Source organism: Emys orbicularis, chromosome 4 (genome assembly GCF_028017835.1).
Source record: "Emys orbicularis isolate rEmyOrb1 chromosome 4, rEmyOrb1.hap1, whole genome shotgun sequence".
Classification (NCBI taxonomy): Eukaryota; Metazoa; Chordata; order Testudines; family Emydidae; genus Emys; species Emys orbicularis.
Genome location: NC_088686.1, coordinates 35,188,182 through 35,332,360, shown reverse-complemented (window position 1 = coordinate 35,332,360; position 144,179 = coordinate 35,188,182). Strand labels below are relative to the sequence as shown.

Below are 144,179 nucleotides of genomic sequence, written 5' to 3'. Positions count from 1 at the left end.
CGTAGTCAATGAGTCTAGTGGTGAAGCAGGACACTGGAAGTTGGGATTCTTGGGTTTTACTCTCCTATTTGTTAGACAAACCTCGCGCTCTTATCTTGGCCAGATCATTTAACCTTCCCATGCACCTAATAAATAATTGTGTAAAATGGGGCTAAAGACAATTAACCCACAGGGGTTCTGTGAAGGTTCATTCACTAGTGTTTATAAAGCCATTTGTGGTACTCAGATAAAAGGCTGTATATAAATGTTTATTTTAATAACCATTTAGGAGCATTAGCTTCAAGCTGCCTTTTCTATTGTATCAGAACATCAGTTGCTTTACTAATGACCTTCAATGTACCTCCTGCCTCCCGCGTGTGCTAAGAGAGACATTAACTACTGTACAGTGGGGTTTTTTCCTGTGGCCATATATGGCCTCTGTGGCCTTATTGCTGATTCATGAATTACTGTCATAGATCTAGACTTATTAAGGTTAACTGCCTGCCATCAGATGAAAATGTACTATATGACTTTCTATTTTAAGAAAATATGGCTACAAGTGTCAGTAACTTTTAGTGGGTCTGATTCATAGTTCTTCTGTTCCTGCAGTTGGAGAGGAATGGAGGAGCAGGGTCAAAGTGACTTTGTCATCTTTGCTCTCTCTATATTCTGGGCCAATGCAGAGGCCTGTCCAACTTCTGGCACAAGAGCACTCTGAGGGCTGCTCTAATTTACACTCATCTTCCTTCTGGAAAACAAATAGCAGCTGTAGTGCAGTGCACACTCCAGGCACATGGCTGAAATGTCCCCAATCCAACCCCTATGCCAGAGGCTAGGACTGGGGCCAGCATACTGTCCTTATGCCATCTCTATACCAGCTGCGGGAGTTCCCTGCACCAGGGTCATTCTTATGAGCCTTTTACACCTACTTTAAGGCTCTTTATTCTGCCAGAGTAACATAAAAAGTCTTTAGAGCAACTGTGCATCAGGAGTTGAGTTCAGTATAGTACATTTATCCCCAACACGAGAGCAGAGTCTTATAACTAGCCAGAGCACATACGACCCAGCCAACTATAGCAAGATAAACACCTCCATTTAGCCACAGAAAAACACACAGCATTGGAATCAGTCATAAATTTCCCCACACTGCCTCTCCCCAATGTACCTCAGCCTGGATCTGGAGAGACCACTTATAGCAGTCTCAGTCTCCTTGGCCCATATAGAGTTCAGTCTCCATGGCCCATTCAGTTCCTGACCTGCCAACACAGCTGATAAAGGGCCAAGTTCTGCCTTCAATCAGACCACCTCCTGGTTTCAGTGGAGTTATTCTGGATTGACACTGACAGAGTACAGACTGCTCCTTTTCAGTGCTCTGCTGGTGTTTTAAATGTGGATACAATGTAGGAATTAGACTACAAGCTGCACAGGGCAGGAACCTTGCCTTATTTTTGTCTGATTAGTCCAGTGTACTTCTCTGGCTCTATACAGATAATAGAGAAGAGACCTGCACTCTGGAAAATGTCCCTACATTTAAATAAAGAAAATATACTGACAAGATGCATACATATATAATCCAGCAGAAAACTGTCTAACCTTTGTCCATACTCCCTCCCCTAGCTTGGTTTATCTTCCCTTGCAGTGTGATATTTAATTTAGACTGCAAGGTCCTTGGCTGCCTTCTTTTCATTTGTCCATAAAGCACCATGTACACCTGTAGTGATATATAAATAGCAACAATCAAATTAAGCTGACCCAGCTCATTTCATCTGGGATGTAGAGAATTTGCGGGGCATGACTTCTGTCCCTCCTGGCTCATGCTGGATTTGAATCAAGTGACCTAGACTGAAAGACTTTGTTTCTAGGCATTACTAATCCTTTGAGCCGTCCACCTCCCTATTTTTATTGGCAATAATTATTCATTATCATTAGAATTGTTTTGATCCATTATCAAGGAAAAGTGATACTGACAGATGGTCTGGGACTATCTCGGTACAGATATAAACACGGTACACGATAATGAAATTCCCCAAGCTACAACCTCCAGGATTATTGAAGGATAATTCAGAACCGTATAATATTCCAATAAAACAGAAAATGGGGTTCAGTCAAGCATTAATTGATACCAACAGAATAAATTGTAGACAGTGGGATCAGACTAATTGTGTAGATCTGATAAAAAGCTTAAGGAGCAGGATCCTTCAGAATCAAAGACCTAGAGGCCAACTTTGACAACAAAAGGAAGAGACATTAAGGTCAGAAATGCTATACTTAGTTGAAGCAGAAATTTTATTAGGGTTACGGCAAATACATTTTGTCTATTATTATGGTTATGGTGATTCCTAATAATAAATAATAATAATAATGGGCCAAGGAGACATTGTTTGGGTCCAAATCCAGTTTAAGATGAGGGTAGCAGTTCAGGTTTGAGGCAAAAATCAAGGCCAGGGCTCAGATTTGATGGTACTGAAAATCTTGCAAGTTGTTGAGATTCAGCCTCATTTTGGATCAGACTCCTTCTCCACGAGCTTCCAGGGGAATTTGTAGTCAGTCTTCTTGTTTTGGCCCATCTCTAATTTTTAGGCTTCTGAATCCAGCTGGAAGCTGTCAGTGCTCAGCAACTGTGAAAACAAAGCCTTTAATATTTAATTCCCGACATCACATTTGTAATTTCTCCATTCTGGATGAGCCCTGCCTTGATGGTTAGGAGCCGAAGGTTGTGGCCATATATCATCAGAAAGGTAATATCCCCTAGATTAGGAAAAAAAGGTCTCCAATTTCACCTCTGACCCCCATGTCATAACATATTAGTGTTGGCTCTGTACAGATAAGTAATTATGCTGGGTTGGAATCTGAGCACGCCACCTGCAGCTGCAGCACACTGCAAAGCCTATTCCATGTTTGCCATCAGTGACGTGCCTGATTTTATGTGGACTAAGTCTCAACTTGTTTAACATTTTAGCCTTCTCTGTGCCATCATGCTAAAATCTGCACTCTTAATTTACTGTGTATGAACTGAATAATTATAGAGCAGCAGTGGAACAGACAGGAAATCAGATACCCTGTTAACACATTGCAATGGAAATTCACAGGCTAGTGTTTCAGATCTCAACGATATAATGTCATTGGATGGTAACCATATAGTAGCAGGCTTAACACCAGAAAAGAACACAGAAATTTATCTTTAAATGATATTTTTTCAATATATATCATCTGGGAACTGGATGGCTCAAGGGGTTGGTATTACACTCAGATATTACAGTGATAAGTGGTATAAGAAACTGTATTGTACAATAGAATGGAAAAGTATCAGAGGGGTAGCCGTATTAGTCTGGATCTGTAAAAAGCAACAAAGAGTCCTGTGGCACCTTAAAGACTAACAGATGTATTGGAGCATAAGCTTTCGTGGGTGAATGCCCACTTCATCAGACGCATGTAATGGAAATTTCCAGAGGCAGGTATAAATATGCAGGCAAGAATCAGTCTGGAGATAACGAGGTTAGTTCAATCAGGGAGGGTGAGGTCCTCTTCTAGCAGTTGAGGTGTGAACACCAAGGAAGGAGAAACTGCTTTTGTAGTTGGCTAGCCATTCAGAGTCTTTGTTTAATCCTGATCTGATGGTGTCAAATTTGCAAATGATTGATAATAGAACTGAAGCTCAGCAGTTTCTCTTTGAAGTCTGGTCCTGAAGTTTTTTTGCTATAAGATGGCTATTGTGTGGCCAGGGAGGTTGAAGTGTTCTCCTACAGGTTTTTGTATATTGCCATTCCTAATATCTGACTTGTGTCCATTTATCCTTTTACGTAGGGACTGTCCAGTTTGGCCGATGTACATAGCAGAGGGGCATTGCTGGCACATGATGGCGTATATAACATTGGTGGACGTGCAGGTGAATGAACCAGTGATGTTGTAGCTGATCTGGTTAGGTCCTGTGATGGTGTAGATATGTGGGCAGAGTTGGCATCAAGGTTTGTTGCATGGATTGGTTCCTGAGTAAGAGTTGTTATGGTGCGGTGTGTGGTTGCTGGTGAGAATATGCTTAAGGTTGGCGGGTTGTCTGTGGGCGAGGACTGGCCTGTCTCCCAAGGTCTGTGAAAGTGAGGAATCATTGTCCAGGATGGGTTCCACTATGGCCTTTCCCTTCCAGATTGTTGGTTCAGTTCCAGCTCAGATTAGCAGTGACAGAAGAGTGTTACTAGCTGTTTGGTGGCCTGTGAGAAATGAGTCTGGTGGGGTAGGGGATCTCAGTCTAGATCCTGGAAGACAGGTATCCACACCACAGAAGCATTGACAGTAATGGATACTCTTAGCATAAAGGCCAAAAGTGAATTGGGCACCAATACTTTTAATCTTTCCTGGTATTTCCTTTGCATCTAGAGTGGGGCAATAGAAAGACAGCAGTAAATACTGCTGCCTGTTCTATTCCTCTATCCAGCAAGTCAGCAGCAGAACCAGAAATAGGACCCAGGTCTCTTGGCTGCCAGTCCCACACCCAATCTACAGTGCCCCCTGGGCATGTCTCTTTAGCCACAATTTTCAAACTGTAGGCACCCAAATCCATAATTAGGCATCCATCCTAATTTCCAGAGGTGCTGAGCACCTACAGCTCCCAAAGAAATCACTTTAGACAACCAAGTGTTACAGTTTTGACCTTAACCCATTAGTCTCCAGTTCTGTTAGATAAAGATAAGGCTACATACCTATCCAAGATTGTATATTTTCAGATATCACTGTGGTAAACATGGCTTCCATTTTATAAATAAAGAAAGTAGGGCTCAGAAAGTTGACATAACCTCTTTCATGGCACGGTGGTCCAGTAGTTTAGGTATATGACTTACAGTCAGGAGCCATCGTGTCTGATCCTTTAACGACACAAAACACGGGCTTACTCTGTCTATGGGCATGTCCACTTTCCCAAACCTCACTCCCACCCCCCCACCCCCTGTGAAAGGAGGGCAATTCTCATTTTTCTAGATCCCCTGGCTTCTGGGGGCTTTCAAAAGGGTTTTGAAAAGGGACCGATCCTCAGTCGCTATAAATCAGCATAGTTCCATTAAAAGCAATGGAGCTACATGATTTACACCAGCTGCTGAATTTTTCAAACAAAAGTGGCTGTGAGTTTTTGCTCACAGCCAGGGAGTGAGCATTCCTCATGAAAATTCATTAAAAAAAAAATTAGCAACCTTGTGAAATTGCTACCATTCTCCAGAAGTGCTGTGAGCTAGGAAAATGGAAATTTCATCTAAAAACTACTTTCATGGTAAAGATTTCCCCCAGCTCTTGTTTCACAAACACAGTGCATTGTTAAACTGCATCATAAGTGGAGGTAGAATAGGAAAGTGATTTTTTATTTGTGACATGAAATAAAATCAATGATAAAAGTAGAAAATTATGCATTCAAACATTCATAGCAAAAATCACTCTCCTCCTGTCCATCTACCAAATTAGTTTTTTAGTTATCTCATATATCTATTTTATTCTCATGTATATTGCAAATAATGCTATAGACATTAATTACACATTCAAATTGTATTTACTAATCCGATAATGTAGTTAATATCTACATAAGACTACAAATTTGAATACATAATCAAATAAATTAAGCCATATACTGAAAGAGGAAACATCATTTTATCTCTTTTCTCCTTCTCCCATAGTAGCATTTAAGGTATTTTCCCCTTTGCTTTTCTAAAGCGGTCATTTATTGTAGGTAACTGTATTGTATACAATTCCTGAAGGACCTGATTCAAAGCCTATTGAAATCAATGGACACCTTGCCACTGACTTCAGTGTACTTTGGATCAGACCCTACATGTATTATCATTGCTATTACTTAAGTAATAATGTTTAGCTAATTTAAATCCATACAGCATTTTGTGATAGATTGGTAAGAATGGTGTCACTGTATATAAAATAAAATAGATGGCTTTTTGGAAAAAACATCTTGTGAACTTGCAAATCACCTCTTGTAAACCTGAAAAATCATTTTCACACACACACACACACACACACACACACACACACACACACACTACATTCTGAATACTCAAACTACATCTGTAATCCATCACTTCTTATTCAGGCAAATACAACACATTCACACTAGTCATATGTGTACAGAATGATTTGCAGGTTTACAAGAGGCTTTACACACACACACACACACACACACACACACACCTATCTCCATTGGATTTTATCCTGTACTCCATAGGCTCAAGCAAGTCTCCTATGAAAGTCAATGGGATTTTTTTAACCATGCAGGTGGGCATGATACAGTAGGTTAGGATGCTACTGTGCTTTACTCTTCAGTGGCAATTGATGTCTAAACTAAGGCCCCCCACTCCTGCAAGATGCTCCATGCTTATGGATCTCTTTGGGCGCAACCCTGGCCCCACTACAGTCAGTGAGAATTTTGCCATTGATTTCTGTGGGGCCAGGATTTCACCATTACTGTAAACATAGAGTAGCTTGCAGGATTGGGACCTATTAACATATAGCAAGAGTAGTTCACATGGAACTGATTTTTGTTCACATTTGACCAAATTCTGTTACAGTCTGTGGGGCACAGTACTGTCTACTCTATTTGACTAGGCACAAGTTGAATATTTAATTAAAGTATTTTTATTATTTAATAATAAAATTGCTATTTTTAGGCCAAGAAAATGAATTCTATAGCATGGAGCCCAGACAATTGAGTTGGATGATAATTTCCACCAGAGACATGCTGCTGACCTAATGCAATGTGACAGGTTATTACAGAAGCAGAGTCTCAGATACTGAGCTAAGTAACATCCATAAAGGTTCCAACATTACATGAGCTGTAGCTCAGCATTCAGTTTTAAAGATTAAACCTTTATTGTGAAGATGTTGCCAAAATAAAAACCTTTTTTCAGTCTGTTACCAGGACACTGATGAGCAGCACCCACATCATCATCCTTTAAACCTTCCTTGCATTTGCCCCATGAATGTTTGTACTGACACCAGTCAACTCTTTCATTGTAGAGGTTTTAAAAACAATAAGATCTCAGCTTTGCCTAATAGATTTTATAATAAATAAACACTGTCACCATGGCAACAATGTTTACTTATTTTAATGCCGTTAGTTTTCAGCAATGGACCAAGAAAGCTGGTATTTGCCTTCTACCAGTCACTTGTTCCTTGCGATATTCAGCTTTACAGCTACAGAATCAAGTCTTTGGAGCTAAATTCATGCCTTTGGCAATGCCACTGTAGGCAATTAGTCCAGGAATAAATGCAACCCTGTGTTTCAATTTTATCAGTTAAAAAGGGTACGAGGTGCATAGAGGTTTCATAAAGCAAGATGCATCAACCTACCAGAAAGGCTCTTTAATTTAATAATAAAAAAAAACCTGCAGTAATAGCCAAATACTACAATTTACAACAGTGTTTTGGATCAGTACTGTAGAATGCTGTCATTTGTTTGTCTGGCCCACAGCCATATCACCATGGGCTGTGATTCTGTCAGAACTCACATGCGGAGAAGGGTCAGGATGTGTCAGCATTTGCTAGATCTCCAGAGAACACCTACACACTGCAGGAAATAGTGATTCACAAGTCAGCAGTTTTTCATCTGAATCGGTATTCAAGTAATGTCCTTAGGATAGGGTCTTTTGGATTAGACAAAACCAAGGTTCTAGGTCATTTGTCATTAAAGATTGCATAGTGCATACACAAAGAGAGAGAGAGAGAGAGATGTTAAACCCAGTACCTTGAGCAAATTCCACCTCCGTTACTTGCATTGTTCCTACCTAAAATTCCCCTTACAGTTTCAATTAGCTGAAGTATTCTTCTGCACTTCCTGTCCACTATTGTAGAGTATTACTGTGCACTGTTAAACTGCTGCAACCACTTCTGGGTGGAATGCTGCATTTCAGTGCTGAGTGAAGGGATTTTTATGTAGTTCCTCCCTCCCTCATATACAAGTGCGTTTTGTGAGACCCAACCCACAAAAGCACCCTGCATACAATCTGGCAGGACCTTGCCACATTCTCTATAGCAGAACCATCCAGTTCCTCTTCCATCACGGCCCTCCATTTCCACAAAGTGTGAGGCTATGCCCAAGTTTTGCAATCTGTTTGCGGATAATTCATAAACAGAAAAAGCTGAGATTTGTCAAATTATTCAATGCAAATTATTCGCTCAGCTCTACCTGTCACACTGGGGTATTTAAAGTTAAAGTAGAAGAGATGCATAGGAAGAATAAAAAAGGGAGCCAAATGTGTGTAAATATAATTTATGCAAAGTAATGTTTTTTCCCCACCACTCACCCACCCACACCAAGCAAAGATTTAATAAAGAAAGAGTCCTAATAAAAAGCCAGTTCCAAGAAGAATCATCTAACTGCTGTTTGTGCTTCCATCTCGGTCACTGGGATATTCATAAGCAAATGAATGTGTCTTTCACAGGCTATTTGTGTTTAAGGTCCATTTGAAATATCCTGCACAATTCATTCATAAAATCAATTGCTTCACATTGACTTTCCTGTGGGTCTTTTGTTAATTAGCTCCGGATGCATCTTGTGTAAACACAGATGTTCTGTGATGCTTTAAGACTTTTGTTTGTAACTGGAGCAGATACATAGTTTCATTATTTGTTCTGTTATCTGGGCCTCTATGTTTCCAGCTTTAAGTGAACACTGTTTCTTTTAGATTCAGACAAGTTTCCTGTATTTGTGATCTCAGGGGAAATTCTCACTGGATTTTTGGTTTTGTTTTGCCTCTGACCTGCAATATACAATGTATTAAACTTTGGCAGCATGAATTCTTGCAAACACCCACTCCTCTGTGGTTGCTCATTGCTGCCTGGAAATGTCATTTAACTCCCATTCAGATTTCCAAGAGGAAAACTGAAAGGTTTGTATGGAGTATGCCATGAAGTGTTGCTACCATTGTCTCCATCCATTCTGCCCAGGGCCCTGCCCCTCAGTCCACACTGAGCACTGAACCACTGAAGGAACCTTTACAGAAGTGGAGACAGAGGAGAGCATTTCACACATGCCAGCAACTGTAGCTGAGAAGACAGAATCCTGAAGACCTGAATTCAGGTCTGCCCCTGTAAGTGGAGGAACTGGTTTTGAAATGTATTGTATTTGTAGGCTTAGGAAAGGCCTTAAATATGCCATCTAACTAGCCAGTGTCTAACAAGCTCTCATATTGTATTCACCATCTTAACATTGCCAGGCTGATTCTTCCCACAAAGACTGTATTTTTAAAAAGGAAACACCAATTAAAAATAAGTCTGATTGTGAGGAGGTTTATCCCTGAACATTGTTGTTGTTGCAAACCCCAAACAGATTTCTGAGAGCAATGATTGGGTAGGGTGGGGACAGAACAGCTAGAATGAAGTGGAATGAACTTTGTAAATCAGACATATTTGGCAACAGTGCGTTTGAGCTTTTAATATGTAGGCAGACAGTTTAACCTCTCACTAAATTGGCTGTTTAGTGCATGGAGTTTCATAACAGCTTTAATCATGACCCAACAGTTTTACTCATGCAACATGTTTACACTTAGGACTTACTCCTTTTTCTTATTTTGACAATCACATGAAGAGTGTGTAGGACCCTGAACAAGATCCTTTGCATCCTCTTGTCTACACAAGTTTCACTGAAAAAAGTTACACCAAAATCAAAAGTGTTATGGACAGGGACCCAAATCTTTTTGAAATTCAGTGCATGTTGGACACCCCACTCCTTTAGGCTCCTTCAAAAAACCCCAGCCTTAAATCCCCAAAAGTGGGTTTTTCTAAAAATGTTTTCAGCTAGACTTCCTGGTTCTAGTCTCAGCACCCTGCAGGAGTCCCCTAATCTGCTCCAGTATACATATCCAAATCAACCTGGACACTAAGAGAAACCTTGGAGAAGGTGTGCCTCGGGATTTGTAGCATTTAGTGTTATTTAACTAATAGACAGATGAGTGTAGATATACCGGGAAATAAGAAAGCAAGCAATCTTCACATATTTTTAAAAGCTCCAGAATTGGAGAGAATATTTAGTTGCCTAGAAAAGTTGATACATCTACTTTTGGTCGGGGACTGGATGGCCCATATAATGGGATACAGAACCTTTCACCTCTAGCATGTTAGTTCTAATCCACTGAGGTCAGTAATGACCAAACGTCACTACCACCTAATAGCTATTCGCAGTATACAAAATAAGATGCTGGTCTCCATCCATTAACTAGCATATAAGCCTTCACATCAGAAAACCATCACCATTACTTGAATTCTTGCGGTCGGTCTAATCAGAGATTATGTCTACACTGCAATTAAACACCCGCAGCAGGCCCATGTCAGCTGACTCAGGCTCGCAGGGTTTGGGCTGTAAAATTGCAGTGTAGATATTTGGGCCCAGGCTTTGCAACCCCATGAGGGGGTGGGTCCCAGGGCCCAGACTCCAGCCTGAACATCTGCCCCACAGCCTGAGCCACCTGACACAGGCCAGCCGCAGGTGTTTAATTGCAGTGTAGACATACCCAGAGAGGCCAAAAACTGAATGGGCTATGGAGACTGAACGATCCTTTCACCTACCAAAGATACTTCTCCTGAAGAGTGTTCAAAAAACATTGGTAGGGTCAATATGGCTTGCACTGTCATTGCTATACTTTTTCCTCAGTGCAAGTACTGATTTCAGGCTGCAGGACACTTCTGAACCAAATCATGAGGCAAACACGCACCCAGACCAGGGCTACTCACTCAGCTACAATGACTCACCCCTCCCTCAGAGCCTGCAGTGACTCATCCCTCAGGCATGCTGCAGCTGCCTATCCATGGGCAGGGCCTGGATCAGATGACCCCCAGGCACAGCTATTTCACTCTCACCCCCATAGCCACAATTTAGTCTACAACAGCAACACTCAGCTAAGAATCATCTGACTGCCTCACAGTGTTACAGACTCCCTAGGCTTCTATCCTGCCCTCACTCCTGTTCCAGCCCCAGCCTTGTTCCAGACCTACTTCAGCCTTGTCTGTATTCTGATCTCACTCCACCTCTATTCCTGACCCACTCCAGCCCTGCACCTGCCTCCTGACCCCCAGACTGACTTCAACCCAGCTTCGACCTTCTTCCGGACTCTGACTATGATCCTGATTTGGCTTGTCTATGGACTCTGACCCTAGTTCTGACCCACAGCCTGTTCCCAGTCCATGGTTTCAGCACTGCCCTTGGACAGGTCAGCTTTGACCTTTGATATCTATTATCAACCACCACCCCAACCACTGGGGCTGACTGCCTAGAACCAAGAGCCGGATACGAATTTCCTGCTAGAGATAAGATAACAGAAAAAAGAATTAGGCGTTTATAGTCAGAATTAGTTTTAGCTTTAGAACAGGTAAATGGATGTGTTTTCACACAGTGAGTAAGACTTAACTGGTCTTGAAAATTTATCAGTCATATTAAGAAAATAAAATGAGCTTTTTATGGAGATGTTAGCTTAATCAGCTATTAATTACTACAGAGCCACTAATGATACATCTTAAATCAGAATAAACCAAAGAAGGTAGTAAAACATTGACATTATTAGTTTACAACTAATCTACCTTCAAATGAAGAATCAAATCAGCACAATCCAAAACATAACAAAGCACACTTGGATAACGCAAGTCCACATGCAAACTTATCCACGATGTCTCAGGATGCAAAGTATATTTTCAATAACTTGTAAGTGCAGATTGTCATTCACAACTAGAGCTAGTCAGCAAAATCTAAATTTCGACCAAAAAAGGACATAAAATATATTTAAAATGTTGCAGTCTCCTCAATTCCCCTGTTTTCTGACCACATCCTGCAATATAAAGGGTACTGACCAGTCTAAAGCACTATAAGGGATCCATCCACAATGCAAAAGCCTCGGTTGAGGCTTTAACCATCTCATGCCATCACAGCTGCAGTCTCCTCCTCTCTGGCCTTCCAGACACTCACCTCATTCTATTCCAATCTACCCCCAACTCTGCTGTTGAATCATCTACTGCTCCCAACCCTAATGGCCATGTTCAGCCTATCCTAAAATCCTTTCATTAGCTCCCTATTCTCTCCCAAAACAAATTTAGCCTCCAGGATCCATCCCCCAAATTGTCCACTATACTGGCTTTTCTCAGCCCAAGCTGATCATCTGTACACTTCTATCTTCTTCTCATGCCAGTTTCCAGCCTTTGTCATGCTATGCCCTATGCCTAAAACCACCTTCACCCTAACTCCTCTCTCTCCCTATTTAAATTCCCTCTCAACTCCACTCATTTCTTGCTTATAAACTATAGTCTAAAGTAATTTAGAAATATGATCTGTTACTACAAAGATACATTAATCTCCAGTATGACCACATTCTTACACTGATCTCCCACTTGTCCTGTCTTTTCCTTCCCCATCCCTTCTGTTTGTTCTTGTCAATTACTACCAGGCATAATGCCTATTACTCCCACTGGTGTCAACAGAAGTACTTGTAGTAGAAAGCACTTAGCTCACTTATAGTTGCTTTCAGGATTGAGACTTTATATTTTAAACTCTTTGAGGCAGGGAAACCATCTTCATCTGTATTACTAAGCACCATATATATTTATGGTGCTATCAGTAATTAATAATCATGCAGTCTGCACTGTATGCATCTTGATGGCTCAGGTTTTGTTTGCAACACAAAAATATAAATAGAATTCATTATGCCAAAAATAAATCTGGTCCAAACTGGTTATACCAGGGATAATTTTGGTTCATTCTGTTTGTTCTCCCCCTATAGAAACGGATATAGTATTGAATCAAGTTTTGAGTTTTCACTACCATGGACAGCTCCATTCTGAAGCAAATGTAATCCCACAAAGCACAGAAAGCCAAACATGAATTATTTCTACATAGCATCTGCCATCTGTACTATGATTTTTCTGACATGCAATTTTTATGACACAATGAGATTTAGTGTTATTTTAACAACTCCCATATTAGCACAGTTTGTTTACACTCAGACAACAGTAAGCAATTGTGAAAAGGAAGTTACTAGCATGGTATGAGATTTTTGTTACATTAATGCCAATTCAAACAGATGTATCAGTCCTATGATACCCATTAACATTTTCAGTGACAGAGGATGTCATATTTAGTGACATGTGGAGAATATATAATTAAACAGCTGGCTGGAAAAGTGTCAATGAAGAACTGTACATATGTTGAAAGTAAACTGCTAATAAATACATCTGCAAACATAGAGCAGTGTCTTAACTCATTCACAGGATCCAGAGGGAGCTATGATTTACTGTAATAAGACACCTTTTTCTGTTTTAATTTACCTGGGGCATTATTGCAACCCAATGGCATTGACAAAGGAGCTCAGAATATGAATTCTGACCAATTAAATGCCATTTAATCATGAGTTTAATCACAGAGTTTTTCCAGCTCACAATTTGTAGGGCTCCATTACTATAAGCTGTTAAGAGAGAAGCATATTAGATTTCTCCTGGATGCTGATGGAAGACTTTGCATATGAGTTAGGGAGGGTTGCAATGTTATAATTAAATCCTCTGATTTATTATCACAGGAATCAAAATAGTTTCTTAAGGTGTCTACTTTGAAAAATAATCTCATGGAAACAGCTGTTCCACTTGCAGAAACACTCATGCCGTGGTTTTCATTCAAAAGGCACCATCCACTCACAGATACTCTAGTGTGCTTATCCAAGGCTGTTAGTGGAAACATATGCAAGAGAGGGCCAGCCCTCTGACTCCGCATAGTTGGCAAGAGTCACATAATAACTGAAGGGCTCTAGTCAGCAAAATATTTAAGGCTAACAAATTTATTAGAGCATAAGCTTTCGTGGGCTACAGCCCACTTCTTCGGATGCATATAGAGTGGAACATATATATCTCCTCAATATATGTTCCACTCTATATGCATCCGAAGAAGTGGACTATAGCCCACGAAAGCTTATGCTCTAATAAATGTGTTAGTCTCTAAGGTGCCACAAGTACTCCTGTTCTTTTTGCGGATACAGACTAACACGGCTGCTACTCTGAAACCTGTCAAAATATTTAAGCACATGCTAAATTGTAAGTCTGTCCCTATTCAGCAAAGTGCTTAAGCACATGCTTAAGTACCATTAATTTCAGATAACTTTCATGTACATCTGGCAAGCTATCCTCCCCCCAGCTTGAGTGTGTGGGGTTACTGAATGAGCTAGTACACCCAGTCAGCATCAAGAAATCAGATGCAACCTTTGTTCGGATAGTCAAAAAGGGTCATCCTAGAATGACAGAAATCAGACACCTCCTTCCTCCTATGCACACAGGTTTAAAGAAATATATGGTAGAGTGCTGATGAGATGAGGGACACCAATTCACAGCCAGTGAGGGCAGAACTGAGCCCTTTGCATGATATTGTGTATTCACGTCTACCACAGTAAATTCACTTCTCATGTACCCTTTGACCCACAGAATATCAGTTGTTAGAGTCCAGCGAGTTTGTTTTCTCTGTCTCATTTTTGGGTATCTAGAAAATAGCTGTATTTTAATACAAATTTCACCTGGGTATTTCTTTTGTCACCAAGAGATTTTTTTTGGCAACGTTTCTAACATAGGCTAGGGTTATGCTCTAACTTTTGTTGTCACTACCAATTTTTTTCCTGTACAAGTCTTGTCACATTTTATATTAAGGGTCCCCTTATAAAGAGTTAATAAAGGATTAATGGATGTTATCGTGCTACTGGCATAAGCAGTATGTTTTAGAGTTTGTTATAAGGCCAGCACTAGAAAACATTATAGATGTTTATAAGTCATGGCAATAAGCAAACTATTGCCTTACCGAATAATCTGTAACTATTTATTAAAACATCTATTCATCTTTTAACAACCCTTTTTAACCTCTTTATAAATAGATCCTTAATGTAAAGTATGACCCAAATCTTTTCATTCTCTTTTGCTGCTATTTGTTCATACAAAAGAATCCTCACCTCTGTTTTTTTGCTTCTAATTGCCACAGAGTGAAATGCTTAAAAGCAAGACAACCTGACTTTTAAAGCTATTATTAATAGTAATATTGTGTACATTTATGATGCTTTTATAACTTGGATCCATTTCTCTATGCGCAAAGGGGAAGAACGCTTGGGGTCAGCACATTGCTGAAAAAAATTGAGGATATCAGCAAGTCTCTGAATGTGCTCTCTGATTCTCCATTTTCTCGTCCCATGTGTCAACATTTATACCAGTGCAAAACTATTACTAAATCAGAATTCTCCATCACAGCCCGAGCAACATTCTGCATTCACTTTGCATACGTGTAAGCAATTGCACAGGAGGCAATGCAGTGGAGATGGGAACTAGGCAAAAAAATTTGGCCAAAACTTTTTTTTTTTTTTTTTGGAAAAAAATGCAGATTTGACAACAATGAAACATTTTTGCCAATTCATGTCAATTTCACTGAATTGTTTTGGGAAAAAAAGACTTTAAAACATCAGTGTTTCATTGACATTTTTGAAACATTCTGATTTTTTCCGTTTAAAATGATTTTTTGTTTCAAAATTTCCGGCCGTTTTATTTTGGATTGAAGGAAACATTTCACTCAACCCCCAAAACTGTTTTTATTTCAATGGTTTTGAATTGCGATAAACCAAAACCTGTTATTCACACAGCTCTAGTGGAGAGTCCCACTCTGCAGTCGAACAGAGAAGTGCCTTGGCCAGCTCAATAGCAGCATCTTCACCGGGTCAGAACGAGGACATTTGTGCAAGCTAGGAAAGAGGACGTCTAGGAGTGATATTCAAGATGCCTTTGTTGAAAAGTTAACATGAAAGATACTTTGCAACGAGAAGGGGGACTAAACCAAAAGCCTAGATCCAGCCACTTCCAACAGCTGAGGGTGTTTGAAATCCATATTGGGCTACAAATGTTGTGGCTTGGGTTCATTTCTAAGTGTAACCATCCTTCTCTTATGTTTCCTGCCATCAATGCTATGTTTCCTCCCTCACCCAGCAGATTGTGTTGATCTGAAGAAACCAGTGAGTAACTTGGAAACAATGACTGCAGCAAAGGGAAGCTGTCACCTAGAAACAAACATCAAAAATGGCTCTCCCTTTTCATACTTACATCAGGTGAAATACTATAGAAAGAAATCAGGAGGAATAACTATTGTGGCTGCTTTCATAAAAAGCTATTGATTATAAATGTGGAGTCTTCAGTTCAGAGAGAGAATTTAGAAATGATCCGAGCTTTATTGTCCTCCCAACATCAGGGCGTTCATTATCAGCTAGTCCATCTGTACTAGCATGACACTCCATGAAAGCATCACAGAGACATGACATCATTTTAAAAAGAACAATAGTGAAAGAATAGTAGCAAAAGTGTAGAAGAGGAATTCAGACTGAGAAACTCCAAAAGAACTAAATATTATCATAGGCTACCACTTCCTTCTTTTACTGGACTTTTGAATTATTTTCATAGAAAGCAGATCAAGTCAAAAGGAGCTATGAAATCAGAAATTTGCATAGATATAATGTGGTTTGTTCCAAGTTGCTTTTGACATATATTTGTATTAACAGAATTAGCTGCTTGTCCTAGAACTGCAACTGAAACAGGCTGGTAAAAAACGGTCACTGCAGTGCACAAAAATCAATGGCAACTATGGTTCAGAAACTTCATTTTTCACCTGCTGCTGACAGCTAGAAAGTCAGACAAGAGGCATCATAACCTTCCTTCACATTACAAAGTACAGTACCATTAAAAAGTGACTTGAATGCCAGCAGATGTTCAATAATATTATACAGACATTTATCTTTAATACTTACTAGGTATGATTTCCCCCCAGGCTTCCCCCCCCCCCCTTTATCTATATCTATATATCCCTATATATATATATAGATATAGATATATAGATATAGATATAGATATATATCTTTCATTTGCAGTAAGATCTTCCTTCTCCTCATCTAGAACTCCAGATTGAAAATTACTGATTACAGGTCTGTCGCATCTTCGGCGCATTTAACATGTGCGATTTCAGCTTTACGCGGTTGGCAAAAACAAAAAACAAAAAAAAAAAGAGAAAAATAACAATTTAAATACTGTTTCTGTAGTGCGGGCGATTCCGCCCGCCATTACACTCAATGTAATTTTGACAATACGCAATTTTCGCTTTAGGCGCTGACTGCGGAACGTAACCCCAGCGTAAGATGAGACAGACCTGTACCTATTTTTGAACCAGGTTAAATCAGAATCCAGTTCAGAAAAGCATCTGTGCTGAAATTGGCACGTGATTCAAATATGTGTACACACACACACACACACACACACACACACACACACACACACCCCTACCTAACTACTAAATTCTATTCTCTTGAGAAAGGATTGTCTTGCGTCTCCAGTATGAAAGTGAATCAAGACTCTTGGATTCTATTTCTGATTTTGTCACTGGCCTACTATTGGGTCTGGTTGAAAATTTTCCATTCAAACTGTTTTTAGAAGGAAAATTGGGTTTTTGACAAAGGAATGCTTTTCTGAATAGCATCTGCTTTCAACAGAAAATTTCAACTCAACCTTTCAACTAAAAACAGAACACCAAAAACCCAAAAAGTTTCAACTGAAAATATGAAAGATTTTGATTTGGAATGCCACTAAAGTCCTTATGGGAGTTGTAGTTCAGGTTCCTCATGTCTCCTCTATGAACTGGGCTCCTCAACTTGACTCTATCTCCCATGATGCACTGCAGTCATGGGACTCCCATGATGCAACATGGTAGCTCAGCAAGAGGTGGGAACCATGAATCATGGGAAAAGTAGTTGGCCAGTGAGCCAGAGAGTAGAACAGAGGCAGGCAGCACCCAAACAACAACTCCTGTGAAACACCACACCAACATTTCTAACTCCTTTTTTGGGGGGAGAGGCGCCACTCAGGAGAGGTTTCTGATTAAATTTATATTTTCAATTTTTCACTAAAAAAATCTAAATGTTTGTTGTTTTCATCAAAAATTTCCACTAACAAAAAACCCACATTTTCCAACCAGCTCTACTTACTACATAGCCTTGAACAAGTCACTTAAAATCTCTACATAGATTTACACATCTGTAGAAGAGGTATAATGTCTATCTCACATAGGTCTGCAGAGAAGTAATTAAAGTTTGTACAGCATTCAGATAAAAGGTGTTGTCAGAATGCAGAGTCATACAGTCCGCTGACTTCCTTGGAATAAGCAGAAAAAGCCAGGGGGCTTAGGCTAGGTTCCCGCGGGAGGACCCTTTGAGGCTGGGCTTAGCAGGAAATACCGCCCAGCAGGACCTGAGTGGCAGCTTCTCACAGCCCACTGATTGGCTGGCACCAGTATTTAAGCCGAGAAACAAGAGAGGGAGCTGCCTGAGCAACAACACAGACTGCCTGCCTGCCTCCACTTCAGAACTTGCATGTGAGAGATCCCAGACACTGGCTTCTGTCCTTGCCTGCCTCCTGGCTTACCCTCTGGCCTGTCTCAGAAGTTGATCTCCCCATAACCTGCCCTGCCTGCCTCCTGATGCCAGACTCTTGGTTTGCCCTCTGGCCTTCTGGTACCCAACTCGGCCTGATTGACTCCTGCTCTGACCACTAGGTCTGACCCCATGCCCTAGTTGTGACATGTTTGTTCCCTTTAACCCTGCAGTGTTCTCTAATGCCCAGGACTTAGATGATATTTGGTTTAATGGTCCTTTCTTCCAAAGTTGGCAACAAATACAAAAGCCTTTTTTAAATGAGCATTTTAACATATCATTCATTTACATTTCACATACTTGCAAAAAGTCAGCAAAAGTTCCAAAGTCCAACAAAATGCATAAACAATTCTTTGAAGTGTCTCAGTTTTGCTGCAACAAGTTCATGATACAAAACTCCAATATTTTCTCCAGCTTCTCCCCAGAGTGTATGGGTGCAGCCTTACTGCCAGGCTATGGCTTGGGGGTTTTGAGAAGGGATTTCTAGTGCCTGGGAGAGTGCACCAGAAATAGGTGTTATTGTCACAACATATTCAAATATAAAACTAGGGGAAAATTGCAGTTTCAGCTGGCCTTGGATCCCAGGGTTCATGTTCCATAGTCATCCCCTTTGAATTAAGATTCCCAAAGACATTGGATTTAATAAAACTTATTTAATTACTATAATCCAACCATAGTACATTTCCTGGGATTAATGGCCAGCTCAGAAACTTGTAAAGGATCATTAACCCCACACAATTAATCCCCAGGAAGTGTGTTGCTCTATGGTCACTATTAAAGACGCAATATACCCTAAATAGAGCTAAATATAGAAACCAATCACCCTTTTGAAATACCTTGATGAAAATGAAAAAAAGTGTGTGCGCCTTTATCTCTCTGACACAGGTCACATCAGGAATTTGGCTAGAGCAGTCACAGACGAAGAAAATGCCCACCATACTATTTGGTCAGAATACACTAATGCTGCAGGGGCCTGATCCTGGACTCTCACACACAGATCCCAGTGACATTAGTGGGACTTGCATACACTCAACGGAGGACAAAATATGCTCTTTTGATTTTAACTACATGTATAATATATGAGAAATGCTGATTCCTCATTTTCCCATCCTATGTCCCTTTTTTCCTTCCATCTTAGTTTTCCCTTTCTCTTTAGTAGTGATTTTATTGGGTCCAGCTCTGCATTCCTTACTCAGGCCCAGAGCTGATTCCAGCAAGTGTGAGGCTCTCTCAAAGCCATTCAGATGAAAAGCCTACAGTATAGTGCGTGTGACCGGTTCTGATCTCCCATGCCATGCCTGATAGGGGAGAAAGCACATCAGACCTACAGATAGGGTGACCAGATGAGAGGAAGAAAATATCGGGACACATTGGGGGGTTCTATTTCCAACTCTGCCACTGACCCTTTGTCTGTCTTGTCTATTTAGATGATAACTCTTTGGGGCTTCTGTGCTGTCTTTCATAATGCCACTGTCATAAGGACTCCAGCCAGTTACCTCTGGGCAAGACATCCCTCATTGGGGAGCAGTCCTCATGCTCAAAGACATGGGCTTCCCAAGACAGTATTAGATTTTAGAACACACAGTGTATCCCTGTGAGGCATCATAGTCTTCCCACTCTAATGGAGGTGTTAGCTTTCCCCAGGAAACTTTACAAGGAAACCCAAAGTGACTCACTTACATAGTGGGAGCAATGCTTACAGCCTGAGGGGAGTCAATAAAACACAATTAAAGAGGTTGTGAGGGCTGCTCTAATTTGCACCTGACTGCCTATGGCCACAAGGGGCTGCTCCAGCAATCCACTTTTCCTCCCACCATGCCCACTACCATCGAGGCTGTGAGCAGGAACCACACCAGGTCTGTGCCACCTCAGATTCCTGTCACAAAAGAGGAATTCCCAGATCAGCCTCACAGCCTTGTTACACTGATAGACCCATGCAAAGAGGCCATAGCACATACATTAGTTCATGTTGGGGACAAATCTGTATCTATTTGCTGAGGGATCTTGGGGAATAGTGGATGGAGATTTCCTGTTACAAAGAAGCAAGGGGAACCTATGATGTGTCACAGCCAAGACTGCAGTAAAGGAGGAGATATCCCAGTTCCCCAGGGGGCTCTAGTCATTATCCCCACAGAGACCTCAGCACAAAGCAGCTCAGCCTCTACATCACACAGCACAGAAGTTTAAGAAGCAACCACTACTCTATCAGCATCGGTGGGGCCACATGACCAAGAGGTCTCTATGGCTTAAGGTTTAGCCACAATGTCTGAACCAGCCCTGCTTAGGCAAAAGTCCCATTCATTCACTACACTGGGACTTTTGCCTCAGTGAGGATTGCAGAATTGGGTGTACCATTATGAAGCAGTAGCAGATGCGATAGTTTATTTTGGATAGCTTTCTTCAATCTTAACTCAGTCTTCACCACCCTGCCGTATCTTCCCCAAAACAGAAACTAATCAGCTTGAAGTTACATATATGACAAGTCCTAACCCCAGGAATTTTTCTGGTACATTATGGGGCTGGTAATGTCAGTGATAAAGGAGCTATGGCAGTGATGATTGGCTGAATCCCTTAGCTGCTCACTTTCTGATTTTCTAAATGGTTGGCATTTTGTTTTTTAAAGTGAAGAGCTTTGGTACAGACAGTGTAATACAATTTTGGAGTGTTCACGGGACTCCATTGAAACAGGATTGCAACATCAGCATGTAACTATATCTAAAGCACTGAATTAGAAAAGTGACCAATGTGCCTGCCCCTCTCCCTTCCGACAGTGGTGGATTGGACAGCACTTTTAAGAGGTGTAGCACTATATAATTGCCAAATATGATTCTGCAGCCACTACTCATGTAAGTAGCCCTACTCAAGCTGTACAAGCATTTGGACCAAAGACCTTAAGGTAATCATGAGTGAGGTCATGGAAGGTTTTAAAATAAGGAGGGCAATTTTGAAATTGATCTTGACCGGAACAGAGACCCAGTGAGTTATTTATTTCCCTTTCCCAGTATTATCATCAGGGCCACTTGTTCCATTTCTTTCCACACAGCCTTCCTTGTGTAAAAGGCTGTTTCTTATTTTTTAGGTTAATTACACTGATCCCACATATATGCCCTCAGACTGTAAATTCTCAACCCTAGTCACTACATTACTTTCCTAGTGCAGCTCAATTCAACGCAGTGCCCTGTACATTTATAGAGCACTTGATATTATCTCCATATCTCCTCATTAGAGCAACTGATATTTATTAACTGAAGCTAATAATTCCTCACCTTGGTAAATATTCCCTTCTGGATGAAATCACTCTGCCTTCTATCTAAGCTTTAATTTATCCACATACAATCATTTTATTAAAATTAGATCTTACAATGATTAGCAAAAGATCAAATTTGTCTTCCTAATTTTTTTTAAAATTGTGCTTCTGGCAGAAGACAACTCATCTTCCCTGATCAATATCCTAAAACACATTATAATGATGGATAGGGTGTGCTATGAAAGCATGGGAACAAGTCACATACCAGACACCACACACATATGCTGCTCCAGTGCCTGCGGCAGCTGCCATGTACAACATATAGTAGTGCTTTGCTCTTCAGAATTTGTATATTTCATAAACTTAAGCTGTTATAGCTTCAGCATAATAAAGATGTGTGAGGGCTGGATTACTTTGCCTCGGGCAGTAAAAAATTTTATTGTGTACCCAGACAATCACCCTCTCTTCATTCAAATGTCACCTCAATTCCCTTTCTTCAAAGCTTATCAATGGTAATCTGCCATTGAAGGATACGCTATGGCGTTCCCCTTGCCCGATAGCTTGGCAGTAGGTGAGGGTGCTTTAAGAGAGGCCAGGAGAATGGAAACTGAGATAAGGTGTTCTTGAAAATTGCTCTCAGGGGAGATGGGCACTACACGAATTGTTAGATTTTTAAGACAACGCCATCATGCTTCATTCATTCAGATACCCCTGGCATCACAATATTTCATCCACAGGCAGGGGAAAAAAAACAAACAAGAAAGCCATGAGGAAGATAGCATTCATATTCTGCTCTGCTTGGGACACTGTGCTTCCAAATGGTGTATCTTGACTAGGAAAAGAACAGCATTCTTAACTAGAATTAATTAGCTTAAAATCCTAGTTAAGACCAGGCAGTTTGTAGTTTTCACGAGTTAGCAGGCTGAGATAAATCTTAAGGCTTCCTCATATTCTTTACGTCAATATGCTAACACATGTGAAAACTACAAACTGCCTTGAACAAGGGGACACTAGACTTTTACCTTATGTTAACTTGAGTTAAGAACCCCCTTTTCCCCCCCCTACTAAAGACAAGGCCAAAGAGCAGTATCCCTCCTGTTGGTGAGGCAATGGGGCTGGGGATGGTTCTGGCAAGTCAGGCCCACCCTCTTCTCCTCTGATGGTGATCTGGCTTCTGGCGAGGGAACCCGAAGGGTTCCATCAGGTCCTACTGCTATCATAATGACCTCACTCTGTGGAGCAGAGATGTCACAGGCTGCACCATGTTATCACTGAGAAAGTGTCAGGGCCAGGCCAGGGGTGACCTATATGCACCAGTCACCAAGTTGCAGTCAGGAGACAAGTAGTAGGGTCAGGGTCAAGCCAGGTTAGGATACCAAGGAGTCTACACTCCACAGCAAGGCAAGGTCTGTAGGAGAATCAAGCAGGTAGTCTGCATCATTGCTGAGACAGCTCCCCATCATGACTTCTTAGTTTATATAGTAGCATGAGCCAATCAGTGGGCTGCAGGGGATTGCCACTCAGGCCCTACTGGGCAGTACTTCCTGCAGTGTCTAGCTTCACAGGGTCCTCCAGCAGAAACCCAGCCTATGCTTCCAATGGTGATGTGGAAGTGCCAGTGGCCTAGAACTCCCAGGTCCTAGTCCTGTAGGGGTTTTACAGAAAGCCTTCTGGCCTCAGCCAAATGCAGCCTGCGCTAGCTCAAACTCACCTGGTTTCAGGCTGAGCCCCAACCTCTCCCAGGTTCCTTGGAAAGCTTTTTGAACTTTTGGTAAGTTATGGGGCGATTCAGTTGAGTACAGAAACAGAAAAGCAGGCAGCAGAGCAAGGATGTGGATCGTCAACATGAAAACCATGAAAAATGTAGCAAGCCCCAAACTCAATCCATTCCTCTTACTCACCTCACATCCAAAGCTTGTCTCTCGCACCAAGAAAAGTTGGTTCAATAAAAGATATTACCTCACCCACCTTGTCTCAGTCATTTTAGGAGGTTTTTGGTCCCATTGTGTACAAGGTGATAATGGCTCTTGCAGCCTCCTCTGAACGATATTTTGGGAAGAGGTTTGTTTCTTTTCTTTCTGCATCCTCGTGGGCAAAATCTTCCTCTGTGAAACTTCTACTCCTAAAGGTGGACCCTGATCATTATAAATCAGAAAATTCATGTCACATGCTTTTTTTTTTTTTTTTTTAATATACACACATTCCATGCCTGTACTGTAAGACGATGTGACCTCTCGCACTTTAGAGCAGTGCTGGGTGACAAAAGCTTTTGGATACACTCATTCCTCACCAGTATGTAAAAGAGACAGCTTGGCAATGGAACAATCTGATGCCTGTGAATTTCCGAGGAATTAAGCTTTTTAAAGGGACCATGTAGTTTTCCTTTAACAGCAACCCGAATCCACAAGGCACAGATGGATAAGCAGTCTCCCCAACTCAGAGTGTCTGTCTGGAGTGAACTAACTGACTTAACTCCTCAACTGGTAGACTATAGTAAATTCCTTTCTGAGAGGCACTGTCAACCCCTCTGGGGAAATCAGTGAAATGTAGCTAATTCTCTAGATAAACGTTGCTCTTTAACAATTGACAAACTAATTCACACAGAGTAGAGTTTAATGAATATGATTGTCTAAAACAAAAATCAGGATGAGAATATATCTGCCATTAGCAGCATTTTTAAGAAAGATTCCTCAGATGGATGGACTTCCTCAATAATAGCTTCCTCTCCCAATAAGTCAGGAGTTGATTACATTTCCTCAATCCTGTTGTATTTTCAGAGGTTTATAATACAGCTGAGGCTACTTCTAGTGAAATCAGACAGCAAAACTCTATTTACAGTCAAGTAACCCAAATTTCCCTGAGTTGTTTCAATGCACAGTGTAGACATTACAGTTCTACCTGTAGGGCCTGATCTAAAGCCAACCAAGATAATGTCTGCTTATAATGAAGTTCTATATTTAAACAAAAACAAAAAAATCAACAGAAAAGCTATTCACTATATTTTATTATTAAATATAAAAATCTATCATCCGTGAAATATTGATTAATATTAATGCAGCTTTGAGATATCACACTACTAAGTTTAAACTCAAAAGGTATCCAGTTTTTTTCCCAAATGTTTGTCAGGTTTCACAAAGCCCCTTTAATGCACTAGGCGAGTTCCTCTGTTTGAATCACCAAACACCGCTAGATCTGATCTGCAGAATTATCCAGCATCCCAGATACCCATGACTCATCTCCAGTGCCCCACCCGTCCAGGAAGTGTTCAAATTGCTCCACTTTTCCCCACCATTTCTAAGAGCTAACGTTTTTTCTCTGCCTACTCTGCTAAAACTCTCAGCCAATCCCTCATCATTCCCATCATGAGTGCAGTACCTGCCACCACATTGGTCTCCCCTGCACCTCATGACCCCCACACAGCCTGTATAAATCATCATCCCCTCTTTCAATCCCTTACAGCATGACGTTCAAATGTCTTGCAATCACCTTGAAGACCCGTATAACTCTGCCTCTTCCTACATGTCCACATGTATCGCATTTGCCCCCACTCCCTCTTCCCCACCAGCAATGCCAGCCTTGCTGTTTGGTATTGGCTGCTTTTTCCACAGCCATTTATGCACTTCCACACCACCTGCTAGGCACATAGAGGCTGAATATTGTGGCAGGAGAGCTGAAAGAACACTGACATTGAAGCTGGGAATTGGGGTGCAGAGAAGATGAAGAGGGAGACGGCAGGGGAATTTAGTGAGTTTTATTCAAACAAGAATAGCGAAGTGATAAGCCTTATGCCTAGCTTAACCTCGGTCACTGTGCTTGTACTTTCTTCTATCTACCTTAGGTACTCATATGGCTCCCATTACCATAGTATTTTAGTACCTCACCATCTTTAATGAGGTAGGTAAGTATTATCATCCCTACTGTATACATAGGGAACAGAGCAGCTAAGTGACTTAGCCAAGGATACACAGCAAGTCTGTGACAAAGGAACAACTTGAACCCAGATCTCCTATGCTAATACTCTAACCACTAGACCAGCAGTTCTCAAACTGTGCGTCAGGACCCCAAAGTGGGTCTCAACCCTGTTTTAATGGGGTCATCAGGGCTGGTGTTAGACTTGCTGGGGCATGGGGCCGAAGCCCGAGATCCATCACTTGGAGCCGAAGCCCGAGCCCTGGGGCTTCAGCCCTGGGTGGCAGGGCTCAGGTTACAGGCCCCCTGCCTGGGGCTGAAGCCCTTGGGCTTTGGCCTCCCTGCACGAAGCAGTGGGGCTCAGGCAGGCTCAGGCTTTGATCCCCCTCCTGGGGTCATTTAGTCATTGTTGTTGTTAGAAGGGAGTCGCAGAGCAATGAAGTTTGAGGACCCCTGCTCTAGACCATCCTTCTGCCCTTTTTTAAATCTGTTTAGACTGTACACTGTTCAGAGCAGGGACTGTATCTTCCTTTGGGTTTGAATAGTGCCCAGCACAAACAATAATGTTCATTTTCAATGTCTGTAACAGAGCCAGGGTGGCCGAGGGCTAGGATTTTAAGTACATTTTATGTTTTAGCTACAACCTGGCTTCAGATTAGCTCATACACAGAAATGGTCCCCTTCAGGGGACACAGTTACTGTAGGAGTGTGTTTGTTTATTGTAACCATTTGCCTTGATGCGCTCAGAGCCAGTTCTAACCATCTCTGATAGAATTTTTACATAGAGAGGGAGGAAAATATATATAAAATGGATGCTAAAGGGCATTATAAAACAGCACAGAAGAGTGTATTTTTATAACAAGCTCATGCAAGCAGCAGGGAAATTGAAGCCTGTAAAGGGGAACATTCATTGTCTAACCGCATAACCATCGTAGCCTTAGTTCTAAGGGAAGCCCCCTGTCTTCTGTTTTCAGGATCGCTGTCAAAATGTTTCTTTGTTAATTTAGCACTGAGATGATATGGTGTTTTGCCTTTCTATAATAGTTGTTTTTATTGTGTTTTACTAAGGCATCTGGGTGATAAGGAATCTCCCTTTTGTGCTTCCTTGCATTCTGCGCCTCAAACTTGGGAGGCGTGTCCCAGAAACACATGCAAAGCTACCTCCTTACCCTCCTTCAGATCCCTTCTCAAAACTCTCCTTTGCCATGATGCTTACAAAAACTTGACAATGGTTAGGCTGCAGGTGTGCTGAGACCATTGCCTATCATGCGGACTGGTACTGTCTCAGTGTTACCTCTGAGTAACCCATCTGTCTGTATATGTCTGTCTACTGTCTCATACATAGACTGTAAGCTCCTTGGGGCAGGAACTGTTGTTTGGTTGTGTGTTTGTAAAGTGCCTAGCTCAATGGGGTCCTGATCCATATTTTACAAATATGAATTCACACCTATACCATGTAGGAATTGCTGTATTGTATCAGATTGTAGTCCATCTAGTCCATTATATGGCTCCTAATGCCTCTTTGGGTCAGGCACTGTTATACCTGTTTTTAAAATGAGTAAAATGAAAATGTAAAAGCGACCTGTTGAAACTGAGTGGCAGAGTCAGGAATAGAACATGACAGGCGAGGGGGCTTCCGGGATGTGTGGACGATTGAGAGCTCTGTGTTAGCCATGCTGAGCTTGCGCTGCTGGCTAGACATCCATAAGGAGATGTCAGAGAGACAGGCTGAGATTTTAGTTTGGACAGGGCTGGAGACAGGTCTGTAGCAGAGAGGTAGATCTGATAGTCCTCAGCTTAAAGATGGTAGTTGAATTTGAATGAAGTTCTGTCATTTGAGATGCTAAGGGATTGGATTGGTAAGTGAACTTTTTTCATCCTTGTATTGCTTTGACTGAAAGGAAGTGATTTTTCTTTTTCCTCAGTGTTAGTGAATTCAGCACTGGAGAGCAGGTAGGTAATTGTGTGTAGAACAGAAACAGCAATGCAAGTTCCCCACCCACAACTTTGTGGGAACATTTTTAGGGGTCAGTGGGTAACTCATGGAACTGGCAGAGAAGCATCTCCAGAGCATTGGAAGGAAGATGAGTAAAATAACAGCACATTATGTAGGGATTCAGTAGCCTATCTATGATTTAGCACCTGGTGGTTCTCTAGTCACTAGTCATCTCTACCCATTTCCCTAGCTACATAGTATAGCCCCCAAGGGGACCACAGCCATGGATGTGAAAAATATTAATTGTCTCAAGCAGGGGCTACCTACATAAGGGTTATCAAATAAGGTCTTGGATGCCAGGCCATGGGGAGGAGGAACGGCCTGGGGGAAAATCACTGACAGCTCAACCTGAGGAGGAGTGGGAGGACACAAGGCCCTGGAGGGGTGCAGGTGAGTTCTCAGCAAGTGGAGAACCTACTGAAAGCAACCAGAGGGGGAAGGCGGCGGTGGTGGAGTGGAGGTGAGCTGGAGCGGTTCCTCTACCCCCCGTTACTTCCTGCACCCCCCTCCCTAGCTCGCCTCCGCTCTGCCTGCTCCTCTGAATGCACCGCTGCTCCGCTTCTCCCCCCTCCCTCACCTGAGAGGGAGGGGGGAGAAGCGGAGCGGCGGTGCACCTGGGGGAGCAGGCAGAGCGGAAGCGAGCTAGGGCAGGAGATCGCAGGGGGGGCCCCACAGGAAGCAATGGGGGAGGAGAAATGCGGCACACCCGGGGGAGGAGGCGGGGCTGGGGATTTGGGGAAGGGATTCAGAAGGGGTGGAGTTGGGGCAGGGCCGGGGGGCATGAAAATAAAGGGGGGGGTGGTCAAAAAACTTGTTTTGCTTGGGGCGGCAAAAATCCTAGAGCCGGCCTTGAGTACTGTGCCTGGATTCAGGGAACTAGCCCATCCAAAATACTACAGCTAGCGTGGAGGCAGGGCACCACTGCAATCAGACTAGCACAAGTTGCAATCGTGTGGCACGCTATGAACCCAGTTCAGATCATGTAGGAGTGCAAAAGTGTCTCTACTAATTTTATTTGCAATTGTTTATGAATAATTTATACAAACAAATTTTAGCTTTTGTAAAATGGTTGCTATTTAAACTGTGCGATTGGTCACCTCAGTCACCCTAAGATGACTAAATCCCTTTTTCTCTATGCAAATATTTGGCAGATATTCATCATTGTTCACAGAGCAGATTTATTGGTCAATTTAAAGATCTTTTCAAAATGGATGAGAGCCCCCCCTCCACCCCACCCCACCGCCCACATCCAGTGCAAATAATCGTGTCAATATTGATTGCAATATTGAGAGCAATACAGCGGTGCACAGACAATCCAGGAAGTGTAGGGGACAATTTCCTGGTGCAAGTGCTGGAGGAACCAACTAGGGGCAGAGCTTTTCTTGACCTGCTGCTCACAAACAGGGAAGAATTAGTAGGGGAAGCGAAAGTGGATGGGAACCTGGGAGGCAGTGACCATGAGATGGTAGAGTTCAGGATCCTGACACAAGGAAGAAAGGAGAGCAGCAGAATACGGACCCTGGACTTCAGAAAAGCAGACTTTGACTCCCTCAGGGAACTGATGGGCAGGATCCCCTGGGAGAATAACATGAAGGGCAAAGGGGTCCAGGAGAGCTGGCTGTATTTTAAAGAATTCTTATTGCGGTTGCAGGAACAAACCATCCCAATGTGTAGAAAGAATAGTAAATATGGCAGGCGACCAGCTCGGCTAAACAGTGAAATCCTTGCTGATCTTAAACGCAAAAAAGAAGCTTACAAGAAGTGGAAGATTGGACAAATGACTAGGGAGGAGTATAAAAATATTGCTCAGGCATGCAGGAGTGAAATCAGGAAGGCCAAATCACACTTGGAGTTGCAGCTAGCAAGAGATGTTAAGAGTAACAAGACGGGTTTCTTCAGGTATGTTAGCAACAAGAAGAAAGTCAAGGAAAGCGTGGGCCCCTTACTGAATGAGGGAGGCAACCTAGTGACCGAGGATGTGGAAAAAGCTGATTTACTCAATGGTTTTTTTTGACTCTGTCTTCACGAACAAGGTCAGCTCCCAGACTGCTGCACTGGGCAGCACAGTATGGGGAGAAGGTGACCAGCCCTCTCTAGAAAAAGAAGTGGTTCGGGACTATTTAGAAAAACTGGACGAGCACAAGTCCATGGGGCCAGATGCGCTGCATCCGAGGGTGCTAAAGGAGTTGGCGGATGAGATTGCAGAGCCATTAGCCATTATTTTTGAAAACTCATGGCGATCGAGGGAGGTCCCGGATGACTGGAAAAAGGCTAATGTAGTGCCCATCTTTAAAAAAGGGTAGAAGGAGGAGGAGGAGGATCTGGGGAACTACAGGCCAGTCAGCCTCACCTCAGTCCCTGGAAAAATCATGGAGCAGGTCCTCAAGGAATCAATTATGAAACACTTAGAGGAGAGGAAAGTGATCAGGAACAGTCAGCATGGATTCACCAAGGGGAAGTCGTGCCTGACTAACCTAATTGCCTTCTATGAGGAGATAACTGGCTCTGTGGATGAGGGGAAAGCAGTGGATGTGTTATTCCTTGATTTTAGCAAAGCTTTTGATACGGTCTCCCACAGTATTCTTGCCGCCAAGTTAAAGAAGTCTGGGCTGGATGAATGGACTGTACGGTGGATAGAAAGCTGGCTAGATCGTCGGGCTCAACGGGTAGTGATCAATGGCTCCATGTCTAGTTGGCAGCCGGTTTCAAGCGGAGTGCCCCAAGGGTCGGTCCTGGGGCCGGTTTTGTTTAATATCTTTATTAATGATCTGGAGGATGGTGTGGACTGCACTATCAGCAAGTTTGCAGATGACACTAAACTGGGAGGCGTGGTAGATACACTAGAGGGTAGGGATTGGATACAGAGGGACCTAGACAAATTAGAGGATTGGGCCAAAAAAAAAAAAAAAAAAAAAAAAAAAAAAAAAAAAAAAAAACACAACCTGATGAGGTTCAACAAGGACAAGTGCAGAGTCCTGCACTTAGGACGGAAGAATCCCATGCACTGCTACAGACTAGGGACCGAATGGCTAGGTAGCAGTTCTGCAGAAAAGGACCTAGGGGTCACAGTGGACGAGAAGCTGGATATGAGTCAACAGTGTGCTCTTGTTGCCAAGAAGGCTAACGGCATTTTGGGCTGTATAAGTAGGGGCATTGCCAGGAGATCGAGGAACGGGATCGTTCCCCTTTATTCGACATTGGTGAGGCCTCATCTGGAGTACTGTGTCCAGTTTTGGGCCCCACACTACAAGAAGGATGTGGAAAAATTGGAAAGAGTCCAGTGGAGGGCAACAAAAATGATTAGGGGTCTGGAGCACATGACTTATGAGGAGAGGCTGAGGGAACTGGGATTGTTTAGTCTCCAGAAGAGAAGAATGAGGGGGGATTTGATAGCTGCTTTCAACTACCTGAGGGGGGGTTCCAAAGAGGATGGAGCTCAGCTGTTCTCAGTGGTGGCACATGACAGAACAAGGAGCAATGGTCTCAAGTTGCAGTGGGGGAGGTCTAGGTTGGATATTAGGAAACACTAGTTCACTAGGAGGGTGGTGAAGCACTGGAATGCGTTACCTAGGGAGGTGGTGGAGTCTCCTTCCTTGGAGGTTTTTAAGGCCCGGCTTGACAAAGCCCTGGCTGGGATGATTTAGTTGGGAATTGGTCCTGCTTTGAGCAGGGGCTTGGACTAGATGACCTCCTGAGGTCCCTTCCAACCCTGATATTCTATGATTCATAATATTTTTGTTCTCCACAGGAATTCCTGTGAATGAAGAGTCACTCACAGGTCTGAATTTAAAAAGGTGATGAATATCAGCTCTGCAGTGGGTTTTATCCACAAGGATCTCCCTAACTACTTCTTGGCTGAATTCATCCAGCTCTAACCCCAGCGGGACCTCGATCTCAGCCACAAGACAAACTCTCAACCTCTGAGAATCTAGTGATCTTCTTTGGGAGCAGGTGTCTGCTCTCCTACAGCTGTGTTTTATGCACTCCGATTAGCTATCATGTAATTAGGGATCTATGACCAGAATATACAATACAAGATGATTTGGAAGCCTGAGGTAAACACCTTTCCTCCCTCTCCTTGAGATGGAATAAATTGGGCCAGAGTGTTAAATCTTTTAGAAGTCATTAAATGAGTAATGCACAGCCCTGGCATAGCTTCAGAGGCCAGAAAAGGAATCTAATCTCTATCCTGTCTGAGAATATGATGATCTGGTGGTCCCTTCTGGCCGTAAACTCTGTGAATAATATGGGCAATAAAGAAAAGATTGAGGAAACAAGGAGCTTCCATGGCATCTTTTAAAGAAAATTGTTATTACTAATGTGCTATATAAAACAATATCAGTAGGTTACAGAAAAAATGCATGTCCTGATGCCACCTTGACCAATTGGAATGTAGATTCCTCTGATAACAGGGTAATGGAACAGCTATATTAAAGAAAGAAAGCAGAGAGGAGGAATAGGGCTATTGCGTGATTACTGAAGTCCATTGCAAGCTCTGAACACAAGTACAGCTTTCACAGGTTGTGTTTCTTTGTTGCAATGTTTTTGGTCAGTCCCAACACTGGCAGCACTCTTCCCAACATGAAAGCACTTACTTTCTGGGGACTGGAAGAGGAGATAATATCCTGCCTGAGACCACAGTGTAAAGAAGAAATATACCTGGACAAATCACTGAAAGGTAGCTGCCAACAAACAGGGCTAGGAGCTACTGCAGCAGTTGGGAAAGAGAGGCAGCGGAAAGACATGGTTGTGCTTGGGCCACTACAGCTGCTGCCTGTAGCCATGGTGCTGGGATAGCGGCCAGAGCTACTCTTACCCAGGCAGACAGGCAAAACTTAAGAGTGTCCCAGGAGCTGTGTTTGAGAGCAGTCACAAAAAAGACCTTCTGGTCATGCTGTCTAGGCTGTGGTTTTCTGCCAGCTGTTAACTACATGCTTACTGCACAGTGAAGGTTGAAATTTAGAACATGTAAACAAAAAACCCCAAACCATTAGGAGGCCATATTAGTTTCACAAGGTCCTTCAAATTACCAATGCAACTGCAAATTAAGCAGAAATCACTCAGGCATCTACCTGAGAATCCTCCACCTTAAAGAGCTAGTGACCCTTGTTCAGAAGTCATTGCATCTGTCTTCGCCCCTCCTTTGGGACATCTGAGCTAAAAAAAGCTGCTTGCATTTCTTAAGAGTAAGGGAGGTCTCATACGTCAGAGCATCAGCTGATCACCACAGGAGGAAGAGAGGAGTTCCCCTCCCCTCCATACAGCATTAAACAATTGACTAGGTGCATTGTGGATTCCCCCCCCACCCACCACCACCTCCCACGAATAGGGCAAGGCAGGATTCCTGACAAGACAGACAATTGTTTCTATACAGTATGACAAAAACCTATGTTCATATGTAAGAGTTCATATTATCTGCTCTTGCTACTGACTACCCCAGCCACAGCAATCTAGAGGTGGAGGGTCCCCTGATAATCAGTAACTGCCATGACATTTATTGTGACAGATAGTCCCTTAGGATGAACAGCAACAGCCTTTTCTAAAACTGACACTCAATAAAAATGCATTAAGAAACCTCAAGGAGGAAGGGGAAACCAGAAGGCTCAGGGGACTGGTGGTGGGATAAAGAGCCATTTGCCTCTAAGTCACTAGGCTGAATTTGGCCCTGATTGATTAATCAAAGTCCTTTGCCAATGGCAGTGGAAGATGGCCTGAGAGCAGTAATTCACTTTACATAGGTTACCCAATAGGGATAAAGATGGCAATCACAGCAGAGGGGCCAAAGAATGAATGTGCATGGAAACTGCACTATCTTCCCACCTCCCTAAGGCTTGGGCTAGCATCACAGTTCTCAGAGGGCTAGTGTGACTAAACACAGCGGGCTAGTGTGACTGCTACAAGTGAGGCCCAAACAGAGGAGAGGAGAGAAAGAGAGAAATAGTAATTAATAATTCAGAAGATGTCATGCATGGGATCTTCTGGCGTGCCCCAGGCAGGGCACTATCCTCCCTTTCTCTTTCTGCTGAAAGCTCACTGAAGCAAATTAATCTACCCTTCTCCTTGGCTGCATATGTAACCAGTTTAACTAGATGATCTCATTTCCCTAAAATGATAGCAGCTTACTGGTGACATTGTTAATGATCAAAACAATGCTGCCCAGATCCAAAGATCCTCAATAGGAGAACTCCCTAATTCAACCCAGGATTCTGTCCATGCCTTAGGCTGCATTCTGAGTTTACTTACACTGCTGCATAACAGTCAATGGAGTCACTCTGGATTTACATGACTGAGTGCAGAATCTGGCCCTTTATTAGTTTAAGGACTTATATCATGGTCCAGGACCATCTTTGCTTTATGAACAGAAAAAATTATGTTTCAAGTAGAAAGTCATTCAGAACAGAATAGAGACTGTCTGATTGGTTTGTTTTCCCTGCATAGCTTGCCTGCTAGCATAACGGGGAAATTTTTTAATTGGTTAAAAAAAAAATCAATATTTAATTTTTCATTTTGAAATATTTGTCCCATGATCTCCTTCTCCTAGATTTAAGTTCAGCAAGATGGATATTTCACCTCTAATTTAAAGAATAACAGGGGCTTTGGAACGCCAGGAAAAAGAAAAAAGGTCTTGTGGGCTCTTTCCAATGATTTTTTTAAAATTCAAATCCTGTTATAAAGAGTTTGCCTCTTCCCCACCCATTTCCTGTATCTATTTCCTTCTCCTGGACAGTGCTGGCTCCTGACAGAACTCCACGTCCAAACAAAGCTACAGTTCCCCTTTGTCCACCTCACATCTTTTCGCTTCAGCTCAGCGTTGGTGAAAGATGCTGGATTGGCAGCCCAGGAGGTTAGAGACCGATGTCCACCTAGATACCACATGGGTATCAGCAGTAGACGCTTCAATCCCTGTGCCTTGCAAATATGCACAGCACTTACCCAAATGGGTAATGGGGAGGGAATACCTCGTTACTTCTGGGGGAATTCTGCACCAAAAATTAAGCACACAGTATTTTAAAATTCTGCATATTTCATTTGTCAAAATAACACAATGTAATCATGCCAGTTTCAATTATTTTGGTAATTTATTTCAAAATCCCTGTCAGCAAGTATGTCTAACAATACAGACAACAAAAAGAGATTCAGGAAGTGTTTTTGACAACTAGATTCCTTACTAGGCATATTAATACAGAACTTTGAGTAATAATTCATTTAAACTACAATACAGAAATGTATTTCCTGCATCCTTCAGAAGCAGTGAAAAAGCTTGGGGGAGTCAAGGGTAATAGAGGAGCTGAGGGACAGGGAAGTAATTACTGGGAAGAAACCTGGGAGTGAACCTGGAGGGTTGTGGGTATGGGTGGGAGAAGTATGGGACAGGGGTGGAGGGGATTGTTATGGAGTTGGGGAGCCTCCCCCATGCAGACCCTGGCTGACCCCTAACCTCTCCCTTTCAGTACATGATCATGTAATTAAAGACTGTCTCATAATGAATACACCCCAGAGGACCAAATTAAGGTTGCATGGGCAACCTTAATTCCAGCATTTGCTAACTTTTGAGTGCTTAACTTTGCAACCTTAATGTTCTTTTAACTTAGACGTTTTGTTTTGGATTTTTTTGTTGGTAGGTTTCATATTTTGAAGGGGGGGTGTACACACACTTTCCTCGAGTTTGAAGCGACCAGTCTGCTGTGGACGTATACCTACATTTATGCCAGAATTATAGTCCTTTGATGAATGCAGCCAGACCCTTTCATGCTCATTAGCTTGTACATGAGGATACAGCAAATAAAGAGGGTTTTGGAAGTATGACTTCCATTTCTTTGGAATTTACTATTACACTAAATCAGAATATTTCAGTTGAAATGGAAGGGGTGAATTCCCCTCCACTTCACCATACCCTTTTAATTTCTCTCTTCTTCACATGGCTCTGCAAGAACCTTGCTTTAAACACAGCCCATTTTGAATAGGTAAAATCCAAAATGATGTGTCTTGTTTTCCCTCTTGTATTTTAAAATAGGATTGTTATAGCCTCAGATTATATTATGCCTAAACCATTTCCTGGACTTTAAATTAACTGTAGTAGAGTTCCATACAGTATATATGACTGAACCATAAATCAGAGTCTTTCAGTCAAGCCTTCTATGCCATGATCAATTATCCAGGAGATACACAAGTAAATCTCTTCAAAAGCCAGTCTGGGTTTTAGTTCTGTTCTAACAGTGCTCTTACATTTTACACCATTATGTAGTTATACTTGTATTAGACCTTGAAGAGATAGAGAGATACCTGAATTTTTTTTCCCCACAAGCATGATGCACAAGGTTAAGTATTCTATCCTAAGCAATTTAAAGTGAAGATTTTGCACCTAAAAGAGGGATTTAATTGATTGCTTGATCTCAGGAGCAGTACACACAATCAGCCTTAAATTGTGGCTCTTCTTTGACAAACTACTACATAAAAATGGCATCTTCTTATTCAACATAGCGGCTTTCTGGTGTGTATTCAGGGTCACAGCAATTTTAGTGATAAAAGTAAGTCTCCACTGCTTTTTACTCCTGTTAGCACTGTTGACCCAACACAGCCAAGGGCATGTCTACACAATCTGAAAGTGTGTGGTAGGCTAGAGTACTATAGATTTACACCCCAGCTTGCCACCTGCTAGCAGACTGCATAGACAAGTCCTAACCAAGAGGGAACTGTGCAATTCTTTACTAAATTTCAGTCAGTTACCATTTGTAGAACTCCAATCAGGGTCAGGTGTAAGTGAGACATGAATACAGTGACGAATGAAAGAGCTCAGCTTGACCTTCAGATCCCATGTGAGGTTTCAGAGCTTGAAAAGAAGTGCTTAGTTTAACATAAAAATGCCATTTGCTAGTCAATAAGGTAAGTCATTATAGGGTTCCAAATTAAGTGTTATAGTCACTTTTCAAAGCAGAACTGCAGTTTCTAAAGTTAATAAAAATCAGTGCAGACAGAAGGAGGCATGAGTGAGGAAACATTGGAAATTAAACTTTGGCTGTATCTAGAGAGTAGAAATGCACAGGGGAAAATGCAAAATAGCATGAATCAATGGGTCCAAGCAATAAATTTCAGATCTAGAGCTGGGTTTCAAACACCCCAATATTCATGTATGTTTGTACCCAGGATTTTTCTGCAGTTGATTGCAGAGATAGAGGCCACAGTATAACAGATTCAGACCCAGGGTTGGTATTGGAAAACCTCTTGTCTCCAGCATTAAGGGTCTATCAGCTCCAGGGCCTCAATGTGGGCTTATTTCTATGCAAAATAAAATCACCAGCAAGAAGGCCCACTGACTAACCAGTATGTTTATACAATACAAATGCAGTGGGAACTAAATACCTACCTACAGTAAAAAGGAGAAGGATAAGCAGAGAGCTGTTCAGGCAGGAGTGAATGACCTAAAGAAGAGTGAGCAAGCAGCAGCACAGGCTAGCCATGCTGAGTACAAACCCCCTGAACTCCATGGGTACGTACACAGGGCTGCTAGCCCATGCCGCCACATGCCATTGCCCATGCTACACTGCTATTTTAGCAGGCTAGCTAAATGAGAGCTAGGACAAGTGTGTCTACATGAGCAGGGACTCACAGTCCTTGCTCATAGTGTAGACATACCCTAAGTGTCACTGCCCCCAGCTTTTGTCATCATAAGGGTGCAGCAGAGAGGATTTTCACTCTGAATTGTGAATTTTTTCCCCTCATCATTTCATGGTGTTTGCAAAAACCGTATTAAGCAACAGCAACAATATTTTTTCTCTCTGATGAGAGGAGACTGAGAATGTCTGTTAGAGGCTCAGGGGCGGGGGGAAAATCATATTTCAAGAGCTCTACTGCTACTCGGCTACCTTCTCGGCTACTCCAGCTATTCTGCTGGCCCTTGTTAGACAAGGGGACAGTCACTAAGAACTTAAGTCAATGGAGCCCCTGAAGCAGAAGAAAGTGTAAGAAGTGGGAGGATTTTTGCTGAGTATTTGTTCCATCCAGACAAAGCAGAGTTCGACTGGCACTTCAAAAATAGTCATCTGATAGCTTGTGGAAAACAATTCTGCCCTGCCCCATGCTCAGATGCCAGGACCCATGAGAAAGCAATCTCTAAGGACAGGGGGGATAGTGTCATGGGTGGGTTGATGTACCCCTCCTACACGGCTGGGTGGAGATCCATGTATGGAATGTCTGACTCCCCATGGGGGCCTCATCCAAAGGCCCCTGATGTCAATGGAAAGTCTGCCATTGCCTCCAGTGAGCTTTGGCTTAGATCTGAAATGTGGATCTATGGGGCTTCTGACCTTGCATTTATAAAGCCCCAGGTAGTGCACATGTAATTTACAACACAGTATAATTAAAACCAACAAAAAGTTAATCCATGTAATTTATGATGAATAGAACAGTATTTCATTCAGCTTTACATGAGGTGTCAGTGGTTTTTAATACGAACATGCTTCACTTCTATTCCAACCTGCAAAATGAAGGGGCAGGCTTGCCCTGGCCCTAACAGACTGCATGTTCACAGCCTGTACCTAAAAGCTCAGTCTTCTTTAGGGGACACATTCTCACTATGCTGCAGCTTTTCAAGCGGTAGAGCATAGTAGTTTTCTTGAGCTGAGTTTGCCATATTTAGCCCTTACAGATGGATTGATGATGCAGAGCACTAAAATTCCTTGCCTTCCAGATGCATTGTGTGTGGGAGTTAGAACTTAGTGAATTGCCAGCACAAGAGACTGATCTTTTCAGCTCTGGTAGCGAGAGCCTGCTGAATGCATGCAACAAAGCTGGACCCATATCTGTGTGAATAAGTTATAGCAATACAGGAATGTTATAGATTTTCTTCCTCTGCAACAACCAAAAGCCACAACAATCATTTGAAGTCCCCCATTAGAAAACAAGAATTCACACAAACCATTTTCATGGTCTGCTGCCTGGCTTTTAATCAGCTTTTCATATACTTGATTTACTTGTCACTTGAATCTAGTCAAGTTGGACTTTGGTGCCAATTACAGCTGCAACAATTGAAACACTGTTTAGACACCTGGAGAATAAGAATTCACCAATCACAGGTGTGCGTGCATGTATGATCAAAGTGATGTGATGTTACTGGCTAAGTGCCATGCTAAAGAAAAGTCAGTGCATCTCATCCATGCTTTGAAATAGCTCCTCTCTTCTTCACAGACTGTTTATGGTGATCACTCTGCATATTACAGTAGGATAAAATTAAATTCAAGGACATATTATGACTTTTAAGAGCAAAAACTATGTGAATGATATTCTGGAGCATCTGTTCCTGAAGAATGCACTGAAGACATCCTACACCTACTGACAACATTTAGGAGAAAACATGCCTCTGTTGTGGTAGGAAACTTGTGAAGGTGCACGCCCCTTAGTGTAATCAGAATGGTCTTGGAGTCTTTAATGACCACAAGTGTTTAGGACATGTCATCTGAAATCTGGCACCTCCAGAAACAGTTCCCCACCTAACACAGTGCTCGGGTATTGACTCAGAGTGACTCGGAAGAAAAAATCAACGTACTGAATTGCTAATGCAACTCCCGGAAGCACCGTGGGTTTCCCAGAAAAATGCCCTGTCCAGATACTGACCTTATTTAGTTAGAAAGACCATATGCCCTCACAGCCTGTCACACATGGCTACAGATTAAGAGCTAGGGAACTACCAAGAATTGGGAGCTCTTTATTGACTTCTCCTATTATCCATGCAACGCACTAAGGAGTAACGCTCCAGTCCAGCATAGCTGGTCTTGTTCTGTGGTGCTCTCACTTTATCCTGCAGACTAAGGCATTCTGAGACTCCAACAGCACCTATCTCCCAACGCTCATCGTGGTCCTGCACTGTGCAATGGAGTTAGGAGGGCTGACTGAAACACTGCAGCTCCAACATTTCCTATCCACAGTGGGTAGGCTGCAGCAGTTCAGTCAGCCTGTGCTGAGGGACTTGCTCCTGAGTATTGCAGTCAACCCAGTTTATACACTCAGGGTCTAACTGATCACCATATGTGGGGTCATCAAGAAATGTTTTTTTGTCTGTCTGGCCTGGAAAACAACAAGGTCACTGCCATCCTCTGCAACATGTGGGTGCAGGTCACTTGCTAGGATTATCTGAGTGTCTCTCATTTAATCCTTCCCCTGCCATTAGCAGAGGCCTCGGACATTGGTGCACCTTAGTCCCTCCTATTCTGACTGTGGCACATAATAGCTTAGTCTTCTGAGGGCTGTAATACTTTGGTCTAACTTCAGTTGTTGGGTTTAGTGCGAGGGTGCTGGTGCCCTGTGATATACAGGCAGTCAGACTAGGCAGTCTAGTGGTCCCTTCTGGCCTTAAACTCGGATTTGTAGAATTCCTGAGATGGCTGTTGTACGTAGCTGCAAGGTGCTGCACAGGTGCTGCAAACAGTGGCTTTTTGCAACATTTGTTCAAGTAGCATAAACAGGCCCCCTGGGACTGAAGCCCACTGATAGCCTCATCTGCGTAGATCTGGGATGATCACATCTATACCATTCTTAGATTGTGAGGTTAATGTTGGAGAGAAGGGGGAAAGCTGTATTTTATTGCTTATGTTTTTAAGTTTAGTTTGTTTAGGAGATTGGAAAGGGAAAACAAACAAAATGCAAGGATGGCTGTAAGCATAGGCTGCAAAGGCAGTGGGCTATGGGTTGGAGATGGAAAATGTGGTGCTGTGACTGGGGCAGTTCCATTGTAGGGAAGAACTACTTACAACTTCTCTTTGCTTCAGTTTACCCATATGCAAAGTATGAATAATATCATTTACCCCTCTCTCTGATGGTTGTGTGAGGTTTGATTAAAGTTTGTACATCACTTAGAAATCCTCAGATGGTGAGGTCTAACATTAAGGTTGCCTGATACTTCCCATTATAACACCCTGTTTTCAGTTGCTTATAACTTTGCCAAACTTGAATGTTAGGGCTGAAATTTCACATGCCGAGTGTCTGCCTCAGGCTGAATGGTTCTGGAAAATTTCAGCCAAAATGACTCAGCCATTTCCAAGAACAAGACTGGGGGGGGGGGGAGGAAGTTGTTTTGTCCAGGTTAGAAAATTCTGGTGACTTTTTTTGAATAGCTATAGAATCTGCATGCTTTGGAGCAGGGACTTGGAATTTGGCAGGGAGGTGGCCTGCATGTCAGGGATGTACCTTTTGCCACTCCTGTGAAAATCTGTCCAACTTTGGCCAAGATATGAGCCTTGAAAAAAAAAATGCAGTTTGCAAGTGCTCCAGAAAGACTTCAGAGATTTTAGCTACTAAAATTTAAGAAGATTCCACCCTTCACTGAGCATGGTCCAGCCCAGGGCTACAGGGGCAAAGCCAGACTTTCCCTGGAATGGCTGCTCTGTGCCAGGGCACCAAAAGTGAGAGCAGGGAGCCTCTCTTCTGTGCCCTCAGTGACACCCCCTGCCCCACCCTCTGCTGGCACCCAGGCAGTGTGCAGGAGGAAGCCACCCAATTCGATGCAGAGGGGACAAAACATGGACCCAGGGTAGGAAAGAGTATAATAGGAAAGAGTCTGGTGAGACAGACTGGAGTGGAGGGAGAGAAGGCTGGGACTGGTTGGGTTGGGAGGCTGTGACGGGGAGCCAGGGATGTGGCAGAATGGTGCAAGCAGCCATGGAAAGGGAGGGAGGAAGGGGAGATTCAGATGGAACCATGAGGAGCCTGAGAAGGGTGACTAGGACTGGAAGTCAACAGGGGAGGAGAGGAGAGATTGATCAGAAAAGGATCTGAGAGGGGGAACTGGGACTGATTGGGCAAGGAGACTGGGGACAAGGAGTTGGGGTGGGAGGGAAGGAACTGGCTCTTCATGGAGAATGGAACTGGTGTGGGGTAGGAGAAGAAATGGGGAGTGTGGGACTCCGTCAGTGAGTCCAGAGAGGACTACTGGGACTGCCTGTGCAAAGGAGACTAGGATGAGAAGCCTTAGGAGTGGAGTCTGGGGCTCGGTAGGCAAGAGGAATGGGACTGTGAGAATGAACCAGGAATGAGGAAGAGACAGGACTGGGACAAGGACAGGTTGGAAAGGCTGGGGCAGATGGGGTCAAGAATGTGGGGGGAAGTGGGCAGAATAGCCTATACCCATGAGGGGTCAGGCACCCTACCTCCCACCCTGTGACAGGCTCCACTAAGGAGAATAAGCCAGCCCAGATCCACCTGTGGACAGTTAATTGGATAAGTAGCTGGGCAGTGGTGAATTAGGAAGGAGCACCTGGGCCTAATAAAGGGTTAACAGGCTTCAGTCAGGGGTCCAAGCACAGAGAGAGCTCCTCAGGAGACGGGGTAGGAAGCCAAGCCCAGTGGTGTCTCTGTCAGAGAGGAAAAGCCCCCAGAACACAAAGAGAAAGCTCTGGAGGAGAGAAAGTACAAAGCTTCTCAGCCAGGGAGGCCTGGGAGATACCCTGAGTCAGCAGGGGAGAGACTGCAGAGCTCCAGGCAGTGGAGAAGCCTTGGGACTGACAACAGAAGCGGAAGTTTTGGTTAGATACCACATTTGGCAGTTGATTAAATAAACTAGACCCCCTAAAGAGGCATAGTTTACTGTATGTAAGCCTCACTGAACTTATTGAAAGCCCAGTAGGGGAAACTGAAGCAGTGGTGTAACTTCTGCTCCATCCCAGGCTGCCAGAGGGAGTGCCCACTATAGCTCACTAGTGCATACTCTACACCACAGCATGCAGTTGTACCTAAGATCTGAGTCTTACCATTCCTCTGCTGGCAGCGAATGTCTATGGAACCCCCTGGCAAAGTACCTCATCCACCTCTAGTGCTGGCCTACATCAGGGATTTACTTCTCTAGTTCAAGTGGTAGTGGTCTGTGTGGTGGGTCTAAAGTTCCATCCATGCAGGTGTCAATATGATGCCACGTGATAAAATTTGTTTCACTTTTTTTTTTTTTTAAACCTAGGATGTTACATGCAAGAAAAACTGGAATTAAAAAACATTAAGGTTGCAAAGATAGCTGAAAAATTAGAAAATCCCATTGTTAAGATTGTCTGTGGAACCTTAATTCAGCCCCCTTGTGCACATGGATTATTAGACAGCCTTTAAATTACAAGATCACATACTGAATCCCTGCCTCATTCAGCACAGCAATTCAATATTTTGTTTTATCCTCAGTGTTCAATGAGTTGCCCCAGGCCTTATTTACTGCACTTTATTCTATCCCTGCTCTGAAGACAGAATTATTAATTCTCCTGGGCTTTTCTATGGTGCTCATCAAGTCTGAATGTTTCACAAACATTAATGAACGTATCTTCGCAACACTCCTGTGAGATGAGGGGGTGGTTACACAGATAGATGAAGATAGAGAACTGAGGCCCAGAGAAATTAAAGTCAAAAGTTTTTAACAATTTTGGGCACCCAATTTGAGACACCCAGGTCCTGATTTTTTAGAGTATGTACCATTGTATAGCACATCATTTTTTCTAAGCACAGCTCCGATTGACTTCAGTTGTGCTGTGATTGCTCAGTACTTCTGCAAATCAGCCCCCCTGGGGACTCAAGTCTAGCATCCAGGAAATGATGACCACACAGCTATAGAACTGTACTACCAAAAATTCCATTACTGAAATATATACTTTAGCTTCAGCATCGGGCTAATTCCTTCCAAGTGCTAAACTGTAGCCACAGTATAAAAAGGCAATCACTGCCAAATGACCAGTTAACTTGTTTTGTTATTTGCCTGTATTTTTCCCACAATTTTCTTTTCAAGCAAATTTGAGAAAGCATAGTTCACAATTGTCCTATGACCTTGATGTATAATATGAAAGAGACCAAACACTTTGCCCATACCTGTCCACACTGAGCTCTTTGTCTTCTGATGCCTACATGATACATATCAGTCTTCTGCGATATCACTCCAGCCTCTTACTCAGCCATCTGTTTATCCAGACAGTAAGTATTTCCTCACCAATAGTCTCTTGCTAACTGTGACAGTGTCGGGACTCACCACCGCAGCACCTCCCGCTGGCATGTCTGGGAATTAGCTCTGTCCTCTGCGGGGCGCCCTCTGCCGGTGGTGTCCCGTCTGTCATCTGCTCCCCTGTTGGTGTCCAGACCCGCATTGCTCCCCGCTCGGTGGCGTCCTCTTCAGGACACTGCCCTCCAGCAGTGCCCACTGCTCTGGTCTCACCCCCTTCCGGGGATCTGATGTTATCAGCAGTCCTTCATCTGCACCTGTTCTAGTGGCCGGCTGCAGCTTCAAAGTTTAGCCCCTTTGTCACAGGGGCCAGCCACAGCCTGTATCAGGCCACCCTCTTCTTCAGCAGGTGTAGTACAAGGGCGAAGGGGGGGGACCCAGGCCCACCCACTACTCTGGGTCCCGACCCAGGGACCCTCTAGCAGCAGCCTCCCTGCCCTCCCTCTCTCCCCTTGTCAGACTTTGTCGCTGGGCTGCTTCCCCTTTGGCCCTGAGCACCCACTCGGCCCTTTGTAGCAAGGCCTGCAGCCTGGGGGTTTCCTTGGCTGGAGCTCCCCAGCACTGCTCTGTCCAAGGTGCTACTTTTCAGCCCAGGAGCCAGTTCTCCTCCCTTGGCAGTCAGGGAGAGACTCCCTTTCCTCCTGCTAGGCAGCCTTTATATAGGGCCTACCCCGGTCCTGATTGGCTCCTAACAGGCCTCTGTTGATTTTCTGCTGGCCTGTGCAGCCTCAAAAGCCTGTTCCAGCCTTTTTCTCAGGGGGTGGGACACTGCCCCACCACACTAACCTTACACAATTTTGTACTAAAAAACCTTCTTGAAGTCCAAGCCAATTATATCTACTCCTTACCCCACTCCAATTTTCACTTCCTTGAAGGAAGAAACCGAGTTGTTTTTAAGCATTCTTCTCTGCTAAATTGATCTCTGTACCTCTCAAGGCATAATGGAACTACCACCTTCATTTAAATGACCTGGTGAGATTTTGGTCATTGGAATCCTCAATACCAGAGTGAGCTGTTATTCCAAATGGACTTCAGGTGTCCAGAAATTAGGTCTGCTAAATTATGATGGAAACACATCTACCTCATTTCATATATGATCCCCTTCCCTGTAATCTCTGAACACACAAGTATTTCATGTTTTGCTTCTTCCTAGCAACACATTCAAATCTCTACCTGGACTAGAGACATTGAGGTATTTTAGTACTACATTTGAAAGGGAGCTTCTACATTCAGGACACATTTTGAGTGTAATGTAACTGAAGCCAGGGTGCAGATGGTATCACTTGGAATAGGCCTTCTACTTTTTTCTTTGCCTCAAATTGGAACTGAGCCAAATTAAATCGGGGGCAGAGGGAAGTTGTCCAGTTACCTTTCATTTTTGCTGCTTCTGCACTACCAAGTTCCTGCAGGATCAATAGTGGAAATGATGAAATAATGAGGGAAAGATTGATTCTGTGGTATTGCCAGGGCTGAAGCAGGAAAGGCCAGAAATCCAAAGAGAGAGGCTATACATGCAAGATTTTCAGCTCAGTTTCGCAGTCCCAAGAATCCGATAGTTTGCCTACATACTTTCCAATGCTTTTTGGAAGGGAACCTGAACTCCAAGTCTTTTGAGTTTCACCCACTTCTAATTAGCACACTTGGATCCAAAATCTTTCTCAGAATCCATCCAGGATCTGTCTAGCTGCCAAGCTTAGTTTCAGAATCCAGTATAGCTGTGAAAATAATCAAAGTCTTTTCTAGACACCACACAATACCAAGCATGTTATTAGTTCAGCTCCTTAGATTCTGTGCTATGAACAGGTCAGTAAGGACCTGCAGCAAGTCAGTATGAAAGACTGGCCTGAGCAGAAAATAAAAGATTCAATTACCCATTCTCACTGCCCAAAATCTCTGCACACACAGCACAAGGTTTCTTTAGAAACTATTAAGAACCAGAGGGCATACCCCTGACCTTATTGTGCCAGCTTTTTGGCTCTCCGGGTGAATGTCTCATAACTCCACATGGGCTGTTCAGTCTTTTGGGAGTGCCTTTTAGGCCACAACTAAAGCAGGTATTATTTCTATTTCAAAATAATAGGGCAGTGCTTGGAAACTATGGAGATGGGACCATGAGTACAAAGATAGCTAGTTCTGGGGAAAGAACTAGCAAACTTTTGAGTTGTGAATTTCTTAAAGAGTGGACTCAACACCCTAACAAACTTGACCAACATCCATTTATCTACAGCACCTTGTTTTTCTTTGCCTTTACTGCTCTCCTCACCCAAACAAGCCAGTGTACTGATGCGTTTTCACAGACCGTGACCTACAGCAGGACACCGAGATCCAGGTCTATACGACAATTGTTGTTCCTACACTCCTCTATGGATGCGAAACCTGGGTGACCTATTGACAGCACCTCAAGAGTCTGGAGAGGTACCACCAATGATGCCTCCAGAAAGTCCTTCGTGTCAAGTGGCAAGATAACTGCACTAACACCAGCATCCATTCCAAGGTCACCAGCATGGAAGCAATGATCCTCATGCACAAACTTCTCTGGGCTGGACATTGTGTGCAGATGCCAGACTCTCTCCTCCCAAAACAAATCCTCTACTCTCAGCTCAACCATGAGATCCCATGGTGGTCAGAGGAAACGCTACAAAGACACTGAAAGCATATCTTAAGAAAACTGATGTGGACATCACAAGCTGGGAGGAGCAAGCAACCAACTGACCCCAATGGTGCCACATCCTCCATCAGGCAGTGGCCCACTTTGAGGAGAAGTGCCTTGCTCTTGAAGCTGAAAAGAGAGAGAGAAGGAAGAAAAAAGAAAGAACTTTCTCCCAGCAGGCAGCTGGCCTACCACGAAATGTCTGTACTACTGCGGGCGGATTTGCAGTACCAGGACCCATATGTAAATCCATGGTAAAGATCATCCTCAAATCGAGGGATCGCCAATCAATCATTGCAGGTGTGCAGTTTGCCGGGGTGCGAATTAGAAGCAGGTGTACAGTGGGGTTGTATGGATGATGCAAAAGAGGAAATGCCAAGCACAGCCTGAACTTGTTTTTCTGTTTCCAAGACAGCTGATTGTTTGAGAACTGACAATGCCGGTTTCCCTAAATAAGAGATAAGCAGAGTAAGGTCAGGGTATTTCATATAGCTTTTGAAGGCGGGAGTGGACAAGTTTTAGGGACTGGTTTGCGGAAGGGAGTCATGTTTAGAGGGGGGAAATAAACCCTTTTTGGTAAATCAAAACAGACCCATTAAGTCAGAAAAATAAGCTCTGATATGCAGAAATAAACCGATCCCTTCTTTAAATCCCCTGCTAAGCAGTGAAAAGTGAAATAGCAGCATGTTAAAAAAATAAAATAAAATAAAGAGTCCATGCTGTGAAGAGTCTAGTCAGTGGTGCCTAAAACCCTCCTAAAGCCAGCTGATTACCAAGACAAACCTAGATTTCAGGTAGCCAATCACTATTTCCTTTCCCTTGACTCTGTGCTCTCCATCAAGCAGTGAATGAAAGCTCTCCCTCATAAACCATTAACCAAAGGCAGCTTTACACTGTGCAGCAGGAATTTGGGAGGGGCTTCAATAAGAGCCGCCTACAGTATTTTCCTTAGCTTGCCAAGACAATTCAGTTTATCAAATGTAGCTTCACAAACAATAAAAAATGGGGGGGGGAGTAAAACAATGTAATTTGCTCTGTAACTCAGCATCCGTCTCCACAAATGATATTTTGTCAATGTGATGAGGAAAGGACAGAACTTCCCTTTTGGTTTGATAGCACTACTTCCTTCTGCAGATTTTGCTCATTGTAAATGTCGTGTCTGAGAAAATACTTGAATTCACATTTAATGAAATGTGCACACTATTGAGCGAGTCGGTGGCATGCATCGAAGTCCTTGAAAGTGTGCTGCTGCATTCACACCAAAGGGTGGAGGGGGAGAGTTCACTTAGATTGTTTCAGATCTCTGCCTGCATTTCGGCAGTGTTGTGATTTCAGGAATTCGTGCTGAGACCATGATAATCTCTTAGAGCCCATCTCAACTCTGAAACATGACATTGTAAAAATGACAGGGTGGGGCGCCTCCCTATTTTGTTGTCTCTCAATGACTGCGTACAAAGTGTGCTCAGTTTACAAGATTTTTTTTTTCTAACTGCCAGCCCTTGCAAGCCCAGCTTGGATTCCGAGTCAATCTAAATATTTTCTCTCATCGTCACTAGGCCAAATTCTGCCGTCCATTAAACCAGCAGATTTGCACAGGCGGAGCTGATTAAAACTTAGTAATCAAATCTTTTGGTGATGCCCAAGAAAAAATGGAATCTGACTCATTTCTTCCTAGCTAGGTTGGCTCTGCAGGGATATCAGAAGTAAGAAGTAGTTAAAACTTATTTTTTGATTCACATGAGCAGACAGAACTCTAAATGTACCTTGTGGGTGAGGTGTGCAGATGAGTTCAGTACTAGAGTGATGTGACAGATATTATGAACAGATGCAATATCTTGGACACTACTGAAGAAGCTTTACAAGTGTTATCTGTATCTCTGAGCCAGGCATTATATGCTGGCTCTGTTGGGGAGCAGTACTGAGCTTCCTCCAGGAACTAAAACCAATGAGGGATAATTAGTGCAGACCCTGGGACAGGTAAACAACTCCAGAGAAGTGCCACCAACTGCAGTCAATTGCATATATTCAGGTTCAGACCAGGTTCAAGAGGCCCAGGAGACAAAGAAAGAATGTGTGGTAGAATGGCCCAATCTGTAATGGCAGATAATCCCTCATTTTGACCCAACAGCTGACATGAGGTTGTAACCAAACAAGCTGCTGCAAGGTTTTGAAGGACTATGAAATGGACCAGATACCCCATGTGGAGGATGGGTGACTTCATAAGCCTTAGCATGTGTGTAAACCCTTTATTGTTTCACATGTTCTCTAATGCTTTTTGGTCCTAAAAATAAATGCACTTTGCTTTGTAAAGGCTGGACTGTCACTGGCAAACCCTGCCTAGTCCCTGAGAGAGAGAAAAAGAGTGCGCGACCCTGCAGGCGCTGAGCTAACTGAAGAGCAATGAAGGGTAGAAGGAATTGCAGCCTAAATCCCCATTCTGGAGGGAGATAACTAAGGGCAGAGTCCTGTGACTGATGAACAGAGGTCTGAGTTCCTAAGGGGTGTTTCTTGAGTAACCGTGGAGGAGTTAGAGGTGCAGTTAACCCTGTAATTGTGGCAGGTGATCTGGATGGGGGGGCTAATTGTTTTATAAAGTCACCGTAACAGGCTCAGCACCCACCTCTCACAGGCATCCCCTTTCTGATCAGGTCACAAACACTGCACTCTCCCCCAGTTCTCTACATTCTCTCGTTTTTCCTCACTGCCCATAGCACCAAGGCTTCTTCCCCAGAGGCACTGCCTTCTTTAACAGCACAACAGGGGCCCATCTTGGCATCCTTTCAGCAGCCCTCCCTGGGCTCAGTCTTCAACCTGACCAGCAGGACCCATCACAGTACCATCGCCTAGCCTGGCTAGGTTCTGGACTCAGTCCCCTGGACTCAGTCCCCTGGACTCAGCCTGCCCGCACTGACCGGTCCACGGTCCTGCTGCTCTTCCAGCCCACCAGGCACCCTATCCTCAGCAGCCTTCCCATGGGCTGTAGTGAGCGATCCACAGTCCTGCTGGTCTTCCAGGCACCCAGTCCTCCCTCTTCAATCTCCAGGCAGCAACTGACTACTCTGCCTCTGCTGCTTCCTTTTATGTGGTCCTTCTGGCCCAATTGGTCTCTCCAGCAGCCCCTCTGATTGGCTGCTCCCCGGCAGCCACTCTAAGCTGCCTGGAGGACTTCTCCTCTGCTTTTTTCTGGGGCAGGGTGAGGCAGAGCAACAAGGCCTCCAGCAGAGGGCCTCCAGACCTAGTCCACCCCATCACAGTCACTTTTCAGTGGGCTTTAAAAATTCCCATGTTGATGCAACAGCCCTAGGATTCTCATCTTTTCATGTTTTAGTCATAGAGCAGGAACTAAATAACTCCACCTCCTGCCAAGAGTTATACAAAAATGTTCTAATTCATAGGTAAAGGTAGGAACAAACAATTGGCCCATTTGACACTGTTCTTTTTCTGGGGCAAAATCTTTAGTTCTGATTCTTGTGAAACTCTCATAGGAAAAATGGGTTCAGGATTTAGATCCATAGCAATTAATGTGTTTTGCAAATTGCCACTCAATTTAATAGCATAGATATTGCAGACCGGATCCTCAGCTGGCTTAGTGCCAATGAAATCAATGGAGCTACAGAAATTTGCACCAGACAAGGATTAGGCCCCAGGTGTTCTGGGACTCAACAAAACCCCAATATCCTTTATTAATTCTTCCTGGAGGCTACACAATGGCTGAAAGGAAATGATAGCCAAGAATATAGATCCACTAAGAGAAGCGCAACGGCCCAAGTCCCACGTATCCATCTTAACCAAGTTAATATTCAGTTCAACCAGGACATTATATTTTTCCAAAGGAGACTTGAGGATATCACCAAAGGAAAGGACAACACCAAGGAAGCAGGAGAATATGAGGACTCAGATCTGGGGTGCCAAAAGGACAGGAAAATAAGACAGGGACCCCATATGGGAGGGGAAAAGCTACAGAAGTCTTTGTGGAAATGACATGAAACCTGAGGAAATATTTAAGTTCTTTTTGGACCACGCGTTGGCACCTACCGGGCCAGGCAATGAAGTCTGTGTGGGCTCCTCCTTCATGCTGTGCTCCATTTTGGTATCCCAGTTCTATTATTCATTTTTTTTAAATGGAATTTTCATTGGTTTGCCACATTGTAACTATTTGTTTCAAGGACAGCAGACATTGTGTAAAACATCAAACCGTGCTGAGCCAATCCTGCTTTAGAGAACATTGCGTTGTGAGCACCCTGCACTGAGGTCCTAAAAGGGGATAGAGGTGTCTCAATGTTACCACACTTCCCTGTTCTTAGTTTCTCCATTTTCCAGGAAAAATGACTCCACCAACTCTTCCCAGGTCCCAACCCTCTGTGAGTGCCAAGAAATGCTTCACACACCCTGCCTGCATGAAAGGGGCTGGACTGCATGCCAGGAACAAATGGCCTCTGCTTATGCTTCTCAGCACAAAGGACGCAGAACATAGCAGCAAGGGAAAACAGATCACAGCTAGAAGGCAGGCTGGGGAAAATGAGGCAACACCCAGCAGGAGGCAAAGAAGCAAATCAGGATTCACTGCAAGTCCTGACCTTTACTCTGCCTCCCAGGAGGGAGCAACTTTCCCTCCTATCAGCCATAATGACCTGTTGTGATAACTGGGCCTACAAATTTATCCTAATTGTAAGCTCAATTAGTGAAAAGTGGGTAAAGGTTATGAATTGTCACAGTGATCTGTCATATAAAACTGTTTAAGAAAAGATGTGAGGAGACAGAAAGACTAAACTAATTTAAACAGAAAGGGCCTAAGACTACCACTCAAGGACTCTCTTAAGAGTATGCCTGGTAAACAAGAGGAGCAGAAGAGCGGAAATCAAGGAACCAAAATTGGTGTGTCTGAAATTAGGCCTATTTGGTGGACAAAATAATGAGAGGATGGAAGATTCCACCCATTGCCTGTTTGTGGTCCTTAAAAAGAGACTTTGGGGGAGAACCCAACAAGAATTTCTACCATCACCGCAGCTGCAGTGGAACAATTGTTGCCATGACACGACACTTTGAAGGCAGACTTTTGACCATCATCCCTGCATCAGCCAGGATCCCAGTCTGACATGTGAGATCCTCCTCTGCTTTTCCCCTCCCTTGTGTGCTCCTTTCTTCCCCCTATTTTCCTCCCGACCTATCTCTCTCTTTCTCTAAGCTTTTCACCTGATCCTGAAATCAACTGTACTGCAGGGCACCAGCATGGTGAGACGAGACAGTCCATCCAGCTCTACTCAGCCTGAGAAGGCCCAGTGAAGGAGAGGGACTTGACTAGACCAACCAGATGATATCCCTGACCGGGGAGGTGAGCCTCGGTCTAAAGCAACAGATGTTGTGTCCAACCTGCCTGCCCAATACATCAGTGACTGACCAGCTGCACTGTGTCCCTGAGAACATCAACAAAAGCTGTATTTCCCCCACCTTTACTGTCCTATCTCGTCTCTTCTTTCAGTGTCTATCTGTTATTCTAAGGCAGGAAAGTGACTATCACTCTCAATTCAGAATTGATCAAATAAAAGTAACCCTTTCTCCCCCACCAAGAAGAACTGCTTGACTGAATAACAGACTTTAACCAGTATTCACTGTCTCCAAAAGGAGTTTGATAGGTTTTGATTGTTTGTTTTGCATAAACAATCAATTTCCATTTCAATGTTCTTTATCTTGTTTTGATTCTTTTTCTTTTCGTGTGTTTCAAAGAATAAAATTCGACCCTATGGTCAGAATTTTATAGTATGTTTGTGATGGTATTAAGCAGACTGATGTCTCTGTATATCAAACCCCAGACCTTGTTTAACACTTTTTAATATTCAACAGTGACTGGGTTATGTTAACACCTTTGGCCCAGTTATTTCATCTAAACTAATATAACAGACTTCTAGTGACTCTCCCAAAATTAGCCAGTCCCCAAGTGATATCCTGGTACGTACTTTCCTGGAAAGCATATCACTAATCCCTAAAAATTTCTGACCTTTGGCTCCTTTACCTATTAATTGCTCCTGTACATGTCACATGTAGAATCATCCATAATCTTGTAATTTTAGGGGTTCCCCTACAAAGCACTGACCTAGTGTGTTTCCATCATGTGAGGAGGTTTGTGCCATCTCTCCTTCTTCATGTCATGCCCTCCCACCACCACCGCTACGTGCATTACTCTGCCACACAAAGAGTAAATATGACTGGGGTATACATGAAAATGCAAAGCAGGTGATGCTGATAATTTCAGTTACACATTGATTTCCATAGCTGTATGCATAAGGAAGATCAGTGCCCTAATCGCAGCACCTCTGTCTTTGCCAGGAGTTAGTCTGAACAATTGAGAAAGAAAGAACAACAGGAAAAGTGTTTGTAGCCTCCAGAAGGTCTTTGTTGCAATTTTTTCCCATCATTGAAAAACATTACATCATAAAATAAAGACAATAGCAGCAAAACTTATTGAGACGGTACAAGCACATTCCGCTTGGTACCCTGGCTAAAGACATTTATGAACTCCTTCCTTTTTTGAAAATGCCTTTCTAAGCACCATGAAATCTTACAGAAAGAGAAAAAAAGCAAATAGGTAGAATATCTCTGCAAGTGCATTTAATTACTATAATCTGAAATGGGCCAGAAACAGACAAATTGGATCCAAATTCCATATGCAGATCCCCCAAAAAATTTAAGGAAGTCACTATCATATCCAGATCTCAGAACTCCAGATCAGACCTTCTTGGCTAAATCCAGAACATCGGACTGAAATGCCTTTGGAATTCTGTCAAAAATCATTCAAAACCTACATCTGAATCTGAACTTTGCGATTTGAGCCCAGATCTATCACATGGGTCCAAATTGGGACACTGGATCTGAACCCGCTCAAACTGTGAGGCAGTTCCAATCCAGAAGCCAATCCTGCCCATTTCTAATTATAGCTGATAATCTACTTCATCACTCTGGGATCTGTGAAATAGCTAAGGGATAGACTGAAGGCTGGTACGTTTGGTTTGCATATCACATGAGGCGCCATTAAGCTTTTCTCTTCAAGCACACAGTTCTTATGAGGCGGGAATGTGTGTGGGCAGAATAGATTCTGGAGACAAAAATATTCGCTCTCACACACCCACAAACTGATGGTGACCTGCTAGTGATTTACCCTTCAGGAGCTCCGAGTGGAAAGCCAAAGCCCAGTTGTCTAAACAGGCACCTGCTAGAATGATATCCTTTTTCTGCTAAATAAGAGGCATCTATATTTCATACTGAGAACACTAGGCCGGATATGTGACCTGCATACTGTCATGGGATAGTACAGAGATTTAAAGTGAAACTACGTATGGCGAGGGACTTCACCATTCAAGTTTTGTACAAGAACTGCATAGATGTTTCAGTATGAAGTGTGTGCACACAGGGTTTTATTTACACCCATTTAAAACGCGTGTTGTTCCTGGGTGCCCACAAGCAGCGTGAACGGGACCTGTGATTAATGTGACTTATTCGATACAACATGATCTAGCTCAGCTACAGCATGTCTCTACTCCCTTAAGATTATTTCAGCTTGGCATTAGCCCTGGCACCTTGATAGTATCTGATTTCAATAATATGATGCAACATTTGCCTGCGTGATTACGTAGTTGCATCATATCACTGAAAAAGAAAGAGAGGACAATGAGAAAAAGAGAGTGGAAAGATACTAAGGCCCAGATCCTCAAAGGCATATAGGTGCCTAACTCCCATTGAAATCCATGGGAGTTAGGCGCCTAAATCCCTATGAGGATCTGGGCCTAAGCTCTTGTCCCTCTTTATTTAGCTGCATGCTGTGGATTAGGGGAATATTTTTGCATTTCAAGTAGCTCTGTTGATTTCTATGTGTGTTTCCTTTTTGCTCTGGGTATTTTTTTGCCTCAGGACCCACTTACAGAGCTGAATTTACTACTGATATGCCATACCATTAAGTGTGCATGGCACCTTACAGATGGGTTTTTAAAATAGCAGGTCCAAAGCCACAACAGACCTCTAGTGACTCTCCCCAAATCCTGGGAATTAGCCAGGCTCCAAGTGACATCCTGGCATGCACTTTCCTGGAAAGCACATCACTGAGGCACTATTGTTTCTCCAGGATAATATGCAAAATAATGCAAACTCTGGTCTTTACATGATATTTTTCTTCCTGGATGGTGGAAAAAGCCTGGGAAACAGATCTCATGTTATTTTGGTACCATAAATGGGCCCTTGATGCAAAAAAGCCCATAAACAATGTATACAAAAACACAAATTCAGAGAAATGCAGGTTTCTCGGGGTTTGTCACAACCCAAATACACAGCCCTGCTTTTCATTTCCTTTACATCCACTGGTTTAGGGAGGACCCTGCTGCTCCCAGAAAGCTCCAGCTCCAGCCCACATTTTATTGACGGCATTGGGTAAGAAATGGACATGAGCAAGACTCCTCTTGAATTACCAATACTCGTATAAAACACAGAGATAAGGGAGGGGCTGCACTGATTTAACAAGAACATAAGTCCATCATAAACCCAGACAGCAAAAGATCAGGTGATTTATAATGTCACCCCAACACCCCAAGATGGGATTAAATGAACGTAAATCACTGTGACCATTTATTTATAGGTATTATTTCTAATAACCCATATAATCTGTGAAAGGGTGAATTAACCCCATGGAGAATCTCACATGGATGAAGTTAAAACTCTTTCTCAAAATAGCCAGATGCTTATGCAAATACAGCCAGGGATGGAATGGAATGGAGCCACCTGGCAATCCAGTTGCTTGTAATAGACTAACAATTATTAGTGTCTCAGCAGGATCTCCGGGGGAAACATCAGAACCCTCCTGCACAAGAGTGAATTTAAATTGGAGCAGAGTGGGCTAGAAGCTGTAGGAAAACATGCAGCTGGTTCTGCTTCCTGGATATGGGGACTGTGACTAAAGACAATCAATTTCCTTACTAGTTTAAGGCCAGAGTCTCATGTCTAGCCATGGAGTGCTCAGTACAGCAGCAAGGAACAAAGTGGATTTAAGTCACCCCTTTGCTCTTCCAATCCTAGGAGAGCTGCTAGGAACCAGCAACCTGAAGATATGGGTTTGGGTTCAGCCTATATCTCATTAAAACAGTCAAGAATAGTGCAACAGCTCCACCGGAAATGACATTCAAAGCTTTTATATAGTTATTAAAAGCTTTTATATAGTTATGAAAACAAGAGAACAGGGATTTTAGCCATGCTTCTAGTCAAGGCTTCAACTGAGATGGTTTCCCAAACTGCTGCATACAGGGGATGTGCTTTAATAAAAGAAGAGATGAATTAAGACTTTATGTCATCAGATCAGTTGATTAGAAATTTCAGTCTGGCTTCCTGTGCAGTCACTGCCACCCTCTCTAACTTATCATCCAAATAATCTATATTAAACTATTTAATGTGCAATGCCTGACCATGAAAGCAATCAGATGAGAGGATCCTTATTAATAGACAAGACTGGCAGCTTTCTCAGCAAGTTTCACAAATACGGGGTGGAGAATGGAGTTCTCTATTTTTTGAGGCGATGTCTTTCATGTGAAAGGCCACCCTATGTTCTGCTTAGTATCTCACTGGGAGTTTAGCTTGCATCACCCTTTGTCCCCAGATCAAAACCATTCAAAACCAGTAGATGCCGAAGACAGTCCCTAAAGAAATGTCAATTGGGGAATTATGTATAGCTTGGTTAAGCAACAACTGAGGGGAGACATGGACACTGTTAGAACGTGAACAGTAAACACAAAGGTTCGTGGAATCAGAGAGGCAAAATACATTTTAGATCCTCCAGTCCGATATCTCAATAGAGATGCACCTGCTTACGTCAGGTCTGAATTTGGCCAATAAACACTGCCCCCATTCATTTAAAGCGTTTATGCTGATGTACATTCCAGGACTTTCCCCAAACTGTCAGCTTGCCTGACCACATGGGAAAGAGGAGGGCAGTACTAGAAAGAATGGCTGATCTGACATTGACTTTCACTGACCCTGCACAGAGTAAATGCACTTTGTAGGACTAACTCTTATTTCTTATTTGCAGGGAGCTTTTCTACAGCGCGTACTGTATGGTTTAGGGGAGAGATCAGACTGGGGATGTTATTGTCTTTTTACACTCACTAAGCAAGATGAATTGCTACATCTGTACTCTATGCTTTTGGAATCCTCCTTCAGTTCCAGCAAAGCGAACAAATAAAGTGCAATATAGGATTTCCAGACAGCACTTTAATTAGAGAAGGACCCAGATCTGAACGTCCCTTAACCTTGTCTGGAATCCAAACCCAAATCTGACTTTTGCAGCTAGTTCCTAACTCCATAAAACCCCAAATCTGAAAAACAAACATTAGAGGGTCCAGATACAGAGTTCTGTGTAATTCATCTATTTAGGACCTAAATAGCTAACACAATAGGATACGACTTATTTCAGAATGAGATAACAAGGGATTTGTTTGCAAGCAGCATTGTGAATGTCAGAATCCTGATTACGGCCCACATTCAGTTCAGCACCCGCATGTGTCCACAGGAGCGGGAGGAGGGCAAAAGCACTTCCATTCCTCGGATAGACCCTGCTCCCTGTAGCGAGGTCTGGGATTTGAGCATGGCCATGGCCCTATTCCCTCAGCACTGACCTGTCAGAAAAGGGAGTGCACACTGCACCCATTCAAAGGGTGGCAGAGCTGCTGCTCTGATATGTGCACCATTGGAGCCTCCAGGAGGAATTCCAGCTGAACCAGCCACAATGCTTCCTGAGGCCTCTGGCTACAGAGCAAGGCTCATCCACACAAACCAGAATCTAGCCCTGTATCTTAACAGATTCATCAGGGGACTAAGCAAAATCCAGTTTTTACTCAATCTTGTTGGGCTAAACCAGTCTGAAATGACTGCAATTTCTCTACCAGTGATTTTTCATCCTTAATTTTAGGACAGCTGGTTTTCATAACCAAATGGAGTTAGAACACAATTTTTCAGGTGCTGTGACTCTGTAAGGAAAGGACATACTCAGAGTTCCTTTTGCCTCCTGCAGCAGTGACTTTTAGCTCAGAGTTGCAAAATGTGCACAAATAACTGCATATGCAAATATGCACACTAATAATTATCATGTGCAATTACCATGTACGTATTCATAGCCATGGTAACTGTGTATGCAAATGACCAGTCAAATTTTTGAGTGTCCATTTGCACGTGATATCTCAGAAAATGCAAACAAAAATTATGTTTGCATTTTTGTGCAGACAGTTATTGGCACTCACTTCTGAAAATCTTTGCCTGCATGACGGGGAAGTGCTTGGTTTTATGAATAGCCAGCAAGACTCAAAATGTGTCTGGAGCCTATCTCCACATTTATTTTGGCAGCAAAACTACAAGAAATGCTGTTAGAATTGGAGTACTTTGCATGATGGGCAATTTGAGGATTTTGTGAAGAGTGGGGTTTGGGGAGGATAAATTGTGCTATTATGTATGTCTCATTTCCAGCATGCAAAAACCTCTCGTTTGTAATGGCAAGCAGTGCACCACATACAGACTGAATGCACCAGGCCTAAGTGTTGTTTGCAGTTCCCATGAATTATTTCACAGTCTTTTCTCTTCACGTTCACTTTGAAGTCTGGAGACATTTGTGCTTCCCATATTCGCACGTCCAGTCACAGCGACAGATACAAAACTCTCACAGTTTGGTTGTGTTTCGTTGTCTGTCTCAAAACACGTAGAGTTTGTGTTCGGAGTCTATGGAGAAAAGGGACTTAGAGAAAGCAAATACCAAACAAAGAAAATAAACTGAAAGGGGAAAAAAATCAAATACATTATTCAAAATACTTATTTTAAAAGTTACAAAATAAGACGGTGTTAATGGCACTTAAAGCTATAAGCACTTAAAATATTTCCATCGTATTTTATCATCTTCTGATTTTTAGTTTTTTGTTGGTTATTTTCTTTTTTTTTTAACTTTTTTGTTTTTGTTTGCTTGTTTTTGGAGGGTATGACCAGCTCCTGTCTAAACCCTAACACACCAAAAGGGACAGACAGCCCTGAGATTCTAAGGTTGCTCTGGTCCTCATTTTAGTATTGTAAATGCTCTTAAGACTATTCTTTAAAATTCCAATTCGGCTACAGAGAACAGCCAGTTGTTGACATCATGCAAAGGCTATAGCTTTCTTTCTGTCTCTGTAGTATTACAGCATTAAAACTGAACTTCCTTCCGTGATATAAAGTGTGAACAAGAAAATTGTTAAAAAATTGGCCCACTATTTGATGCGTCAAGCAAAACATTGTATATATCTTTTCCCCCCCTCTTTTAAACCATGTAGTGTTTGAACTTGCTTTTTATTCAGTATTTGCAAGTTTATATCAGATATTTCCTCTGAGGGAAAGGAAAACAATTTTTTTTTGTATTTTTGTTTTGTTTTTTAAATGAAAAAAGCAATCACATCCTTCAGTATGTCTGCCTTGATTTCACAACCAATGTCCAACTGGCTTCCAAGTCCAGGGACATGCTTTTGGAGTTTAGAAAGATAATGCATCTGTTTTTAAAAATGAAAAAAAAATCTAGCTTGGATCACGTGCCAAAATGTAAACTCAGCCTTATTGAAAGTTGCTAGTTCATCCCAATTATTTCTCCTCTTTTCAATCACCAGTGGGAGGCTCAGTGAAGCCATGATCAATTTAAAAGACACACAGTTCTCGCCTCTTTTTTCACCCTCCCACAGGTTCTTCTAACATAGCTGTCCTTTGCAAACATTATGCCATAGTGGTAGCACTCCAGTTGTATTGCCATGGTAAGTTTCTCCCTTTGCATTTTGCCACTGTCATCTTACACAGGCTGAAGTTTCCCCATGTGTTGCTTTCTGTTGCCATTCTCCAGTGCTGTGTTTCTGATTCATTTTGGCAGAGCAAGCTTCAGTCATTATGGCACAGTGAAATATTCTTCGATGCTATGTAATTCAGACTGAATAAGGAGTCTGTATAAGGCACGTGTCTCAATATATATATATATATATATATATGTGTGTGTATGTATATAAAAACACTAACATAAGTTAATTAAAGTCAAGCATCTTTTACATTTAATTTCTGTCTTCAAGTAATGTTTTGTTTTCATGTTCCCTTTCTTTGGTTTCAGTGGGGATGGTTCCATTTTCCAGGTCCAAGTGTTGCTGAATACAGTTAGTCAGGATAGCTGTGCTAGAAGAGTTCTCTGAGTTACACATCTTCTCAGTCTCCTCTTCCTTCTTCTCTTCATCCAAGGAGAGGTGTCGGAAGGTCTCATAAATTTTCCGCACATCCTCGGGGATGCACTTTTTCAGGTCTTTGTTTTTCCTTTTGGTCAGCTTGGACGAGGAGCCAAACTTGTTGATGATGTTGTCCTCAGATGACCCCTGCCCATGCTTGTTGAGCTGTTCTGTCCCTTTAAGGCGCAGGTTGTTAGGTCTGTTGTTGATGCTTTCCTGAGATGAGGCCTTGAAGCGTCCCGTCTCCAAGGCAGCGAAGACAGAGCGCTTTTCCGGAGAGAGCATATCCAGTGAGTGGGCCCTCTGGTCCAGCCCTAGGCGCCTACGTTCCATGCTCCGAATGGTGGCTGCCCTCTGAAGCTTGTCATGGATCTCCACGCTGAGCCGCCTCCGGGTTTCCCTGAACTCAGCAGTCACATTGGCTTTCCATTCAGCCGCGTGGGCTTTTATTTCACCAACCTTCCAGAAAACAAACAAACAAAAACATGCTAAGGAAAGAGGGAAATTCTCACTGTAGAATAACAACACACATTTTTACTCTATGTCATAGAATTAGAGATTGGCCAGAGCTGAAAAGACTTGATCTGGAGCTGGAGCCTGCTCCAAACTTCCCCAAAATTTGGCAGTGGTAGCATCAGGCTCAGCTTTAATCATACTATGTCTAGACGGGCTAACGATTTGTATCTCATATAGTAAGTTGTTTATCTTCTTGCATTTGGCTGCCACCAGTGGACATTTTATGTCCAGCTTGCAAGTCAGAAGGATACTCTCACACTCTGACCAACCCTTTCTTCATTAGGGAAACAATAAAACCACTAATTGATAACCTCTGTGCACTCGTCAGGTAGATAGGCAACTCAAAGAACCATCAGCAACCAAGGATTTTTCCATATGAGGCTTTGAGGTCTTTAATAACTAAGAAGTCATAAACATAATTATATAGAGACCTATTTCCCAAACTGTGATCACAATTACACCTGTGCAATCCCATTGAAGGTTCTGTATTGAACCCTGCAGTGATTAATTTAGGTAAAATCTATATTCTTATTAAATTATTTTAATACTGGAAGAAACTTATGGTCCATCTAGTCTGGTATCCTGTCTCAGAAAGTTACCAAATGCTTCAGTCTTTAACGGGAAGTGTAAAAATCTCCATAATTCACTTGAACTATCCAAATATTATATACCAAAGTGTTGGAATTTCTTCCAAATGCCAGCTGCTGATCAGTTTGTTTCCTAAAGCACAAGGATTGAAAACACTTGGGAAATTCCCTGTGGGTGCTTCAAGGAGCCATACAGTTCCATTCAAATGTCCCTAAGTGATTTATTGTTATGTTATGTTTCTAGCTCCAGGCACATGAATATAGAATAATGACTTAGGAATAGGGAGCTCACATAGCTACTGTGTTGTATAAATATTTCTTCTGACAGAAAAAAAGAGAGAGAAATGAATAACTGATGTTGAAGCCTGTCCAGGCCTTTCCCAAGGTCCAACTTGAAAAGAGAATAGATTTAAGCTGATATCGCATCTGATCAGCCCACCAAAACAAACCAAATTCTTCCATAATGCATCTCACTTTGTGTCCTTGGAGATTCACCTGAGGCCAAATGTGTCTCTGGTGTCTCAGCTGACTTCACAGATAACTCTTGATAATGAACAGCCGTACTAATTTGGCAAACAACTTGTTGGTTACGCATTCCCTAACTAATCTGCCAAAGTAGATTTTGTTGGGATGTAGGCGGGGTGAAATTAACCACATTATGCTTAACAGTATAATGCTGGAGCCAAGGCAGCTACCCTCACTTTCCACCCTGATTATTAGTGAGTCACTAGTATATTGTTTTCCCTTCCCTATGAACTGTGGAGGACAGTGTTTTGGCTGAAATTAACCAAGGGCAAGTGGTACTACGACACTGACCGCTCTTGCGAAAAGTGGCTAAAGTTTCCTCTGTTTTTTTACAATATATTTCTACTTCATTTTCACAGAGATGGGCCTGAACCCAAACCCTGACTCTGAACCACTATCCCTGAATTTAGGGGAAGCGGGGTTCAAAATCCACCACAGATTAAAGTTTGACTCTTGCTTTATAATAGACTGATCCAAACCCTGGGGTCAAATATAAAAGATATGCTATATCTCAAACAGAAGTTTTGGGCTTGATGTAGGAATTACTGGGTGAAATAGTATGTTGGCCTGTGTTATGCAGGAGGCCAGACTAGACAATCATAATGGTCACTCCAGGGCTAAAAAAAAAAAAAAAAAAAAAAAAATCTATGAATCCCCAGTCCTTTGCAAGTGAGAGGAAGTTAAATTCTGGATCCTGATTTTGTGGCCAATTTCTAATTTTGTGGTGAAGGCTCTCTTCTCTTTTTCCATAATGATAGTGCTATAAATCCTAATATCATGCAGTCTCTATAGGGCTATAATGCTAATGACAGAGTCTGATTCAGTCAATTCCTTTTTTTTCTCCCTCTCTCATTAAGGGATCAAGAGATCAGAGCCGTTAAGTCACACACTAGAATACAAAAAAGGAAGAGGCTTGAAAAGAAGCAGCCAAAAGGGTAAATACAAGGGATTATTTAGCATTAGTTCAAATAAGGGACCATCCCTCCCTGGCCAGCAGTGATCTGGCATTTAAAGTTCTCTTATAAAGTGATAAATCATTGATCAACTAGCAGTCATACCTCTTCTTTTGTCTTCTTGGATAGAACTCTTAGCCAGTCTCCAATCATACTCAGGACAGCAGCAAAGTAGGCAAGGCCGACGAGGATCCAAAACCAGACTAAGGGCTTGTACCACTCCCGATAATGGATATCAGTATTTCCCCCTGAAATAAGCATACATGGTTCTGTTCGTGCGTAGGAACCATGAGATGGCAAAAATATTTAACACCAGGCCTTCTACAATTCATGGAAACTCATGAAAGTATTTCCTGGTTCTCATTAGCAGGTTCCTTCTGTCCTATGAAATGACTACAAGTTTGTCTGGTCTGAGAAACAGCTGGAATCCCCAAGCCCCTTCCTACACTTAGACCCTTCCTAAAATGGTTTAATGTTCTGCTGCTGTGTGGCTGATCAGAATATTCCATACGTTTTTTCTTTGCATTAAATAATATTGTGGAGGAAGGTATTGGATCCCCAGTTTTACTGCTTGTTTAAGGGCACAAACAACTTTTCAAAGACTAAGCCTAATACAGGTAGAGAATATCATTTTCTGATATACCACACACTATATTTAAATCAGTGATAGACCAGTAAAAGAACCCCCTGTGGAATATACATTATGGAAAATATTTTGATCTGAAGCACATTTCACTAACTTCTACACATGAGCCCAACCTGAAACATCATATTTGAATCAGGATCCCAACTTCCATAAAGCCGGGGCCTGTTTGGATCTGGGGATTTGACCTGGTCCAGTCTAGAAAGAGGGACCCTTCTGACTATTCAGGGCCATCTAGATCCAGAGTTTGGATTTGGGCTCTTCACTTGTTATATTTTCTGTTTTATCTTAAACAGTTTCAATCCAGATACAGAATCTAATTTTCCTGTTTTACATTTTGGCCACTAATTAGCATATTTCATTTTATTTAAGGAAGATGCACTCCAGTGTTACACATCTATATGTTTATAGCCACAGACAGAACACAGGATTTGTCCCCACTGACAACCCATGCTACAATTGAATGTTTTTCCCCTGAGCTTTTACAGGCTGTTTGCAATCTGATACATTCTAATGAGCCCTTAAAATGAGTTTTACCCAGCCTGAGCATGAGTGTACTTACAATGATTGAACACTCCCTTGAAAGCCCAGGCATTTGGGTGCTGGCAAGGACCCAAATATTGTTTTTGATTCTAATCTCTCTTCATACACACTATGAATCACTTTGCCTTTCCAGTCCTCCACCATGTGAACCAGAGGGAGGTTTGTCATTGCTATAGTACAAGGAGGCCACTCTGGTCACACATGTCTCAGTGGAAGCTTTCTATAAAGTGGATTGCTGTGGTCTGTCACGTTGAATAGCCAGGCAATGGATGGAGTGCCACACTATCTTTCCCAGCCTATCAGATTTTCCACTGTGTCCAGCAACAGCAAACACTTTTTCCAATTTACAGAGACAGTGGGCCAAATTCTCAGATGGCATAAATCAGTGCAGTTCCCTTGTTATTACTTTACCTCACAGGAGTGTATCTTTATCCCCATTTTACAGATAAGGAAACTGAGGAAGGGAGCAATTAAAGAGTCTTCCTCATGGTCTCACAGGAAATCTGTGGCAGGACCAGAAATAAACCACAAATCTCCTGCTTCCTGCTCCAATGCTCCTATCATGAGATCATCCTTGAGGCTTTTGGGTTACATTCCATTTGGTTCTAGTAAAACATCAGCTGTGGGCTGCTGAATGATTTTGGATTTTATTCTTCTGGCCATTTTAGCTGTCAGACTTTTTTTTTTTTTTTTTAGATTTAAAGATCTAATATTTTAGAATTAAATTTAAAAAAAAAACAGTGAGGAAGGGAAACTTCCACAGACCCAGGAAAAATATTGTGAAACACCCACATTTCTTTGGTTACCTTCTTATGATACCACAAAAACCCAACCATCAGTAGATTCTTCTATCCAATATTCTTCACATTCAAATAGTTAAAGATGGACCAAAGTCAAAAAATTCAGATCTGGATCTGAATTTTCCCATAGTTCAGGTGTATTCAGATCTGGGGTTTGATTCAGGCCCATCTGCACAGATAACTCATGTCTTCCCTACCAAAATAAGAAAGGGAGGGTGAGGGGACTGTTTATAAAAGAACAACTTTTAGCAAGCAAACTGGTCACCAACTGGTTGAATTTGAATTGTTTTAACTCACTCAGATTTCATTGGTGTAATGGGAGATAACAGGACAATTGCATAGTACATCTCTTTGCAACAAAGGGATCCATACTCGTCTCAACACATTTGTTATAGCCAGTAAACATTAATGGGAATGGAGCTCACATACCAATGGGAGAATAGATGCCTCTCGGTTTCTAACCACCTTTTCCTCAGCAAAGCTGCTGTGACCACCAATCCCAGGACAGCCCCTTTGCTGGTAATTGATGGGGATGAATATTTATGGTACCTGTTTAGGACTGCACTCATCCCAGAAAATACACCGTATACACATAACACTCAAATGCACATCTCTTAGTCCCATTTCACTTCTAATGTTAGTTTTCCTTAATGGGATGGCTGCAGTATCAAAATTTCTATCCAGGTTAGAGAGTAAAATCCTGCGAGCTGTCTCCTAGAAAGCTGCAGCTCATGCCATGGAAGCTGTGCTCCTGTTACAGCAGCTACCAGCTCTATTGGACTGCACAGCTCACACATGGCCATCCAATGGGAAAATCTCATCAGTGCATCCCCTTAGCTACTTGCTTCACCTATTAAAGCCTTTATCAGTGTGATGCAAAAGGCACTAATACAATTCAGATGTCTTGAATTCAATAGGAAATTAATTTCACTCATGCACAATTCATAGCATGATAAAGGACAGTAAGAGGTTCCAAGAGGAAGATACTCATTTTGCTTACACTGCTCAGAGCTTGTGCTCGTCAGATGGCTAGACACCTGGATTTTAAATTAGCTTGTACTGCTGTGTTATTTGTCAGTTGCACAGTGACACAGATGAAGACATTCGGAATCATTTTCAGTGGAATTCAATATGTTTTTAAAAGCCTGCTATGCACCTTAGAAAAATGTGTTGGAGCCAAGGCACTTCTACCTGGGGCCACTAGACTGAGGATGACATTTCAATGCTCAGATTACTTACCTGCTACAAAATCGCCAAAGCCAACCGTGGTCAGAGTGATGACCACAAAGTAAATGGACTCCAAGGCTGTCCATCCTTCAATCTGTTTGAAAATGACTGCAGGGATGGTCACAAAGACAATGCACCCTGCTAGGATGAAGAGGATAGTGGAGATCACCCGGATCTTTGTCTGACTCACTTGTTTTTTCTAGAAAAGGGAACAACAAGAGAGAACACATTTTTGATAGATTATTGATGCTTTTCCCCCAGTTGTTGAATTTAACATACATTGCAGGACTGGTCGTGTAAACAAGCCCTTAAAAACAATCCTTGTTGTGCCTGGTCCCAAAGCACTGCTGCTCCTGCTGGTACTTCTGCCTTTTTCCCTATATTAGGCTGAACCTCTCCACAACATCTACCCTTTGTGCTGGGCTCCAGTGCAATGCTGCTCCCTATTTCCCAGTCAGTGGCATGTGTGCTAACCTACATGAAGCTTGGAGTGCTCCACATCCCAGAGCAAATGAGATTGTGACTTGGAGTAGCTAAGGATCCATTGCAGGTTCAGAAAAGTTAATGGGGAGTACATACATACATGCGCGCGCACACACACACAAAATACCAGTATTGTCAACCCCAAGCAGTCAGAAATCATGAGTCAGGTGTAAAAAAATCATAAAATTGGCTTAAAAATCATGAACATTTTAAATAATAATACTTGTGGGGGGGTCTTTTTATTTGATTTCTGAGCCTTTAGGGTGCACTCAGGTCACATTTTCCAGCTTTTCACAACAACCACGAGGGCTAGAAACTCACTATTTTTTTAAATGAAGGCTGGAATTCTCATGTAATCCCCTGACTCCAAGAGATGTGGCTCCAAGTAAAACACTAGATATCGTGAGCCTGGAGATAACATTTTGAGAGCTGGCAACACTGCATGGGGATCTGTGTAAGACTATGCTGTTGAGCCTTTAAGCTGGGAGAGAAAGAAAGTTCTAGCTGCTGTAAATTAAATACCTACATCAGTGATGTAATATTAATTTTTTCAACCCTGGTTGATACAGCTGAGGTCACTGGGTCAAGATTCTGATTTCAGTTATCTCAACAGTCAACAGTTAACTCGGTTGACTTCAGTGCAATTGTTCCAAATTTACTATGCTATAAATGAACTCAGAATTTGGTACAACAGCCCAAGAAATCACTGGTCTATTGTAGATTATTTTAAACTCCAATTTAAATTTAATATGTTTATCCTGTAGAGGGAATGTGGAGGTTAAGATGTATATTACATGTTTTCAAATTAGTTCTCCAAACTATGTGCCTTAACCCAGAACTGAGGTCTCATTTCAGATTAGATCATCTAGAAAGGAAATAAGGTTTCAGAAATTGTCTTTATAATATCCCTAGAGGCTATGGACTAAACTGGACAGTTACCAATCTAACCAGCCAGTGCACAGTCCTATTGCTCTTCTCAGAAGGAGTAGAAACTGCATTTCCTTGGAGCCTGCAAAGTTGAATTGTGAAAGGTTGCTTGAATATGAGACACAGCAGACAACACCCAGGTAATAGCATAAATACATTATGTCTCATAAATGCCATTTTAAAACAAATATTGTATGCTATTCTTCCCCTCACTTATTTTTCTGAACACTTGTGTTTACCCTTTGTCTATTTTCAGAGAGCTAACAGGAAAAGATTACAGTAAACATGACTAATCCAATGCAAGACCTGAAAAAAAATCATACTCAAGTACCAAGCAGATAAACAACGCTAGAGTATTCAAACTTACTCTCTATTTTTTTCCTTTGGGGAATTATTTTGCTTTGAGGAGCTTTCTGAAAACATTAAAATCCGATATAACTTCATTAGGAATTGTTTCTTGCTGAGATAAACCCAGAATTGCAGTATTCCACTTTATACTGTTTTGTATGACGTGTAGCTTCTCTCCCTAGTCCCCATATGTCCACGTTAGCATGCATTTCAGTGTGAGTGACAATTCAGTCTCTGCTTATGATAGGACAATAACTGGAAGATGCTGGGTGTTACAGATCAGGACCAGGAAACACTTGGGACATCTGCTTGTTCAAGCCAGCGTTATAATTCCCTCAATTTCATGGACAATAAACACAGCCAAAGGTTTTTAAGAGAAACGAAAAATGACCATTCGCTCATATAAAGGTAATGTGCATCACACAACTGGATGGAGAGCCATCAGGCCTGATTCACTACTACCCTGCACCACCATTTACACCAGGGCAAAGCAAGGGTAAAATGCCACCAGACCAGAATAGTAGTATTGTACATTCACTGTGCATTAGCATAAATGATTATACAAGGACAATGATGAATCAGGCCCATCATTTTTAGAGCAGTGAAAATAGCACAAAAGCAAATCCCCTCCCCTCTCCCCCGTTACATTATTTGCTGGACAATAATATGTGGAATCCAGTATACAAGTAGATTGGCAGACTCAATTTTTTTTCACGGTATGGACTAACATCCTAGTCAAAAGCTTGTCTCATGGTGTGACACAGAGCCAGACTGGGTTACGCGACTAGCAAGCTAAATGACGTAAATTCAACCTTTAAAGACATATCAGAAAAGTATATAAATGGTAATTAAGGCCATTCCTTAGAATTAGAAGAAGATAGTGATTGTATTTGTCTGTGTTTATCTATATCAGGGGTTCTCAAACTGGGGGTCGGGACCCCTCAGGGGGTCATGAGGTTATTACGTGGGGGGTCACGAGCTGTCAGCCTCCACCCCAAACCCTGCTTTGCATCCAGCATTTATAATGGTGTTAAATATATAAAAAGGTGTTTTTAATTTATAAGGGGGGGTCACACTCAGAGGTTTGCTATTTGAAAGGGATCACCATTACAAAAGTTTTAGAACCACTGACCTATATCTTGTTAGAGGTTAACAATGTAACCAGATGTTCCTGTCTGTTACTATATTCTATTAACTGAGAGATCAAAAGGGGATATTAACATTTAGATGAAACTTGGGTGTAATATCATTGTATATATTTCTCTTTAAAGTTTGTAGCAAACTGTCTATGAACTGCTTAATGGATAATTACCTTATGCTGATGAATGCAACTAGTTACCTGTGTATACATAGGAAATAGGAGGTTTTATTTCAAAGCCACAATGCTTCACCCAAGGAATACCTCCTGTCCAAAGGCTATTAACAGCCTGCCAGAGATCGATAAAAGAACTCTAGGGCCCTGATCCTGTTATCTCAGATCTGCTTAAGCTTGGTCAGGGGAAGCTTGAGTCGCAAGACCCAGGTCTTCAGCTCCAGTCTGGATTACCCTGCTAACTCTCATGGAATAAATTCAATAAACACTGTATATGGACTGCCTATTTGGACTATAACCTGATGAACTGATTCTGGAAAGAACTTTTTGCAATTCAGCAGCTCACCATCTCTACTATGAAACTGACCTAAGAACAGGTTTCAGAGTAGCAGCCGTGTTAGTCTGTATCCGCAAAAAGAACAGGAGTACTTGTGGCACCTTAGAGACTGACAAATTTATTTGAGCATAAGCTTTCATGGGCTACATCCCACTTCTTCTATGCATCCGAAGAAGTGGGCTGTAGGCCACGAAAGCTTATGCTCAAATAAATGTGTTAGTCTCTAAGGTGCCACAAGTACTCCTGTACTTTTTGACCTAAGAACTTTATTCATACCTGTATGTATAATGACCTATTAACCACAATACTCTCTCTCTCTTTTCTTTTTAATAATTTTTTAGTTTAGTTAATAGAATTGGTTGTAAGCGTGCGTGTATTTGTGTGAGATCTGAAATATTCATGGACCTGGCAGGTAATGTGTCTGATCCCTTGGGATTGGTAGAACTTTATGATTAACAAGATTTTCAGTAATCCTCATATTTGCCTTGACTGTCTGTGTGGGAGCCCAAGGCTGAATTGCTTTAAGGGAGCTGTATTTTTGGCTTGTGGGTAACCAGTAAGGTGTTGTAGAAGCTGTTTTTTGCTGGTTTGGTGAATCTAATTATTAGAATAACCACCAATTTGGGGGATCATCTGCCCCATTCTTTGCAGTTTGCCCTGATTGAGCAATCTCAATGTGGCTCCCCACCAGGCACCAATGGTCACACATAGATACCTCCCTACTCATTCACAGTTGTGTGCACCCATGTCCTGTCCCTTTTGCAACTGCATGGGCAACCTCCTTTTCCATTCATGATTGCACAGCATCCCTGTGACAACTTCAACAACAGTTTACATTGGAAAGAATTGAATATTTTTTCCTGTCTTTTAATGCAGTGTAGCAACTGAAAGCAACAAGGGAAAGCCAGCACCATATGACCACCCAGCTCGCTCTGGGCCACCAGCAAATGCTCTGCAGACCAGATCTTGGAAACCACCAAAATAGACCAGAACTGGATCCTTCAGTCTGACTGTCACTGGCTGGCTGGCCGGGCTCAGCCTCGCCCCCAGCTAATGGTGATTCAGCAGCTTACTGATAATTAGTTACTCCCGCTGCAGGGAGTCAGGAAGGATGACTTAAACAGAGCTGGAAATTCACTCTGAGGGGAGAGCTTGCAAAGGAGGGTCCAGCAGTTTGGGGCTGGCTGTAGTCAGAGAGCAGAGCCATGGGAGTAGAGCTAATTCCTAAGATGAGCCCCTGGAACACGGGGCAAGCATCCAGGAAGACAGTCCTGAGGCTGGCATTCTGCAAGGGCAACAGGAAATAGCAGAGACCCAGAGGGAGCAGGGCAGGCTCCGGTGGGTGATGCCAGAGATACGGCTCCTCCTGCTCCTTGTAGGCAGTCCCTGCCAGAATCCCGGGGGAAGGGAGACAGTAAGGAATCCTGCTGGGGAGAACAAACATAAGAGAAGCTCTGCAGGGGCCAAGAAGAAGAGGACTTCAGGGGAGCCTGAGAGAGGCACAAGAATTATTAGTCTGAGCATTTGTCATGGACTTTCAGTTTGACCTTTTGTTACCCCAGAAGGCATTTGAACTTGTATGTGACTTGGCTTGGATTTCTGCAATGCTGCCTCCAGGCATGAGGGGGCACTATTCATGGTGAATGTGCACATTGCATAGGATTGGGTACTTGAGGTGGGGCTTCGGCCCACTGAAGGGAAAAGCCACCATGTTAGTGCTGTAAAACTACGCAACCAAGAGGACACTGAAATAAAGAAGGAAGAGACAGGGTCGTCTCCCCACCCAGAGGCCTGGGAACAGCAATACAAAGCCATTACCGGAGTCGGGCTAAACAGAAATCCAGCCTAAAGAAAAGATGACCCCACAAGGAGAGGGGCATAAAGGTACTTCTTCAACTGATAACATCACACACACAGTCATGTGGCTGCAAGAGGATCAGAAATGGGCTCCCATTGTTCCTTTACTGAAGACTATGGGGAAAAAAGATTGTTGCAGTCAGTTGTAATTTGAAACACTAACAAAGGCGCTAGTCTGGATGAAGGAGTCCCGTAACTCTGAAGGGTATGCATGTGAGTGTATTCTGGGCAGCTGCTCTTGAAGAGACCACGAGACAGCTTTACAGTGACTTACCAACCGTGAAGGCCCAATGCTATTGATGATCTCTGATTATTGCCAGAGGGCTTGACTTCCAAGGGAGTACAGGCTGTTCTGAACTACGACATGCCAAAGACTACTGGGGATTTGGTTCATCACTTGAGCTACACAGGACTCTGGGGAACAACACTCTTGGGCGCTTCGTACTTCAATGACAAGAATACAAAGATCGCCAGAGGTCTTGTAGACTTCCTTGTGACAGCAAGGCAGGAAGTACCCCCTTGGCTGCAGGACATGATCAAGAGTTGGTTTTTGTCGAGCCTGCCTTTGAGTACAGGTCAGCTCAGGGGGAGAAAGATAGGTCATTGTGGCTGGCCCTTTGAGGGGTCAGTCACCCCACCTCCCAGTGACAGGTTCTGCTGAGGAGAGTAAGACAGCCCAGATCCACCTGTGGATGTCTAACTGGATGGTAGTTATTAGTTAAGGAACATCTGGGCCTAATAAAGAGTTATGAGTGCTCAGGCAGGAGCCAGAAAAAAGAGAGGAAGTGAGCACCTCAGGAGAGCTGGGTAGGAAGCTACTCCTGCTGGAGTCTCTCTGGTGAGCAAAGGCTCTCAGGGTGAGGAACAGCCCCCAGAACACAGAGAGAAAAAGCTCCAGAGGAGACAAAGTGCAAAGTTCTCCAGGCAGGGAGGCCTGGGAGATACCCTGAGTCAGCAGGGGAGAGACTGCTGAGCTCCAGACAATGGAGAAGCCCGGGGACCTGTGGCAGAAGGCGAAAGCTTGTTTAAATAGATTAGACCCCTGAAGGGGCATAGTTCACTGTATGTAAGTCTCATTGAATTTACTGACAGCCAGCTGGGAAAACCAAGGCAGAGACATAGCTGCAGTTCCATATCAAGCCAACAAGAGGCACTCCAGTGTTGAGTGCCAGTTATTACACTGTCATTAAGAGAAGTATAAACATTATATTTTATATAGGAATTAGTTATAGGGCTGAACCAAACTTCTTTGAACTTTGCGGGTATTTAGAAATCAGAATATGGATTTGTATTTTGCAACTGGCTTCTATCTTTATAATGAGCCAATGATCTAACACTCCCAAATGTTGGGGTTTGCAAAATGTGGATCTAGATTGAAATTTTTCATCTTCAGCCCATCTCTACCAATAATTATATGCATGATTTATTTTGCTCCTTGATTGGTGTGGCAATTGTTTTGATCCTGTAAAGAAACTCGTAACAGTATAAGCATTATATGTCAATGAAAAATTATGGTATCAAAATTCATTGAACATTTGGAATGCTACAAAACTGCAGTAACTCTACATCAAAAATGATTGATAGTTTGCATTCTTCTCAGGAGTAACCTTCTTGGCACTGTCATTTTCCTACAAGGAACTCCACTGCGGTCTGTGCTGCTCTGATTCTTGGGGCTAATGGACCACAGCTTTTACATCAAGCTACAGTTAGGTGAGTCACAGACTAAACCACTACAACACTGTACATCATGTTGGATTATGGCTGAAAAAACAAGACACATACACATTAGTGATGGAAAAGCCTCAAAAAGTTCAGAATTCAGGTTAGTCATACAAATACCAAATGTTCAGATTTTTTCTTTTTTTGAAATTACAGAATCTGCAAAATTGGGTGGGAAATCTCACAAGAAGAGAGATCCCCTGAAGTTCTCCAGAAACTCCTGCTTACGCTCAGGGGTACAGCTGTGCAAAGAACTGATTTAGCCAGCAAACAGAAACAACCCAAAAAAATGTTACAGATCAAATTGAAACAAAAATTTGTTTCAGGTCAAACAAAACATTTTGTTTCAATGTTGGACATGTCTAACCACTTCTTTATTAAAAGTAAAGAAAATGTGGAAAGGCTATGCAAAAAATTGTGAACGGGGTGTTGCCTCCCCCATCCTCTAGCTAAAAGCACTCACCTGGGATGTATGAGATCTGGGTTTCAGCCCCCCACTCTGCCAGATTTGGCATATGGATCTGAACTTTCATTTCTTAAGTGTAGGTGTGTGCCCTAACCATAGGGCTATAGAACATTGCAGGGTGGGGGGAGAGCCTCCATCTCTCCAGTTGAAGTTATTCCACTGCGTACATTTAAGTATTCATTGGGCCAGAGAGAGAGATTGACTCACTCAAGAAGATCCTATAGCCCAATGGTTAGGTCCCTCGCCTACAATAGAGAAGACACACATTCAAGTTCCTACCCTAACTCAGACGGCATGGGTAGCTGAACTTGGGTGTGTACTCTAATTACTGGGCTATTATTTAAGGGTAGCACCACCCCCTCCTCAGTTTTGTGAGTGGTACCTAAGTCCTCTTTTAAATCTAGACACCCCCCAAAAAATATTGACTGAAACTATTTGGCAAATTCGTGAATAGTTTGTGGACCCAAAACTTCATAATTTTTTTTTTGGCAAATACATTTTTTTTCCAAAAAAAATTCACTCAGCTCTACACAGCACAGAAGTTCCCTGGAAACAATTGTCTTCATGCTCTGTCAGCACTTCTGCATCCAGTCCCAGCCAGCACCAGGAGGTGTGAGAAGGTGAAAAACAGGGACATCTAATTTCAATTTAGGTTTGTTGCAACTTTTGAGTGAAGGGTCAGGTAGATTCTTAGTCTATAAAAACTATGTAACAGACTAGCAATGTTTTCCTGAAACACCTGGTCCTGGTAACAGGCATTGAACCTGCTGGGTAAAGGTTAAGCAGCTTCTGACTCACTAACGCAGCTGGCTTATTACCTTAGTGTGGCATAGTGGACATGTCACTTCACTTCTCTGTGCTTCAGCTGCCCCATCTGTAAAAATGGGGGTTGTGAAGAAAAGTGCTGTAAGAGCTAGGTATAATAAAATGAGGGGAGTGGCTCTCTAGAGAATAGATCTAGGGTAGGGGCTGAGCAGTCCTGTGGGACCGGAGGAACCCTAAAAGCAGCCAACCTTGGGGAGAAAGCTTGTGTTAAACATTATATTGTGTTGTTGATAAAGCCAGAAGAGAGTGAGGGTTTTTTACTCTGCCCAGGGTTTGGGCCTTGTTACAGAAGGCTAGGAAAGGTATCTGTTCAAGAATGGTTTACCAAGCATTCAAACATACGCCGTTGTTTTTATGCCTGTCACTTTGCGTGTTGCATACTGTAGTGTAGCAACTTGTGAAACATGAAGTGCAGCTTAATGCAACTGCATACTGTGTAAACCGCTGTTCTGGCTCTTGGAATAGCTTCCCATCATGGGTGGAAACACCAAAAAAAAAGAGTGTAGCGACCATTCTAACCACTGGCACACATTTCTTTAACCCTCAGAATAGGATGGGGAGACGGGGACACCAATGTGGCAGAATCACGAGCATTAAAGAAGTAACATCACATACATGACATCACTGAACGCAGTGAAAGCAAGAACAGTAAGTGCTTAATGAAAGCCTGCACCAAAAAAGAGCATTCATTTACAGACCAATGATGGGAATTACATCACACACTGAGGGTGTCTGCTAATCACCACAGGATCAAGAAGGCATTTCCCCCAGTCCCTCCTTCTGCACAGCATTGCACAAGTACCCAGATGCATTATAGGAATTTTTCACCAGGAAACATCAGGTATTGCAGGGTAACAGATTTGACAGACCAATGATCTGATGACAAATCCTAGGTTCCTGTAATATGTGAACTGATACCCCCATGCAAGCTGCTCTCAAGGTCTTCAGTGGTTTTCTTAACTGAAATGATGTGCACACAGGATTCTAACAAGTGGAAGAACTTTTCCCTATAAACGCTCTTTGCAAGCTAGACCCTAACAGCAGGAGGCACATAGATGACCTACTGCCGATGGCTTCAGTAGAGCTGTTGAACCTATTTCCCAGCATGGTGTGGTAGTGAAACTATCAAAGCAGTCCAACTGCAAAAGGAGATCCCTTTACTTTCAGTTTTAAATAAACAGAGCACTTTCAAGAGGAATAATATTTTCTTTGTTGTTTCCCCAATAAATCCTCCAAACATTTGAGGAAGCAGGTTAAGTGTTTGTGAGGCACTCAAATAATAAATTAGTGTCTGCTAATGAGAAAGATTGCAACTTGAATTCAAAATGAACTAATCTGAGAGAGATTGAAGGAAGAAAATGATGAGAGAGGACAGGAGATATTTCTAGGATGCAAGTTCTTAAAGGATTCTCTTGCTGGGATCACATTACATTGATACCTGCACTGGCTTCTGCGTCAATTTCCATGAGCAAATAAAAGTATTGATTTTTACTTTAAATGGGTTGAGCGCTGGTTATGTTAGAAATCACCTTTCTCCCCATGTGATATTATTGCAGTTGAGACAGTCAAATTAACAACCTACTGCCACCCTCGTATAATCTCAGGAAGGCCGGGGACAGTGCATTCTCACTAAGGGGACTTCACTCCTTATGTACCATCTCCACCAATCTTTGCTGCAGTGCCCTTCTCTGTATTTCTCTCTTGATTTTCAATGGCCTTAAAGTTGAGTGAAAAGGGAATATGTAAAAAATGGCATGTTCTCACTCAACTGATCTGAGCCCCCCTATGTATTCGGAGTCTTGTCTGCTGACTTTAGGGACTGAAATATCTTTTTACTATTTTTTCCTCCGAGGTCCTACAGAACAACTATTACTACAACATTATTGTTGATGATGAAAGGACCCAAGTGGGTTTTCAGTCTCCAGGCTGGAGTTGCAGGGCTGGCACCTAGAAGGAACTCATATTCCTTTGCAAACTGAGCAGATATGATCCAGAAATCACCAAGAGACAATCAATAGAGGACCAAATGGTGCCATTTTTACAGTCACTTTTCAGATAAAATTACACTTTAAAGTATACAGAATGATACCCACTATTCCAAGACTTTGTAGTGCAATCTCTAGTTTTACATAAAATCCCCTTCAAGATTCAGTATTGACACATTTGTCTCCATTATCACTCTGAGTTCATACAGTATAAATACTACCACATATCACTCTTAGATTTTCTGTTTCTTTTCCAATTTCCAGGTAGATGTTCTGCAATTTTTTAACCATGCTGTTTATCTTCTTTCCCTAGGTGTGTGATTTCACATTGATAGCATGTTACTGCAAGCAGCTCACCATCCTGCTGTCTCCAGGGCACTTTGGAATTAGGATCATTCCCTCTGTGATATATTCATCCTTCTGGTCTGCTCCCTTTGTCCACTTTACCCACCCTTGACTTCATGCCCTTTTCAGGCTGCCTCCCATTTTCTTGGGACAGCCTCCCTCTCGCTGCTCCAATGAAAATTTAAGTATTTCATACAACGTGGAACATTTTCAACAGGAGAGATTGAGAATACCCTATAGCCCTGTGGTTAGGGCACTCACCTGGGAAGTGAGGGTGACCCCTGGGTTCAAGTCACTGGTCTAAATCAGGCAGAGTGGGGATTTGAAGCTGGGTCTCCTACATCCTGGGTGAGCACTCTAACCACTGGCCTTTAGGCTGTATAGGAGTTGGGGGGGGTCCTCCTTTTTTGTGAGAAAAGACTGATCTGCGTTAGGTATCGAATGCCAGGAGAGGGTTCACAGCTGTGAATCCCAAGTGCAGGGAGGCACTTCCCTTTGCCCGAGAGTTAGGTGCCTAGCTCCCTGAGAAGAATTTCCTGTTTGGCATTTCCTACTGTCTAATTTAGGCAGTTCCTTGCTCAGCATGCTGGCTTTTGTGAATGCCATTCTTAGGAGCCTAACCCTCTCCGCACATTACACAGGGAGCTTGGGCACTTAACTTGGGGCTGTAGATTCCACCAGGTGGCAGGATGTCTAAGTACATTTGTGGATCTAGCCCTTAACCTCACGGGCCCAGAGCCACAAAGGGACTTAGGCATTGCAACACTCAGCCAGGGCTTAAATGACACCACACAATGCCACCGCATTCAATGAGTTTGCACATTGTGAATGACAGGAACTTAATACACAATTCTGCTAACGATGTGCAAGCAGGGGTAGCATCCAGCTCATGCTTTCTCAGCTACGTTAGTGCAGCAGGGAGAACAGGCGTAAAAAGCCATAGAAATTCTTATTTGTTACGCAAGTCAGCAGATATTCTCCTGCACACACTGTGGTGGGTAGATCTGAGTAAGAAGGTGCCATTTGTTCATAGCTACTTTTTCCAGTAAATCTGCACTTTAATCCTTCTGTTGTTTGATTATGTCTGTCCAAAACACCATGTGCAATCAGCACCTCAGGGCATGGACCTTCTCTGACACAGTGCTGGTAAACTGCCATAAAAGCCTAGTGCATTATTTGAGGAATAATAATGCCCTAAATCTCTGTTCTAGCTGAGCTGAGTGTGGCACAGAAATAGTGAGGGAGCGGGGCAAAGGTGTCTTTATTTCACCTTTGCACTTTCCAGAATCTGGGGCAGGCAAGGGGCTGGTTCATTGGCACAAACTTAAGCAGCCTCAAGGATGACGCAACAGCTGGAATGCATTACTCATGCCTTCTCCTTCTGGAATACCCCTCCTTCCGCCAGCTAGCCCCCTGCACGCTCCCCTAAACCAGGGGCTGTGAGGGGTGGCGTAGGACTGCCCTACCGCAGAATACCTTTTACACCAGAGTGTCCCCAGAAGGAAGATCCTCTGGCTTTTCAGCCTTGAAATGCTAGCAGAGACAGCACGCAGATGTCAGAACAGAGGCCATAATGTTATTCTCCCACTTTTGGTAACATCAGTTTTGATTAGAGTGGTTTCTAAGCCTTCATCTAGATCACAGATGAAATTTAGAGAAGGCACGTTCTGATATTGTAAAGAAAATGAATAGCAAAGTCATAGACCAACTCCATACTGATTTATACCTGCCTCTGGAGATTTCCATTTCTTGCATCTGAAGAAGTGAGGTTCTTACCCACGAAAGCTTATGCTCCCAATACTTCTGTTAGTCTTAAAGGTGCCACAGGACCCTCTGTTGTTTTTTACAGATTCAGACTAACACGGCTACCCCTCTGATACTTGACACCATGCAAGGCACTGCATTTAACCGTATGGAATGGAAATCTATCAACCTCATGAAGAAACTTGCACAAATACAGACAGATATCATCTTCCTTTCCAAATGCAAACGGATGGACATCATACCAAATGGACTGAAGGTGAAAAATCCATTGCTATCTACATACTGCACAGACCACAGGGAGAGATTATGCCATACACTACCAAAGAAACTGAGGAACCACCTGATCAGCATCCTATACAGCAAACAGAAAAACATCAAGAAAGAGCTCTCCAACCTGGAGACTTTCATAAATAACCAACCCTCCACACAAATGGACTTTACTATAATAAGACAGGAGATCTACATTACACACTTCACCTCTCTACAAAGGAAAAAGGACCGTAAGCTGTCCAAAATCCTACCTGCCACATGGGGCCACAACAGGGGTACCCCTAACCCACCCAGCAATATCGTCAATTTATCCAGCTACACACTCAACCCAGCAGAAGAGTCTGTCCTATCTCGGGGACTCTCTTTTTGCCCCAGCACCCCCACGAACATGATACAGTTCTGCGGTGATCTGGAAGCCTACTTTCGCCGCCTCCGACTCAAAAAATACTTTCAAGATAACACTGAACAGCGCACTGATACACAGATACCCTCCCACCAACAACACAGGAAGAAGAACTCCACATGGACTCCTCCTGAGGGTCGAAATGACAGTCTGGACCTATACATAGAATGCTTCCGCCGACGTGCACAGGCAGAAATTGTGGAAAAACAACATCGCTTGCCTCATAACTTAAGTCGTGCAGAACGCAATGCCATCCACAGCCTCAGAAACTACCCTGACATTATCATCAAAGAGGCTGATAAAGGAGGTGCTGTTGTCATCATGAACAGGTCTGACTACCAGAAGGAGACTGCCAGACAACTCTCCAATACCAAATTCTACAGGCCACTTTCCTCAGATCCCACTGAGGAATACACTAAGAAACTGCACCATCTACTCAGGACACTCCCTACACTAACACAGGAACAAATCAACACACCCTTAGAGCCCCGACCGGGATTATTCTATCTACTACCCAAGATCCACAAACCTGGAAATCCTGGTCGCCCCATCATCTTGGGCATTGGCACTCTCACTGAAGGACTGTCTGGATATGTGGACTCCCTACTCAGACCCTACGCCACCAGCACTCCCAGCTATCTCCGTGACACCACAGATTTCCTGAGAAAACTACAATGCATTGGTGACCTCCCAGAAAACACCATCCTAGCCACCATGGATGTAGAGGCTCTCTACACAAACATCCCACACACAGATGGAATACAAGCTGTCAGGAACAGTATCCCTGATGATGACACAGCACAACTTATTGCTGAGCTCTGTGACTTTATCCTCACGCACAATTATTTCAAATTTGGTGACAATATATACCTCCAGACCAGTGGCACCGCTATGGGCACCCGCATGGCCCCACAATATGCCAACTTTTTTATGGCTGACCTGGAACAATGCTTCCTCAGCTCTCGTCCACTCACGCCCCTTCTCTACCTACGCTACATTGATGACATCTTCATCATCTGGACCCATGGGAAGGAGACCCTGGAAGAATTCCACCATGATTTCAACAGCTTCCACCCCACCATCAACCTCAGCCTGGACCAATCTACATGGGAGGTCCACTTCCTAGACACCACCGTACAAATAAGCGATGGCCACGTTAACACCACCCTATACCGAAAACCCACCGACCGCTACGCCTACCTTCATGCCTCCAGCTTTCACCCCAGACACACCACACGATCCATCGTCTACAGCCAAGCACTGAGGTACAATCGCATATGCTCCAACCCCTCAGACAGAGACCAACACCTACAAGATCTTCACCAAGCATTCTCAAAAACTACGATACCCACACAAGGAAATAAAGAAACAAATCAACAGACCCAGACGTGTACCCAGAAGCCTCCTGCTACAAGACAGGCCCCAAAAAGAAACCAACAGAACTCCACTGGCCATCACCTACAGTCCTCAGCTTAAACCTCTCCAACGCATCATCAGTGATCTACAACCCATCCTGGACAATGATCCCTCACTTTCACAGACCTTGGGAGGCAGGCCAGTCCTCGCCCACAGACAACCCGCCAACCTTAAGCATATTCTCACCAGCAACCACGCACTGCACCATAACAACTCTAACTCAGGAACCAACCCATGCAACAAACCTCGATGCCAACTCTGCCCACATATCTACACCAGCAACACCATCACAGGACCTAACCAGATCAGCTACAACATCACCAGCTCATTCACCTGCATGTCCACCAATGTTATATATGCCATCATATGCCAGCAATGCCCCTCTGCTATGTACATTGGCCAAACTGGACAGTCACTATGCAAGAGGATAAATGGACACAAGTCAGATATCAGGAATGGCAATATATAAAAACCTGTAGGAGAACACTTCAACCTCCCTGGCCACACAATAGCAGATGTAAAGGTAGCCATATTACAGCAAAAAAACTTCAGGACCAGACTCCAAAGAGAAACTGCTGAGCTCCAGTTCATTTGCAAATTTGACACCATCAGATCAGGATTAAACAAAGACTGTGAATGGCTATCCAACTACAGAAGCAGTTTCTCCTCCCTTGGTGTTCACACCTCAACTGCTAGCAGAGCACCTCACCCTCCCTGATTGAACTAACCTCGTTATCTCCATACTGATTTATACCTGCCTCTGGAGATTTCCATTACTTGCATCTGAAGAAGTGAGGTTCTTACCCATGAAAGCTTATGCTCCCAATACTTCTGTTAGTCTTAAAGGTGCCACAGGACCCTCTGTTTTTTATAGACCAACTTGTATGCTAAGGGTGGTTTTGCTGGTTCTAATTTAGAAATGCACTGCAAAAAGCTGAGCCAACCCAGAGAGATCCAGTCAGCATTGCCACATCAATGAAAGATTCCTTTTTTGCCATTGCATGAACATAGCCATTTCCAAAATCTTAGCAAGAAATAGAATACCGCACATGGCCCTGGAAATTTCTCCAGTGTAAGGGCTGGAAAAGTTCTACCTCTTCTTTGTTAGCTGTAATAGAGCTTTTACTACCAGCTGAAATAAGTCATTCAGGTTTCTTCAGATTGTATTTTCAGGAGCTTTTCTTTTGCTGCACAATTCTAGTGACAGCCAACAAAGCAATAAAAACAGCAGCAGAGCTATGCTCTGCAGGAAAGCTGAGACTTGGTTGGACTAGATTTCCAAAGGTTAAACAGTGACCATTGGACATCAAAGAGAAGTTGTGCTCCAGACTAGACGTCTTGATATAGATTGTGTTTGTGCAGAAACTGGTGGGGCTGCTGTATATTTTCATCTTCACTTTCCTTTAACCTGCAGTCTTTGATTCTTTAGCTGCTTACATTGGAATCATTGTCCAACATTCTCCAGTCCCCTCTGGGAATTTGATGCTGAAATCTTCGGCATTTATATCTGTATTTGCTATGGATTTCTCCTAGCTTTCAGTACTAAAAATATTCCATTGTTGCACTCTTACTAGAGATGGAGCCACACCACAACATTCAAATCTGAATCCAGTTCCAAACTTTTCAAAGTCCTTGATTCTCAGATTTATGGTCTGGTTTAGGCAAAACACTAGTTGTTATTGATAAGATGTCAAATGACTGTTCTCTCAGGTCCTACTCATGTTACAGGCTCCACTCTAAAGTGATTTTTATTTGGTGTGTGGGCAGAGTATGTGGAGAGTGTACACACAAATTATTTAGCATTGGTTAAAGTTTTTGAGTCGACAACCATGGAGACTGAAGTCCCTGTCCGCAGAACAGACACATCACAGGCAGCATCACATCATGTTTCCCACCTATAGCCATGCCAAAATACTTCTACCTAACTTTAGAGAATCCTCTCAAGTGAGACTTTAGTTCAGTTCATGGCACTGCTGCAAAGCCTGCCAATCAGGGGGTTGTGGTGGGTGTTTTTGCAGTATGACACCTAGCTAGTAGGATGGTTCTGTGCCTTAATTTAGGGGGCAGCAGATTATTGTATTTTCACTGATCACTTTTCTTTTTTCTGTTACATTTGCATCCTCTCTTGTTTTATCTCCTTCGTGGGTGGTTTCTGATCATGTGCTCCAAAAACTGACAGCCTAAATTATCTTGACACAGAACAAGATTTTCCCCAGGATATAAATGATGTTTTCAAATGTAACAGTGATCTGGATATACATCCTGGAACATAGCTATTGCATTTCAGCACCATACTTTTTGAAATTCAGACACGTTGCCATGGTAATATGACCAAACGGAGGGCAATAAAAAAGGAAGAATGATCATTGGTATTGCTCTGGAGACAGTTAAACTTTCAGGCACCAATGACCGTTTGGAAAGTGAATTCTTTCCCACTACTCTGGAGTTTCCGTTCCAGCGCCTCCTTTTTCAAACTTCACAAAGAATAGCAAAGAAACTCCAGCAGTTCTGTAAACTGTTAATCATGCTTCCAAATCCTGTTTGTCTCCTACTTCCACAGCAGGGATAATTGCTTTGAGCTCCTTTTCAGTGCAGTCCGCTGAGATTTAAAGCTTTGTGATTAACAGTTACGTTTATCAGGGAGTCATGCAGGTGTTAGCCTGAACAATTACTTACCCCCAGAACAAGGGATCTCAATGATTTCAGGCCTCTGTATTCATTTGCCAGATTGAGACCTGTACCAGAAAGCAGCCTCTTCACCCCAGATCCCCTGAGGCTGATATTCATAGCATCATAGAACTGGAAGGGACTTCGAGAGATTATCTAGTCCAGTCCCCTGTACTCAAGGCAGGACTAAGTATTATCTAGGCCATCCCTGACAGGTGTTTGTCTAACCTGCTCTTAAAAATCTCCAATGATGGAGATTCCATAACCTCCCTAGACAATTTATTCCAGTGCTTAACCACTCTGAGAGTTAGGAAGTTTTTCCTAATGTCCAACCTAAACCGCCCTTGCTGCAATTTAAGCCTGTTGCTTCTTGTCCTATCCTCAGAGGTTAAGAAGAATTTTTCTCCCTCCTCCTTGTAACAACTTTTTATGTACTTGAAAACTGATCGTGTCCCCTCTCAGTCTTCTCTTCTCCAGACCAAACAAACTCAATTTTTTCCAATCTTCCCTCATAGGTCATGTTTTCTAGACCTTTAATCATTTTTGTTGCTCTTCTCTGGACTTTCTCCAATTTGTCCACATCTTCTTCTTGTCCTTCTTCCTCTGGAGTCAGTGACCATTTCGTTCCCTTTTTTAAATGGGAGCTTCATGTTCAGGCTCTGTCTGGACCTGTGATTCATCACCACTGCGGATTCCTATTCATTTGTGCATGAGCAAATCCATGGTGTCGCGTAGGTTGCTGCGCACTCCAGTCTTGTACACTCTAGGAGTTGAAGCATGCCATGTATCACTCTGGGTTAAAACTGGAGGTGGACAGCCCTGGGCCTCAGCATTTAGGCTGGGACATACATTCATGGAAAGAGGCATGTAGTGGGGAATACCAGGTGAGAAGAGGACAGAGTCAAATACCAAGGGCTAAAGCTTGATGTGCCTGACCCGATAAAAGTATCAGTGGAAGAAACCCACTGCCTGAGAATTTAATTCCCTAGCCTCTATTGCTTCTCTGGCCTTCAAACCTCATTTTAGAGCACTGAATTGGGGAACAGGAGAGGGGAAGGGACAAGATCAGCTACACCTGTTTGTAAAACATTCCTTCCTATAACCTGTTGAATGCAGAGAAACTTATTCTACACTTGAATCCAGCTTCCTATCTATGGGATCCTTGATCTAGCTGGCGTCTTTGTAACCAGCAGGTGCCTGGTAAACTCGTCACTATTTATTTATTTCTGAGTACACATCCAAAAGGTACTTAGATATTACAGTGTCAGGCATTCTAAGAAAGGCTAGAATAAATTAGGGAAAGACCTACGGGTGACAGGAGTATGGGGAATATTTATTACAAGGGATTTTCAGGCTTGGACTGCTAGAGTATATCCACAAGCAGGAGGCAATGCAATGCAGACTGTTTCCCAAATGAGAAAAATATTTATTATAGTTTACTGTAATCCAGGGGAGAATAGGACCTGTGATAAACGAAAACCCTTTGTATTAATCATGGATTCTTCATTCAGATTTGTGGGGATTCTATTTTTAAGAGTCATAAAATACCAGGGGCATAGAAGTTAAATGATGGCAATGTGACTCTGGTGAGGAGAGTTACTGGAGATATGCACCTTTAGTCATTTTATATACTGAAGAAGAAATTCAACAAAATAAAGATGAGAAGGGCGTCCTAAAGGCTGGAGAAGCAAAGAACATAATTCACTCTGACATCCATGGTAGATAATGCTTTGCAGTTCCCAATCACCTTGTTCAATGCTTAAATTTTATGGGGATAGGTGGTATAGGAATACCATAGACGATTAGGTAGGCAAATAGAATTCAATGAATACTGAGAATCGGTTATTGAGCTGGCTCAAATATTTAACACCACTGTAAAGACACTATGTGGTGCTGAAACTTGGAGTTTAGCTAATAAGGTCTTAATAAATTTCCAAATATCCATAAATAGCTACCTTAGACAAATCCTCAATTTCAGATAGCCTGAAAAAAAAAATCACGAATGAAGAATTCTGGAGGAAGACAAACAGAAACCGACAGGACAGGAAATTAAAATGGAGATGGCTAGGACATACATGGAAGACAGACCCAAATGACATAACAAGACAGTTGTTGAACTGGAATCCCCAGGGCAAGAGGCAACAAGGTAGACCCAGGATAACATGGAAACATTCAATAGAAGTAGAATTGAAAGCTACCAAAATGACATGGGAAGAAGTTCATTCTGCAAAGGAGACCAGCAAAGATGGAAGGCAGTGGTGATCACCCTCTGTTCCACATGGACTAGAGAGGTATAAGACAAAGAGATTGGACTCAGAATTCCCTCTAGCACAGGTGGGAAACTATAATGTCTTGCGCAACAAGACTTTTCCTTTTCTTTTTACACTTTTTCCCCAGTACAGGAAAGGACTGATGTGCTTCCAAAAGTGAAACAATAATTGTGGTGCTACTCTCTGCTTGATGCTGACAAGAGCTTGGCAGAACAGACATTCTCTCCCCTCTGAGTCCCACTCTGTTCTCTTTCTACCAGCTATTGGACTGACCTTTCAACCACCACAAGCTCACCACCTCCTGGGCTCTCCATAGAGAAAGAGATGGATTCTCTTCAAGGGCGGTCTTTGAAGTTGCCACAGGTTACTGCTGCCTTTCTCATGCCCCAGTGGCCCACCAGATATTGCTGATAAAGTGAGCAGTGTCAGAGAATCTTTAGGAGCTGGTATGATCTGTATTTAACCATTGGTGTTAATATTAATCCTTGATATACATTTCAATTTACAACTGTTCGCTGACCTGTTGGATTAAATAATGATGTCAAAGATTGACTGGAAGAGGGAAACTTTCTAATACTGTGGCCCACAGAGAGCTGAGCCAAGCAGTAGACAATAAACTCACTAGCTTCAAATAAGCAACTGACGTGCTTGGCTAAAGACAAAGCTGTGAAGGACACACCATGCCAAAGTTAATTTCTCCAAAAACAAATAAGCTTTAAGCCCCATCCCTAACATCATTAAATAGTAAATTTGTGAAGATAAAATTCCAGAATCAGCACCCAGGAGTCACTGGGTTTGGGATCCAAACATATCAACATGACTTTACAGCTATTGATTAATTTTCTTGATAACTAGGTAGATTAGGTGCATTTTATTATCCCCACTTCACAAGTGGAGGAAAGTGAGGCAAAGAGGTTCAGTGACTTGTACAAGGGCATGTCACGAGTCAGCAGAACCAGAAATAGAATCCAGCAGCCACATTCAGCCCTAGTGTAAGTGGATGCAATATCACTGAATGTAATGGAGTTGCACCACCATACACAAGGGGATTAATTGGCCCACAGGAATCCAGGTTGCCAGTGTCCTGCCCTAACCACCATTTCACAAGGAGCAGCAAAGGAAGTAATGTTCAAAAGCAAGAATAAAACCAGTATCTATCCTTCCACTACCATGGAACATAGCACCAGATGCAGCCTGGAAGGTATTTCAGCCAGAGAGCATCAACCGAATGTTCTTGCCTGCCATCTACTCTGGATTCTCCCATAGAAAAATCAGTTGTCCCACTCCTTCCATTGCTGGACATAGGGGAACGCCAAACCTTCTTTAATGTGTCCAGGTGGCCATGGCTTTGTAATGAGCTTGCCACCAGAAGAGCAATTAGAAGAGCTGTTATGAGATTGTAGTGAAAGTTTTGTTAATAAGGGCGCGCCAGGGAGCCAGGTGTGGGATGAGATAAAGAGGAGTGAAGGATGTATAAAGTCCATGGAGATTAATTATTTCCTGTATAATGGATAAATTATTGATGAACTGAAGCAGAATGTACGTGGAGTTGATAACAGGTTTGGGGGAAAGGTGGGGGGGCATAACAGGTGAGAGATTTTGAAAAGGGTTGAGGGTAGTTGGGTAATTATTTCTGACAATCAGGGCTGTTTTAGAAAACTGAGGAGAATGATTAAATAGAGTCTGCATGTTGCATTTAGCATGTTGCCTAGAGTATAAGGCAGGGGACTTGGAGTTACGACTTCTGGGATCTATTCTTGTGTTTTCCACTGATTGATAGTGTATCCCTGAGCAAGTCACTTTGGCCTTGATTTTCAAAAATGACTGTCTAAAGTTAGGCTCCTACAGCCAGATTTTTAAAACTTATTTTGGTGTCTAAAAATACAGATAGATTCCTGGGAATTTTCTAAAGCACACAGATACCTAACTCCCAATGAGTGCCTATCTGCATTTTTAGGCACCTAAATACCTTTACAGAAATCTGGCCCATAGGTACTTTTGAAAATTTGATCCTCCATCCCACTGAAAAGTAATAGGACCGAGGCTCCTAAATCACTTGGGCACTTGAAAATTTTACCCCTAAATCCATCTTGAAGCACCTAAATTGGTGGCTGATTTCTAGAAGTGTTATTCCAGATTTACAACAGCATAACTGAGATCAGAATATGACCCAGTAAACTGTTTTAAAGGTTGATAGAGCTCAAGCTGTTTCTTTCTGAGAATCAGTGTTGCCTAATGGGCTGAGCACTAAACTGGGACTGAGGACACACAAGCTCTGTTCCTGGCTTGGCCACTAGCCTGCTGGGTGATCTTGAGCAAGTCACTTCCCTTCTGTGCCTCAGTTTCTCTATCTGTACAGTGAGGACAATGGTCCTGATTTCATTGGTAAAACACTTTGAGATCTACTGCTAAAAGCACTAGATAAGAGCTAGGTATTATTATTTTATGTGTCAAAGTGCATTATTAGGTCTCACCTTTGCAGAATGATGCAGGTTAACATATATTAGCAATGGACCATTTTTGTTAGTATTTGAGTGTCTGTCCAACTACAAACCATATGGAGGAACAACTCTTTTACCACCTCACCGCAGCTCTCCTACCTGCACTACAGATCTCTCTGTTCTCCACTTGTACCTTTCTGTGAAACCTGAGTTGGAGTCAGTGGAAGTTTGGTCTTGGGATCAAGGGCAAAATAAGATCTATAGTGTAAATCAAAGAAGAAACTTTTGCCCTGTGCACATGCCAGCCAAGGCATTAGAATAAGGTAACTACTTTCAAGAAATGAAGTGGTCCAGTGGGAACTGTAAAATCAAAAAGCCACAGAACCTTCTTCATGGAAATGCAGAAAATCTCAGAGTACAAAAAGGTGATGTGTCATATTCTGCTTCTGCAATGAAATTTACCTTTCAAGAAACTACTGGAACTTTACTTCAGTCCTGCTGGATTTATCTGGAAAACTGCCTGGCTTTGGCTATCAGAAGCTCAGCCACTAAGGTGATTAGTATGGGATGGATGGATTAACTGATAGTCAGTAACCAATCCAGTCCAATCACTAGTACTACTTTCAGAAATTTCACACAATTTATCTACTACTGAACTAGATTAACCAGTGCTAATAATTCAGAGGAGCCCCTCTGCATCCATGACTGGGGAAGGAATAAGAAAGGTTTAAATAGAGGAAGTGTGTCATGCATCGTGGCAATCATATATAAAAATCTGAGATGGCTCAGACTTGGAACCTCAGATCTGAACCTCTGAATTTTGGATCCCATCTGGATTTTGAATTCTTAGATATTTTGGAAATGTTTGGATCCAGGGTTTTGATTTAGCCAATTTTCAAGACAAGGGAACATTTGCAAAACTTGGATCTGTATCTAGGTTTGGTTTTCAATCACCCCAGAGTTCAGGGGTGTTCAGATCTGAGGTTGGGGTTCAGGACCATCTTTAGTTTGAATGAATTTCACATAACCTTCTAAGGCCTATTTCTGTTTAGTGCATCTGACCTTGCTCATAGACTTGTAGTGTAGATGTTCTAGGGCAGATTTTTAAACTGGTAGACAGTTAACACATGACCATACAGTCTGGTGAAACTGTGTTCAAAACCACTTCCACTTGGTCTTATAAATCTGATCACTAACAAACTTCCTTCTGTCCATCAAAGCTCTCTCCTCGCAGTTTACTCTAAGCACGATACTCTGCTATATGGGAATCAAAAAAGAAATAACTTCAAAGAAGCAAATCTCCAATTGCTGCTATAGAGAAACAGAATCTTAGAACCCAAATAAAAAGTGTTTCATGTCAATTTACCTCAAGGCTTTGTGTAATGATTCTCTCCAAGGGTTACATCGTCTTTTTGTTTTTTAATAGCAAGGTAACCTTGTGTCTGCCAGAAGTATTTGCTTCCCAGAGACTACGGTTTACATCATCTACCTCAAAGGGATCTACAATTGACTTAACAAGTTTATCAAGAAAAGAAATGTCATTCTCACCAGTGGGAGGGAATTCAAATTAAAACGATCACAGCACTCGCTACTTTGCTGGATTAAATAGATGGTATCTCTTTCTGATCCTGCTAATACAACTAGTTTTCAGAAATGAAAATGTTGAGATTAAATGCTACGATTTAACCTGTTCATTTCAATACTGGCTGATCCAACTTTTGTCAATGATTTTCTTTTGCTGAAATAAATGTTGGTGGAAAGTGCCAGACTAACAGCTCAGGAGACTGAAGTCTCAATTTATGAATCTTATACCCTCCTGGAATAACATTGCACATTCAGGGCATTATGCTGGGCTTTATACCTGCCCAGACACATCTGCCCATCAGCCAACATCAGGGACAGGATACTGGATTAGAGAGAGGGATCATTGTTCTGATTCACCCTGCTGTTGCAGTTCTTGAATTCACATAGATGTGACTTTTACTCACAGGAAAGTTCAGTGAGTAACATTGTTTTCAAAAGAAGATTGCAAAAAGTATTGAGTATGTGGTTTAATATACATTGAAACTGGCCCAAAACATAAATGTAATTGAACTTCATATAGACACAGGTAAATGTTGATTTATTCTATATTTCAGGATCTACTTGGGAAGTAGACATACTAAGCTCCCACTTATTTAAACACTAATTCAGTCCATCCTGGACTGTGAGTGTCAAGCATAGGGCACAGCTTCTACTACTTTGAAAAATAAACTGAAGGAAAGGGCATCCAGCTTCAGACATTCAAGGATGCATTTAGGTGATTCCTAGTGAATGTATCAGTATAGGTTAGAATTGAGATTTCCCCACTTTGTATTTGATTAACTCTGGGTCACTTTCTGATCTCATCGGTGTAAATCCACAGTGACACCTTGTCATGGCTAAGTTCTGACCTGGATCTGAACTTCTGTGTTTGAGAATGTTCCCATCTGTGTGCCCGGTTCAGCTCCTCAAAGAGAAAGAAAATGGATGCAAGTTTGGATCTGACAGAGGTCTAAGCAGTGAGTAATTCCTGCTTGCTGGGAAACAAGCAGGGTCTCTGGATCCTGACATTACACTACTAGAGAAGAGACAACCAGGACACTTCTTATGGGGGGAGGGATAGCTCAGTGGCTTGAGCATTGGCCTGCTAAACCCAGGGTTGTGAGTTCAATCCTTGAGGGGGCCACTTAGGGATCTGGGGCAAAAATCAGTACTTGGTCCTGCTAGTGAAGGCAGGGGGCTGGACTCGATGATCTTTCGGGGTCCCTTCCAGCTCTATGAGATAGGTATATCTCCACTTCAAAGGTAACCACCACTTCCCCCCAGCCTGGCTACAATACTCAGTGCTGAGGAAGATGCAGGTCTCATTTGAAATGAATCTTTGCTTAAGAACTCCACTGGGATCGGATTCTCAAATAATATTACAAGTTTAAAGTGGGAGTTACGGAGAGAACAGGAAGAGAAGGAAACAAATGAGAGAATGAAAAAGAGCAAGTAGACAGATAAAAAGGCAAATGTGGAGGGAAGAGGGGAGGTACTAAAAGGAGGGAAATAACAGTGGTTTTAAACTGCTTCACCCCTGAAATAGCTGCCTTCCTGTAGTAGTGTCTGCTCCAGCAATCACTTTTACCTCATTTTCTACTCTCAAGAGTATTAAAGAGTTATACTATAGAAAATGAGTTCAAAGTGGCCACAAATCTCTACTGACAGGGAAGCTGAGGCAGTGGGGGTAGGGAGAGTGGAGCAAGGAGAACAGAGCTGATGTATCCAGGAAGACAAAGAAGAAAAGTTCACAGAAAGTGAAGTAAATGCTATCTGTTTAGAAAACAGTAGAAGAAAGGTGTTCATCAGGTTTGTAGTATGATTTTTTCTTATTTGTCTACTAGGAGGTACTTTTCATGGGGTTATTCCAAAGTTCAATGGAAGTGCAGACAAGATGTTTGAGCAACTCTGTGTTAAACCTACTATTGTTTAAAGAATAGTGAATGCTACTTTCAAAGAACTTTAAGGCCAGACCTCATGTATCTATGTCAGACTTCATAAGGGAAGATCAAAAGGGCATATCAAAGTTGAAACCTTGAAGAACAGATAACAGATCTAATACATCTGTTAAGTCCCTCCATTTCAATCAGGAACAGTTTGCCTACACATAATACGTCCCAGAGTTCAATCTGGGGTAGTGGACCTCTGCACCACTCCTAATGCAGTGCTATGCCACTCACCTGTGGTCTGCGATGCTGCAGTTGCCTGGGGGTCCGCAGACTATGTCTAAAGGGTCCGTGAAAGACTTAGACTGAAAACTGACTGAATAGAATTCAACTACGCAGACAATAGATTTCCAAAGGGGTCCACATCTCCATTCAAAAATTTTTAGAAGTCCGCAAAGGAAAAAGGAAAAAGTGAGAAACCACTGCCTTAGAGGCATAACACAGCTCATGGATGTTAATGTTCTTTTACTGAATTTTAAGACGGAGAGTAGGTTTACTCCAATATACTCATCGGATCTTCTTTCAACTTGGATTCTAAACTGTCTTTAAAGATCTGAATTTGATAACTATTTAGTTTGCCCTAAATTAACCTTATGATAATGGCGAAGGGTACATTCTGTAGAAGGCAAACTGTGGAATAATTTTCCTTCTACTTTTAGTAGCTCCTAGTCTGTGTGTTTATAGGAACAAACTGAAAGAAAATGGTTTTTAATGCTAAGGATTCTTAAATCACTGATGTTTATTGCAGAAGCAACCTTGGGCTGTGCACAGAATGCTTTACGAATGTAGGAGTGTTGTTATTAAGCTTATGGCCACCTTGACTCAAAGTTAGTTTCTGAAGTGCCTAGAAAGCACTGTCAGATAAAAGTGATTATTGTTATTACCTTCATTACTAGAAATCGTATTTATCCAGTATTCCCTCAGATAGGCCTGGGGGGTGATTACACAGGGTGCATTTTAATACTGGTTTGAAGCAGCAGCAGGTGACCCTGTGTAAGAATGCTAGTGACCACAGCATACACACCTGTTGGGTGGTAGGCCTGGACACAGCCCTTTTCGAGCAGACCACACCTCCTGAGGCTGCAGAGAATGGCCCAGCAGCCAGGTTCCACCACCTAGTGCTCTCCAGCACTAAGGAGAGATCCTGCCCTGCTGCCTGTATAGGGGAGAAGAGACTCCCTATAGGCCCCTGCTCACTAGTGCACCCACACAGCAGAGGAAAATTTAGCCTTTTTTTTTTTTTTTTTTAAACCTTCAGCGACTTCCCTGTCAAACCCGACCTGAATGTGCTGTTAAAGGATAATTAAGACCCTTAAAGAGGAATCAACAAGTTTATACATTTCAAGCAAATGAATGGCTGTTTTGGTGGCTATTTATACGTTCAGATGTAGTGCCAAAATTGCTCTTGAAATACCAGCTGAAGAGTGGCACGCATCCAACTGCTCTGCCGAAACACTCTGTCAATAACGTGGGCATTGCGCACATTCCATAAAAGCAGCTCTCTTCTTCCCTCCACCCACAGCCTGTAGTGTGAACTGTTCTTGAAATGACTGAGTGCAGCGCACATGGGCTGTTTGGTGTGTGAGGGAAATGTAGTGTTCTCAGGTTCTAATCTATGCTGAGATCTAAATGAGATTTTGTGAGGATGCCCAGGTCTTGTCAGACAACTGAACTGTGCTAGTGTGACGCCTTGGGAAGGAAGCCTCCTTTTACCTTTCCAGATATGCTCTGGGATGTCAGAGGTGACCTGCCTGCCACATGCTGTGGGATGGCTGTTTACGGTAATGCTGCAATGAGCAACAGGAGTGGTAAGAGAAGGAATTGAACGATAAGAACTCTGCACTGCAGGTAAATCTTGTCACCCTCCCCAGCTCTCTACACAGCCACAAAACAACCCACATCCAGGTGAACCAGTGCAGTTCCACTGCACAGGGAATGGAAGCAGGATTCAGGGAAACCATGCACACTCACACACATTGGAGCACAATTGTAGGGGGGGGATGCAGAGGGAGCACTGAGGGGTGGAGCCAATGCATCCATGAATACACAGCTCCATTATCCTCTCTTTGCAGAGGATGGTAAACAGAAGGAGCAGAGGGCTACTGTAGCCCTAGACTGCAGTAACAACTACAGTGCTGAGAGGATCACATCACCAACAGAGCTCTGCAGTGCACCGCCCATCTACTCAAGGGGTGTACTGGGAGGAATACAAGCCCTAAGTTAGTTAAGCATTTGAGATCTACAGTTACTTTGCCATTAAGGAGGGGGAAAATATCTTAAGAGTTTCTAGGCTGAGCTAAATTCTCCCTCATCTCTATTCTGCCCACCCTTTTGGCTACAGCTTCAAAATGCCTGGTAACATGAAATGTCAGTTTTGCTGTCAGGTGACTCCTCAGACTAGTCTGTTTAGATGTTATTGGGATGTTTGGGAACTCTAGAACTCCACCTAGAATACTGTACTCAGCTGTCCCACCTCAGCACCACACAGCTGTAGACAAATTTGAAGGATGTCACAACAAAAGTAACAAAAATGATCAATCAGTTGAAATGATGAATTTGAGGAAAAAAGTATAAGGATTAAATCTGTGTAGCTCTGCAATGCAAGGTTTTGGAAGGGTGCAAATACCAACAGGGGGGAATGGTTTGGGGAGAGAGAAACAAGGAACAAAGGCATCAAATCAAGAAAAGGAAAAAAAAAAAAGGTACTGTGGTGGGGTGTGAGAATAAATACTCCAAAGGCCGGAGTGGCAATTCCATTCAGCTTTAGATCTCAAAGTAATTCTAAAAGATGGGTACATATAATTATCATCATATTTACAGAGAGAGAAACGGAGATGCTGAGAGTTTAAGGATTCTGTCCAAGGTCGCCCTGCAAGTCTATGGCAGAGCTGGGAATAAAGCCAAGGTTTCCAGATTCCCAAATCCATATCTTACCCACTGGTAAGCTTTCTCCCTGGAAGAACCACATTGGAATGCTCCCAAGAATGATTTGAAGTAAATTGGATGCAATAGAAAAATATGACCAAGGGGGCCAAAATTTTCTAAAGTGACAAGCAATTTGGGTCCCTTGATTTTTGGGTTCCCAACTTGAGACATCTTCAAGGGATCAGATTTTCAGAAAGTGGATGCTCAGCAGTTTCTGAAAATCAGGCTTTCAAGTGGTCTCTAGTGAGGCATGTAAAAATTGAGTCATCCAAAATCACTAGTCATTTTTGAAAATGAAGGCCAAAAGATATTCCTAAGGTGTGGACTGGGACACTTCACAGGTAGTTTAATCAGAGAAATTACTCATACTCCAGTCTAATGCTCAATTACTTTAGTTCAAAATCAGCTACAAGTATTTTGCCTTGTATCTGTGGGAATGTTTTAGAGATGGAGGCTTATTAAAATAGTCAGCCTGGACAACCCCCCCCCCCCCCCCAAATCTACCCTGTCCCCCAGACAGGACTTGCCTCCAGTTATGCCACATACCAAGGAACTACGATATACTCACATCATTCCTGGAAGTCCTGCATCTAAAAGGGGAATCCTTGAAGTGAAACCACCATGTTAGCAAAGCAGCATTAGCCAGTGCTGTGATACCAGGTGAAGTGTTTGATGTACTTCCATGGAGGATGTAATTCAACAGAATGAGCCACACCAGGGACAGTAAGTTGGGGGTCATTGCACTTGGTCTGTTCAACTTCAGAACATTTTGTATAATTAGAAATTGGTATTAAATGTATAAGTAGTACCCAAATGTGATAAAAGCCATAGAGAAGGGGAGAACTATGGACCAGATCCTCAGCAGGCTCCATCACAGTCAGTGGAGCTATGCTAATTTATAGCAACTGTGGATCTGGCCCCGTATGTTTGTTATTCTCTACATAGATACTTTTCAGCTACCTCTCTCCCTGAGTTCTATATAGTTCACCCCAGAAATCAGGCTTTCCAAAACTTTGTTTTCAGTACTGATGCAACTGAGGGTTACTCTGTATACCTGGTCCCACAGAATCTGTATCACTTTGTCTTCATTTTCAATGCAGGAAACGTAGATCACACAAACAAGCTATGCAATTAAAGATATTTGTGCCCAACATGCAAAACTTTCTAAGATCCTCTGTAATGTTAATAGTATTTGAGATTAAACAAGTCAGGCCACACCAGCAAAGACTTTTAACCATGATCTTACTCGGAAAACTTTCTCCACTCTTGTGATACTTTTCCCAAAGATGGTTCCTAGTTGATCTCCAATTCCAGCCAGCAAGAAGCCAAAGAGTGGAATCCCAAAGATGGCATACAAAATGCAGAAAATTTTGCCTCCTTCAGTGCTTGGAGCGATGTTCCCATACCCTGGAGAGAAAAATCATCATCATAACTTCACAATTCAGACATGGCCTCTTGTGCAGGTGCCTATATGCCACACCCAGTCTGCAGATGGTTTCTGAGCAAGAGGAAGGTTCCTTACATGCTCTCCACCACATTATGCCCGTTGAACAGAAGTCAGTCCAGCCTTTTTAGTGGTGCCCACTGGAAACCAGCATTAGTTATTCACATGTAACCATCAGTTACTACTATCTCTCTCTCTGAACTCATCTTCCTAATTAAAGCTGTTTGAGTAACTGGGCTACTTTTACTCAGCGTGGCAGCTGCACAATAAGCTACAGGAAACTTTTAGATTAGAGCCCTAGCCTATCTCTTCCATGCTGCTGCTGCTGCTGCAGCAGCATTTGAACTCTGTCAATTGCGTCCTGATGGGAGGATGACTCACCTGAATATTCTCATTCCCAGTTTTCAGCTCTGAATTACATAGGCTCTTTATTGCAGATTATACGAATTGCCATTTCCAGTCCTTGCTGCTGTGCTAACATGAGGCTTCAAGGACTCCTTTTATTCACTCTTCTTTTCAATTTAATAATAAAAAAGCCTAAGTTTTATTTTTCATGATTTTTAATGGGCTCTCACAAGCAGCTCTTTGAGAATTCCCTCTGGAGATTATTTACATTTAAACAGCATTGTTAACATGGTAATAAAGACTCCTATATGTCTTCATGTTGCCCATTGTTAAGGTAACTCACAGAGCTGCCTCAACAGAGCACAAACGCTAATTAACACATAATTACCTGTTCTCTGTTCAGTCTGAACATCTTTGGGCAAGTTTGGTTTGGGCTTCAGTTCTGGTTCCAAACCTCAGAACTCCATCCAAGTGTCTGAGATTCTTGCATAGACATAAGGTTTTCATGGTCAGTGTAGAAGTCCTTGGGGATACAGTTTTCTACAGGGAGCAACTCTCTTATCAACTGCTGTAAAGTGCAGGAAGCCCCTTGCCCAAAGGTTTCCACAATCTTACTACAGCCAGAGTGCAAGGGGGCTGTGGAAGGCTAGTCCTGGCAGAAATATTGGACTATCTAGAGAGTGCCAGGAAAGCATAGGGAAGGACTTGTTCCCTTAGCCCATGGAAGGTGCCAGGAGCGTTGGGTGTGCAGAGGAGAACACGCTGTGACATTTCTAAAAGTGTAGCCAGGGCTGACAGTGAGTGCATTCCCCCTAGGGGAGGAAGAACAATAATGCCTCTGTGCAAACAAGTGAAACACCTACAGCCACTGCAGTTTGCACAGACACCTCCTTTTCCCCCAATTCTCCATGTGCCTCTATATAGTGCTCTATGACTTCAGTGTCCATTATGTCTCTATTTGGGAAGCATGGTTACCATTAAAGAGAGGAAACAAGAATTATAATTGTAACACCCGCACCATTACAGTTAAGATTATTTTGGGGTCTCCATTAAAACCCTTTCATTATAGTGGTTTGTTGCTTGACTACTCCGAAAATTAGCACACACCTACAAATGAATTATTTAAAGATAAAGAAACAAATCAGATTAGATTCAACATTCTAACTGATAAATCCTAGTGCTGATTTTCATAACCCAGACCCTAATTGATGCAATCGACAGAGCCTGATTCAGGAAAGTATCCCTCTTCAGGAAGATCACTTAAGTACATGCTTGACTTTAAGCATGTACTTAAATCCTACTGAAGTCAGAGCCTAAATATATGTTTAAATACTTTTCTAAATCAGGGCTATGAAATGTAATATGCCATTTGTGAAGTTCCCAAATATTTTTTCATATAAAAATGAATCCATATGAGTAACACCTCAGTCATTGAGAAATATAAGCTACTGGTAAAGGCAAAGATATCAATTGAGTGTCCTCAGAAGAAGTAGTACAGAGAGAGCTGACAAAAGTCATTAGAGGGGTAAAGATTTCATTCATAAATAGACTGAAAAGATTGGGGCTATTTAGGAGGATACAAGTAAGAGGGAACCTGACAGATTAATACAAATATTAGTGGCATAGAAAAGGTAAATTTGGCACTCCTATTTAGCCTTTCACATAATTCAGGAACAAGACGACATTCAGTGATATTTAAAAACAACAATTTAAAATCTGGTAAAAGAGTTATTTTTTCCACAATGCATAATTAACTTGACGAACTCGTTGCCACCAGGTATCATTGAGGCCAAAAGCTTAGATTTTAAGAAGGATTAGACATTTATATGGACACCGAGTATAGCCCCGGTTAAAATAGCTATTTTGAAAAATTTATGAGGGATATAAACCCTCATGCTTCAGGGCTTACGACAACCACTGACTGATGTGGTTAGGAAGAAATTACCCTTGTAGGAAAGTTATTCCATTAGTGACCACTGCAGGGTTTCTTGCAGCTGCATGTGAAGTATCTGGCTCTTGTGCTTGACCTTTAGAGACAGAATTGGCTTGCGTAGCCATGGCCAAGTAGGCGGCCACCTGTAACAGGGTTACAGAACTGTGAAAGTTTCTGTACTACTTGCTTTCTGGTTCAGTCTTGCTTTCTTGGCCTCTCATTATATAAGTAATTCCTGATGTGCACCCCACAGCTTAGTGTCAGATACACCACATAATGATACAGTCAAGCACCCCCAAAAGTGCAGTTCTGCTGCTTTGCCTGTCTGAGTTCTAATGAAACTTATTTTGTTCTCCACTTCTCAATGTCACCATCTCCCTTAAAATATAAATATACCTATGGTTGTGATGACTGTTCCAGCAAAGAAAAAGGCACTTCCAAGGTCCCAGTGACTGCTGTTGTTAGAAGAGTTTCCTATGGGACTGACTCCTGCGTTATCTGCATCAATGGCATGCTGCAAGGAAAGAGATAACAAGTCAGCCTGCAAAGTGCCTTCTCAAATATGGTACAGTTAGAGACAGGAACCCCAGCTCCACACACCAGTGGGGAAGCGTGGATCTGAATTCTGTAATTGATGCTTTAAGTACAGTAGCATCCTCCATACAAATTGAATCCCTAAAGTATTCTACAGAGTTCTTCCCCTTGGATATTTATTATTGAAAAGTGAAGAGGCACAGATAAGTGAGGAAAGATGCAATGAGGCTTGAAATCAAATGGAGAATTGATACAGCAGAGAGATGCAGAAATGCTGTTCCAGAGGCAGAAGCTGCAGAGGAAAAGGCTCTCTAATGGTGGACGGGGATGAGATGGATGCTAAATGTGACAGTGAAGGTGGTAAATAGAAATAATGCTCATTGAGTCAACTGAATCTAGTCAGTCAAGGGTTTTAATTATCAGGCAATTAAATAAATTACATTAAGTTGTTAATATCAGATACCAAATAAAATACAGAATACCTAATTTGAAACAAACAATAAAGGACTCCTTAATAAAAATATATTGAAACAAATCTGTGACCACCTAGGACTTCCCAATTGCCACTATAATGCACACCATGGACCCTTGGGATTTCACAGTACTAGTAACGGTAGATCCTCCTGTCCTAATAGCACAGGTACCTGCCATCTGGTATAATGATCCCATTCTGTAGATGGCAGTGTTGCATATAAACACTAGCAGTATGGAGCTTTTCATGCATGGTCATTGGATCGTTCTCCATGCCATGCCAATAAAAAGTGTGCAAGTGGCCTGGCTGTAGGACTGGGATTGGATTACAACTGCAGTGGAGGTTAACACAGAAACCCCCTTCAGATTACTGTAGTCTCTGCATATTTATATATCAGTACAATGATGTGACTTCATGTAGCCTGAGGGGATACTCACAACTCTAGAGGACATTTAGCATCTGGGGGTTACTGAGGTGTGAAGTCTGCCCATGTAGCAGGGAAATACCTGGACTGATACATTTAAACTATAACTCCAGTACTTCTTGTTTTTAACAAATCCAGTGACACCACCCAACTGCAACCTTCCTTCCCTCCCTGCCCCTTCTGTACCTTCTCTGACCCCACCTCTGCCCCACTGGCACCTCTGTTAGCAGACCCCACCTCTGCCCCTTGGCAGTCTCCCCCATTCTCTTTTTGGAACATTTGTTCCATCTCTGAAGAGATCGCCACTATCCATGACTCCTTCATCGCTCACGTTCTCCATTGCCTGGGACACACAGTAACCTATATCCCCCCACTCTGTCATGGTCTGTGCTTTCACACCATGATCTCTGCTTCTCAAACCCTTGTTACCATGAATCATCCCCAGCTGAATCATAGTGAGGGGGGGGGGGGGAAGGGTGTCAAGCTTTTCCTCTCCTCCTCCTGCCACTTTCAACTCCTCCCTCTTATCTCTTCCCATTTGTTCTCATTGGAGCCCCATTAGAGACTATTCTCCTTTCCCACTCCATGTTGCTGTTATCTACTCTCACTAGGACTCCCTCCAATCTCTTTCCCCTCTGATTTGCATCTCCCTCTTAATATAATCTGATATTTATTTTGGTGACTTCAACTTCCATGTTGGCAACCTGTCTGGCTTGTTGGCCTCCCACCTCACCTTCTTGTTCAGCCTCCTTCAACTCAAGGTCGACATTCCCACCAACTGATAATTTGGCCTTTATCTTCACTAAAGATTGCCCCTTCTTTCATCTGTCCCCATCTGAATTGCCCCTTTCTAACCTCCCTGCTTTAACACTGCCCACTGCCGTCAACCAGCTAGCCATTCCATGGTTTGTGATCCACCATGCCCATGACTTTTCTGCTGCTGTCCTCTAGCCTCATCTTCCTTCATCTCTCTGCTGCTTTTAACACGGTCAGCCACACCTATATGCTTGATATTTTGTCTGCAATTCCCCTCTGGAAGCTGTGGTGCAGGACAGCCCCGTAGGCTTAGTGCATACCTCCAGCTATCATATCTCAGCACTGCATTTGTTTCCATCTTTAAAACCTGATTGACCTTTTTGATTTATAAAAAAGCAACTATCCATGCTCTTGATGCATGAAACATACAACATTCTATACATAAGGGACACATAGGGTTTAAAAAAGGGGCACTTTCAATGGCAAAGCTCTCCCAACCCACCAGGACTGAGAACTCTCCCCATCCCCTCAGTGAAAGCATACACAGGCCTTGCAACATGCTGTGAAGATCTGCAGACTCGGGCTCCTCTGGAGTAGAGGGAAGCAAGCTCCAGAGTCAAGAGCCCTTCACAGGGCTGGCCTTACCATGAGGAGAACTGAGGCGGCTGCCTCAGGTGCCAGACTTTGGGTGGGGGGGGGGGGGCGCCACTAGGTAGAAAATTGGGTCTGCTGCTGGTGCATATGTATTCTCTCTGCTCTAAATGCACAGAGATGCTGGAGTGCTGTGCTGGAGGAAGGACGGCACAAGAAGAGACATAACAGGCAGGCAGGGGAAAAGGTGAGAGGGAATAACAGAAAGCAGCAGGAGCTGCAGGGAGAGAAAGGAGGAGGAGCCTCTTATGTACCTCTCTAGCACTCAGAGGAGCCTGGACTGATTAACACCAGCTTCTCAGGGAGCTTCCTGTTTCCTACTGCTTCCCTGAACCCACTTGAGGAGAACAGGCAATCAACTGAAGTAGTAGGAGCCAGTTAGGCCCTTAAGACGCTGATATCTTCCCTCACTCAGGCCCTGCTACCAACCTGCTTATTTGTCCCCTTCAATTGAGTGTTGAGAGCCACTATAGCTGGCACAGAACAGCAGTCATGAGTGAAAGAAAACGCCCCTCTGGGACAGCATTCAGAAAAAGAAAGCAAGCAAACCAAGTTTTTCTATCTAAGCAGGAAGGAGCTCTCATGAGATACATAGACAAGTGTTCACAGTGAGCCTTCCAGCCCCAGTGAGGATGTGAGTGGTGTGGAGATGCCTGATGTAGAGTTGGACCTTGCAAAGGGAATTAAAACCAATAGAGAACAAAGAAAGAAGAAGTGGAACTGCTAAACACTGAGGATGGAGTGGAGGTCAAGGATAATCTAGGCATGGCCCAATATCTAAACAAATACTTTGCCTCAGTCTTTAGTGAGTCTAATGAGGAGCTTAGGGATAATGGTAGGATGACAAATGGGAATGAGGATATGGAAGTAGATATTACCACATCCGAGGTAGAAGCCAAACTCGAACAGCTTAATGGGACTAAATCGGGGGGTCCAGATAATCTCCATTCAAGAATATTAAAGGAACTGGCACATGAAATTGCAAGCCCATTAGCAAGAATTTTTAATGAATCTGTAAACTCAGGGGTTGTACCGTATGACTGGAGAATTGCTAATATAGTTCCTATCTTTAAAAAAGGCAAAAAAAAGTGACCCGGGCAACTACAGACCTGTTAGTTTGACATCTGTAGTATGCAAGGTCTTGGAAAATTTTTTGGAGAAAGTAGTTAAGGACATTGAGGTCAATGGTAATTGGGACAAATTGCAACACGGTTTTACAAAAGGTAAATCGTGACAAACCAAACTGATCTCCTTCTTTGAGAAGGTAACGAATTTTTTAGACAAAGGAAATGCAGTGGATCTAATTTACCTCGATTTCAGTAAGGCATTTGATACGGTTCCACATGGGGAATTATTAGCTAAATTGGAAGAGATGGGGATCAATATGAAAATTGAAAGGTGGATAAGGAACTGGTTAAAGGGGAGATTACAACGAGTCGTACTGAAAGGTGAACTGTCAGGTTGGAGGGAGGTTACTAGTGGAATTCCTCAGGGATCGGTTTTTGGGACCAATCTTTTTATTACTGACCTTGGCACAAAAAGTGGGAATGTGCTAATAAAGTTTGCGGATGACACAAACCTGGGAGGTATTGCCAATACAGAGAAGGACTGGGATATCATACAGGAAGATCTGGATGACCTCGTAAACTGGAGTAATAGTAATAGGATGAAATTTAATAGTGAAAAGTGCAAGGTCATGCATTTAAGGATTAACAACAAGAATTATTGTTATAAGCTGGGGATGCATCAGTTGGAAGTAACAGAGGAGGAGAAGGACCTCAGAGTATTGGTTGATCATGGGATGACTATGAGCCGCCAATGTGATATGGCCATGAAAAAAGCTAATGCAGTCTTGGGATGCATCAGGCGAGGTATTTCCAGTAGAGATAAGGAGGTGTTAGTACTGTTATACAAGGCACTGGTGAGACCTCATCTGGAATACTGTGTGCAGTTCTGGTCTCCCATGTTTAAGAAGGATGAATTCAAACTGGAACAGGTACAGAGAAGGGCTACTAGGATGATCCGAGGAATGGAAAACCTGTCTTATGAAAGGAGACTCAAAGAGCTTGGCTTGTTTAGCCTAACCAAAAGAAGGCTGAGGGGAGATATGATTGCTCTCTACAAAAATATATCAGAGGAATAAATACTAGAGAGGGAGAGGAATTATTTAAGCTCAGTACCAATGTGAGCACAAGAACAAATGGATATAAACTGGCCATCAGGAAGTTTAGACTTGAAATTAGATGAAGGTTTCTAACCATCAGAGGAGCGAAGTTCTGGAACAGCCTTCCAAGGGGAGTAGTGGGGGCAAAAGACAGCTGGCTTCAAGACTAAGCTGGATAAGCTTATGGACGGGATGGTATAATGAGATTGGTCTTTGACTATTAGCGGTAAATATTTTGAAGCAACATCTGGGAACATCCTCTGACACTGAAACCACTGAGTGCCACACGATGGGAAAGTTGTGTGCAGGCGAAAAAGCCTATCAAACACCAAATTGGGAAGATAGATGCCGTAGTTGCCATTATGGAGGATAATGCTATGACAGGAACTGTTCATGGGAGAACAGTGGCAGAGGGAAATGGAATCACCAGAAACATATATAACTTCAAATTTCTGTGTGGCTTATTGTTGTGGCATGACATACTGTTTGAAATAAATGTTGTAAGCAAGAGACTCCAAGGTGTTGACCTTGATATATCTGGAGCAATGGAACAACTGGACAAAGCAAAGTCATACCTAGAGTCTTACTGGTCAGATGAGGGATTTCAAAACGTTCTGAAGAGTGCACAGAAGTTGGCAGAGGAACTTCACACTGAAGCTATATTCCCACCCATTCAAGAATACAAGAGTCACCGAAGAAGACGACATTTTGATTACAAGGCACGGGATAATCCCATAAGAGACCCCAAACAACAATTCAAAGTTGAATTCTTTAACCAGGTGCTAGATTGTGCAATACAGTCTGTTGAAGAACGTTTCATGCAGCTCAAGGAACACAGCAGTATATTTGGGATGTTGTAGGATATTCCAAAACTCCTCACTAGACCTGAAGAAGACCTACACCAGCAATGCAGGGCTAGAGACAGTGTTGATACATGATGACATGAGCGATATTGATGCGAGTGATTTAGGTGATGAACTGAAAGCCCTTTCAAGATACATTTCAGCAGGATCAACGCCGAAGGCTGTTCTGGAATATATGTGCACAAATAAGATGACCACCCTCTTTCCAAATGCTTTTGTTGCTCTGTGCATACTTCTAACACTTCCTGTAACAGTTGCCAGTGGAGAACACAGCTTTTCCAAGCTGAAGTTAATAAAAACATCTACGCTCCACAATGACACAGGAGAGGCTGGTCAGCCTTGCAACCATCTCAATAGAGCATGAGCTGGCCCAGACTGTGGACCTTCAGCAGGAAGCAGTTCAAATCTTTGCAACCAAGAAGGCACGGAAAGCACCACTTTGATTATTCAAACACATAAAAATGCCAGTGTTTACTATGCAGACAAGAAAACTTTCAAACTCCTGAACAGCAAATGTAACTTAAGTGTTACTTAAAATTTTTGAACAAGGCATTTTAAGTTGTTAGTTCTCCTTTATTGGGGTAGGTAGCAGAGCAGTACCATGAGAGGAGTAGAACGAGAAGACGACAGAATTGAGACCTTTCAAAGATTTGGCCCAAGCGAGGGGGCATGGAGGCATCATTTGAGCTCCCTGCCTCAGGTGCCAAAATGTTGTGGGCCAGCCCTGGCCCCTCACTAAGAAGGCTCTGTCAGCAACCCCTTCCCATTTAAACTAGGGATTCTAGCTCAAATGCCTCAATGGATCTCAATTGCTGTAGTGTCCCACAAGGTAAGAGTGGGTCCCCAAAGTACCCAGAATCCAAGCCATTTAAGTCTTTAAACTCCATTTGAAACATTTACACTTTTTGTAACCATTTTCTACCTCTAAAGAAAGTACTCATACAGCAACAAAAATGATTAGGGGTCTGGAGCACATGACTTATGAGGAGAGGCTGAGGGAACTGGGATTGTTTAGTCTCCAGAAGAGAAGAATGAGGGGGGATTTGATAGCTGCTTTCAACTACCTGAGGGGGGGTTCCAAAGAGGATGGAGCTCGGCTGTTCTCAGTGGTGGCAGATGACAGAACAAGGAGCAATGGTCTCAAGTTGCAGTGGGGGAGGTCTAGGTTGGATATTAGGAAACACTATTTCACTAGGAGGGTGGTGAAGCACTGGAATGCTTTACCTAGGGAGGTGGTGGAATCTCCTTCCTTGGAGGTTTTTAAGGCCCGGCTTGACAAAGCCCTGGCTGGGATGATTTAGTTGGGAATTGGTCCTGCTTTGAGCAGGGGGTTGGACTAGATGACCTCCTGAGGTCCCTTCCAACCCTGATATTCTATGAAAAAGCTTTCTCTTAATTTCTTATAGACTTGAAAAAAGGTCCCATGTTGGCAAAATAAAGGTATCAGTCTTCAATGGCTTTTCATTTGAAAATAGGCCCCTTCAGAATGGTAGGTGGCTTAGAAGTTCAAATTTTCATTGTTCATTTTTTTCAATGCAAATATTCCATGTGATCAAAACCTTTGGTCAAAAGCAGAATTAGAGGGGAAGGAAAATGCCTGCAACAAAGCTGAAAATATTCACACAATTTTACAGAAAAACATTCACCATTTATTCACAGATCTAAACTTGGCTCCAAGTCCTTGTGGAATTATGCTTTTTACTCCTGGCCTATAAGGCACCAGTACAAAGCACTTCTCCAAAATCAGAAGAGACATTTCAAGACAAGGACTAAGGCATTTCAGGACTAAGATATTTAGCACAGCTGTGTCTTTACAGAAATTCAGATACATACAACAGCAAAAGCTGTTCAAGGGCACAACTGATGTGGTGGTGATGGGATGACCTCACTCAACCTGGCTTATATTACAACTATATGGGAATACACTGGCTGGAAGGGTAACTGAAATAGCTTTTTCTCACATGGTCTATGAATTTTAAGAGTAGTGATGGATATTAGATAGGATTCACTGTCAAGTGTTTAGAGCACACAACTGGACATTAGGAGAACTGGGTGCAGTTTTTTACTTGGGATACTAATTTAACCTATCTATACTTCAGTTTCCTCACCTGCAAAAGAATGAGTAAAGTCCATTTATTCATGTCTAAATCCTGGTGACCTCATAGAAGAATTTTCAGAAGCCTTTTTGATCCATCACTAACTTTGCAGCTGACCTCCCACTGATATGCTGCACACCTCCTATTCATTGGGGGGAGGGATAGCTCAGTGGTTTGAGCATTGGCCTGCTAAACCCAGGGTTGTGAGTTCAAACCTTGAGGGGGCCACTTAGGGATCTGGGGCAAAATCAGTACTTGGTCCTGCTAGTGAAGGCAGGGGGCTGGACTCAATGACCTTTCTAGGTCCCTTCCAGCTCTAGGAGATAGGATATCTCCATTATTATCACTTCACTGGTCATCCCCTACTATAATGACCCACCACTATTCGTTCCATGACAACTTTGAGAAAGTTATTTCCACCTCTATGCCTGATCATGTGACCAAAGTACTTAAGTTTGTGTCTGTTGATTTCCAAGAGCAGAGTCCACATCTCTCCAATAATATTTCTAACCTAAGTGTTCATCGTCTTTCCCATCCAGAAGATATGGGAGAGTTCCCCAGCAGCACATTTCAAAGGCTTCACGTTTCCTCTTCTCAGCAGCATTCGTTTCCCAGAATTCACATCCCTAAGTCACTATGGAAAAAGAAGAAGCTTTTCACCAGTCGAACCTTCATACATTTCCAGCTGTCACAGTTTTTCCATACTTTTGTAAGGGAGGCCATGGCTGGGCAAGCCATCCCTAGTCTTCTTCTGATTTCTTTGGAACAGCTTCTTTGGTTGGATATGTATGATCCCAGATAAATACATTCATATACCTCCTCTACAGCTTGACCATTGATTGTGATGTCTACTTTCATCCTGTTTTTATTGATTGTATCAATGTACATGCATTTCATTTTGCCACGTTCAGGGATAGTCCATATCCTCACTAACTGTTTTTACAGACTCCAACATTCACTGCATTGCATTAATGGTTGTAGCAAAGAGTGTCACATCCTCAGCAAATCTGAGGCCAGTTAAGAGGTGTCCACCAAAGGAAACGCCAGCTCCATTCACTTTATAAAAACCTTCCAAGGCTTGTCATGTGATAAATTCTGCATATGTGTTGAAAAGACCTAGGCACAAAGCACAGCCTTGTCCCACACCTGGCCCAAAACCACTCACTGTCACCTGCTGCTGTTCACAATGTACTCTGTTGTTAACAGTAGAGAATTTTGATGAGTTCTATTAAATGTTTAGAATTGCCACATCTGCTAGTATCCCCTAGAGATGGTCATGGCTGAGGGATCAGATGATTTGAAGTAGTCAATGAAACATAATTAATGGGGAGATTATACTCTCTACATTTTTCAGTGATGACAGATTGTCATTGCCCATAATAGGCTACTCTGACCTAGTGGTCAGAGACGGGGTGGAGTCAGTGTCACCGTCAGAAGTCACATCAAAAGTGAAAGCCAGAGTGAGAAGCCAAATCAGGGGTCAGTGCCAGTGTCAGAGTCAGTAGACATGCCAAGGATTAAGCCACAATCAGAATCAGAAGTAACGCCAAGGGTTAAACCGCAGTCAGTTGCTAGAATTAGGATTAGGAAGCAGGAACCAAGAACAAGGAGCAATACAGGAGCAAAGAGCAGGAACCAGGCAAGAAGACAGGAATTTGGTCTCAGGGGTCTAGTCAGCAGCAGACCTAGCAACTTGTTTCTCAGGCAAACAGTGGGACAAAAACAGGAAGCTTTGTGCATGGTGGTATCCAACAGAAGCCTGCTGCTAGTCACCTGACCCTGCTGAGTCAACAGGTGTAGCCTCTGGCAGTGAGATATTAGCTACAGTTCCCTCATCTGGCCTTGCTCTGGGGTAAAGCAGAGGGGAAGGCTCTTGTTTGGCCACCCCCTGGGCCTGGATTCAAGACTCATAGCGCCTGACACAGATAGACATGATTAAATCATGTCCCTCTCTGAAACCAGCTGGTGGTGGTGGTAGATCTGCTTCTATAATTCACTTCATGCCACCCTGAATTATGTAGAGCAATACTTTACTCATGTATGATATCAAGGAGATGGTCTGAAGGTACGGTACTCTGTTATATCCGTGTTCTTTGATAAGGGCAGAAAGATTTCCTTCATCCAGTTGTCTGGCCAATTTCTAGTCATCCATACATCATTGCAATTTTTTCCACATGAGATCAATACCACAGTCATCAACCACTTTTAGAAGTTCTGCTGGTATGTTAAATATCCTAGTTCTTTCCCTGGTTTCATTTTCATAATATGCCACACCACATCCCCTCGCAGGCTGCATACTCACTTTTCTATCATCCTGTATTGTAAGTGGCTCTGATGAGGCATACAGATTGGTACAGATTGCCCTCTATTTATACCCTGTTCATCATTGTTCCAGGGGTGCCTTACAGAATTACCTGGGCCCACTATGCAGTCTAATCATTATTGATATTTGGTTTTCTTTTCCTGTTATTATGTGGGAAAGCTCTGGGGAGATTTATTTATAGACGTTTCTGTGACACTCATCGCTAGAGTATTGCTGTGCCACACCAACATTTGATCCAGGCTACAAACATTTGTACACATGTTTGTGCACACTAGTCTTTATAAATATGTTAACTGCCTTCATTTAATTGGCAATCAATTTGATATTTAAAAAAGTCTAATGAATACAAGCCCATAGGCAGCAGGACAGCTGGGAGGTGGTGCTATGAACTGCTGATTTGAGGGCGAGGGATAAGTAGACTAGGATGTCAAGAGGACTGGTTCTGGGTTCCTTGGAGGGAAGTGCTATTATTTGGCTCAGCTAGTGTTCTAGCTCCTTTTGCTTCTTCAAAAGAGTCCAAAGCCAAGAAAAAAAAATGTTTTCCTTATCAACAGAGGCCAAATACAACACACAAACTCTCTTCAGCATTTGGAGGGTTATTCAGAGGAAGCAGCCCAAATGTATCCAAGGGCAGAAATTTGGCACACACAAAAAAAGTCAAAAATATCACTCTTCCACTTTTTTCCTTCCTTTCCAGTTCTATTAAATCCCTTCCAAGGATTGTGTTTAACTTTATAGTCACTGCCTCCCTCACCATCATTCTCCTCCAAATGGATTCCTATCATCAAGCAGACAAAAGGATGTTCCTGCTGCATTTGTTTCTCTATTATAATGACTTCTCATTAGGAAGATAATAACTCTTCTTTAGACTCTTCCTCTCCTTGTTTTTTTCCCCCTTCAGTGATTGTTAAGGGATGCTTGCTGTAGAGTCACCTTTATTCCCAGTCCTACAATAATGTTCTGAAGACTCATTAAGTTGCCAACAATTTTTTTAGACAACCTATTTGTTTGCCAGTTCTACCTTAACCAACCCAACAAAACAACAAGAAACAGGATGTGCATAGAATCAAAGACAACTCATGACCTTATAATTGTAACCCTTGTCCTTCACTTACCTACCAGCTCCCTTTATTTTTGTATTCTCTTGTCCTATTATGTTTCTATTTAAATGTTAAGTTCTTAGGGATGAGGACCTGGTCTTTGCCCATAAAGCATCCAACACACATTGGACACTACATAAACAAATGATATGTAGAAGATTAATACACCGTTTCAACTTAGTCTACAATGCTTTCCTCTTGCATTCCTACATTTCCTATATAAATTCTTTCTTTGAATTCCACATCCTTAATTGTCAGTTCAGCTTCTGGAGCTATGGCCACATTAATTACCATGCTCTAATTTTTGCCTGAAAAACAGTTTATATCAACTTCAATTCAATGATTGCTTTTCATGGACCAAATCAAGAATGCATCCAAATAATAGTAATAGTGCTGTCTATGGACCTAATGATGACTGCATGCTTTATACAGCAGAGATAACCTCATGCCTCAGCTTCTGGTAGGATGTGACATTGACTATTTTATTAAGGAGCAAGAGAATCATATCAACCTGACAAGGACCAAATATGCAGTGGGATTAAGCCTCAGACATTAGCATCAGAAGAGTCTTGCTAAATTGTAAACCACGTCATACATCCCAAGTGATTTGATGCTTGGAGTCTCTGAACAAAGCAATGGAATTTTGCACTGTTATTTCATTAAATAAATAATAGATAATAAAGACAATATAATTGTCTTGTGAAGCTTTAGCCCAGTACAAAAATACACTTAAATAGAACAAGAATCCCAGCATAGATTACTCATAGACTAAGGTCAGAAGGGGCCATCATGATCATCTAGTCTGACCTCCTGCACAATGCAGGCCACAGAACCTCACCCATCCATTCCTGAAATAGACCCTTAACCTGTGGCTGAGTTACTGAAGTCCTCAAATCACAGTTTAAAGACTTCAAGTTACAGAGAATTCACCATTTACACTAGTTTATAGCTGCAAGTGACCCAGGCCCCATGCTGCAGAGGAAGGCGAAAAACCCCAGGGTGTCTGCCAATCTGACTCTGAAGAAAATTCCTTCCTGACCCCAAATATAGTGATCAGTTAGACCCTGAGCATGTTGGCAAGACCCACCAGGCAGATACCAGGGAAAGAATTCTCTGTAGTAACAGAGCCCTCCCCATCTAGTGTCCTGTCTCCAGTCATTGGGGATTTTTGCTATTGGCAGTCACCGATGGGCCACATGCCATTGTAGGCAGTCCCTTCATACCATCCCCTCCATAAACTTATCGAGCTCAGTGTTGAAGCCAGTTAGGGTTTTTGCCCCCCCACTGCTCTCCTTGGAAAGCTGTTCCAGAACTTCACTCCTCTGATAGTTACAAACTTTCATCTAATTTTGAGTCTAAACTGGTTAATTGACAATTTAAAATGAATGAAGTATTAGATTTATACTAACTACAGTAGCTACTTCTTTAAAATGCCTCTATACAAGAGAGGATCTATTAGGGGGAAAAAACTCATACTTATAGTTCTATGAAATACAGTAAATTTAAAGTGTTTTTGTATTTGTGGTTGCTTGGGTTTTTTCTAACCAAATAAGAAAAATAATCCCTTTAATCCAAGACTACTATCCACTATCCTAGGCATGGTGACCTAGTGACTAGAGCACTGGACTAAGTCTCAAGAGAGCTGGCTTCTATACCTGGCTCTGCCAGTGACCTTAGGCAAGTCATTTTCCTCTTGAAAAGTGCAATACAAGAGCTAAGTAGTGTCATTTTTATAAGTTAGGAGCATAACCTTGCATCATAGCAATGAGGGAGGTCAAGAGAAATGGAGCAGTGCTGGAGATGAAGATGATGCCCAAGTCATCCTGCTATGAATGATGTGACCCATCAGAGAAGTTCTGCCATCCTTGTTGCAAGTGGCAGCTGTTTAACAATGTACAAAACAGCAATTCAGGACAAAGCGTAAAAAAACTGCTGTCATGCATAAGGCCTGATTCTCATTTACACTGAGGGTCTTTTATACTGCTCTAGCCATGTAAAGGGAACTTAAAGTGAACATAAATGAAATGTACACCCACTTTAAGGGCCCTTTACACTGACCGAGTAAAAGGGGGCATAGTGTATGTAAGAATCAGGCCCATTGTACTAAAAATAGTAATCAATGGGCCAAATCAATGGGTCTTCACTCAGGCAGAACAGCCAGAGAGCTCAGTAATTTTGTCCAGTGCATGTAAAGTGCTTGGTGATTCTTAGTTGAAAGGTGCCATAAGTGCAAATATTAATATTGTCATTTCCTGATTGTCTTATATGAGTGGGAATTAATTAGCCCAAGTTTTTCCATATAAATTCTGTATTTTTGCTTCAATCAGCTTCTCCATCATCTCTACTGCGTATTTCAAATCTGTCTCATGAATTCCCAGCATGCAACCCCGGGGGAGCAGCCAAGTGAAGCTGAAACAGAATGACAGGCTAAGGCCCCATTCATAATCAGACTTTTCCTTGAAGGTTACTGAGTTGGCGTGCTGCATGGCGTTCTATGGATATCATGCCCAACCAAGAACCTGCAATGCTTAGGCAGAGGAAAAGCCCAGAGGTGACATCCTGGCTACATTGACATCAATTAAAGTTGGTTATTGATCAGATTTTCATCCAAGTACTGTAGGGCAAGTACAACCGACCCTCCTTTGCTGACCTCCAACTTGACTTTCATTCCAGCTACAATTTCACTATATGAATTTATTTTAAAACAAAATGGAATGAGCACGATCATTGTGGCAATAAGCGCATTTTATGAGCTTTCACTTTTATCTTCAACCCGAGGGCTTGTCTACACTGGCAAGTTTTGTCTCCAAAAACTGCCTTTTGGTGACAAAACAGCAAGAGCGTATACACTGCAATGGAACTTTTGTCCCAAAAAACATCCAGTTTTGGCGACAAAAAACTTCCATCCCTACAAGAGACTTTTGTCTTTTCCCCTTCCTTTATTGTCGACAAAGAGCCAGTGTAGACACTGCTGATTGTTTTGTCAACAGAACTGGCTTCCGCCAGTATCCCACAATGCCTGCCCTGATTGCTCTGCTCAGTGTTTTGATCTCTGCTGCTCTGCAGGCATGCGCCCCTCCTCTTTCAAAGCTCCAGGAAGTATCTGTGTGCTGCCCCCTTTGGGGAACAAACAAAGAGCAAATCATTGGAATGCTCCTGTTCTGCCCTGCACTAGGAACATAGCAGCAGGGGGACAGACTGCTGCAGGGGGAGGGGGACAGATTGCTGTGCTGCTTTGCCATCCCTCAACATGGCGAGCTCCCAGAGCTACTCATGATGCTGCTCTCAGCAGCTGAGGGGGGCTGAGAGAGAATCCCAAAATATGCAGCGATCAGCTCTTCCTTCCCACAACACTGCACTGTGGGATACATACCCCCGGTGCATTGCTCACTCTGTCGATGATTGTGTCCCCAATGTGGACATGATCTGTCGATGATTAAGTACAAGAGGACATTGTCTCAGCATGCATTTCTCCAGTAGTTGCACTAGAACGCCTGTGATAGCTGGTGGAGACTATGGGCCTGGTTCTCCTCATCTTGGTTTTATACAGGTGTAACTCCATAGGCTATTGGAGTTCTTCCGGTCTTACTCCGGGATAAGTGAAAGGACACTCAGGCCCTATGTGGTATCACCTGCAGTGTCCCACACATCTTCTGGAGTCCCCCATAGATCAACTTATTTCAGGAAGACATCCTTAAACTAACAGAGGATGTAACTGGGAATAAACTTCTGTGTGATTCATAGTTTAATTTGCTGGACCTTTCAGCTACTGGGAAGTATAATTAACAGAATATCAGATGATCTCTAATCTGTTAGGGTTTCAGCTATGTGAAATTACAGCCACATGGAAACAAAGATGTTCTTAGACAAGAAAAAAGCTTTGAGAGGATTTAGGAAGAGCTACTAATGGAAAAAGTTAACAGGATACAAGAACTAATGACACAAGGTGATATTGGTATTGTATGGCTGCCATTCCACAAGCATCTCAAGGAAAATGAGATCTAATGGATTTTTTTTTAAGTAGTTATTAGTCTTTCCCAGGAGCGCTGCCAGCTTTTTTGCCGCCCCAGGCGGCGGAATGTCCCACCCCCGAAATGCCACCCCCGACAGAGGCGGAAGGTCCCGCCCCCGAAATGCCATCCCCAACAGAGGCGGCGGAAGGTCCGGCTGCCGCGGTCGCTGCCCCCCAAATGTTAGTGCCCTAGGCAACCGCCTAGGTCACCTAATGGGTTGCACCGGCCCTGGTCTTTCCTGATACTTAGGACCAAGTAGCTGCCCCTCTTTAAGATATGGTCATTCAAAATGTAAAATAAAATGAGTTCCTGGAAATCTCATTCTCCTGATCCTAATGATTGTTTCTCACGTAATATATTCTTTCTATAGGTGCTTTGTCTTGACTGCAATACAATACAATGAAAAAGTTATAACCCTGCCACACCTCATGTTGGGGTATCACTGTTAAAGTATTCACTCTATGAAAATGAAAAAATGACATTTAAAAACTAATTAAGAATTCTTAAAATAGATATAAATGTTATAGCACTGCTGCTGCAGGAATGGCATCCAGGCGTGGCCAACATTTAGAAAAGCTTTGCAATGGACAATTGCCCAAATAAGCTGCTGTTCTGGGACCTGTAAGGTCACCAACCATTGAAACATTTTGTGGACAGCTAGGCGAGTTTAGGATTTATATAGTCTTTTACAACATTAACTAATAAATTACTATAATCCCCCAGGGAAATAGACAATTATTATCCCCATTTTAGCTATGTGGAAACTGAGGCATAGAGAAATTAGAGCCAAATGTCAAGATATTCAAAAACGTATGCCTAAAGTTGGGCCTCAAGGCCATATTTTAGACACCCAGATACCGTAAATGGCTTGATTATCAGAAGCGCAGAGCACTTAAAGGCCAGCCCAAACTTCAAGCGTGAGGAGTCTGATCTTCAGGAACAATCAGTTTCAAGTTTTCTGTCTCAATCACCAGTTTTCACTGGCTACATTTTCAAGACTCCTTACAAGGAAAAAAGTTTTAGAAAGTTCCTTTCTTTTAGAATGAAAGCGGACATTCCTGGTTACTTTTCTGGGCCCTCCAACCAGAGGCTGACTCTGGCTGCTAGTACACTGCACTTCTATAGCATCTTCTATTTAAGAATTTCAAAGTGCTTCTTTTGACAAATTTTTATGAACTGAACCTCACAGCCCCCTGTGTTGTTACATACATTTTACAGAAAGGGAGACTGCAGGACAAAAATGTTTGACTTTTCCCAAGGAAATGGAGAAAATCAGTGATAGAAACAGGAATTAAATTTAAATCTCCTGCTTTCTGATCCTGTGTTTTAGCCACCAGACATCACGTTCCCCGCAAGAATTCATAACCCAAGCACTACTTAGAATCTAATATTATAAATCTATCTGAATGTTGTCCCCATACTCTTATAGGAAATGGATCACATGTCATTTGGATAAATCCAATAGTTTTCTTTTTGTCTCCCCTAAAGTTTATCATTTAAAAAGTGAAGAACAGGAACAGAGAGGAGATGAGGACATGTAGAGAAAATAGCTTCCATAAACAGGATGCACGAGAGAGTCAACTCTCAGAAGTTTACAATTGCTTTTCTATACTGTGTGGCCAGTCTTTCCACACCTCCTTCAGTATTTTGTTCAAAAGTCCCTCTTTCTGCTCGGTTTAGGGCTTTTTTCTTCCATCTTATTCAAGTCATCCAATTTATCTTTGGTCTATTGTCAAAGGGCCAGCACAGGCCGGTTGGCTTATAACAGTGCTCCGGTCAGGCAGGTAGGCTCAGATCTATAAAGGTATTTCAGGGCCTACATCCCAGACTTAGTCCAGGGCTTAGGCACCTAAGTCCCAGTTTTGACTCTGCTGCAATCCACAAAACTCCTGCCGAACCCTGTCGGTGCCTACATTTTCAGAGTAAAAGTGCCCTTGGTTTCAGTCTCCAGGAATGCCCACTGCTGCCGCCCTGTAACAAGGTTGGGACTTACCACCGCGGCACCTCCTACTGGTTACTCCGGGAATTAGCTCAGTCCAGTGGAGCATCCCCTCTCGGTGGTATCCCGCCCGTTGTCTTGCTCTCAGTTGGCCTCTGAGCCCACGTCGCTGACCAACTCGCGGCGTCCTCTTCAGGACCATTGCCCTCCGGCAGTGCCCCTTAGTCCTTCCACACCCCCTTCCGGGGGGGAGGGGGTGTCAATCAGCAGTCTCTATGTCCAGCCACCGTGGTCAACCACACACCCCACAGTCTAATCCCTTCTGTCAGGGACCTGGCGTGGTCTGTAATGGCCACTCCCTACGGCCAATGGCTGGGTGTACTGCAAGGGGGGGAAGGGGGGAACCCAGGCCCACCCTCTACTCTGGGTCCCGACCCAGGGACCCTCTGGCGGCAGCCTCGCTGTCCTCCTTCTCTCCCCTCCATCTGTCTACTTCCCTGGGCCGCTTCCCCTACAGCCCCTTGCACCCACTAGGCCCTTCCCTTCAGGGCCTGCAGCCTTGCAGGCCTCAGGCTAGAGCTCCCTTTTTGCTCCCCGAGCCTGGCCAGCACTGCGCTGTCCACAGTGCTAGTCTCCCTGCTCTGGAGACAGACAGACAGACAGACAGACAGACAGACAGACAGACAGACAGACAGACAGACAGACAGACAGACAGACAGACAGACAGACAGACAGACAGACAGACAGACAGACAGACCTTCCCCTGTCAAAGGCCTGGGACAGACTGCCTGCTCCCTTCCTGGGCAGCCTTCTTATAGGGCTGAGCCTGGCCCTGATTGGCTGTCTCCAACCTGGGCCCTGATTGGCTCCCACTACACCCTTCTCCCATTGGCTGTGCGTCTGCGCAAGCCCACTGGCCTGCTGCAGCCCATACTCTCAGGGAGTGGGGCAGTCCGCCCCACTACACTTCCTCTAAGTGTCTTGGTGCCTATCTCCTGCCTAAGCCCCAGAGCAATTCACAAACAGGGAAGATCAGCATTCAGCCATCTAACTTGCGTGTGGGGCCTGATCCAGTAGGTGGGTTCAAAGGCTGCCTACTGAATCAGGGACCATTCAAAATATGGAAACAGTTGCACTTATAACCCAGGGGTTAGGAACTACACCTGCAATGGGGAAGATCCAGATACAATTTCTGCCTCTCTGTTAGCAGGGCAGAAAGAATTTCGAACTGGGCTCTCTCTCCTCTGAGGCACATGTACAAACCACTGAGCTGTGGGATATTCTGACACAGGACTCCACTAATCTCTCCTGTTGAAGCTATTTCACTGTGGCTAAATAATGAAAGAGAGAAAATGAGTCTATAGTTCAGTGTTCAGCTGGGCATCCACCAGAGAGGTGGGTGACCCAGGGCCCAGTCCCCTGCTCCAGTCACCTCCACCTCCTCCTTCACTGTATGTTTTGTGTTGAGTGAGGTGGGTGTCTAATGCATTCCTGCAAGAAACTGGTTAGGCACCTAAGCCACCTGACTCCAGGAGATGGGTTCCCATTCATGGAATGCCAAGCAAAGATAGGTGCCTCTCTCTCTGAGAGGGGTGGGGCATAACACCCCTGCTTTTGTAAGCATCTCCCATGGACTATCTTAGGTGGCTTCCTGCCTACCATGATGGCTTTTGTGGATCGCATTCTATGGTGCCTCTCTCTCCCATTCATTATATAGGGAGCCTAGCCAGGTTTTCTGGATCATAGTTTTGTTCCTGTGATTTTCTAAGTGCCTAAAATTTAGGCATTGCAACACTCAGCCTTGCAACACCTAAGGACTCTTATGGATCTGGGCTACAGCGTCTAAAGTTTCTTTACTAATTCTGCTCTTTAGGGAAAAAACTCAAAGCACACCTCAGGGGTTGACAGCATTAGCAGTGCAAATAGTTGAGCCCCAGACAGTAACTACTGACTAGCCTCCCTCCTTACCAACTCTCTGTTCTCATACTATTTCCTGTTACCGTCCTGGGTAGAGCTGCTGTAGTCAGCTATAACACTATAAAGAGAGGGTACTGATCATCTTATCCCTGAACCATTAGGATGAGTAATCCTGGTAATTTTACCTTAGCAAGTATAACTGCGGATCTTATTTTTATTAAAATAATTGTCTAATCCTTTGTTGAATCTTACAACACTTTGGCCAAATGGGAATCAGAGAGCTAAACACAATGGACGCAGTCAGGTCTGTTTTCTTTTTATTACATTAGACCTTTTTCTTTCTTTTTTTCCTCTCAAAATTCAATTTCAGATCAATCTGATGAAAGTCCCCTCATCCAAAAGGGCTGCAATTAAAAAGTAGTGCATAGCTGGTTTTGTCCATCCCTCACTCCTCTATATTTACAATAGTTCATAATATCATTGAAGCCAGGTCATAGATTGCATGAAGCACTAATTAATGAGTTATTTTCACTGCAGTATATTCATCTTAAGAAGCAGATGGGTGCTAACAAAACTACAAACTTTCACTTCAGGCAAACTGGGATAACACCAGATGTGTAGTGAGACAATGTAGTTATTGCTAGGAGAAACTGTTCTGTACCCTGTACCGCAGCAGGTACCAGCAGTTGAGATGGGCCTGAACTGAACTCCATTGGCAAACAGAAACTTTGAGAAGTTCACATCTTTCCCTGAATTTTATGGACAGGCTCTGTCTCTACAATAGGTGAAACAAAAGCCCTGTATCTGACCAGGCATAAACTTTGAGGCTATTTGGATCTGGATTCCCCTCTATCTAGACATTTATACTGCACTTATCAGTCGTTTCTGAGCACCTGCACATCTAAACTTCACAGCCTGGGATCATCTCTGGTCACTCGCAATAAAACCAGTAGTGTTTGTGCCAATTATACAAATGTTTTTGGAAGGCAGAAGAGGGGATCGGTATGGAGAGCACCTTTCAGCACACCGAGGTTCTCCTAGACTCACGCAGCTACCATGTGTCTTCCTTCTATGCTTTGTCTCCCCAAGGCAAGACCCTTCCAGGAGACATAGGACCTAGGGCTCAGGTCAGAAGTTTGACCTTGCAAACTCATCACAGGCTTCATCTCCTCTTTACAACCTCTCCTTACTGCCCCCTTCTAACAAAGGCTACTCCAGCTTGAAAGAGCATAGACCCTAGCCTATGGTTAAAGTCTCCCTTTCATTCCCCTATTGGATCTGTTCCATGAGAATGTACTCCAGTAGCTCAGAGCTGAGTCTTCATTGTAACTCTGGGGAGTATGCTCTATGCATTCATCTACACAATGTAAGTTAGTCTAATTCAGGGGTAGGCAACCTATGGCACGTGTGCCGAAGGCGGCACACAAGCTGATTTTCAGTGGCACTCACACTGCCCGGGTCTCGTCCACCGGTCCAGGGGGGCTCTGCATTTTAATTTAATTTTAAATGAAGCTTCTTAAACATTTTAAAAATCTTATTTACTTTACATACAACAATAGTTTAGTTATATATTATGGATTTATAGAAAGAGACCTTCTAAAAACGTTAAAATGTAGTACTGGCATGTGAAACCTTAAATTAGAGTGAATAAATGAAGACTCGGCACACCACTTCTGAAAGGTTGCCGACCCCTGGACTCTAATTGAATTAATAATAAATATCGCCCCTAGGTGTAGCTTTGCGATGAAAACATGTAACACCGCCAAGACCCAAGAGGTTACCCCATCCGTGCCATTATTCTAATCTCATGGTCTTTCAGACGGGCCAGCACTTGGTGCAATGCAGTAATCCATTGTGCCAGCTAGGGAAGATGTCACTTTTTAAAATCAACATAAAAGGTAGAAAGCAAAAATGTTAACCCCTTGACAATAATCTGAAACACTGTGTTGTGTTCTTACACTCAGCTCAGTTACAAGTGCAGCTTTATAATGTATCATTGTATTTCACCACAGTTGTGAGCCATGCTTACCTATTCCTAGTCACTCATAAGAATCAAATAGAAATTATTCTTTATTGACAAAATACATTTTAATATTTTACACTAGCTGGCCTTAAGCCATTCAGTATGTCAAACTGCTAAACCGGTTTAATTTACTATTTAGAAATGATTCCCAGTTAGCCAGTGAAATGCCTGAGGACAAACTGAATTCACGAGAGAGAAGGTTTGTTCAGAATATCTGACTTGCAGTGACACAACCTGCCTGGATATGAGATAAAGGCCACCACCTTTGAGGTAAAAGAAAGGACGAAATGTTGTGTACACTTGAAAACTGAAACCTGGTTCAGAGTACATGATATTAAGAAATATCCTGGTGTTGCACTCTTTAGCATCCTGTTGAGATAGAATTCCTAATAGGCAGGGAAAAGCGTTTGTTAAAAAAACAAGAACTTAACATATCTTTGGATCATTATCAAACAGGACCCATCAGCAGCACGGAAGCATGTCCTCTGGAATGGTGGCTGAAGCATGAAGGGACGTATGAATCTTTAGTGCATCTGGCACGTAAATATCCTGCAACGCCAGCTACAACAGTGCCATGCGAACACCTGTTCTCACTTTCAGGTAGCATTCTAAATAAGAAGCAGGCAGCATTATCTCCTGCAAATTGTAACCAAACCTTTGTTTGTCTGAGTGATTGGCTGAACAAGAAGTAGGACTGAGTGGACTTGTAGGCTCTAAAGTTGTGCACTGTTTTATTTTTGAATGCAGTTTTTTTTTACATAATTCCACATTTGTAAGTCAACTTTCACAATAAAGAGATTGCACTACAGTACTTGTATGAGGTGAATTAAAAAAATACTATCTCTTTTTTTTTTAACAGTGCAAATATATTTGTAATTAAAATTATAAAGTGAGCACTGTACACTTTGTATTCTGTGTTGTAATTTAAATTAATATATTTGAAAATGTAGTAAAGATCCAAAAATATTTAATCGTATTCTATTGTTGTTTAACAGCACAATTAATCGTGATTAATTTTTTTAATCATTTGACAGTCCTAATTAAAATAAGTATAGTTTTCTCTTGTGAACTATAGAGTTGTGAGAGTCTCAACAGTTTGACCAGGCAGGAGGAATTGGGTCCAGCTTCATGCAAAAGTTTTGTGAACCTAAGCAAGCCTCTTGCTTCAGTTCTGGACCCGTCACAAAACTCCAGTCCAGGTGAGTATAAAATAGTTTCAAGTTTGCTTGAAAACATTTTGTACTGCATTCGAGAATAGATCTGGACTTCCATCTACAATGTTTTGGGGACATTCTCTCCAGACTCCAGGTCAGAACTTTGGACAACTAAAAAGAGGCTGTTCTCCACGAAATTCATCACAGGTTTTGCACTGAGCCTAATGAATGTTAGGAAAGGACTTTAGCAGACCTCCCAACAGTCCCAGGTTTTGCAGTACTATCCCATTTTGACCGCCAAAACCTCCTGCCTCAGTTGAAGCGAACATTTCTGCATTCAGGGTCACCTGGGGTGAGAGGCTGGAGTCTCCAGGTTCCCTGTTTGAGAGGGCCCCCAAATCAAGTGGCATTGTGACCTGGCACATGGGATTGCAGCACCACTCAGGACTGGCCCATCTGCCCCTCCATAGATGCAGATGGAGTGGCCCACAGGCCAAATTTGTGTGGCACCGCAACAAAGTGTGCTAGATTGCAATGCCAATCAAATTTGGTCCGTACACACCTCTGTCTCTAGCTATGGAGCGGGAGAGGAGCCAGACATGAGCGGCACTGTGTCCCACTTTAGCTACTTGAAATGTTGGGAGCTATGCTTTAGTGTGTGAATACTTATGCACTGCAGACCTCATCAATAAAGCTCACTCATGTACCTCAATATTGAGGTTCAGTGCTGCAATTTGAGCTGCTCCCAGTAAATGGGGATAGAACATTCTCAGACTGAAATGCCAAACACATCAGGCCAAATTCAACCCTAGTGTATCTTCACTGACTTCAGATGATCCACACCAGCACTGAATATGGCCCCCTCGACACTACTGTAGAATAGAGCAAGTGTTGTCACTCTTCTGAAGTGAAATTCTAATCTTCCTCATCAAAACAGATTTTCACTACAAGAATTCTGGACTTTTTGTGTAGGATTCATTTATTAAATGAATGGCCATCTTATTAACGAACCCCAGCTTTGTCAGTCAAGCCAGCAGGAAATGTTCTTACATTAGTGTTCACAGGCCTAACAACAAATAAATGAAGCTAGCTCCTAGATGCTTTAATGTGAATTCAGCATTGGTGAAAGCTGCCAGATTAGAAGCACTGCAAACAGGAACATGTACCACACAGCCAGCAGCAATGCAGACCTTTTCACAATATCTTGACTGGGAGGCACCACCTAAAGAACAGAAAGAGGATTATCAAGTCCTTATACCCATTTGGTCTTTGACCCCTCTGTTGAGGCTGCCAGTTGGGATGGTGAACATTGGCAATACCGACACTTCTTGAGTGGAACCTAGAATGAGACCAATTCATTTCACACAGGCCACCAAACAGCTCTCAGGTGATAACTTCTGTCACTACCCATTTGGGTTAGATTCAAACCAGGGACTTCAAGCTGGAAGGCTCCCTACCTCATTGCCAATCCCCCTGAGACATCCAGTCACCCTGTGGTTTGGACTTAGCAATGAAATACTAAGCTCATTTCTCAGAACTTCCAGGAAGAGGCTCAAAAAAAAATTATATATATTTCCTCCTCCACCATGAGTTGCTGTCTTCCTCACATCTCACCTGAATCAGAGTCTCCAGCTCCATTGGGGTCACACAAACGTGCTCCCGAAGGAAATCCGCCTTCTCTGAGGCTATTGTATTTTTCTGGCTGCTTTCAAAAGGCTGCTCCAGGGCACGGAAGACAAGACCTCCAGTTACCAGGTAAGCTACAACCACAACGAAGATGGCCACCACTGTTTTCCACTTCATGACTGTCTGCGAGCCCTGAGAGGTGGTTTCCATGGTGGCGACCACAGTGGTCCGGGAAGAAACAGAGAGTCGTGGAGCTGGATGGTGCCCGTTAGTCTTGGGCTCACAAGCTGACATGGCTGAGGGAACAACCACTGAAATGCAAAACAAAGGATGTTAAAAATAGGTTTGGTAGAAATTGATTTTTTAATTTTTTGTATATATATATATATATATATTTATTTATATATGTAGGCTGTCAAATGATTAAAAAATAATTGCAATTAATTGCAAGGTTAAAAAATACTTGCAATTAATCGCAGTTTTAATCGCACTGTTAAACAATAGAATACCAATTTAAATTAATTATAAATATTTTGGGTGTTTTTCTACATTTTCAAATATATTGATTTCAATTACAATGCAGAATACAAAGTATACAGTGCTCACTTTATATTTTTATTACAAATATTTGCACTGTAAAAATGATAAACAAAAGAAATAGTACACCTCGACCTTGATATAACGCTGTCCTCGGGAGCCAAAAAATCTTACCGCGTTATAGGTGAAACTGCGTTATATTGAACTTGCTTTGATCCGCTGGAGTGCGCAGCCCCGCCCCCCCGGAGCACTGCTTTATCGCGTTATATCAGAATTCGTGTTATATCGGGTCGCGTTATATCGAGGTACAGGTGTATTTTACAATTCACCTCATAGAAGTACTGTAGTGCAATCTCTTTATCGTGAAAATGCAATTTACAAATGTAGATATTTCTTTACATAACTGCACTCAAAAACAAAGCAATGTAAAACTTTAGAGCCTACAAGTCGAAGCATGAAGAGGCATGTTTATCATATCTGGAACGTGAATACCTTGCAACGCCAACCTACAACAGTGCCTTGTGGACGCCTGTTCTCACTTTCAGGTGACATTGTAAATAAGAAGCGGACAGCTTCATCTCCTGTAAATGTACTTGTTTGTCTTAGTGATTGGCTGAACAAGAAGTAGGACTGAGTGGGCTTATATGAGGTGAACTGAAAAATACTATTTCTTTTGTTTATCTTTCTTAGGCTTGGTCCACACTGGGGCGGGAGATCGATCTAGGAAACGCAACTTCAGCTACGAGAATAGCGTAGCTGAAGTCGACGTTTCCTAGATCGAACTAAGTTTACTTACTGCGGGTCCACGCGGCGCAGGCAAGCTCCCCCGTCGACAGCGTTTCCTCCTCTCGGCGAGCAGGAGTTCCGCAGTCGACGGGGGAGCACTTCTGGGATCGATTTATCGCGTCCAGATGAGACGCGATAAATCGATCCCAGAAGATCGATCTCTACCCGCCGAATCAGGCGGGTAGTGTGGACCTAGCCTTACAGTGCAAATATTTGTAATAAAATTATAATATAAAGTGAGCACTATACTCTTTGTATTCTGCATTGTAATTGAAATCAATATATTTGAAAATGTAGAAGAACATCCAAAAACATTTTCACGGTTACAGGAAATAATTACTTCATGACAATAGACATGGACATTCAAAAAGTCCTTTAAAACACAAGTTGTCAACATCATATGTCAAAATATACAGAGTAAATATCCTTCAATCAAATGTTAAGTTCTCAAACTGCTTTTTTTTTTTAAACTTTGCCTATCTGTAAAATTCTAATTTTCATCAGATTGTGTATGTATGGTGAAATCAATGTTTATCAACATTTACCAATACAAAATTTAATCCTTCCAAACCTCATTAAAAATTAAAATCTCTAATTGAAAGCATAGCTGGGATCTTTATGTATCTGCACATATAATTTTGTAAAGTATTATGTCCAAGATACACAGAAGAACCTTGTTACGTTGTAATGATAATCTCAAACTGAAGGGACACCTTCCCTCAAAAGATCCATCAGCATTTCACATATTCATACAAATTATTCACAGAGATCATTTCACCCATTGCTTCTAAGGACACACCAGCTGATGCAACAATTTAGGAAAAAAGTGGAGAAGAGTTTATACAATTAGAACACCAACAGGGATTTTAAATCGGCAGAATGCAGATCACGCAAAATGGAGTTTTGTCGGAACACTGGAATTAGCATCCTATTCTTACATAATTATGAATTATTATTAATTATTATTATGGAGTCATTAGTGACCAGAAGTGGTTAGAACTAGACCTGGTAAAATAGTAAAACATTTCCTTTCAAACATCTTGACAAATCAAAAGGCTGAGTTTGATTTACTAGGATTTGTGGGACCATATGATTCCTAATTACTCAGAAAGCCACCAGGTTTTTGTGAAAATGTTCGTGAATCCTGAGAGTTTTAAAGATTTTAGCAGGAAACATGCTTCATCCAATGTTCTGTGCCAGACATTTACTGCTCGTGAAGGGTGAAATTCACCATCATGCAGAGAGTCAACACAAAGCCTATGTGTCACGCAAGTCCTGCTTAAGCCCTCAGAATAGGGCTACCTAGGCCCTTGAACTGGCATGCTACTTGTCAAGCTGATTTGACTATATACATAGGATACCATATGGGTTTTAGATGCTAGATTCATTTTAAACAGAACCTCTGCTGCAACCTTAACTATGGTGCCACTATCATTACTCCATAATCACTTTGAGACCTCATTGGTTTTTCAGTGTCTCTTAACCTTTCCAGACTAGTGTACCCCTTTCAGGATTCTGATTTGTCTTGCGTACCCCAAGTTTCACCTCACTTAAATACCTACTTATAAAAATCAGACAAATACAAAAAGTGTCACAGTACACTACTACTGAAAAATTGCTGACTCTCTCTCATTTTTACCATACAATAATAAATCAAATGGAATATAAATGTTGTACTTACATTTCAGTGTATAGTATACAGAGCAGTATAAATAAGTCATTGTCTGTATGAAATTTAAGTTTGTAACTTTGCTAGTGATATGTAGCCTGCTGGAAAACTAGGCAAATATCTAGATGAATTGATGTACTGTATACCCTGGAAGACCTCTGCGTACCCCCGGGGTACCCGTACCCCTGGTTGAGAACCACTGGTTTAAGTCACGAATGAAATGAAACTAGATGACAAAAATATAGCCTCTGGTGCTAAACCAAGGCTGACTTTACCCTCCAAGTACCTTAGGACTACACTTAGTAGTCCTAAGTGTAGTCGTCTTCAAATTGAGGACTACACTTAGATGTTTACTGCATCTAGGGGGAAGGTGAAGTGTCTGACTACATACAATTTGAACATACCAGCGTGATTACACCATTAACTAGACAATGGGTTACAATTCTCTCCCAGCAGAACAATAATTTGTGGGTACAGAATAATTTACAGAAATTGCTGTCTACTAAAAATCAAATTGTCCTAAAACAGGTACTTGCTTAAGCATTACTTTGGGGATGGATCCTCAACCTGTAGAATGACCAACACACTACAGAAACCTACTGAACATAATTCTCTTCACACATAAGTTTAATACTGAGCTAGCACACGAAACCAGCTTGCACCCAGGAATCAGAAGGAAAGCAGCTTTTCTGTCACTAATCCCCTCTCTACTTTCCCCCACATCCCAAGGATTTGTTGGCATGAAAATAATGTGGGGAGTCAAAGTCCTGAATTCTAATCCCAGCTCTGCTGCAACCTCCCTATATTTTGGGGCAAGTCATTTCACCTTTTAGTCTCAGTTTCCCATCTGTAAAATGGGAATAATAATGCTGCTTACTCTTCTACCTCACAAGGATGTTGTGAGAATTAGTGCCGGCATGGTACTTTCAGTATATAAAGGGCTGTAAAAATGCTGAGTTTTACTAAAATACAATCACCTCTGGAATGAAATGGAGAGATAGTTTAACAATACACAGCAGCACTACAAAACAGTTTAGGAAAGTGAAAAATTCATACCCACTTGAAACAGCAAATTCCATTTACAATTACCACACAATTACCCAGACTGGAATTTAGCTGGGAAATTAAGATTTACACCCTCATTTATCCAAAAAGGTGACATGGGATCTTTAGTAACAAAAACTGGCCATGAGGTTTTTACATGTCATTTGAAATGAATGTTGCCATATGGAGAGCTCCCAGCGTCCCTCATGGCTGTGTCAAGAGAAACAAAAGATATATTTGGCTTTGAGCATATTAAACTTATGCAGCAGGTACCCAGGCCTAAAAGAAATGGAAGGGGATCTATGGCATAACTGATTTTTACAGCAGCTTAAGTTTTGGTTTTGTGCTTGTGATTGGCTCGACTATAAAACCACAAGAAAGGAATAAGTCTTGCAGATGTACACGGTGTTCCAACTGCAAAGGGCAAAATGAAACAATTGGTTAAAAGGTGTTACACAGCTAGCCACACAATATAGTGTGGTTGTTGAATAGGCCACAGCTGTTATGATATTTTATAAATTGGAAACCTGGAGTGTATTAGGCATAATGGAACCAATGCTGTCTAGACTCTAGACTGTTGAATGCAAGGATGACATTAGATGGTGATTGGATGATGCTAGGTGTGTAGCTAACTGCACATTATAGAAAGAAGTAAATGTAGAGTATAAAAACCAAAAATAAAACATGAAATTATGACCAATTTGGAACAGTGACCACTGCAACTTGCATCCCCGGCAGAGAAAATTAGAGCAATCTTGACCTCCCCCTTTCTGTATTTGTGCTAAGCTGTCTTTAGTTAGAACAATATGACTTAATAAAACCATCTCAGCTGAGCTATTTGATGTCTCATTGATGGATGATCTAAACCAGTGGTCCCCAAACTTTTTAGGGTTATGCCCCCCCTTACCCTGGTCCACGCCCTCCAGGAGCGGGGCCATGGATAGGGGTAAGGGAGCCAAGGCTGGGGGCACAGCTGGGGCCGTGGCTGGGGCCAAGGCTGCGTTTGCAATCCAAGTCTGGGGGCAGGGCTGGGAGTGGAGCCCTGGCCGGGGCCCAAGGCTGGGGGTTGGGACCGGGCTGGGAGTGGAGACGAGCACAGGACCAGGAGCCAGGGAGCGGAGCATGACTGGAGGTGGGGCTGGAGCAGAGCTGGTGGCGGAGCAGGTCTGGGTGGCACTTCCTCCCCACCTGCCATGGGGGCTGGCCCAGACCCAGCCGTGCCCCCCTGAATGTTCCTCCATGCCACCTGGAGGGGGCGCACCCCACAGTTTGGGAACCTCTGATCTACATGAATCCATCTAACAGATATAAAAATCAGCTCATTGTAGTTAAATATTACATCCAATACAACTATGCTAAAAGAACATTAAGGTTGCAAAGTCAAGCACTCAAAAGTTAGGAAGTGCCTGACTTAAGGTTGCCTGTGCATATGTATTATGATACAGTCTTAGATTACCTGAGCACATACTGTTTTTTCCAATAGGATCTCATTCAGTGTATAGGACAGATGGTGCTCATTGAATGGGTAGCCATTCAATAGTTCTCTTTATCTTCATCATTCAGTGTCTGGTCCCATGTACTACTTTCAGCACACCCTGTTCTGGATACCCCATGGGTTTTTTCTCTGGTGCTCTGATCGTAGAATCTGAGTCCTATATAAACATCAAAGAATTTATCTTCACAACACCCCTGTGAGGTGCTGTGGCTTTATCCCCATTTACACATGGGGAATGGAGGCACAGAAAGTAAGGCCAAAAATGTCAACTAATTTCAAGCTCCCCATCCGAGAAGCCAAGGGCCTGATTTTTTCAGAGTACTCAGCATTTTTATATCCAGAGCACAGGTCCCATTGACCTTAGTTCTCTGGATGCCATCAGGGGAGCATTGAGAGTACAAGAGATACGTTTTCCCAGCTATATGCAGCGTAGTTCTAGCTGTGTCAGTCCCAGGATATTAGAGAGACAAGGTGGGTGAGATAATATGTTCTATTGGACCAACTTCTGTTGGTGACAGAGATAAGCCTTCGAGCAACACAGAGCTTGAAGGATCTGAAGAAGAGCTCTGTGTGGCTCGAAAGCTTGGTCCGTTATCCCAGCTCTCAGTTCTGGTGCCCGACATCACAGTGGCCCCTCGCAGTCACGAGGAGCAATTACAAAGAACATCCTACTCAGCCTCTGCAGCCCTGGACTGGAGTGACACTGCGAGGGTGGCGCAGTCCAGTCAGCAAACAGGATTTATAAAGGGATGGATCATACCCGAGCAGATGGAATCGAAGAATTCAGCTGCCAGAACCTATCGAGGCTCTGCTGAGCATGTATGAACTGCAATTTCAGAGGCTTATAACTTGATCAAATTTCAGTGGATTTTCACGGAGACAGCACAAGGCACAAGGGCAACTCATCCTGACAAATTTCAAGTCCCTGCTTCAAAGCAGGGAGAGGCCAGAGCTTCTCAATGAAACCACTGTACGAATGCTGAGGGCATGGGTTGTTTCTTCTTTTTAAAAATAGAAAAGAAAAAAAATGTATTTTTCCCCTCACCTCATTCTTGGATAGAGCTCACCCATTTTAGGGGACACTTCCCAAAAAAGTTCAGTGTGAGGCAGCTATTCCATATTGAAAATTTCAGCCTCAACAATTTAAGGCTGGCAAAGTTATAAGCAACTGAAAATATGGTCTTGTAATGTCAAGAAACCTCAACATAGGTGTTGCTACCAGCTCTACTTATAATGTGTTTGGTTGACTGCATGGGAATAAATCAATTCATTTCACAAGCGGCTCTGCAATACTATTATTTTATTATAAGACAAACGTAGTGCACAAGAACAGGGGAATGTGTATTAGCAAATGCAAAACAAAATCCCTGTCCTTTAATCCCTTATTGTGTTTCAAAATAAACCACTATCAGAATGGACCTCTCCCAGGGCAATGTTTGTTAAATCATATTGAAGGCAAATTAATCTGCCTCATTAAAAGCAATGATGAATCTCCATTCACACACACACACAATACTGGCAAAAATGCAGCCCTCAAAGGAAAGTGTGTGTTTTGACACAGGCCTTTTCCCAGCGAGAGGATGCCAGTGGGGAAAGCAAGATCCTGTTTGTTTGGACAAGCCTTAGAGTAAAACAAGCAGAAGACACTAATGTTACCAGCTGCAATAAATGTCTGCTTCTGCACTGCCATTAACCTCTGAAAGAGCCATCTACGAGAGCCAAGCCTTGGAAATCCTTCTGCACTTACATGAACAGAATAGCCAGGTTTTTCATTAGTACAGAGGGGCTTGCACATGAGACTTCTAACAACACTCGATCAGGGCCGGCTCCAGGCACCAGCCCAGCAAGCAGGTGCTTGGGGCGGCCAAGGAGAAGGGGCGGCACGTCGGGCTCTTCAGCGGCAATCCGTGGCAGGTCCCTCGGTCCCTCTCGGAGGGAAGGACCTGCCACCGAAGTGCCACCGAAGAAGAAAGTGGCGCGGTGGAGCTGCGGCTGATCGCGGCTTTTTTTTTTTTTTTTTTTTTTCCCTCGCCGCTTGGGGCGGCAAAAACGCTGGAGCCGGCCCTGCACTCGATGAGAGTTAACCTAGCAAAACACCAGCCACTGATGGGCAAGCAGGTTAGGGCAGGGCAAAAGGGTGAAATGTAAAATATTGTTACTAAAAGGATGCACACTGTGTTGTGGACATTGGCTTAAGAGCTTTTTACCTAGGTATTCTGGATATATTGCTTTAATTATTTATTTGTGGCTAAGGATTAAGTAGTTAATGACTTGAATGCTTGGATCTGGAGATTTTGTTTTATGTGCCAAGTAAGAACATGAACCCTTCCCTGACAGATCATGAGTAAGAGAACTTTGCCCGTTAGAAATCTGATCCTGCTTCCACTAAAGTCAGTCGTGGAGTTGTCCGGATTGGAGCCTAGAAAAAAGTTCAGGGAATAATATCCTGTATGAATGTACAGTAGGGAACAATCCTGCACTGGCCCCTTAGAGAAGAGCTAGATGACCTAACAAGGTTTTTCCCATCTTCATTGTTGCCAACTCTCACAATTTTAGCATGAGTCTCCTATTGGTATTTTTCTTAAATCCCCAGCTCCTGGATGCAAGTGATTGCATGAAAATATCAATCGGTAACAGACAAAGGGAGTGCAGCCTCCCACCTTGTGCCTGCAGGGATCACGCATCACTGTCCCTGCAGCAGTGCAGAGCTCCCTCTGCAGCCCCATGTGGGCCCTTACTCCCTCGACAGCGGAGTTGCAAAGAGGTGTGTCTGCATGGCCACAGGGCTGGTGACACCAGATCCCTGCTGGTGCAAGGAAGACTGTGGTCCTGGGAGTCAAGGGGGCAGAGTAGAACTCCTGGCCAGGGCCACAAGGAGGAGGATGAGACCCCAGGTTCAGTCACCTCACTGCTGAATGGCTCCTGACTGAGGATGAAGCCATTCAGCAGCAGCAGGGTGGCCTCCCCCACAGCTGGGGGCTCCTCCTCCACGCAATCATGATGGGATCTCTCTGCTCTGCGCTACCCGGATCACAGCTTCCCCCTGCACCTTCCACCCCAGGGTCATGGGCCCTTCCGCTGTACAGGGAGCCCCCTATAGCCCTGCCATCAGAGCTGCCCTAACCCAACCCCTAGTTAGGGTTGCCAACTCTCTAATTCCAGAAAACCGAACACCCTTGCCCTGCCCCTTTCCTGAGGCCCCGCCCACTGCCCCGCCCCTTCCTGAGGCCCCACCCCCGCTCACTCCATCCCCCTCCTTCCGTCGCTTGCTCTCCTGCATGCTCATTTTCACTGCAAGGCCCAAATAGGCAGATTTATTGTTTTGACAGATGTATTATGTTACGTTCAGGTTTTATTTGTTACAGAATGCTAGCGGTGGTAGCAAAATAGTCAAAAAGGGTAATTAAAAAAAAAATTCACAAAGGTTTTCATGATTCTTTCCCGCCCCTCTTCCCATTTTTCGTAACCAGCTCCATGGTTTTTGTTCACTAAAGTTATTGTAATTTTATGTGTGGAATTAGGACCACACATTATCACAGCTGCAATTGGTCCATTAAAGGCCCACTCCTGAAGCCCAAATACAAATCCATAGAGCACAACCACAGAAATGCACATCTGTCCAGATACCTATATAAATAAATCTGTAGAAACTGACTCCCACACTTACATACAGATACACACGTGTATTCATGTGTACACATCTAGCATTCACTAACACATATACTTCCACATTATTTACTATTACAATTGTTTAGTGCCTAGAGACCCCAACTAAAATTAGGACTCCAGGGTGGTAGGTGCTGGACATACACATAAAAAGAGAGAGTCTGCAACAAAGAGTTTATAATGTAGCTAGACAAAAGTGGAGTGAAATGTATGATCCATTGGCTCTTCTGTAATTACTAGTCAACAACATTCACTTTTTAAGAAATACATTTCTTTTAGAATTCCCTTCTCTTAAAAACTTGTTATGAAATGAATACAGTAACTCCTCACTTAACGTTGTAGTTATGTTCCTGAAAAATGCGACTTTAAGTGAAACAATGTTAAGCGAATCCAATTTCCCCATAAGAATGGATGTAAATGGGGGTGTTAGGTTCCAGGGAAAAATTTTTTTACCTTACAGTACAGTACTATAGTTGGGAGGTGCCCCCACCTTACCCCACACAGGCACAGCCCACTGGCACTGGAGGCAGGGAAGAATGCAATGATGGAGGTGCAGGGGGGTGGGACAGGGAGGGATGCAGTGAGAGGGGTGCAGCCCCATTCCTAGCACTCAGAGACGGGGATACATATACCTCGAACTCCTGGATGCCGGCGATGGGGTGACAGACAGACCGGGTTCTCCGCAGGGCACACGCCGCAGCTCGAGCCCAGCCGCACGAGGAGCGCGAGGAGAAGAGAGCCGGTCAGCAGCAGGAGAGGCGCACGCCGCGCGACCCCTCAACAGCCGCCTACTGAGCGCTCGTGAGTCACGCTAGTTCCTCCCCTGCCCTAACCCGCCCAATAGGGGCTGCAGGCAGGGCAGCAGACGGACCCCCCTGGCTGCCCCTAAGGCTAGGAGCCAGACATCTGGTGCTGACCGGAGCCGCCAGGATCCCTTTTTGAACCGGTGTTCTGGTCCAAAACCGGACACCTGGTCACCCTAACCCTAGTCCCCAGCCTAGCCCCTGCTTAATTTTCAGCCAACCTAAAAATAAATAGTTCAGCTTAAAAATTTTAAAGATAAAAATAATAAAAATTAGGGAAAAAATCGAGTTCCATCAAGCCTGCTCAGACAGCTCTTCTGCAGCACTGCCCTATGCACGTGGTACATCCCTCCTGAAGCAATTAAAAACCACAATCTTTTGCAAAGTTTACATAGCACGTTGCCAGTTAGGGAAGCTCCGAGGAGCAGCCCCCGCAAAAACAGTCCTGAGGATGAGCCTGGAAGGAACACAAACTGAGACTGCCTGCCTGGCCTGTGCTAGAGGGATGCCTGGGGAGAGGTGGACCCGCTTATGTTCACAGCATAAAACAAACACTCCTGCTGGAAGGTTGCAATGTGACACTACCTTCCTTCTGAGAATTCAGAACAATGACACAAAAGAACCCAACATACAGAGAGAGAAAACAGGCTGTTCCCTAAGGCAGAGTGGCACAACTCAGCGCACCCTGCTTTCAGCTGGCTCGTCACATACTAACTGATTGGACACTTTTCTACAGAGCTTTCTAACCTGTAAGCATGACCAGGAACCCCCCACCGCCCATACACACACAATTTCTTCAATAGCTTGCAATTCCAACACATCCTTCAAAACATCACAGACCTGGGTCCTGACTGGCATGCCTTCTGGGCAACCTGAGAGCCTACAAATGACTGGGACAGGAGAACAAAGCCTGAGCTGGCTGTAGGGAGACAGGGGAGAAGCAGCTTTAGAGGTGCTTCCAGCAGCAGAAGGAGAGGTCTCCCCTGGGCCTGAGACTGAGCTGGAGTCCCAGATCCACAACAGAGGCTGAGCCCCAAGATTCTGCTGTACCCACATGGACTGCGAGCCAAGTTGGCCTGCCCTACCCCAGCACTAAGAACTCAGGGTCCACTGGTCCTAAGGGTCATCCAGCCCCTGAGGAAGGAGGAATAAAGAGCTCCCCCACCATTGAGGTTCAGGGTGCCCCCAGGAGAGGGCCACATTTAATTTGAACTGATCGGACTATTCTAAGTGCAGAAGACAGACAGGTTTATTCCTTCAGAAGTGGTTTTCCTTTTCAGTGGCCCACTCATCGCATTGAAAAATTAATACCCAAAGATTTTCCTATTTAAAACAGTGTGAAAGGACTGAAAGGTGAGCAGCCCAACAGTGGAGAATGCATTGATCTTCCACCTCTAAAGCCTGGGCTAGTCTCCAAATAGAAGTTTCTGAGGGAAACAGGTTTGTACCATTTGCTTTCACATCTAAAAAAAAAAAAAAAAAAAAAGGAAAAGAAAAAGAAAAAGAAAAAGAAAAAAAGCACACACACAACAAACTCTGAAGTGATTTCAACTAAACTGGCTGCTTAGGGAAAGATAACAGAGCTGTGCATGTGGGGAAGAGTTAGGACAGGGTTATGCAGGAGGAAACAATGAGGCAACCAGTGCATTAAGCTATTAGCCACATGTGTTTCTCATCGAGGTGTGTGAAGTAGAAAAGGCAGTGAGGATTTAATAGAAGCAGAAAGCACATGTTATGCAGGAAGTGGGAGGTTGTTACAGGCATAATGTTATTTAGGAGTGTCTATACACATATAGCGCAACAAAAAAAACCCCCACCAATTGTGCCCTTTGCATTATCATTGCATGGTTAGTCACTGTCTGGCCACCTTACCTGCTTATTCCACTTTCCTCCGTTCTCTATCTCTGTCTGCTGTGTCTTATAGGGCCAGAAGTGGTGAAGTGAAGTGCTCAGCATCAATTTAGCAACAAAATAAGTGACTAGATTTTCACACATTGAGTGCTGAGTTCTACTGAAAATCTGGCTCTTTGAGGGTAAATTGTGGGAGACAGGGATTGTGCCTTCCTTTGTGTTTGTACAACACTTAGCACACTGTGGGCACTACCACAAATACTAAATAATTAACAGGTGAAATTCAGGTTGTGATGAAGACATGGGAGACAAAATCCTCCCTTCTGGCTGGGACAATGTACGGAAATGTAGCTCAGCATTCCCATGACTGTTGTTCCAGCTTGAGTCAGAATAGCAACCACAGCCCCTCTGTGGGCACTGGATCCATATAACTGCCCGCTCTCCATATTGGCCTATGCAACACTGGCAGGGACACCCTATACTGTCTGGGGCTGCACCTCTAGTAGCATCCAACTGCAGGGCTTAAGCACAGCAGAAGATCGGGTGCTAGCCTGCCACAGCAGGGAGAATTTCACACCCTAGTGTTTGTAAAATACCTTGCCGGAAGGTGCTATAGAAGAGTAAAGTGTTAGTATTATATTTGCTTTCAATGAAAGCAAAGCTGAAGACATCACTTGCTGGGAGAATGCACATAGTGCCTCGGAGCAAATGGCTTTACACTGCAGCAGCATCCCACTGGTGAAGTCTAACATCATTTTACCTAACGTGGAGTCTCTAATGCAGTAATAGTGCTGCTGACATCAGCAACATCTCAGCAATCTGCTGCAAAGGCAGTCCTCAGTGGCAACAAATTCAACTAAGGACTGAAAGGGAGAGACGGGTGGACGAGGTATAAATGCTGATCTAACCTTAAAACAAAGAGGCTGAGTGTGTTGTTAAAAACAAAGTAGTATGCTGATTACCCCCAAAGGTTCCTGCCCAACGGTGGTTTTTTGTCAGTGTTTACAGGCTTTGCTTTGGGAGAGAGAAATATCAGCAGTGCCTAATTTCTCATCCCTGCCAGCAGCTTTGGGGAAAAGTGTCATGTACAACAATTCTGCAATTTTTGAGATATATCGGCAGTTGACAATACGATTCTCAGTAATTTCCAGCCAATCTACATGATTCCACTTAATTGTTTATAATTGACACGCTATAATTAATAGCTCTTGGAATAACCCAGTGCTTAATTGATTTGGAATGCAGTTGTAAGGGGAAAATTAAAAACACCACTGTTTGTAGCGCTGTTTCCTCACTTCTTTATTAGAAAGCTATAGTTAAGACACTAAAAGAAAACAAAAAAAGCCAAATATGGGAGTACAGTAGAAGCCAACTAAGCACAATGGTCTGAGACAAAGCTTGTCATCCCATTTGAGATGGCTTCCCAACTATCAGAAGGGAGTCCTGCAAAGCTGGTGGTGAGGTAAGTCATCAGGCTGTAAGAGCTAAGGAGATTTTAAGTTTCCTACCCTGTGCCATAAAAGCCTTCTTGGAACAGTCAAGCAGTTTAGAAGCTACACAGCAGGCACATAGGATGAATCTTGTGTTCTACTAAAAATGGCCCTGCCCTCCCCATTTCAGGGTAGTCCTTCCCATGGAACAAGTGTGCTCACTGGGAGTCATCCCCGAGGATTTCCCAGCTAGTGGAGTGCCCTGTGGAAACATCCCTTAATGCTGTCACACACTGAATACGTATCTGATTACCACCAAGAACTTAAGACTTCAGGGTTTTATTCCTAGACTATATAGGTTCTTACATCGCTCTCATCCTCATAGCTCATTAAGCATTGGTATAGGACAGAGGTCAGCTACAGATTGGGAGGGGACAGTACAGATAAGAATGGAGTTCAATATGGATAATTCAATCTCTGGCTTCTCTTCCAAGGCTCTCCAAACATGATGCTTTTTTGTGATGTAGACACATGTCCACTGACTAGGTAATGGCCCATCAATACATAGGTCAGCACTCAAACTACAGTGATGAACATGGGTGTAGACAGCAGACTGCCTTCACATGCTAATGACTTTCTGGTTCTCACTACTAGAGTTGGGTGAATACTGCACAAAGAGCAATCATTCCGCTTTTTGAAGGAATTTGCTTCTCTCACATTCCACACCCCCTCCACACACACACTTATTGTGTTTACTTTCTGTACACATTCAAGGAGTTGACTTTAATGGCACACATTTTCACAGAAAGCAAATGTCAAAGTTCCATTACCTCTCATACTGGGAGCGCTTATACTGTCACCAATCAAGGAAAGAAAACTATACTATGTGACTTATCTAACCAATCACAACTAAGTGACAACTCAAAGTGTCAAAGAAATCATAATCTGCTTGCAGATATCATGCACAGGGCCGGCTCCAGGCACCAGCTTGGCAAGCAGGTGCTTGGGGCGGCCACTCCGGAGAGGGGCGGCAGGTCCAGCAATTCGATGGACGGTCCCTCACTCCCGCTCGGAGCGAAGGACCTTCCGCCGAATTCCGCCGCAGATCGCGATGGTGATCGCGGCTTTTTTTTATTTATTTTTTTTGGCTGCTTGGGGCGGCCAAAACCCTGGAGCCAGCCCTGATCATGCAATTACAAAAAGAAGCTAAATTTGTTGAACAAGTTATTTGCTCAGTTCTATTAACTGTTAACCTGGTAGTGATGATTTTAACAAGTGACAGAGATTAAAAGCTCTCTTTAAAGTTATTACCAATTCACTGAGCCATCCAGTTCCCTTGTTTCTTTTGACAGCTTTTTGTCAGGGTATTAAAAAGACTTTTCTGTGGAATTCTATTATTTCAATTTAAGAATCCTATGTCTTGCTTCCCTGCAGAGATTTAAAAGAAATGGAAGCAGTCTGATTTAATTTTACTCATGGAAACATAATTAGAGAGATAGGAGGCTCTGAATAACATTTTGATTGTTAACCATGCCTTCCAATGATGCTGCTATTTTAAAAAAAGTCACCACAATTCTTTCAGGAGCACAAGAATAGCAATTCAAACAACCAGCTGACTGGGGTCTTTCCAAGCAAGAAAACAAAAGTCTCACTGCTTTAAAAGTTTATGGGGCCAAAAATCCTACTGCCATTAATCATGCAAAAACACTTATTCAAGTCAACAAACCAAATCCCAAGTCAGTTTATTGACATCTTGATGAATAACTAGGTGATTATTTTTAATTAAGCATTTAATTTTAATTGATAGGTAATTAATAACCTCGTAGACTGTAAGCACTTCAGAACATGGACCCACTCTTCCCGTTTGCACAGAGCCTAGTACAAGGGGTCTCCAAACCTGAATCCATTACTGCAGTACAAATATTTAACATGTATAGCATGCCTTTCTCAATGCACATTATAGCTCAATTTTACAAGTGGGGAGACCAAAGCAAAGTAACATACCCAAGCTCACACAGCAAGTGGGTGACAGAGGTGGGAACAGAGAGAGCTGGTCCTCAGGCTTCTGGTATTGTGCATTTTAAGGCATATAGAAACTGAGGCAGAGCCTCTGGATTTGGTCTTCTGAAAGTCAATTATTTCAGAAAATTCATAATTGTTCATCTTTTGTTTCCACAAGGCTTGGTTTTGTATCCACAAGATGTTTTTTATGGTGAATAAAGATATTTTTTCACATCACATCTCTCTTTGTGAAGCATTTTGGTTTTGACCAAAAAAAAAAAAAAAACATATTTTGATGAAACTTAAGTTAGTTGACAAAGTTCCCACCAGCTCTGCTTGATATGCTTCCTGTCCTAACTACTATTTTATATATTCTAAAGCTACATAATATTTAGGTGACTGAAGCTCAAACCAGATAAAATTCACATGGGTTAAAATTTCATTATAAACCCGAAGCTTACTAATGTTTGCAGATTTTAGTCCACATGACTTAGCCCTCTAGCCAGGTCACATTTTAGTTCCATCCCTTTCAGGGTAACAAAGTCTAACTGAAAATCCAATGTCTTTACGCGTGGTTGTTGGCCCCGTAGTCCCTACATCCTTCTCTCAAGGCTTTAAATAGCCTTTATCCCCTTATGTCAGAGGCTTCACTCTACCTTCCCAGTGGTTGTTAGCCAAACCCAAGTTCACCCTCTACCCTCGGATCCAATCCAGGACCCAAGGTTTGCGCTATCAGACTCCTTGCTGATGTTTCCCTAGACTTCTTCCTACTGTAGCCTTTTTTCAGGCCTTCTCCCCCACAGCCTCCTTAGGTTCACTGTTCTTCCAGGGCCATAACTCACAGGGCTGTGCCCTGAATCCCCCAACAGAATCCCAAAACAAAAGTATAAAACGTAAGCGAACGTCTGTCCTCCTCAGGCTTGACCTTTCATCACTCTTACATTTCCCCTGCTCAGTTCCTCAGCTGAATGCGTCCCAGGGCTCTCTCCCTGGAAGTCCAAATCCTCCCTTTTTATCAGGGCTCACCATGGGAGACTGTTCCATGTCTCTCCTGGCCTTCTGCCAGACTTCTGCTTAGGAGAGGATCTCTGGACCAACTCTTCCCCTGAACTTCCTCCTTGACTCTTCCAGTCTCTTCACTCTCTAGTGCCAAGAGAGGGATAGTAGAGTAAAGTTCCATTCCTTTCCTCCTACAACTCTCCTCCACTGGGCTTCCTCTCTTTATATTAACCACCCTGCTCCACGCCAACTAAGCTTCATCTTTAATTGGGACTGGCCCACCCAGGTGCCTTAACTGAGTTCTCCAATTAATGCTTTTATTACTTGTGTGGGGTGCATACCCAATCACATGCCCTTTTATAACCATCCCAGCACCTATTAATATGCAATGTGCCAAGGTTGAGCAGCACCGTGGATGCTAGAGGGAGAAAGCCAGAGAGCAGAAAGAAATAAGGGAAAGTGGTTGCACCCACAGATACGCAAGCCATGGGGAAGTCTAAATGCTCTGAACAGTCCATACAGGCTTCTTGAGTTGGCAACTTTTCCTAAAATCAAACAAGGCATTCCTCAAACCAAGGGCAGCCGCATGGACAAAGCACTATAAATCAGAGATGTAGGCCTTGTCTGTAACTCCCTACTTTTCTTTAGTACTATCTTAAAAAAAAAAAAAAAAAAAAATCACTGATCTCCTGCACATTAACCACCCATCCTGTCCAGTTGGCTGGCTGAGACATTAGAGACCTGAAAGGAGTCAGAAAAGTCATTGTCATCCCCTTCATCATCCTAAGCTAATGGAGCCTGAGAAGAACATTGGGCTTTCGTTCCAGTATCCCCATTCCTCACAAGGGAGAAGGGCTGGCACATTGATCACATTGGGACAGGCCAGCCCCAGGCTGGCAGGCTCTGAAGACAGAGAGCTCACCATGTCTAGGAGAGACACCACCACTGGCAGCCACAGGCACAATCATGTTCTGCAGGGGTCTACATAGCTCCATCCTCAGTCACAGCCAGCAGCTCGGGGCTTCCATGGTCTCTTTTAATAACAGTCCCAGGTGAATCTGCTTCACTAGCCTACTCCTCACCCCCATCTCCAGAATCTGACTCCACTTGCTTGATGAAAAAGTGCTCTCCAGAGTCCAGGACCCACTTCTGTCCAAATAGCCACATCGGGGTTCCGAAACTGTATGGAGGGCCGGGTAGGGAAGGCTGTGCTTCCCCAAACAGCCTGGTCCTCTCCCTCATCTGCCCCCTCCCACTTTCCGCCCCCTGACTGCCCCCCTCAGAACTCCCAACCCATCAAACCACCACCCCCCGCTCCTTGTCCCCTGACTGCCCCCTCCTGGGACCCTCTGCCCCTAACCATCCCCCCGGGACCCCACCCCCTATCCAACTCACCCTTCTCCCTGTCCCCTGACTGCCCCGACCTATCCACACCCCCACCCTGACAGCCCCCCCGGAAATTCCACGCCTGTCCAACCTCCCCCTGCTCCCTGTCCCCTAACTGCCCCCCGGGACCCCATGCCCCTTATCCAACACCCCCCCCCACTCCCCACCCCCTTACCATGCCACTCAGAGCACCAGGACTGGCAGCCGCGCTGCCAGGCCGGAGCCAGCTACGCTGCCGCGCAGTCTAGAGCGCCGGGGCAGGCCGGCAGCTCTCACAGGTGCCCTGCCCGACAGGAGCTCGCAGCCCCGCCACCCAGAGTGCTGGCGGCACAGCGAGATAAGGCTACAAGGGAGGGGGGACAGCAGGGGAAGGGGGACAGCGGGGGAGGGGCCGGGGGGCTAGCCTCCCGGTTGTGACCCGCAGGCCGTAGTTTGCCCACCTCTGATCTAGGGCAAGGGAGAATGCAGATCCCAGTGGTGCAGGCATAGGCTCTGTCTTCTGCTGGCCCATTGATGTCCCAACCCCCTCTCTTCTATCCCAAGGCCCTGTAATTGTGCTAGGGCTTCCAGAGTCAGCAGGCAAGAATCTCTCAGGTGGCCCAGCTTACCACACATTTCATAGTGTCTGTGGAGGCAATTCTTCACAGCTATACGGTGCTTTAGAGCCAGGTTCAAGGGCTGCTCAGGGCTATTTAAAATCTCATAACCCTGGAGTCAGAATGGCATGACGTGCCTCCCATCTGGGCTTTTATTGCCCAGCAGGATCAATCTAGTGGCAGAAACTACCTTCCCATAGTAGGAGAGAGCAAACACCAGGGTGGCATTGCAAATGAAGGAGGACACTGGAAAAAGGGACTTTAGTGGCAGTAGTAATCAAGGGGAAACTGCAACAAGACTCCTTGACCGAGAGTCCCTCCTGAACCAAGGAATTTGCAAACTGCTCCTATGCTAGGAAAATCATGATAGATTTCTTCATTAGAGAAGCAGATTATATATTCATACAGTCAATAACTTCACCTATCCTCAGGAACATGTCTTCCATAGAGCAGGAGACAGCAGGCACACACCAGACCTCATGTCTACAGGTCAGAGTGCTGAACCCCTCCGAAGTAGATCTCATAGTTAACCCCCCTCGCTCCCCAGGAAAAGAAGGAGGGGAAATAACAATACGATAGGGTGCATGAGCCACACACTGGTGAACTACGGGTTAATGAGCAGCTCTGGGCCCAGAAGGCCCCACCCAGCCTCATCTGCTGGGCATGCTCACAGTGGGGACTGAACTCAAAAGGGAGCATCTCAGCTCAGTCTAGATGGACAGGGCAAGGGATCAGTTGTGTGCTGCAAGATCCTGCAGAGAAGCTGCTGGGGCTAGGCCCTATGCCATTCCACGACAGGCCCTTCACCCACAGAGACCAGGAATGATGGGCTGCAACTGATAGAGGCAAACCCTCTGGAGCGAGATCAGAGAGAACTCCAGGGTAAATCCAGATGCAAGCCAGGGGGTCTAGGGGAGGAACTGAAGCCAAGGTAGGAAGTGGCAGGGAGCAGCCCTAAGGCCCCTGGCTGCACTGTTCACTACTACTTACAGAACCCTAGGTTGGTGGAGCAGGGAGGGACTGGGTTCCCCTACCCCCAGCCACTGACTCTCACCACTGGCAATATGGCTGCTGACTCCTGCCACAAGGTGGTGTTGGCAGGTTTGGACTCCAACTGCCTGACATTGCAACAACCTCATGCTCAGAAGCTCCCACAATCCCCAGACACTGTATCCTGGCAGTTAGGGCATTAGGCTGGGATATGAGAGCCCCAGGTTCCAGTGCCTGCTCTACCTGACAGAGTGATCTGAGCTGAAGAACTCTGCTCTGAATCAGGCAGAGCAGGGACTTACATTTGACAAGGTTTTGTTCTAATGCAGAATGAAACCAAATTTTGAGACCTCCCTCAAAAGTTGCTGTGACATGGAATTGTGTAGTTTTAGTCATGTCGGTCCCAGGAGATTAGAGAGACCAAGTAGGTGAGATAATAACGTTTATTGCACCAACTTCTGCTGGTGAGAGAGACAAGCTTTCAGGCTCCAAAGCATGTCTCTCTCACCCAGAGCAGTTGGTCCAATAAAAGATATTACCTCACCCACCTTGTCTCTCTTGTTATCTTCCAGTCAGTTCTAATACTGAGCGGAGACAATATGGGACTGGGAGCAGAGGTGAAAGTAAGCCGGTACGGCATACCGGCAAGAGCCACTATGCCATGCCGGACCGGACCGGCTTCCCCAGGCCAGTGATTTAAAGGGCCTGGGGCTCCCTGCAGCGGCCAGAGCCCCAGGCCCTTTAAAGCGCTGTCCAAACCCCCACTGCCGGAGCCCTGGTGTAGCAGCGGCAGGGCTCCGGCGGTGATTTAAAGGGCCAGGGGCTCTGCTGCAGTAGCGGAAGCCAGAGCCCCGGGCCCTTTAAATTGCCCCTGAGCCCCGGGGCTCCCAGCCGCCTCTGCAGCTGGTAGCTCTGGGGGTGATTTAAAGGCCCCAGGGCTCCCAGCCGCAGCCAGAGCCCCTGGGCCTTTAAATCTTGATTTAAAGGGCCTGGGTATTTAAAGGCCCCGCCTCTTCCAGTTGAGGCCACGCCTCTTCCAGTTGAGGCCACGTCCCCTGCTCAGGACTCTGGCGTACCAGTAAGTCCTTTAAGTTACTTTCACCCCTGACCAGGGGGTCAAGAGAACTAGGTTGTTTTACCAACCCTTTCTCCTATATACTTGCCTTGTGACCTTAGACAAATCACTAAAGACCAAATTTTCAAAAGTGGCCTCTAATTTTAGGTATAGCAAAAAAAATTGCAGGGGGGGAGGAGAGGAGTTCCACAGCTTTAGATGCATGGGATCTGTTTTAGAGAGGTGCTGAGAATCTATAGCTCCCATTGACTTCAACTGAAGTTGTGGATGCCCAGCATTTCTGAAAGTCAGGCCCATGGTATCTAATGTTGGGCACTCAGACATTGAGGCACTCAAATAGAGACCAGTTTTGAAACTGAGAGCTTCTAGCATTCTGAACCCCAGGTTCCCAAATAATAGGGAGGCTAGAGTTTACAGCCTGCAGCTAGTCAGTAAGGCCCCACTCCACCCTAGGGACTGAGCTGTAAACAGGAAGAGAAAGCAGAATGAGAGAGAGAGAAGTAGAAGGCTGGTAAGTTATAGATCTAGTAGGGGCATTTGCTCCCTGAAGCACCTGGAGACAAACCTAACATGATGAGACTTGGGTGCAGAATGTGAGTTTGGGAGCCCTGAACCTGGGGCCTAATGGAACAATTGTCGTAATGGTTCCTGTACTATGACTTGATGGTGGTAATGCTTCCTGGCCTGAAGTTTATTAAAGGGATATGGCATTTACCCAATATGTGCTGGCGTCCCCTTGTCCTGGGCTGTTAACCTGAAACTTATTGCTGTTCCACTTGAGAGTGCCACACTGGGCTACAAGGGGTTGGTCAGGGACTGCCAGCACCATTTCACTATGGAGGGCACTGGAAAAAGGTGTAAGTGACACAAACCAAGACTACCTCTAGATTTACATAAACTTGCTTAGTCTCACCTCCCATGCTATGGGCCAAATTAGAAATACCATCTTAATATAAACTATAATAAACTCTTACCTCTGTATAAAGCAACAGAGAGTCCTGTGGCACCTTATAGACTAACAGATGTATTGGAGCATAAACTTTCGTGGGTGACTACCCACTTCATCAGATGCATACCTCTGTATGACACCTTTCATCCCAAAGTATTTCACAATCTGGTCACTAGACAGTATCACTAAAATGCAGCCATCGGCACCAGTGCTTGGGAGGGGGGAAAAGGGGGGGGACAACGCCCTTCCATGATCTGCCCAGAAAATAAGCTCCACCCATGTGAATAGCCATAATGAGACTCCACTCACAGTAGATTTTTCAGATGTTCAAAACAGGATCATGTGCTGCTTGGCTCCACTGGGCTTTTTGAGCTTGGTTCCCCCTTAGTGGGGTTCAAATACATCTCTACACCGATATAACGCGACCCAATATAACACGAATTCGGATATAACGCGGTAAAGCAGTGCTCCGGGGGGGCGGGACTGCGCACTCCGGCGGATCAAAGCAAGTTCAATATAACGCGGTTTCACCTATAACGTGGTACGATTTTTTGGCTCCCGAGGACAGCGTTATATCGGGGTAGAGGTGTGTGTCCATTGGCTCTACTAGGCTTCTTGGGCTTGGCTACTTCCTGACTGTGGGGGTGGGGGGAGACGACAAGTGGTGGTATCTACCAAATTCCACTCACTTGTGGCACCAAAATTTACTCACAGTAAATTGTGCAGATCTGTAACTCTCCATCTCCTTTCTTACAAGAGGAATGAAATAGCTAACAGTGTCAATGTTTAAATGATCATCACTGAAATGAATATGGCAATTTGCACCTCTCCAAGCTATTGTCCCAGGCTCTCTGCAGATTCATCCTTCCTTTGGTTACATTCAGCTCACATTTTTTAGGTTTTCTTTATGGTTGTGAAGAAACCTTACTTTTTCTCTTAAATTAATACTGAGATCCTGCAGAACAAGAGAGCGGCTTCAGAGAAGGTGCACTAGCTGTTTCCAAGCCCTGCCAGCATGAGCATACCATGCAACAGTGGTAGAGAGGGGGAAAATACTGCCCAAGGACACCAGGTAAACCCCCTACTTTTACGATAGATGCCGTGGCTCTTTAGAGTCTTCACAGAGCAGACAGAATATCTGTTTTAAGGTCTTGTTCCAAAGAACCCCATGCAGCAAACTGCATGGTACTCAATTTATCTTCCTCAAAAAGAAGAAGGGCTGAGTCAGTCCTGCTGGGATATGAACATGCGGAACCAGCAAGTCTAGGTATTCAAAACATCATGTTTAAAAACACTAAGCTGACCCTCTGGTATAGTGTTGCTAATATATGCCAAATTGCTTCTCAATAGGATGTTTTTCAGGAGGATAATTCTTGTTACTTTTTTTGTTGATTACATTGTCCATTGCCTTCAGCAAACACAAAACAATTTGCAGCTGGTCACCAACAGTCTAGTGGCTCTCAGGCAGACATAACCATGCAGGAATTGAAAGATAATTCACCCCACATACGTTTCAGGGCAGTACGAGGAATAAGCAGAAGACAATATCTACATATTTCTCTCCCAGGAGGAATATGATCATTGTCTAAGATGATATTTTGCTTCATTAAATTCAGACATTTTTTAATAGTCCCATAAA

The 144,179-nt window shown here is 43.2% G+C and overlaps 1 protein-coding gene across 1 annotated transcript; it reads right to left on the bottom strand.

The window, feature by feature from the left end:
- Positions 1-59,258: 59,258 nt before the first annotated feature.
- KCNK10 (potassium two pore domain channel subfamily K member 10) lies at positions 59,259-121,542 on the bottom strand. Its single transcript, XM_065403942.1, has 6 exons — positions 121,252-121,542; positions 97,605-97,722; positions 94,733-94,893; positions 65,230-65,416; positions 62,110-62,252; positions 59,259-59,882 (listed from the first exon to the last, which is right to left on the bottom strand). Exons 1-6 carry the CDS (start codon positions 121,471-121,473, stop codon positions 59,259-59,261), a joined length of 1,455 nt encoding a protein of 484 aa, XP_065260014.1. The 5' UTR covers positions 121,474-121,542.
- Between the last annotated feature and the right edge of the window lie 22,637 nt (positions 121,543-144,179).

Excerpts from the sequence above, each read along its gene's own strand:
- KCNK10 (XM_065403942.1), bottom strand. The coding sequence starts at position 121,473 with ATGGAAACCACCTCTCAGGGCTCGCAGACAGTCATGAAGTGGAAAACA. Across the intron at positions 97,723-121,251 it reads AGCTGGAGACTCTGATTCAG|CATGCCATTGATGCAGATAA; the intron begins GTGAGATGTGAG and ends CTTTCCTTGCAG. Across the intron at positions 65,417-94,732 it reads GAGTGGAGAAAGTTTTCCGA|AAAAAACAAGTGAGTCAGAC; the intron begins GTAAGATCATGG and ends TCCCTTTTCTAG.